Below are 139,283 nucleotides of genomic sequence, written 5' to 3'. Positions count from 1 at the left end.
GATGTGATAAGGTTAATTTTACTGATAAATCCATATGCCTATTACATTAGTGACAAAGAAGGAGATTCATGCAGTCAACTTTCCCTATACAATATTTATTTATTTATTTATTTATTTATTTATTTATTTATTTATTTATTTATTTATTTATTTATTTAGAATTTATATACCGCCCTTCTCCCGGAGGACTCAGGGTGGTGTACAGCCACAAATAAGAAACATAAAATACAAACATTAAAAACAATTAAAAGAATATATATCTATTTGGCCCCATAATTTAAAAAGTGACAAACCAATTAAAAACATTTAAAAAAAATTTAAGCCAGCCTGGTTTGCTGGAAAAGGAAAGTTTTAAGGGCACGGCGGAAGGCACCGAGGTCTTGGATATACCCTTTAATCCAAACAGTAGGTTTTAGAATTCTAATTGAATTGTTATTTTAGGCTAACAGTTATCATCCTTGGTTCGCAGCACTTAACAGTTCTTATTATAAATGAAGGGATCTAGTTTACATTCCTGGAGTTAACACTTCTACTTATCTTGTTAATGCTTTTTTATTTTGGACATGCCTGAGGATTCTAGGTATCTGATTACTTTTTTTCTGAATTTGCAATATGTTTATTAGAAATAATATATCAATTAAGGTTCAAAATGGATCAATTCTTGCTCTACCCAACTAGCTCTGAGCAGCCAACAGGATTCAAAATGAAACAAGATAACCAATGAAGATAAAAGAACTAAAACATAAAATAGTCCAAACACATATTAAAAATGTCAACTAATTTTCCAGATAGGATTATCCAATATCCTGCCAACACTTTTTTGACTGGAGAGGGAGATCAAGTTTTTAAAGCCTTACTAAAGGCAAGCAAAGTTGGGAACCACCCAAATTTCAAGGGGTATGCTGTTATAAAGGATAGGCACCACAACAGAACAGCACTGGGCTTTTCCTGGGCCCCATTATATGGTATTGTTTCATGGGTAACATGCATTGTGTCATTTTGAGGCCATTAGAGATATTATCCCACCTTCCCTACCGGTAGTTAAGTTCAGCATATAAGCTGATGTTTTCAGTTTACCAAGTTCATAATACAATTTTCCAGAAAGAGATTAAATAAAAATAAAAAATATATTTAATGTATCATGCATCAATGGTAATCTCCCTTGTATGGATGAGGACCTGAGATGGAGAAATTTGCTAACCCAACTCAAAGCTGGTATGAGGTACAGTTGTCTGTCAACTAGAGTGAGTGGTTTAATGGGAATGAAAGGGAATGGAATGAACTGAAAGACATATAAGACCATTAGTTGCTCTACCCTTCCCCTTCAACCAAATATTTCTGCAGTGATATTAATTTTCCACCCAGACAGCACTGAATGAGGTAAGGGAAGGGAACCTTCCATATAGCTTCGCCAATGGATACTGTGTTAAATTTTCTCTGCTTGGAAGACCTCTGGTGCTATTTCAAAGATTAATGAACAGCATTTTGTCACGTTTAACAGATTAGCATGCTTCAGTTTACATTGATGATGTAATAAAAAAATTCCCTGAGTGGTGGGCTATACTTTAAGGATTTGCATGAAACTTCTAAGAAAGAAACAACTGAGAAATAGTGTGCCTAGTTGCTACTTTTACTCTTTTTTAAAAAAACACTCCTTCTCCTTCTTGGATTACGTATAGACTAAGCAGAGCTGAAATCATTAACCAAACAATATATCACAAATAAGATGGTTTAAAAATATGACACAGTAGTAGAGACAATTTATACCAAATTACACCACTTAAGTAGAACTGTTAATTAACCTAATCTTAATTAACATGCTTCAGCAGCATCTAGAATTTCTAAAATAACACCCCACTCATTGTTTACTTTGCAAACTTATTCTAGCACTGATACTAAGAAGTAGGTTGTCAGTCTTAATAACAAAGAGAGAGTATAGTCTTTCACATTACCTATCCACATAGGATATGTGAAAAAATCAATAGCTTTAGTCCCCTAGCACAGCAGCTCCCAATCTTTTGGGCACCAGGGACAAGTTCCATGGAAGTTTTTCCATGGACATGAGGGGGCGTGGTTTTCTGTGCTATCTGCACCCGCAGATTGGGCTTCACTTGTTTGCACCGACTAGTTTATGGCATGTCACGGCTCAGTGCACAGGTATCTCTGCTTGTTTAATTCATAATTTATAAAGTTTGAAAAACTTGTTAAAATGTATTTTACCTTTGAAAAAGTGAAAGTATACGTTTACCATGGCTTATCTGTAGGGTATCATGTAGTGTACATATTAACAGATTCTAAAGCAAATAATTTATTGATTTCTGTTACATTCCATATTATTATTGCTAGAATTTGGTGCCAATTGTACTGAATTTGTCAATCCCTGGTATAACTTCAATTTGTCTGTCTGTCTGTCTGCCTGTCTGTGTCTGTCTGTCTATCTATCTATCTATCTATCTATCTATCTATCTATCTATCTATCTATCTACCTATCTATCTATCTATCATCTATCTACCTATCACATTTAGAAACTGCCCATCTGCCTCATTGAAAGATTCTCTAATAGCTTTAGGACTATTATATTGTGATTCACACAATCCTAATAATATGTGTTTGTTTATTGGTTGAGATAATTTTATAATTTTTTAAAAAAATTTTAATTCTTTTTTGTAGCATATTGGTATATTGAGTTATGTATTCAAAATTTATTTTTAAAAAAGTTTATGGCCAATGGATTTTTGTGATATTTTCAATAAACATTTGGAAAGCCATTAATGGTGATTTCTGAGCTTCCCCCCTCTTGGCAAGCCTTCACTTATTCCATTTAAGGATACTAAGCAATGAGTTCAGATCTTTTTCGCAGCAGTAAGATCACACTGGAGAATCCTAAACTAAAGTATTTTCTTTCTGAATCAAAAATCCCCCCCCCGGCAAGGTATCCAAATGCAGATATTTTTGATTATTTGGAAAACTCAAAACTGGAAAGGTTGAATAGTAGTAGTTGGCCTGTTCAATTTCACAAGATTCTCAACATACCTTGCTCTTCTGGTCAATGGTCCCAGGATGGTTATCTATTATGGTAGCTTCCATGGCAGGCATCCCTAATCTTTCTTCCCATTGAACTAGACATACCCTATTCCTGCAACTGTTCTTCGTGTGTTTTAGCCTCAAGTCCCCTAACCATGTTTGTTGCTCTTTTGTGCACTCTTTCTAGATTTTCAACATCTTTTTTATATCATGGTGATCAAAACTGGATGCAATATTCCAAGTGTGATCTTACCAAGGGAAGTGGTATTCATGTGATCCTGATTCTATCCGTTAATGCAACCTAGGACTGTTTTGGCTTTTTTGCCAGCTGTGGCACACTGCTGTCTGGTATTTTAAGTGTGCTGCAGCTGCCAAAAAAGCCAACACAGTCCTAGGTTACATCAAGAGGGCTAGAACTAGGACTCCAAGTCCCTCTCAATAGTTACTACTATTGAGCCAGGTACCACCTATTCCCGTGATGGCGAACCTATGGCACACGTGCCACAGGTGGCATGCGGAGCCATATTGGTGGGCATGCGAGCTCAGTTCCGGCACACATGCGCATGCTGGCCAGTTGATTTTTGGGCCTTCTGGGCCCACTGGAAGTCGGCAAACAGGTTACTTCTGGTCTCCAGAGGGCCTCCGGGGGGGTGGGGAAGGCTGTTTTCAAAAACGGGGGAAGCACGGGGTGTGTGTGTCACACACACATGCGCAGGGGCGGGGCACATAGAATTATGGGTGTGGGCACACACACACACGCTCCCCCCACTTTTGGTACGCAATGGCAAAAAGGTTAGCCATCACTGACCTATTCTATACCTATGCATTTGGTTATTCTTGCCTAAATGAAGAACCTTACTTTTCTCACCACTGAATTTCATTTTGTTAAATGGGACATTTTGTTAAATAGTATTCAACTCTGCCAAGATCCTTCTGTATCTTGAGCCTATCTTTTGGAACTTAGCCTGCCTTAGCCTTAACTTGACTAAATATAAAGATGGGTATTAAGTACATTTGCTAGCTTGAGTTGATCAAATATAAAGGCAGAATAAAAATCCAATAATAATTTGCCAAGAAAACCACATGTCAATTGTTGAGTTCAGTTAAAAGGAGCATTGGCCTGTTAGATTGATGAATGATCCAGCATCCTACTGGAAACTAAGGTTTGGGGTTTGTTTACTTTTTAGGGGGTTGCCAGTTTGTTTGTGGCAAAGCGATGGGAAAATGAGGAAACGGCTGAGGCTCTGACGACTACATAATTATATATATATCTTGAGGAGAGGAGGAAAATACAGGATTTGAGGAGCCAACATCATCGGGGCAGATGAGATTAGGTGCAGCCAAGAGGCTGCCACCTGGGCCAAAGAACGATGCAGCCAGTCCAGGTTCAGATTTTTGACCATCTCTCTCCCTTTTCCTCTTCCGTTTTCGTCTTTTCTCATCGTTCCTTTCATATAACCTGCAATAAACTCCTTTAATGCACTTGGCTGACATTCATTCAGGTTTTTTGCTCAAGCCAGAAAAGGATCCCACGGCTAGAGAGGCGATGTAGTGCAGCCGCGGTGCAGATCTTTTAATCTGAATGCTCAAGGAACGATCTCCAGTGGGCGCCGGAGCTCTCCCAGAAAACAGCATTTTCTGAAACCCCGTTGTATTTTTTTAGCTCTGCCGGTGGAAAAATTGTGAGCTGAGCGGGACGGAGCAAAAAAACCACAACAAAAACAGTTCTTCCCATCACGTAAAGATATCCGGGTAATGCCTGGTTCCGGATTCAGATGTGTTTTGTTTGACGCGAGTTAACAGGCTCCCACAGACAGGTGCGTCACCACTCGACGCGCAAGAAACCCAACACTCCCCTTTTTCCATATTCTACAACAAAGTCTCCTTCGCCTCAAAAATCTGGGGAAAAAGCCTGACTTCCTATTGGCTTCCTTCTATCGGAGCGGAGAATGATTGGCCGGTGGGTGTTCACCTTCCTTTTCTCCCGCCCTCCGCCACGTGCAGAAGGCCGCTAGGATTGGCTGATCCTTACGCTAATCATTCCCTTGGCTCTGTCCTCTCCCGTTTTTCATCCCATGGGGTTGTAGCCGGAGACCAATCCAACGTTTTACGGGGAGCGCGGGATAGCGATCCTCTTCCTCGGATTGGCTGGATCGAAAGAGGGGCGGGGGAGAGGAGAGAAGAGAATGAGAGAGAGAGAGATGCGCGCTCAGGGATGGGCGGAGCCGCTGAGTGGGAGGATAACCCGTTCTGAGTCGGGCTGAGGGAGAGGATGGGACTGTTTGCGCCGTTAAGGTGCGCCCTGCCAGGCTTCGTCGTCTCCGACGCCCGGGTCATGCATTGTGAAACTGCACCCGAGTGTCCTGTCTGCGATTATTAGGACGCACCAGATTGTCCACAAGTCGGTTCTCTTGAATTCGGCCTTTCACGGGCAGGATGAAATCTCCTTCCTGCCTACACCTGTTTCGTGTTGCTTCTTCGGCAATAATGATGACCCGGTTTGCTGCGGTCTTCTAGCCTGGATTATCTCGGCGTGGGACCTCCTGGTGGTTTCACCTGACCAGCCACCGAGAACATGATGACGTCTTTCGAAATTTGACAGCATAGTCCTATATACACTAAAATAATGTTGATTATTGGTGATGACATTAAAATAATCTTAAGATCTTCCTTAAGTGTTTGGTGGCAAGTTTTTTGAGGCTGGCATTGTTTTCTCTTTCCAGTGATATTACTAATTTGGATGGAGAACTCCAGATCTTCAACTGAACAAGATGAAAAGGAAGACCCCCCACCCCTAAAAGATTTACAGTGTTTATCATTGTCCTCATCCTTACCGTCATAATCATAAATGATAAGATGGTAGCGAAAGTTAGTTATAACAATCATAATGAAAGATTTTAAAAAGTTATAGGTAGTTCTGCATTTATTTATTGTGGGATTGAAATAAAAGTGCTTCAAAATTTGGTTTGGTGTTGAACTGTCAGATTCAAAATGTGATAGATAGAGACCTCTAGGGACTGTAAATGAAAACTGCAGCTCACAGTATTAAGACTAAATTAGTTAAGTATAATAATAAAAATCACAATGGGAGCTCTTGAAAGAAGCAATCTGGAAAAACAAAGTTACATTCAGCCTCCACTCCTTAAACTTAAAACTCCAGCCTCTCATACTTCCCAAGATCTGGAGGGATGGAACTGGTCTTGGCTCACATCTTGGTTACCTAATTTGGGATCCTGGGGAAGGAAAATTGTTCAATTTTTTTCTGTTTGTATTATTTGTCTTTGTATTAAAATTTCCTCAATCTTTCAATGTGTTAAATCTGTTTTCTTAAAATATTGTTCCTGCATAGCTTTTAAATAGCAAACTATTGGTAAGAATCAGGGGTGGGTTCTACTTACTTTTACTACCGGTTTTCAATGGGTGTGTGTGTGTGTGTGTGTGTGTGTGTGTGCTTCTGCACATGCGTAGAAGCTTCTGCGCATGCGCAAATCACCCATGATGATGTCATGGTCGGTGGAGCCTCCCACCGGTTTTACTACTACAGGACCGAACCAGGAGCAACCCACCACTGGTAAGAATACATACAAAAACCTGTAATGCTCTTAGCTCCATTTTGTGGCATCTCCTGTTTAACTCTATGCCAAGGGGAGGACTAAATACATAAGACTAGGCTGAAGGTGCCATACCTAAAAATGATGATGGCATAGAAACAGGGTGGATAAAAGCCAGGAAAAGCTCCAGAATGTGGGAAGCACGAAGAACAAATTATTTTGAGGAATATTTTAAAAAGCAGAATATTATATTTTCCTAAAGGAGGGATGGAGAAACATGCTCTTGGAGACAGAAAACAGCCCCCACCTTTCTTAATAGCCTTCAGCAGATGTCAGCACTTAAGAGATAAAGAGCTTATTGAAAATAGAGATAGCTCTATTCATAAGCAAATACCCTTACTCAAGATCCAAACCAGGGCAAAGCCATTAAGCCATAATAGAAATTGCCCAACATCCTTTCAGAACACAAGCACCTTTATTGCATCATCTCAGTTGAACCATCCCCCAGCAAACAGCAACCATACCTGGGAGCTCAGACAAACACCTGAGATTTCTACTTTGCCTATATATCCAGCTATGATCCCTACATTTATTTATTTATTTATTTATTTATTTATTTATTTATTTATTTATTTATTTATTTATTTATTTATTTTTCATATTTGTATACCGCCCTACTCCCGAAGGACTCAGGGCGGTGAACAGCCATAATAAATACAAATACATATAGAAGTTAAAAACTATTAAGAAACAGATTAAGTAATTTAGGCTCAAAGATTAAAAAACATCCAAATTTATCTAAAGAGGTTTAAAACCCAATTTAAAAGACAGTTTAAAAGCCAATTAAAAAGGGAGAGTTAGGCCAGACCAGCTTGTTGGAATAGAAATGTTTTCAGGGCTCGGCGGAAAATGCGTAAGTCTTGGATGTTTCGTAACTCCGGGGGAAGCCCGTTCCAGATGGTAGGTGCCCCCACAGAAAAGGCTCTCCCCCTGGGGGCCGTCAGTCGACATTGTTTGGCCGACGGCACCCTGAGGAGTCCCTCTCTATGGGAGCGAACTGGTTGGTGAGAGGCTATTGGTGGCAGGAGGCGGTCTCGTAAGTACCCTGGTCCTGAGCCATGGAGCGCTCTAAAGATAGTAACCAAAACCTTGAAGCGCACCCAGAAGACCACTGGGAGCCAGTGCAGCTCGCGCAGGAGGGGGGTTACATGAGAGCGCCACACATAACCCCTACATGGCCCCATGGGTGTCTGACAACAGCCAATAGAATACATGTTCTTGCACAGGAACAGGAAGCTCAAGTGCAAACCCATGAGAAGGTATAAAAATCCCTCACTCCCAATTCCATGTGGTCAGCTGCCCAGAGTCACCACGTAGTTCTGCGTCATCATTAAACCTTTCCTATCAGCCTCCATGTTTCCAGTGTCTTTCTCCCAACTTGGAACGGAACCAGATGGATATTTCTTCCACAAGGGAAAGTAATTAAGAAGGAACCAAATCATAAAAGAAAAAAAATGTCATCTGAATCAGACAAAAGAAATTGGACCTGAGCACATGAAAAGGCCCTTCCCAAGTCTCACCAACAAGTATCAGAACAAAGGAGTTTGTGGGATAAAAGGATCCTGAAGCCTGCCTACTCTTTGAGTCATCTTTAGACCCTCTGGCTAGTGTCTGCCAGCCTAGCTGAGAAACAATACTCTAGAGTGATGGAAAATTATTATAAGGCATAATGTCAGCTCAGAAATACCACTACAAGGAACTCAGAAAATTTCTTGATTTTCAAGGACCCTAACAATTGGGAGAAAAGAAACCGCTATTTTTGCAGGATATGAAAACTTCTCAGTAGAGAATATACAAATTTCAGCACAAAATTAGATAAAGACATAGTACTATGTGAACCATAAACCTAACAGTAAAATTATAATCTCACATCTTTCCGGCTAAATTATACTCAGCTACATTTGTAGCAGCAAATGGAAGTGTTTTTAAGGAGGGGAGGACGTTTTTAAATATGATATTTAGGAAAGAAAGTATTTTCTACATAGTTTGGAACTGGATAAGAAAGTCTTGGCTGTTGCAGTGTGCCTGGGAACAATACTTCAGTGTTATAATTTACTGAATTGTATGATTGAATTCCTTGTATAGTGAACGAATAAGATAATCAGAAAGATTTTTTTCCCCAATTAATCTTTTCTGGAAAGGTGGAGAGATTGAAATAATATAGAACAAAGGGTCTTCATTGTTCAAAGAGAGATAGAGAATATAGTGGTGTGTGAGGAAAACTTATTTTATAGTTCTTTAAGATTAGTTTTGCCTACAATGCACTCAGATGGATTTAAAACATAGCATCTTAGTCTATTGCACAATATGAAGACATGATATTCTTGCTTAGAATTTTCAGCATTTGTCCACCTTTTATCCCCATAAATACTTTTGTTTATATCAATCATATTATATCCCAGATCTCTGTGCTTTTTGCCATGCCCTTAAAACTTTTTTATTTCATCAAACCGGGCTGGCTTAACCCGCCCCCCCAGATATTTTTAATTGTTAATTGATTTTAGCTGGGGTGTTTTAAATTTATTGGGCCAAAAATTGTTTAATTCTTTTTAAAAAAATTTACATTTTGTATGTGATGTTTTTATTCTTGGCTGTTCACCACCCTGAGTCCAGTGGGAGAAGGGCGGTATAAAAATCTAATAAAATGAAATGAAATAAAATAAATAAATAAATAAAATATATCTGTGGATTAGTAGCAGTTGCTTGTGTACTCCTTACCACGTCCATCTTAAGACATTCCAAGTGGCCTTTCATCACCATTTTTACAGGTATGGCTCCAACCCATTTACGATGACTTTTGTCCATCCTAAGAACAATTTAGGAGTGGTGTCCACTTTCCTTCTTTGAGGTTTTACACTAAAGCAGTGTTTCTTGCCTTTGGCAACTTTAAGATGGACTTCAACACCCAGAATTCCCAAGCCAGCATGTCTCAGAATATCTCAGACCCAATAGATTTTAACACCCTACAACTGTTACAACCAGATTAGTGTAGTGGTTAAAGTTCTGGCCTAGAAACCAGGAGATATTGTGTTCTAGTCTTCCCTTGGCATAAAAGCCTTTCTTCAATTGTTTTGCAGGTTGTCTTTTATCAATCTGCATGACCAAAGTATCTCATTGTATTTCTTTCATAGAAGTCACACATTTTTATATGGTGTAATGTTTGTTTGTTTGTTTGTTTATGTAATTTAGAAACTGCCCATCTCCTTCACAGAGGGACTCTGGGTAGTGTACAAGCAAAATATTAAACATAAAAACTATATATACACTGTATTTAAGGGGCAAAGATAGTTTTAAAAAATCAACATTAAAAGTTAAGTAAAAGACAGGGGAGGGCCTTCAGAGCACTAACCAGCTCCATGACTGCATGCTCCTCTATAAGCCCCAAGAAGATGGCAGAGCCAGGTCTCTAGACGTTCCCAAAAAGCCAGGAGAGGATGCAAAATGTATTGCTCTCAAATAAATGTGTACAAGTTATCCGCCTTGGTTGCTGAGGAGCACCCTTCACTTAACCTTGCCTAAACTGAATACAATTCAGATTATAATAACTACATTGATTGAAATTCTGGGTATTGTAGTCCAACAAATTTTATCAGGCTAGCTGAGGCTTTCTAATACTATTACCACCCTATTAATCATAGTTTACTACAGAGTGCATAATATACCATCAACAGGATGGTCTAATAAATTGAAGGACTACCAAAATTTTAAATGCTGTCACAGCTGTTTATGACAAGAGTGTTTGGCTTAACACATTGTAATAAACCATAATGTTTGCTATTAGATTGGCATATAGTTTGAAGCTAGACATTGCGATTGTAAAACGTTATTTAGGATTTATTACATGTGGCTTATTAAACAAATTATGGCTATGATTTGTGATTTACTGTAATGTATAAACCATGTTAGTGGCTGAAATAAGGGATACTGAATGGCATTAAAACACTGAACAATATCTATTTTGTTTTCTCACTTATCCAGGACATAGTAGAAACATATTTTTCGCCTTCATGATAGTCCTTAAAAAAAATCCAAATATATTTTTGAGTGGGAGTGATGAGTGATACAGCAACATTATTAAAAAGATTAAAAAGTAGTATATTTTATTGTGAAGCAAGAAAGCAATGCATGACAAGTTGTAGAAGAAATACAAATATGCTAAGCAACATTAATTAACAATATAGAATTCTTAAAATAGAGTATCAAAAGAGAAGCCACACATTACACTTCTTTGTTGAAAAAAATCAGCATTATTTTTTGGTTTGTAATTTTATAATGTACATATATCAGGGCAGTTGAATAATAAAGTACTATGCAGAGAATAAGGATTTCTACAAATGTGTGGTCAGAAATAACTGCTAGATCTTGTTTCATTGGTAGTTTTTTAAATAATAAAAGGCCATTTAAATCTTCTCTTTTTGCCTTTAGATTTTGGATATTGATAGCTTTCAAGATTGCAAGTTTTCTTCAGTAAAGATTAATACTTGGTACCTGGATGATTTTTCAGTATCACTGTTTGTTATTCCACTCAGTAGAAATGAGTATCTGATTACTTCTTTCATTAGTCACATTAAATTAGTGTTCACATACATCATATACCACTTTGTGTGGAGTCTACACCTTCTCCTGTCTGTAATGAGCTTTTAAAATGTAAACAAAGCAAGGAATATTATGATGTCTCAGGTATCATGGGGTTTCTTCTTAGTTCTTGATTATAGTCCTTGATCAGAAGTGTCTTAAAAGATTAATATAATACTATTTTGACAAAAGTTATTATGTACTTCCGCTTAATTTCTATAAAAAATCAAGAAATATGATCACTGAGAGAAATTCGATTTTGTTACTTGTTTTCGCTGCACATTTCCTTCTTTTTTATTTGACAAAGATAGTAGTAACCATTTTCAAGCAACAATGAACATTAGTGATATTTTCTAATTTATGATAAGCTGTAGGACAATTGTTTTTTGTGTACCGTCATCAGAAGTGGAAAATGTTTTATTTTCTGTTGAGGGCTGTTCATCTGGATGGGTCACCCTCTGGGATAATGTGTTGAAAGAGACTTGCCAATGGCAACAGGCTAGGCCAGAAACAAAAGAGAATGAGCCACCACTATTTTTCTCTTTCCATCCTGCCTAGTAAATTGCCAGAAGAATGGTAAATTACTTTTACAAGTCATCTCAATTTATAACTTGATTGAAGGCTTTAGCCAAATTTATTATTGCATAATAAATATAGGGCAGGCAGGAAAGTTTAGATAGCTGTGACCCAGAGATTATATTTGGCGGCTACTTTTTCTTTATTTGCAAAGTTATTATGTCATAGGTTGCATCGTTAAATATCCGTAAACTTAAAAATTATCCCCAAATCCCACTACCCTTGTAAGATTGACCTTTCCAATGTGCCCAATACAATCTTTGTGCAAAAAAATAAAAATAAAATCATGAAATCCATCCTGTAAACAATTGCTTCACCCTATTTTAGTGAGTAAAAGAAGGGGGAGGTAACATTTAATTTAATTCTATGTGTTTTCCACAATCCATTCTTATGAAATCATCTACATCATTCCATCATTATCAGCTTAGGCAACTGAAATATGTGATCTATTAATATCTGAACAACATCCTTTCACAAGCTATTGTTTCTAGATATGTTGCAATTTTAACAAGGCTAATAGAGAATTCTGAAAACTGTATTCCTATTAGATCGGCATGCAGAAGGCTGTTCAGTAAGAACAAAGTACTGTAATTTTTTATTCTGAATAATCATAAATAAATAAAATGCATGTTGTAATGATCTTTCTATCTTTTCTTTTTGAAAATATGCAGAAATGAGAGACAAATTATGAAATATACATCAGGTTATAATATAAATTCTGTCTCCTTCTGCATGTTGTGGTTTGCATACAAGCACATAAGGGCAGAGCTTGTCACAGATTATACTCATTTCATCATTTTGACTCAAATCTCCAATTGCTATAGATGAATGAGATTGCACAGTAAACTATATATTCCTAGGAACCTAGCAGACGAAGATCTCTTTTCATTAGATAGAATGCCTACTTAGACATTCAGATTCAGTGTCTTTATCCCAATTGTACATTTTACTAATTGTTACACCAGTTTGGTGTCACAAAATAGACATACTATTACCATGCAAGCAGTACAACTAGATATTTATTATATTTTACGACCATTGGAAATTACTGATTTTGCTTATTCTATGTTTTTGAGTTCCTAGGTCCGTGATGACGAACCTATGGCACACATACCACAGGTGGCATGTGGAGCCATATCAGTGGACACACAAGCATGTGCGCGCCGGCCAGCTGATTTTCGGGCCTTCCGGGCGCACTGGAAGTTGGGAAACAGGCTGTTTCCATCCTCTGGAGGGCCTCAGGGGAGGAGGCCCGTTTTTTGCTCTCGCCAGGCTCCAGAGGCTTTCTAGGAGCTTAGGGAGGGCAAAAACGGCCTCCCCCCCCCAGAGGCCCTCCAGAGGACGGAAACGGCTTGTTTCCTGACTTTCGATCCCACCGGAAGTCGGGAAATGGGCTGTGTCCAGCCTTCGGGGGGGGCGGGGAGGCCATTTTTGCCCTCCCCAGGCTCCAAGAAAGCCTCTGGAGCCTGGGAGGGCGAAAAACAAGCCTACCGGCTCCACCATGACATCACATGCCAAAAACAGAGGGAATGTGGGGGGGCAGGGCACATTGAATTATGGCTGTGGGCCTGCACATGCGCGCGCCCCCTCGCTCCCCCCACTTTTGGCACGCGACGGCAAATAGATTAGCCATCACTGTCCTAGGTGGACCTTGATACTATATTTTTACTTGTTTCAATATTTTAATCTTCAAGCAATGATTTCTGGGTAGATCATTACTGCAATAAACTTTTCATTTTTTAAACTGTTTTAGTAGTGTAACAACAAAAATTATTATCTTAAAATGGATGAAATTGTGTAAACTTAGAAATAATTCTCCTTTCGTTCTCCACAAGGACTCAATTACTTAAAATTCTAAATTCTAATTTTTATTCTGGTAAAGCTACAAAGCGCATGTATAGAAACTGCCAGAATTGACAGAACTAGGCAGCTGCCTCTTTCCCTAGAACAGTGATGGCAAACCGTTTAGAAACTGAGTGGCTAAACTGCAACCCAAAACCCACTTATTTATCGCAAAGTGCCAGCACGACAATTTAACCTGAATAATGAGGTTTTACTACCTAAAATAATGATAAACAACGCAGAGTTCAGCTAATTGCTCTAAAAAAATGTGATAAATGCACTTCTATGCCCCTTCACTTTTTTTCTGCTTTTGAAATATTACATTTAGCAACCATAAAAAAGAAAAACTTTTGTAATATCATTTCTCTTTCCCTCCCCCTTTTCATTCCTCTCTTTTTCTTTCCGTCCCTCCCTCCCTCCCTCCCTCTCTATCTCTCTCTTTCTTTCTCTCTTTCCCTCCCTCTCTTTCTCTCTCTGTCTCAACATTCTATCTATCATCTATCTATCTATCTATCTATCTATCTATCTATCTATCTATCTATCTATCTATCTATCTATCTATCTATCTATGGAGTGAAGGCTGGTAGGGGAGTGAAGGCTGGTAGGCAAAGCCAAGCATTAGAGATCCACACAAAATAAGGCAACTCCACCCTGGCTCCTGTCAGGGAGAACCCCCACATCCCTTTTCCTCTCTCCCCCCCGCAGCGGGGACCTGGGCAGCCTGAGTGCAGCTCCTTCCTCAGAGGTGACCAGCAAGCAAACAAACGTGGAGCTCTGGCTGGGAGGCGGTAGCGTGGAGCCCCACCTCTGGCCAGCAGAGCAGGCAGGGTGCGCACCTTCCCCGCCGCTGCTGTGGAACTGATGCTGGCCGGGACATGCAAGCCGAATGTTTGGAGCTGCACTTGGAGGAGTTTGCAAATAGGCTCGGCGGGGCTGCTTAGCGTGGAAACCCCAGCCCATTATGTTCACTTCAGCGCAGGATGGGAATGCAGAAGACAGAGGAAATCTGTGCCTCTCGGCGTTCAGCCCTTAAAGACTCCTTTGGGGTGATGTCATCATGGGCTTCAGGAGAAGGGGACCCTGTCTCCCCCATTGTGAAGCGTGCAACTGAAAAAGTTCACTCAATCAATTCCAACTTCGCAAGATCTTTTTCTTTTGTGAGAAGTTTTGAGTGAAACACGATGGAGAAATATGATTGGAGCTGGGCTGAGGTGACTGTGCACGTGCCGACAGAGAGGCTCTGCATGCCATGTCTGGCACGCGTGCCATAGGTTCGCTATCACGGCCCTAGAAGCTCAGATTCTGTTACTATCAATGCCATATTGAACAAAGGAAGATTGGATAATAAAACCTGATGTACACATATTGTTCCTGGAGCATGTTTTTAATGGTAAAACTTTCATGATGCAATTCAATAAAAAGAAAAGAAAAAGCAATGGAGATAAAGAGTCACTATCAAACTACCCATGTTTCTCCAAAAAGAATGCTGGGTCTTATTTTCTTTTGACCCCTGGAAAAAACAGCTAGGCCTTCTTTTTGGAGGGTTCTAATTATTGACTCACCTCATGGCGGTGGCATCGACAGCCCTGCCCAGAAGCCCGCTGCTGGCCCACTTCTTTGGCCGCTTGCCGCCACTCGCATACATCGCCCCAGCCTCTGTTTCGTCTTTAGATGCCTTCCAGAAGGCATCTTCAGCCGATAATAGAGCTCTGGATCGATCCTGTTATCGGATGCAGATGCCTTCCAGCAGGCATCTGAAGGCACAATGGAGGCCAGGGTGATGTGTGCGAGTGGTGGCAAGTGGACGCAGGAGAGGCAGGTGTCAGGGTGTGCAAGGCCTGGTAAGTATGGCAACTCCACCCCCCATCTCCACCGTAGCTTTTTTTACCTGTGTGCTTCGCCCCAGCCCCTGCACCCCAGGGTGAGTGGGGTCTTAATTAGGGCTAATTTTGCAGGTGGGGCTTAATTTAATTGCATGTGTTCAAAAACATGATAGGGCTTCTTTTCAAGGTGGGTCGTCTTTTTGGAGAAACACGGTACAGATGCAAGCACTTGCGAGGTTCATCACAAGATCTGTCACGCTACCTAGCCAATAAGATGCTTGTATGATTGGAAAAAAATGCTCTTTTCTGGAGTAAGAGTAATTTAGTTTCCATGCTCATTTAATCTACCTTATGCACTCTGTGTACAAATTTATTATTAAAATATAATAAATATTTTTATTTCAGCCTGTAGGCCTTCTCCTTGTCTATTGAAGCTACATTCAAGCAATATATTGCTTAACATCTTTGGATACTACTGGAATAGGAACAGGTGTTTTATGAATTGTGGTATGAAGAACACACCTATTCATTCCTTTTCTCAGTGTGAGAAGACTTCTCTGTAAAAACAATAGCACAAAGAAAAATTCATATCTGCTGCAGGAATGAACTATCCTGGCTTGTCCCAAGTATCACAGAGATAATATTTAAACATCTGAGAAAATATTAATCAAAACATTAACAATTATGAATACAGCATGTACACCAAGTTTATTGATACATTTACAAAAATGAAACAATAATCTGTTCATTCTCCAAGAAGCATTTACATTTTAAACCATATTTGGCAATAATATTTTTTGATGTTTCTATACATGTTCTCTTACACAAACATTTTTTTTTTAGTTAAAGTGACCAGTCATTGGCAAGGTTTTATTTAGTGTGAATTTTGTAATAACATATGTAGAGGGCCAGTCCTGACATAGTGGCAAGTATTTTATCAGTATTTAAAATGACCAATTAGTTGGTACTACTACTTTGTGGATTATAAACAAAGAATGACTTCATAATATAGGTCTATATTAGTCCACAATACATTAAAGAGTGTGCTTGCTCTTGTACTCTCCAATTAAGGTGAAGGAACATATAACTTTAGTATTTTACAATGCTGTTCATCTAGGTGATATCTATATTATAAAAAATAAAATAAAATCATATAAATATGTAAAACAAACCCAGTGCCCATTATTAAATAAGATATTCAATAAAAAGCAGACCTTTTAGAATTATTGTTTTTAAAATATATGGATATAATTTAATTGTTAAAAAAATTAAAACAGTGTGGAAATCAAGCTGTGACAGTCAGACTTGCATCTATGTTAGGTAAAGCAGTTAAGTGCATAACATTCTGTTACAATGATAGAGGTGAAGATTACAAACTTATAATGAACTGCCTATATAAGAATGCATGAAGGAGTTGTGAAATAGAGCTAGAGTGGGAAAAGTAGATTCATATGGCCATGTTTTTCACAAAGTAACCGTGATTTTTCTAGTCATTTGGACAATTGCAATACAGTCCTTGTTTAACAATTATCTCATTTAGCTACCACTTGCAGTTACAATGGTGAAAAAAAAGTAATTTACAACCAATCCTCATATTTATGACCTTCACAGGTCAATAAAGCAAATAAAAACTTTGAAGCATAGTCATGGGTTTGCTTAGTGACTGCTTTGCTTAACGACTAAGTTGCTGGCCCCAGTTGTGGTTGTTAAGCAAGGACTACCTGTAGCTCTTACATTTTAAAAAAAGCTTTTAATGGGAGAAAAAAATGGCCATGTATAATATTAGATGAAAAGTGGTCATCTGAATCCATTTGTCATTTTTTGTCATTTTTCTTTTTTTCTAATTATGTCCAAAATTTCAGAACTCATTTCTGATTGCAATAATAAAATAATTATAGACTTAACATTGGTAGAACATCAAATAATTCATAGTGACATCAGTGATATTTTCTGTAGCTTCCAGTGGAATTTCCATGTAAATTATTCCACCTGAAAAATGTAATGTTAATGTTCCACTAATTATGCAATCAAATATTTGTAAGTGAATGGGTACATTTCTGAAAATAAAGACAGATTTACAAATCCAAAGGAATCACTGGAGTTTCAAAGCAGGAAAACAGTCTTTACAAATAAAAGGAAAGAGAAGATTAAAAAATAAATGCCCATTGAAAACGTAGTGTCTCTAAATAGTCCCAGAAACTATACAATGTAGCTGGTTAGATCCAGCAAATAAGATGTCATGTCTATGATCTGATCAAAAATACCTGCCCTTGTCACTCTTCGGATGTTTCTGTCCATTTGTTCACATTGAGAACCAAGGTATCCTTTTTTACACAAGCATTTATTTGGTCGTATGCAGACACCACCATGTCGACAGACTGGATCACACTTTGCTGTAAAAAAAATGTTAAGTGTTGAAATCCTCTGGGGAGAGAATGGGGATTTTGCAGTATCCTTCGCCTGCCATGCCTACCAAACCACGCCCACAGAACCAGTAGTAAAAAAAATTGAATCCTACCACTGCCTCTGTTAGTATATGAAGCAAAATATGCAAAGGCAACAATGTCAGTATCATAGGGGTGGTATGAAGTTATTTAAGAAATATTTTGAACAAAACACAAATTTGGTTACAATGAAAAATATATCTTAATGTTTAAATCTAATTCTACATGTTCTGCTTATCTGATGTCATGACACATATACAATTCAATTTCATTTTTCTGTGCAGAAAACATCTTGATCTGGAAGAAACTTCAATTATGATCATTTATTCATTCTAAAATTAAGTTTTAAAAATGGCAATTAAATATTTAAACAGGGTGTTTAACTTTGTTTCAATATGGGCTTTAAGTTCTTTACAGAGGATTAGTACTCATAGAAACTCTCGTGAGTGAACATTATACATGTCTGTTCAGAGATTGATGAATGTATCCCTATATTTCAACATTTATAATCTGGTGCCTTCCAGTTAAAACAAGACTGCAGTTCCCAGGATTTCAGCCAGTATGGAAAGTGCAAGGCACAAAATTTGGGAATTTAGGCTACAGACTTATATGTACTCATGGGGAGTCAGCCCTGTTGAGTCGAATGGAACATTTCTGAGTAGACATTTTGGATTTAAAACTGGGTTGAATTATCTAAGAATCTCATTTTTGAACATCTTGTTAGGGTGAAATCTTGAGCACAATATTTGCCTTGTGGTCGCACTACATCTATGAATGTTACTAAATGAATTCTGAATTCATAAATCAGGTTTTCTAGTCTCTTCCTCTAGACATTTTCTTACTATTCATTATAAATATTTTTAAAAAAAGAATGTCAGAAATTGTTATTAGCTTGCTACGTTCAGCAATTACTATGAATAGAATACCCACCGGTTCGGCAAAATTCACCTTCCCAGCCTTGATTACAACAACATTTTCCAGTTGGAGTACAATGCCCATTTTGGCAATGCCTTGAGCATTCAGATGTCAATATCTGGGCAGGAAATGCTGTTCTTTTACATTCTTCTGGAACTAAAGGTCTATAGAAAAAAATACAGGCAATGAACCTATTAAATGTCAGGATCAAAGATAAACAATTTATATATACAGTATCTTCATTTTTGCAGTCTTCATTTTTATTCTCCAAAACTAAAGCTGTTTAAAATGGACCATGAAACAGCATTTTTGGAAAACGCCAGAAATGGATATTTTAATGTTCATTATGATAATCCAGTGTGCTATTTAACAAACATTGCTACTATAGCCAGCCAAAATATTTTTTAAAATGCTAAAAAACTTATTTTGTCAACAAAGACTGTTCAAAATTAGGAGTCCTCTAAATATTAGTTAAGCCAATGTGGCGCCTTTTAAACTGTATGTAAAACAGCAATAATTATTATAAAAATGGTACACATATATATTCCAAATTCATATTGACAATCACATACAGGAAGTTCACAAAAGAACACTTATGTGATTGTATTCACATGGCACACTTTACTCATGCATGCTTTTAATTGTGCTTTAATTCATTCTCAGTCCTCAATGTTCACTTGATACGCTGAACCATAAACTATCAAAAATTTGATTAGCTCATAAGTGAGCATCTGTCTTAGTCTTCATGAATGCCTTTCAAATGTGCTTCTCAATGGTATAATCTAGATTTGGAATGTTAGGTAACTCTATGTAGCCAGAGTTAAAAAGAAACTTTTATAGTTGAATATTATAGATACATAGTTGAATATTATAGATACAAAATAGCAATAGCACTTAAGACTTATATACCACTTCACGGTGCTTTGCTGCCCTCTCTAAGCAGTTTACAGAGTCAGCATATTGCCCCCAACAATCTGGGTCCTCATTGTACCAACCTCGGAAGGATGGAAGGCTGAGTCAACCCTGAGCCAAAAATATTGGAGACCACATAATTACTGCATGAAGAGTTAGCTAAAACACTTTATGGGCATTTGTTATGCTAGAACAGGGCTGTCAAACTCACAGCCTGCAGGCCAGATGTGTCATGTGCTGGCCACACCCACATCCAGTTTAGCGAAGGGGGGAAAAGTCCTGATACATCACGTGATGCCGCCGTGATGCCACGGGTTTGACACCCCTGTGCTAGAACTACAAATTCCTGGATCTCTGGCAACAAATATATGTAATGCCAGCATATTTGAAGGGCATGTATTAGAACAAGACTGCTTTATATCCAATTTCATCTGTCCCTTATCAGAAGCAACTTCATTAAAATGATCATAATCCTAGTTATCCTGGTGGCGAGAAGAAAAGTTTTCCATCTTCAAATTATAACAATGGGAATATGTTATGGTAGAGAATCACCAGCGGAACATAAAAAAAACATCTACTTTTCTCAGAATAAATACAGTCCTCTTTCAGGTATTTTTCAGTACATTTGCTTTCTTACTGGGAAGTTTGCCAAGTGCTCATTACTTGATTTACTGCAAGGGAATGAAGTGGGAAGTAAGGAAAAGAACCTTTCCAGCTTTTGGATTTTTTTTTTTTAAAGCTTAGCAGCATATCAAATTTATTCTTATATGGTATACTTGTTCATGACCTCTAGTCTTTAAGCAATTCTGTCATATTTGAAAACTAGCTATACAGATGAAGTCTGTATCAGTGTTAATAGCTGTGAGGTCAATGCAACTGCTAAACAGTTTGTATTACTGTCAGGGTGGTCATAAAAACAACACCTGCTGGATGAGGCCTTGGCAGCTGGGTCAACAGGCACTGTGGGAATTTATCAATTTAGGGGGCCACTTGCATTGCACTTTGACGGATGAATCAGGAAAGAACTGGCTGAGCTAAAGACTGAGCTAAAGTTGCTCAATTATGTATTACTTACTTTATGACAGCAGACGCAGGATTTCCTTGCACACATCAGAAAATAGGAAGATATAAACAGATAGGTATTTTTGCCTTATAAAGGGAAGGCCACAGAGCAGTCTATGCAAGAAGAATGGGAGGAGGGATGGAAATGGACTGCTGCTCTGAAGCTGATTTTGAGGTTACATATTCCAGGAGATTTATTGTGAAAAAATTTCAGTGCAAATAATTAGGCAAGCATGCCAATCAATTATCATTTCATTAAAGCTAAAGTACACTGAAGAATTGCAGCTGACTTCAAGGTTTATTTATATTTTTGTTGAAGGGAATCACCTAATCCACCTGGACGGGTTTATTTTTTTAATTGCTCTTTGTGAATAGCTTTTGCATTAATTTATGAATATATGATTCTCTAATAAGTAAAATAAAAGATTAACATATATTTTAATATATCTTAATATTTTATCTTATTTATTAACAAACCATATGTTCATAGATTTGAACTGGGCTACAGGCAGTGGTGGGATTCAGCCAGTTCGCACCACTTCGGGAGAACCGGTTGTTAACTTTCTGAGCAGTTTGGCAAACTGGTTGTTGGAAGAAATCATTAGGGCAGAGAACCAGTTGTTTAATTACTTGAATCCCACCACTGGCTATAGGTCAAGTCAAATCCTTTGATAGCTGTAATAATCAAGTTTAAAGTGTCCATGAGAGATGGCTGTCTCGTCTTTACTTGAACAAATTCAAGAAACCACTCTTGGGTTATTGTTTTCATTGTCATATTAATTTTATTGCTAGGATTTTTTTTTCTAATATTAAATCAGAATCTGTATAACTATAACTTAAATGAATTTTGTGTCTTGCACTCTTAAATGATGGTGGACAACTCTTGACCTTCTTTGTAACATCCTTTCAAGTTTTTGAAAAAGGTTTCCTAATCTACCCCATCTTCTGTTTAGCCTGCTCAAAACTTTCTCTTAATAGAACCAAACTTGTTCTGAACAATCAGTTCCAGTTTATATTTATCCTTCATAAAATAGAGTGGCCAGATCTGGGCACAATAGTTGAAATGGAATCTGACTAATGCAAAATAAAGTGGAACAATTACATCCAATGATTTGGAAATCATATTCCCTTAGTGTAGTTTAAAATTGTGTTTGATTTTCCCCCACCTGTATCACACTGGTGACTTCAGTTTGCAGTCAACCTAAGTTCCAAGTCTCTTTATGGTTTGCTCTGGAATTCTAACCACTCTAAGAGTTATTGGTCTGAGGTTATAAAGATAGGGGCATTTTTTGTCCTCTAATCATTTAACATTTAATTTGTTCTCCAGCATTTCCTAGCCATAATATTTAAACGTTCTGCCAGCCCATTAGCCATTTCTGTTTACTAGAAAAAATTCATTTGGCCTTAGAGATTTAAACTTTACTTTCTATTCCAAAACCGTATTTCTATCAATCTTCAACTTCAGTTCTGCTCTTTCATCCTTCCCATGACAGTTTCCTGAAGCAATGCATGCTTTCTTGCCTTCTTTAACAAAGAAGTTGGATTGTTCTCTTTCCTTTGTTACCTTTACTGTTTTGCCTCCTTCACTGAACAGCTGGTATAATATCTTGTCTTTTTCTTTGAACATCTCTTAAGAAGGTTTATTAACATCAGATCATTCTGAGCTTTTGCTTTCTGACACCAACTCTAGAGTTTTAAGTTACTGTTTATGTTTTTCCTTTGAGACTTGGCAATTTTTCCATTCCGTGCATATTTCCTTTTTTGTTTTCAGATCTTTACTAAGATTTAAACAGCTATATTGGCGCCTTCTGTTGCCTTCTTGCTTTTTTTTCCTCATTGGAATTATTTACATGAACTGAGAAATTTCTCCCACTAACTTTCTCTGCTATAGAATCTTACTTACCCTTACTATGAATATATTAAGATTCACTTTTTCAAAAATCAAAGATACATGTTCTGTTTTAGTTTAATTTAAAAACAATAATTTCAGCATTACATGGTCATTTCAGCCAATATTTCTGCTAGTCTCAATGAGACCTTTCACATTAATAATCAGTATTAAGTCAAGGATAACTGATATTCTTCTGCCTTTCTTTAACCTTCTCTTGGCGAGACAAGCCAGGTGTTTGTTGGTAAATTTAAACAAATCTGAATAATTATATTTATTAGGACAACCAAAAAAAAACACCCTCCAAAAAAAAGGAACTTTTAAATAATTTTGAAGCATTATAACATCCAGTTTGTGCTATCCCTGAAGAAATATTACTAAATGAAATGGACAAAATATAGTTAATACCTAACCAAATATTATTTAAAAAATTTAAGCAGGAAACGTGCCTTCTTAAGAGGAAAGGAATGAAAGAGCAAATAAAGCTTTAAATAAAAGTAGGGAGAGAGGAGGGAAAAGTAAAGGCAGGGTGTGGAATGTGTGGTGTTTATGTTTTTTGGAATGCTGGAAATTATAGCAATTGGAAAGCGGTAGGTTCCCTACATCTTAGTTAGAGTTGGCAGCTTTCTTAAAATACTTCAAAAATCCGTCTACACATAAAAATAAAGCTAATATATCCTTATACCAGTGGCCTTCTTAATTTAAGAAACATCTTTTTATTTTAGGTAGCCTAACAATGTTAATTTGCCTGCTATCTATAGAGACTACAGTACATGCAGGTATGAACACTAAATAAGAGAAAATCTCTGCTGTAGGTACCTGAAATGTATGTTATTCTATTGCTTTAAAGGTGTGGGCCATGCTTTTCAGATGGACATGCTGGCTAAGAATTTGGGGAGTTATACTTTAAAATATTTGGAAAATTCCAGTTGGGAAAGGCTGCTTTGGGATAACAAATGATTATTTTACAGGGCACCATTCATTCCTCAAATTAACTGGGAAAGCCTGGAACTCTCAAATGCTTCTTCAAGTTTAGCATATATATATACTTGCAGATAAGCTCACAATTTTAGGTGCCAAAATATACTCCCCAAATTGGGTTTGACTTGTCCACAGATAGTCTTCTATCTGAATATACTATACTGCTCAAAAAAATAAAGGGAACACAAGCAGAAGACATCCGAGATGGGAATGAATGAAATAGTCTTATTAAATATTTTGTTCTTTACATACAGTAGTTTATACACTGCTCAAACAACTAAAGGGAACACAAAACTACTGTATGTAACGAACAAAGTATTTAATAAGGCTATTTCATTCATTCAGATCTCGGATGTCTTCTGCTTGTGTTCCCTTTATTTTTTTGAGCAGTGTATATATGGTACATTTAAAATCAAATTTTTGATAATAATTTTTTTACAACTGATCTAATGAATATTCCTTTGGAAACCATTTAAAAAAATCAATCCTGTTTTCATTCATCTAGAAAAATATTACCACCAGTAATTAAACCATCATTGATTTTATCAATGAATGCCATCACTATTATTAATTATCTTCCCCCAAAATCATTATATTCCTCCAACACCTTATTATACCAAATTCCCTAGGATAATTCAATGCTATCCTAGAAAAAATTATTAGCTAATCAGAATGTTTATTGTACTGGTTCGAGAAATCAATACTTGGTATATTTCTATGATATTGGAAAATGTTTTAATTCAGTGTAATAATTCCTTTTCATACCACATTTTGATGTTTGGTATACAGAAAGGTTTGGTTTTACATGCATTAGTTTTGAAATCCTACCACCACCATCAGACAAGAAGAGCTCCATCATTCAAGTTTTTATTCTCAACAATTGCCATGCGATTCTGCTGCAAACATGCAATTCATGCAAACTGTCAAGAAAATCCAGGAATATATTTCCATAGATTCAGAAGCTTGCATTTTCATGAGAAAATAGAACTTGGGATGTGTGGAGGAAAAAGGGGCTGCTCTAACTATATTATTATTATTATTATTATTATTATTATTATTATTATTATTATTATTATTATTATTATTATTATTATTATTTATTGGTTAATCTTTAGTGAGATTCACAGCCTTTGAGGCTGGTTAATAGCTCAGCAGCTCGAGTCCTAACCAAGGACCTAGGAACTGTTAAGGTATCGTCGGAGGATGTAAGCTGTTCCGAGTAAGGTGGTTTTTTGTAGAGTCAAAATGTTCAAGTCCGGCAAATTTAGAATTTCTAAATAGCGGGGTAGCCCTTTGGGTATTGCTCCGAGGGCTCCAATTACAATCGGGACACGATTTCTTTTTCCACAGTCGCTCAACTTCAATTTGTAAGTCCCAGTACTTTGTGATTTTTTCTTGCTGCTTATCTTCAATTCGTGCATCACCAGGTATTGCAATGTCAATGAACCATACTTTTTTCTTTTCAACTATTGTTATGTCAGGTGTGTTGTGGACCAAGTGCCTGTCAGTCTGAATCCTAAAGTCCCACAAGATCTTGAGTTTCTCATTCTCTAAAACTTTCTCAACCTGATGTTCCCAGTGGTTTTTGCTGTACTCAAATAATAATAATAATAATAATAATAATAATAATAATAATAATAATAATAATAATAATATATTATTATTATTATTATTATTATTATTATTATTATTATTATTATTATTATTATTAATACTTTTTGAGACTAATCACTTGAAAGTTGCATTGAGAATATTAATAAAGCTTTAAGTCAGGGGTGAAATTCAAAATTTTTCCCTACCGGTTCTGTGGGCGTGGCTTGGTGGGCATGGCAGGGGAAGGATACTGCAAAATCTCCATTCCAACCCCACTCCAGGGGAAGGGTACTGCAAAATCTCCATTCCCATCCCACTCTGGGGCCAGCCAGAGGTAGTATTTGCTGGTTCTCCAAACTACTCAAAATTTCCACTACCAATTCTCCAGAATCTGTCAGAACCTGCTGAATTTCACCCCTGCTTTAAGTGTTATTTTATGCTCATGTAAACATATCAAAAATGGTAACCCTATAAAACGTCCTTTCCTCATCAGTTTCATTTCATATGTATTTTCAAAGTATTTGCTGTCCTTATGTTACTGCATTGTCCGCCACTGGTCTTATTCCAGACAGATAGGCCACACATTAAACAGCGAACAGAGAGTTTTGCTTTGAGTGGTCTGGCCTTCAAGATATGCCAATTTCAAGCCACTTTAAATGGTGGGGTAACAAGAGCACAAATCCAAGGTCAAACAAACAGCCTCTTTGTAATCAGAAACTAAAAGTGGATTAAAGGTGTAAAATTCACCTAAATCCACACACCAACAGACTAAACAATCTCAGTGAAATGGAGTAGTATTTGTTTTATAAAAATACTTCACTAGAAATCTTTAATAAACAAAACAAATAGAAGAGCATGATTGGCAGTAACATCTGCTTCTTAATTAATAACATGTTGTTTCAATGACAGATCCATGACAAATCATTAGAACTTTTTCTGTGGCATGCAATGTTATTTAATTTATAGTTTAAAAGCTTTTTATTTCTCCTCTACCACAAACAAATGCTCCAGGATCATCTTCCCTATACCTCTGTCAATTCTTGCAGATCTTACAATATATATTTCTATAAATTTATTTTCAATCTTTCATACTAGATTCTGTCCAATTTTTTTAAAAAGAGAAACTTTTCATGAATACTTTCATGAAAAACTTAAACACATATTTAAAACATTTATATGTAGAAGCATCTATTTTTTTTTTTTACTTTTAAAAGCATTTTTTTCTACAACCTCTTCCGATGAAAAAATGCTTTTAAAAGTAAAAGAACCTCTGATGATCGTGTGGCTTAGCTGGGATCATCAGAGGCTTTTCAAAGCATTTTTTTCTGCAATTTTTTCTGCATTTTTTTCTTGGCCGAAGAGGTAGTTAAAAAAATGCTTTGAAAAGTCTCTGACGATCCCAGCTGAGTTCCCTGATCGGCAGAGAGGCTTTTCAAAGCATTAGAAAAAATGCTTTGAAAAGTTTTTTTTTAAAAAAAGTTGGCCACGCCCACCTAGTCACATTACACCCCCCCCACAAGCCACGCCCACAGAACCGGTAGTAACAGATTTTACATTTCACCCCTGGCTGGAAGGTACCTTGGAGGTTTTCTAGTCCAACTCTATTCTATTTCAGACAGGTAGCTGCCCAGCTTTTTCTTAAAAACCTCCAGTGATGAAGTACCTACAACCTCTGAAGGCAAGCTGTTCCAGTGGTTAATTGTCCTCACTGTTAGGAAGTTTCTCCTTAATTCTAGGTTGTTATTCTCCGTGATTAGTTTCCATCCATTTTTTCTTGTCTTGCTTTCTAGTGCTTTGGAGAATAATTTGACCTCCTTTTCTTTGTGACAGCCCCTCAAATACTGGTATACTGCTATCATGTCACCCCTTGTCCTTTTATCTAGACTAAGCATACCCAATTCTTGCAACCAATTATTTCATTTGTACGTCACTGAGCTGGAATACTGGTGGGAAGACAGCACCCACTTACCTAACAAAGTCCTAGTAGTTTAGCTAGCCTGTCTTGGCTTGATGTGCCCTTGCAGGCAGCATGGGTGCTCCATTTATTTCCAGCAATTACTGCTCCGGCCTGTAGCCAGTCAAAGTGTATTTTCATTAATCAATTAGCCTGGGCAGCCCTCCTAAGGGCCCTTAGAGTAGTGCTAACCTTCTCAGAGAAACACAGAAGGAATATCTCTGCCATGTAAGACAAACTGGTGCCAGGGTTCATCCTGTCTATCTGATCATGGGAACCATTAGGAGCTCCTTTTTTCCATTATTTTTTTTTAAAAAAATCACCTGCTGTATATGCAAAATTTCATATTGCAACCTGCTGATGTAGAACAAAAATCCCACTTTTTAATTTATTTATAAATATCTCAAGGTGCCAAATATACCTAATGCTTGCTCCTGCCTCCTAATTTTCTCACAACAAGTCTATGAGATGGGTTGGGCTGAAAGAGAGTAACTAGCCCAAGGTCACCCAGTTGGCTTTCATGCCTTGTGCGGGACTAGAACTCACAGTCTCCTGGTTTCTAGCCTGATGCCTTAACCACTGTAACAAACTGGCTCTCAGTTTTATTATTTATTTGTTAGATTTATGTCTTATCATATTCAGTTCTTACCTTTTGGGATCAATGATTTTATAGAGTTTTCCATTATGTAATTGTGTCATGCTTTTACTGCTTGCTAAGATGTAAATCTCACCTGTCAATGAAGCACAATAAATAAATAAATATTGGCATTCACTAAAAATATCAAGCAACATATGCATTATGATGAAAAGTACAATGTTATGGATATTATTATGTAGAAGGAATTAAATAAATTGACCATTGCATCAATGTATATCCTCATTTTTAAAACTGCAAATAGACGCTGAGATAAAATAACTTGATGAAGTAAGAGTAGAAAATGTGTCTGGGGCAGAGGGATCTGTAGGGAAAAAGGGCTGAAGATAACAAAAATGTTGAAGTAAGCATTTTATAGTGCTGCAAACTGAGGCTCTTAGACTTATGTGGAGAAGTGCTGTCGTGAAACTCATTTAGTCATTTTGACAAAATAGTTGGATTCTGCAGTTCTTTAGTCAAATTTGTTCTTGAGTTTCTGAAATATTGTGGTGCATGCTGTTGCTTGCATTTTTCCTAAAATATTTGGTAACCTGAATTATGAAGTATGCTTCATATTTCTTTACCATTTTTTTCCACAGATTATTTAATAATTTAAACAGGGAATTTAGTGGTTGGAGAACCAAATTTATTCATAGGATTTTTTTTAGAAATAAAAAAAAATGTTCAGCAGATATTCTGCAACATACTGTACTCTATTAGTATATTGCTGCCTTTTAGAGATACAATAATCACAGTTTCTTATGTAGGTATTCAAGAAGAGTGAGAGAAGACCATCATAACATTCTTTGTATTTATGCCATTTACAAAACCCTAAATCCAGATTAATAAAATGTAATTGCTGTGATTACATATTTGGGTTTAGTACAATGGTCTGTTTTATACTGTATGTTAGTTCTCAAAACATTTTAGTCTAGAATCCCAGTTTTCAAGTACTTTTCAATCTGATGGTAGATCAAATTTTTAGTGGATTCTGTACTGAATAGATCTGATAAAAATGGTTTTATCTGGATTCCTGCACTGAACAGGGAGTTATAATTAGTGGAATAGTTTTTATATGTTTCTTATCTAAAGGTAAAAGTAAAGGAAACCCTTTTCAGTCGTGTCTGACTCTAGGACACGGTGCTCATCTCTGTATTTTCGCTGAAGGAGCCAACATTGTCCGAAGACATTTCCATGGCCATGTGGCTAGCATGACTGTATGCTGAAGTACATGAAACAGTTACCTTCCCACCAATGATACCTATTTATCCACTTGCATTTGCATGCTTTCGAACTGCTAGGTGGGCAGGCACTGGGGCAAGTAACGGGAGCTCATCCCTTCGCATGGTGCTTGGGTCTTTTTTTTTCCCCAAAGTTTTTTTTTATTTTTCAAACAAAAAATAACATAAAAGCATCATCCTTTCAAACAATTACAGACAGTGTTTCGATCGGTTAAAATCTTTTCGTGCTCACAAACTCTTCAAGATATCAATATATGACACATGTTTCTTTTCCACTAAGAAAAAAACAAAAAAAAATTCACATGGCGCTTGGGTCTTGAACCTGGGCTGTCAGCTTTCCAGCAGACAAGCTCAGTGTCTGTACCTGCTGAGCCATTGTGCCCTGCTTCTCATCCAGACTATTCCAAATTATTGTTTATAATATTCCCTTTAAATATTGCTTGTAGATAGTACAACATATGCCTATTGGGACTGTTAGGAATATGCTTCCTTCACACTTCTATAGCTCCGTTGCCTATACAATTTAGCTATTTTTGAGCACAGTTCAAAATATTTATCTATAGTAGTTTTTTCAAACTTGATGTTCTCCAGATATTTTGGCCTTAACATTCATAACTCTTGCTGGTGATATGTTTGTAATCTTAACATACCTGGAAAGTATACTACATACTGGATAATCAAAGGGAATTCAGTCCTCACATTTTAGAAGCTCTGAGGTAAAACAATGGTGAATTAAAAATAGAGTTACCCTACTCTCTGAAGTAGGACAATTAGAAGAGAAAGGATATTCTTCATATATAGCCCTGTTAATGGGCAAATCTATACAAATGTTAAGTTTTCTGTTGCCAGATGACCTTATTATTTGCAAAATTAGAGTTTTTATAATTGGCTACATCAGCCTCCTACCATTTTATTATATTGTTATTTTTCTGTTTTAATAATATGAATGATTTGGCTCTTCTTCACTGGATTTGTCCAAGTGGAGGCTGGTTATTAATGTGTACCTCACACAATGAACTAAATGGCTCTTCCTGGAATTATGTTTCAGTTTATTTTATAAAAATGTATTAAATAATCATGAGATAGTTCTTGCCTAAACTCCAATTAATATATTATAAAACAATAATAAATTGCTTTTTGTCTTACCCAATTCATCTTCACCAAATCCTAAAATCTGTCCAGCAAAGAAACCCTGACATGAACCACTGTTGCCCAGGCATAATGGTTTTTCTTGCCACTGTCTTGTAATAGGACTCTGTTGTAGTGTTAAAAAATTCCTAAAAACAGATAAAAGGAGAAGGGTTACACAATGCTTCCATTAACTTTACTGAGGTCAATGCAGAAACTAAATATTAAATAATATCTGAATTGGAGTCCATATTTCTCCGAATTCTTTGGCATTATAGATTAGGTTTGCTAGCAGTTGTAATCCCTTCACTTCTTGAAGGCCCCACATTTGAGAAGGTTGCATTTAAAGTCTGAGCTATAAAGCTTAGGATTCAATGTTCATTTTGGTAGATATTTAAAAGTTATTTTGAAGTTTCTACTCCAGTTACAACTGATAAGCCTATAATAGATTGATGTCATACAACGAGAGTTGCTCAAAGATTTGTTCTTAAGGCATGATAACAGCACAATTGCATATATGTTTCTTTTAAAGCAAGTCCCATTATGTCAACAGAACTGACAGGACTAACATAAGCATGAATATTCTATAGGAGATTCCATACGAGATTTAGAAATTCTCAACTAATCCTGATAAAAGTTAAGCAGGATAGATATGGTTAGTATTTGGTTCAGAGACAACAAGGAAATCCCAGGTATGTAGTGTAGAAAAACAAAGAATTAATAGAAAAGAAAAATTGCTGAGAAAATTGTGGGTGTGTCCATGTAATCACTTGATTCAAGAGAATCTGTACCTTTTAAGCATAAATAGGATGACAGTGTGTGTTGAAGCCATGCTTATAATTTTAACATGGGACATTTAATGTCATTTAGAATACTATTGAAATGTTTGCACAATACATAAAAGTATTACTGAGAACTCATTATTTGTTTGCATTAAGGGTATGTCATACTCTAGACCTATATTCAACTGTGCAAATCTATACTGCACAGTCAATGCTCGTATATATGCCCTAGTACTGTGGTGGTGAACCTATGGCAAGCGTGCCAGAGGTGGCACGCAGAACCCTCTCTGTGGGCACGTGCGCCGTTGCCCCAGCTCAGTCAGCTGGTTGTCGGGTTTCCAAGGAGCACATATGTGCTGGCTAGGTGGTCGTCAGGTTTCTGGTACTCTGGCGTGCGTATGCGTGCATATGCACGCGTGCCTTCCGGTTTGGGCACTCTGTGCCTAAAAGTTCGCCATCACTTCCCTAGTAGAATATAAATGTGAATGTTGTGGCGAAATAGGGAGAATATATCTTCTCCATAAAGGGATCCCAAAAGCTGTCAATTTCTGTCATTTTTGGGGAAAATTAAAACATTCCTGGTAGCCTGAATGAGGATGGTTGCTTATCTACTTTTCTCCTTTCTTTCCATGTTTCATTCCCTCATGTGGCCAGAAAAAATTAAATAAGTTTTGAGAGGAAATTTCTAGAACAGCACTATTTTTTCACTCTAAGTTTGATTTAGAGTGACAGCACCAACAAGAAACTAATCTTATACTGCTGATTGAAGTCAAAGTAAATATCTTGAGCATTGGGACTAAAACTAACTAACTAAACCCATAGTTTACTGGGTGATGATATTTTCATGATATCCTTACCTAGACCACACAATCTAGGTATTATGATTTCAGTTCTGTTAGAGTCCTATCACAATACATTAGTACAATACATTGTTATATGCTCCAAATACTTAGCCTCTACTGGTATAGAAACATCTGCATTGTGTAGAAACTGAACTTTCAGGAACACCTTCAAATGCAATTTCATGTAGAGCTCATCATAATGGCTCTGTCTAAATGCAACGCAATGTTGTAGTTTTTCCAAGAGAACTGGCAGTTATTTTTATTGGTAAAAAACACAATAATTCTGCTCTCTGCATTGGAAGAACTCAGACCCGAATTAACCAGAAGTTCCAAAATTGATCTTCAAGATCAAAGATGAAGATTTACCAGTCCATGATTTCCTCTGGTTTATTTGAATTACCAGTAATTATAGCTGTTTATCTTTTTAATCCCCAACTGCCTTCAGATACATGTTCAGTTTTTCTACTATTTCGTTGTGACTAATAGTAAAGTAAGGTAAAGCTATATGTCATCCATATATCAATAACATTTTAGATCAAATTTAGTTGAGTTTACCTCATGGTTTCAAATAAAGGCTGAACATGGGAGAGAAAATGAAATTCTAAAGCAATGGGGTAAAAGTCCTTCAGCGGCCTCATTTTAGTTCAACCTTCCATTAAGGGCTGGAACCATTATAACATTTTAAAATTAGATTTCTGAAATCCATCCTACAATACATATTACTAGCAAACTATCATATATAATGCACTTTCATTTTTAAATTAGAAATAACGTATCACTTTTTCTATGAGAATTGTAAATAATTTACCCATTGCGGTCTGCAAATATGTAACTTCCATGAAGTCTTTCAGATTGGCAGCCTCTGTATATAAATCCACCAACCAGTGGTCCAGAACTGAATGGCTTAAATTCTAAAAGTGAAGGTTCGCTTTCTGGAAAAGAACTACCATAGTGTTAGATTAAATTAAAGTTTATAAAAGCATGTGTTAAGAATTGGGAAATATGACATTTAAAATAAATTATTTCAGAATTAGGTTTATATTGAACAATTAGGTTTATATTGAACTTATTCACAATTAAGTTTCTCAATATTTAACATGACTTAATACCCAAATAATATTCAAGGAACTTCAAATACAGCTGCTAAAAATAGCATCTATGACCATTATTTCTTGGCATTCACTGTAACATGAACTTCTTTTTAAAAACAAAATAAGGTTGATATTTTACATCTCATAAAATAAAAGTACCATAGGGGGGAAAAAACTGTTTTTGGTATCAAAGGGAACCATCTATAAATTTTCCCTATGTTAGAACATGCTAATTCCACTCACATCTTTTTTAAAGATATGAGAATACTCTTGCTGTATCTCCAAATATAATACGAAAAACTGGAATATACTTGTGCTTCCAGAAGTAAATAAATAGACAAGAATAGTACTACTGCCTATAGTTTTAACTGGGGGGAAAAAGAAACAACAGTGGGTACTAAATTTTGATATTGAAAGATTAATGGCAAATAATCATTTATCTAACATAGTCCTTTTATCACTTAGGAAAGCTATAGCCAGTGCTGATTTTCATCACTGTTCTGAAAGCTTACCCCATTGATCTGGACACACACACACACATACACACATAAGGATTATATAGAAGGAAGAGAAAGAATTAAAAAGTTGGTTCTGGGATTTCATTTAAAATAGATATGTTGTTGTTTCTGCTATCCCTTAATGACTTTTGCTGATTAGAATAACAAGAATTTAAGACTTGTTTATAAATAAAGAGATGAGATATGGGATGAAGAGATACTTGTTGTTTTTTTAATAGAAAGTCAATTATTAGAAAAAATTACATTTGGTGTGATCCAGGGGCAAGTTTATTTTTTTCCTCTTTTTTCTTTTCTCTGCCACACTTACATTTTTTTCTTCCTTCACATTATTTTTTATTTAGTGTTTTATATGGCAATTATTTATATCCTATGTTTATTATTTTATAAATAAATTTTACAAACTTTATACTTTTTCTTTTTGTTATTTTTTTGTAGTTTCTATTAGTTTTTATTTGTATAAATTAATGCCTAATACAATTATAATATAGAAAAATATCCATCATAAGGGAAAAAAGATGCCAACTGTATTCCTAACATCTGGGCACTATACTGTTGCTATATTAAATTTTCTATCCATTCTATGAAGGGAATATGAATATTAAATGTTCCAGGATCCAGAACTTACCATAATCTTTTCCTTTTATTATCTGAAGGATCCTTACTGATGATCTGTTCTTCTCATTTGAGTCTGAACAAAGTATTGTTAAATTAATATTTACATCTGTTGGATGGCGATCCACTGCACACCTGTTCAAGGACATTGTTTTGTGATGACATGAACTAATTCATTTGTTTGCTATAGTATATGACTTCTATTTCTATATCACCATTTTATTTCTAATCACTGATGTTAAAGTGTCCATTCTTAAATGAAGCATTAAATAACAAACATAAGCAAACTGAGAAATAGGATAATTCAGATTAGAAAATATAAATTCTTAGGCAACTCACTCAGAAAAGAGCAAATATGTTTGAATGCCAGGCTTCCAGGAATACAAAAAGTAAAAGAATTACTGGAACACAAAGAAACTTACATCCCAGTGAATACCAACCCAATACAAAAATTAGACCACCAGATCAAGGGAATTTTCAGTGAAGAAAGATGAAATCACCAAAGAAGACCAATAGTGGATGAAATGTAGTGAAACCAGTCTATCATAGTTCTGTGGATGCCTCAAAACACACAAGCCAGACATATATCTCTGTCCAACTGCATCATTACCAAGGATCCCAACCTACAACAACTCTAAAGAATTGACAAAAAAGCTTGAACACTTCACAGCAGGAAGCAAATACTCTATCAACTCACCACTAGTTATCACAAGATGTGATAACAGATGAAGATAAAATCATGGCCTCATTTGAAATCACAACACTTTTCGTATCCTTAGACCCAGAATTATCCAAAGAATCCATGACAGCACATCCAATCAAACAAATACACCAAGATTGAAATAGCCACAGTCATGGATCTTATCAACCTTTGCATAACCACATACTTTCAGTTTGATGAACAAATATATCAATAAATCAAAGAAACACCCATGGGATCACCACTTTCAGGACTCATAGCAAAGACTGTAATGGAACTCTTGGAATTGATAGCACTTCCGTACATATAACCCAAAGTATGAACACTGTACATAGATGAAACCTTTGTTATAGTAACAAGAGAACACATACCAAACTATCAACAACATCTTCAAATGAATAAAATTCACTGGGAAGAAGAAAACAACTACATGCTCCCATTCCTGGGTATTCTCCTGAGCAGGGGCAGTGATGGCAAATTAGAAACACAAGTGTATCATAAAACCACTCACACTTCACACCTTGGGTTGTTGCTCTGGTGCTCCATTACCAAAGCAACAACAAAATCTCCCACAAGGGAAGCTATGTAAGAACATTATTTATATAAGCACAAAACTCACTGTAGTAACTCTGAACATCAGAAAAAGGAAACAGATAATAATATATAATATCTTCCAATAAGATAGCCATGCCACTTACTCAAAAAATAACCATTCAAACCAATGCAGCACAACCAATACAAGCTGTGAAAAGGATAACATTGCCATAAATCAAAAACATCACAGAAATCACCAACAAACTATTGCAGCCACACATGGCATCATCATAGCATACAAACCAACTAAAAATCTCCAAAACATCCTAAGTAAACCAAAAGACCCAGCAGCCCCAAAAGAAAAAACAGAAATCATCTACAACATACAGTGTAAGGACTGCAACAACCACTATGTAGGACAAACAGACAGAAGTCTAGCAGAGTGCATCCATGAACACCAATTAACAGTCAGAAGATATTTCACAATACATGGACAGACTTAACCATATTTTCAACTGTGAAACTGTGAAGCATGCTAGACCAGGCCCAGTCCAAAAACAGTAGATAATTTCTGAAAACCAGGCACTCAGTCAAATCAGACATTAACAGGCACGAAGACATAAACAACATCTACATGCCATTCAAAAGAGACAATCAAAAAGTCAAAAAGGAAACAAAAAGACCAAAGTAACTCCTTACCAGCAATCAACACCGACATGAGCAGAGAATTAACATCAAGATTAACATTCGAACAATAAAAAAGCAATCAATATCCCAATCAAGGAACTGCCAAACAACTACAGTAAACAATAACCCAATCAAGGAATCACCAAGACCACTTACACCAACAGAAACAGGTAAGCCACTAAAATATAAAATGAGAGCAAACTCCATTCCCTATGAGTACTGATGGTGTCACCTAGTTTGCTAGTGAAACACCTGCAAGAAAACAGCCAAGTTCAGAAAGCAGCAAGGACGCCACAAACTGATTGTTCTAATTCTACACATTTATAACTTCTTTTTCTCAGTAGCAAAACAAGATTCCAAATACTTTCATGAAGAGTTACTTTATGCTATATTTATTTAACTTCTTTATTTCCTATATTATTTTTCATATTCCTTTGATTAAGTTTTATAAACTGTGTTGGTATCCTTTTCCATTCTTCAAAATAAAAAGTATTTTACGTACCTGCCTGGATTATGGAGTCCATGGGCAAAAATTTCAGGAGGCTGATTAGTGCTGTTAAAATGTGGGTTAGACTGTGGTACGGAATAAGGCACATGGCAGAAATCAGTGTCTACATCCAAGCGCAGTACTGAACCTGTAAAATCACTGAGAAAGTTGGAGACAAGATAATTTATTTTTAAAAGGCAGCAGCATTTTAACTTCTACTTTCTGTTCTGAACAGTACTTACTTGTTAGAGAATCTTTTAGAAGAAACATGACAAGGGGTGGGGCAAGGGAAGTCAAAGTGATGCAAACAGCATTGTGCCGTTTTCTATGTACACTGAGATATTACATGTAGCCCAAAATTGTTGAGGCTTGCATTTTGTCAGAGTAACAAAAGCCAGTGATGTTGTTAAGAATAGAATATTCAAAAATTTAGAATCAAAGTAGAATAATCATATTTTTTTTACTTTTTGATTACATTTCAGTTTTGCTAGTCATTCAAATAATATATAGTTCAATCCACTGTATGTTTCTGGGCTTTGTGTCAAATTTGATTGATGTCAAACATATTTAAAATACTATCTGTATGGATATTACGAGATACATATAAATGTCTATCCACAGACATTAATCTCTTTCTGTATCTTTGCTTTAATCCAACTTGGAAATGACACATAGAATTTAAGGGGTTCGTCAACTTTTTGTCATCAGACCTTCCCTTAGTGTAATCGTAATATGCATACCTCCTCTAAAAATCTTAACATCAAAATGAGCACAAATGAACAATGAATTCAATACAATGAAACTTTAGGAAAGGTGTATGTATTCAGGTTATTCATGCTTCCTCTGGACCCTGTCTTCCCGTCCCCAAAGAGATACCCCTCACAGTTTGGAAAACCTGATTTAAAGCAATGTTTGTTTCTGAAAAATTAAGAAAGTCAATGTGACTGATCTTTAATTTTTACTGGTCATGTTTTTGTTTATTTTAAATCAGATTCTCTTCTGAAAATGAGTAATAGATAATAAATAACACAGCTTTAACAATTAAATCATTTATCATGAATTATTTCCAACTACTTGTCATAGGGACAAATTTTAATTCCTCATTCATTCAGTAAAGTGATAAGAAATTATGTAAGTATAGAATGGTAATTACTTATATTTCAAGAGCAGAATTAGGGTGGAAATTTTAAAGATAAAAAGATAAAAAGGTTTTTGTCTACTGGAAATTCTTATACCTCAGACCATCCATCTCCTCCATATCATCTATTGTGATCATTCCATCACCAAGGATTATGTATAAAAACCCATCAGCACCGAAGAACAACTGTCCTCCAAGATGTTTTCTATGTAGTTCTGCAACTTCTAGGAAAGATCTTGCAGTCCTCATATCAACTTGGTGTGGATTCTTCCTGCAATAAGTGAGGGAAGAAATGAATTCCAATAATATATTTAACTTTGAAATAGGTATATCATTTTTGTTTTCATCCTGTAAAATATTTTTAAATAATGACTGACAGCAATATAAAAAGTTGCTTGCCATAAAACAAATGAATACACGGTTTTTGTTGCTTTGCCTTCCTTCAAGAGTTTGCAGCATGAATGAATTTGAATGTTTAGGAAGTGTAGTAGATGAAGGAGTAGATTCTAACTAACATAGGAGTAATTCAAGTTCACATTTTCAGGCAGCTCATGAAGCCCATATTATGGCACAAAACTAGGTTGCCCTCTCAGATGACATGTTGCAGAGTTGTTATGAATGTAAAATAGTGCTGGGGTATGAGACAGGATATACAGCAAGTGCTACCTAAAGTTCTTGGAAGGCAAGTCAGGATCTAAAATACATAGAGTTGTATACAGAGAGGAATTAATTTTAGATTGTCTCTAATGATTGCTTAGAAGGATAAGCAACAAAAACACTTTCTAGAAGGAACGTATTTTGGTGGAATATGGTGGATTCCCAAAAGGGAAGGGCTGCATTCCAGAGGACCAAGAAATAGCAAGGTATAGATAGTTTGGTTGGGAGAAAGAGGGTCAAGAATAAATAGTTCCTCCCTACAACTTCTCAAAGTATATCTTTAATGATGTAAGTGGTTCCTTTAGTTTGGCAAGATTTATGTCTAGGAATGAGGATCAGTACAGGAAACTGCTCTGAAATAACTCTGGGCATCCTTCTTGGTTTTGGGGATCTGACATCTATGAAAGACCATATTATAACAGATAACAACTTGAAGAACATTAGGAACCAATCAATATGGGTGTAATCTTAGCGTAAGGAAAACATTCTGAGAATGTGAGAATGAGCAGGGTACCCTGAATAGAACTTCCGAAACCATCATAAGATCCAAGATTACTTTTGCCTACATGTTATTTATTATCCTGAAAAAGAATGTAATATATTATTTATCCTGTGCGCATATGCCTCCCAATTAGTTTGTTGTTTATTTCTCAATATATAAGAAATCACTTAACTCCAAATACAGTGGGATATCGGATTTTTATATTATACACTGAATGATCTAGTAATCAGAATATATAACATACGAATAATAGAATGAATATAGAAGGGAGAAAAGTAAATGTAATTACTTCTAGTCTCAACATTATTTGCCTGAAATATAGTTTGGATTGTATTATAATACACAATATAGTATATATTCTCCTACAACTTTTGTATTTTTTACTTTCAAAGATGAAACTCTGATTGATGAAAGGTACATATAGATATTATACAGTGCTATGATTTGCTATGCGTAGCAAATCATAGCACTGTATAATATCTATATGTACCTTTCATCAATCAGAGTTTCATCTTTGAAAGTAAAAAATACAAAAGTTGTAGGATTTAAGAGAGCAGACAAGTGACACAAATACTTTAAAGCATTCTACACCCTAGGAAATACTGTAGAGATTGAATATACTATTCATACCTGGACACAGTGTATTCTACTATCCGAAGAATATGGTCATGAGGCCCGATAGCCCATCGTTCTTGGTTGGTGGTATAGGACAGATACAGCTTCCCATTTTTTTTGTAATTGGGATGGAATGCAAGACTTAGGAGCCCTCTTTCATCTCCACCCTGTAGTCAAATGAAAAACACAAAGAATTGTGAAGTTAATTATGTTCCTTATTGTGTTTCAGAACCACTACCCCTCCCCCCCTCCGCCAGTTTCTTTCTTTCTTGTGAGGAGTCTTTGCCAGGCTTCTTTCTTCCTTTTCTATTTATGAGGAAAAGGATTATAAAACAATTCTTCTGGATTGGGTGATGGGGGCAGGGATGCTTCTTGAGAGTTGGAATAAGGCAACTGTTTTGTTATCAATACACAGGCCTCTTTACCTCCACTTTTATGGAGTGAGTTTTGAGTGTAATCTATGGGAAGCCATGAAGACAAGTTTAAGTGCTTGTGAGCATTCTTTACTGGATTACTTGGTTGCCTGTTGTATGCAGAAGGCAAATCAAAAGGTCTATAATCAGCAGTCACTTCAAGTATCCAAGCTTTAAAATACAGTGCCAACTCCCACTGTCTTGGCAATCTGTTTAGAAAACAGTTAAATTGCTTGTGTAATATCTAAAGCTTTGTTTTACCCTGGAGGCAGCTACATCACTTGTCACAACTATGGTGGTCTGTTCATCAGGGCTAGCAAGCATACTGTAGGAAATAAGCAGACTCCAGTCTCTTTGCATAAAAGCATCAGTTTGTATGGGGGCCTATAGTGTACAGCTTTTTATTATTTCAAAAAGAAAGAAAGAAAGAAAGAAAGAAAATGCCCAAACATCTTTCTTTCATTATTTATGTATGCCACACAGATTAGTATAGTTACATGTTTAGCATCAGTTTCACATACTGTGACAATACAAATGTCAGCAACAGAATACAGAAAGACAATTCTCCCTAAATAAAAAATAAAAAAGGAAGAAAAGGCAGGAAGGGTTAGATCAGAATTAGGAATTACAATAATCAGAAACTCTCCTCTCCTCCTCTCCTTTGAAACTCTCCTTCAAACAGCATACAAGTATTCTTGCAGTATTAGAAAATGTACTGATGATATAAATGTGTTCCCATAATGATAGAAAGATTATGGTCCAGTTCCAGTCATATTAATTAAACTACTGCACACCCAGTGGGAGTTAATTCAGTTATAAGTAATTTATGCACTGTTGATTTTAATGGGTTTTTCTATGTAACTCTGGATCAAACTTTAGATGTAAAAATTATACATGAGACTAACTAATGTTTTAATACTATGGATATGGAAAGAAAGGAGATTGAGTAAAGTCTCTGTGCTCTCTTTCTTCTTTTCTGCTTTATAACAAGAGAAATAAATCCAGTTTCCTTTTCTCTGTGTCCAATAGAATTCCAGAATTTATTTAATAAAAGATGGAAATATTATATTGGAACATATTATATAATATTGCTGAAGAACCATCCTATAAAGTTAAGCTGCTTAGCTGAAAGGATCAAAATACAGAAAGATACTTAGGCACATGCAGGTCTGTCCACTATTTTCTTTTGTTCTCTCCCTTCCAATTCCCCCTTGTTATGCTATACTAGAGGCCACCATCAGAGACCATTCCCAAATTTCCATTGAATTTTAGGTGAGGCTTGTATGGCAGCATGTAAGTCCATTCTCAGAGTTTCATTGCTCTTTGGATCCTAGCCAGAGTTCACTAGACAGCATTTTCAATAGCCTGATAAGTACTTCTCCAATTAGCAACATGTAGGATGAAAGCTTTGCAAAACCATCAATCCCTTCTTTTAAAATTCATAAATGAAACTATTGCAGAGCAGCTTCGAAGTTACTTGGACATTCTGATGCCAGTTTTCCTCTAAAGAACATAATGGAACAATAACAATCTGAACTTAATTTAATTGTCTTTCACTTGAATAACTTTTCATATGATTTATATACACTTCACTGACTCTTCATTTTTTTTGCCGTAAACTTATGTTCATGTTGCTTCCAGGAAAAGCATCCTGAAAATTTCTGAAAACAGCTGTTGAAATTCAAAGATCTAATTTACATTTAACTGATGTACTCTTTTAACAGAAATGAAATTCTAGCAAGTCCTTTTGTATTATAAGTTTTTGAATAATGTAGAAAATACTGCTATAATTATTGGCACCTTTTCCAAATTAATGGCATGTGTTGGGATACCATCAACATTTAAAAATTGAATTCCTTTTTTTAAAAACAAGAAGCACTGACCACAGTGCAGTGATAAGCTGAATCTGTTAAAAATAATAAACCCACATTTATGAAAATATACAGTCTGAATGATTTTGAAATCCATTTTGTATTAAAACCTCTACCTTTCTTTAGGGAGAAAGTTGAAAATTAGTATTTGACAGGAAACTATGCCATTCCATATAAATGTGTATTTATATGAAATGGATCATCATATTATGGATATACTGTTTGCTTCTATAGAACCATGTTATATGAAAATTTATGAGAACATTAATAACAGGTTTGACATTTGATTCAGAAGAACACTGGACATATTGAGATAATTCTGTATTAGGTTATGAAAAAACTGAAATGAAATTCATGGCTTCACTAAATTCACTATGTGCTTTACTTAAGAAATATAAAAGTGCAAGAAGCTTTGGCTGGACACTCATCTATGATTCTAAAACCAGTCTTATTCAAATCAGATGTATCTAGAAGCTACCCATTTGTCCTTCCCATTGACCTGACAAGAAAATAATACAGGTAGTCCTCGACTTACAACAGTTCATTTAGTGACCATTCAAACATACAACAGCACTGAAAAAAATGACTTATGACCATTTTTTATACTTGTGTCCGATGTGGCATCCCCATGGTCAGGTGCTCAAAATTCAAATGCTTGGCAACGGACTTATATTTATGACGACTGCACTATCCCACGATTATGTGATCATCTTTTGTAACCTTCTGACGAGCAAAGTCAACAGGGAAGCCAGATTCATTTAACAACCATGTTATTAACAACTGCAGTGATTCACTTAACAACTGTGACAAGAAATGTTGTAAAATGGGGCAAAACTCAAAGAATGTTTGGCCCAAGGGCTAATCAGTAAAGTAAACTCCAACAAATGTCTCAGTTAGCAACAGATATTTTGAGCTCAATTGTGGTTATAAGTCAAGGACTACCTGTACATTTCTATTCTTTTAACACAATGAATTAAAATTCCCCAAATCAATCAACTTATTATCAGGATATGAAAAGTAATAAATTTCCAAGAAATAATGTTTGAGCTTTAAAGTGTTTTCACTTTCAATTTTCCTCCTTTTCTTCTTCCTTTTCCTTGTAATTGTATAGATAATGCACATCTTGGCATTTCAGGGACAAAACACCTAAGATTCTTTTTTAAAAAATTACTATATAATGTTATTCAGCATATGAGCACTGATAAGCAGCATCTCCTCTTTCCATGTCATGCTGAATACGATATCAAAAAGCTGGTCTCCACATACAGTATACGCAGTGTAAGGCTTCTACACTGTATACAGAAAGGCTTCAAAGGTCCAGTTCACATTAAAAATATATGTCACCCTTGGAGACCTGCTCTTCAGTAGTATCACCCATCTACCTTGCAAAGCAGACTGCTGCTTACTATTTTTCAGGTACTAAAATTTTACAGAAGTACAATCTGCTTGCAAAACATTAAAATCTAGCTAATAATTTAGTACAGATGTGCTGATTGGCATATACTTCTCCTAACAATGCCTAACTTGACCTAGTAGCTGAGTATATGGAGATTTAATTTAATTAATTTAATTTAATTAATTCAATTTATATGCCGCCCCTCTCCAGACTCAGGGCAGTTCACAATAATTTTAAAAAATCATTATAAAAAACATTTAAAAATTAAAAACATTAAAAACATTGAAAACTCATTCACGCCATTCATGGCCGGATCTTGCCAGATCACAAGAGCGAGATCAACGGCCCCAGGCCTGCCGGAAAAGCCAGGTCTTCACCGCTTTTCAGAAGGCCAATAGGGTGGGGATGGTCCGGTTGCTCAGGAGGTAACTGGTTCCAGAGAGCTGGGGCAGCCACAGAAAAGGCCCTCCCCTGCGGGCCCGCCAGCCGGCATTGTTTAGCTGACGGGACCCGGAGGAGACCAACTCTGTGGGGTCTTACCAGTTGCTGGGAGCTATGCGGCAGAAGGCGGTCTCGAAGATAACATGGCCCTGAGCCCTGTAGGGCTTTAAAGGTAATAACCAACACCTTGAATTATGACCGGAGACCAATAGGGAGCCAGTGCAGCTCGCGGAGAATTGGTGTAATGTGGGTGTACCTAGATGCACCCACGACAGCTCGCGCGGCTGCGTTCTGGACCAACTGTAGTCTCCGAACACTTTTCAAGGGTAGCCCTTGAGCGCGTTGCAATAATCTAACCATGAGGTGACAAGGGCATGAGTGACTGTGAGGAAAGCCTCCTGATCCAAGTAGGGTCGCAATTGGTGCACCAGGCGAACCTGTGCAAAGGTCCCCCTAGCCACAGCTGTCAGATGTTGCTCTAATCTTAGCTGTGAGTCTAGGAGGACACCCAAATTGTGAGCCCGTTCTGAGGGGGACAATTTCTCTCCCCCCCCGAACCAAGGATGGACAATCAACATAGTCTTTAGGAGGCAATACCCACCTCTTGCTTCCCTTGGCTTTCATTTGGTGTTTTTAGATATTAGTTTTATGTACAGATGCAACCATGGAGTATGGCATACATATGACTGAGTTTACAGTGGTACAGTGGTGTTATAATTTATTCCTTGGTTTATTGCAATATATAGGCCTATGAAATCAGGAATAAGTCTCTAACTCCTCTTCAAGATGCAATGCTACATACTGCACCAATGCAGTTTTGATGTGGTCACCATTCTAAGTTCTTTCAGTTTTGCAATTCTTATGATTACAAGTATTAATTATACACAGGCATATTGGTGTCAGATAGTAAGACATAAATGACAAGTCAATTTGGCTTTTTAAACTGAAATTATTCTGATACAAAAAATATAATTTTCTGGAATATATAGGAATGAGAAAGAATAGGGAAAAAACTTTCAAAAGTTAGATGGAAAATTCTCTTTGCTGGCATGGATAATTTGGCTACAGTAAATGATACATTAAATAATTGGTTGAACAAAAATGACATTAATAAAATTTGTCAGATTATCCAGTAAAAAAATTGATAGGAGGCATTGTTACCTGGTTGTACAAATCTCTAGAGAGATTATAACATAATAAAACATGGGCCAGATATTCAGACACTCCATCATTTCAAGGCAAAAATCTCTGTCAAAATAAGTCTTCTTAACTCTGTCCTTGAAAACTGTTGAGGATAAACTGTTAATAATATAATTATGTGTCATGCACTATAATGATTAGCTATAGTAATCTGATGGCAATAGAATTATGAAATTTTGCTCCCATACATAAAATAGAAATTACAATAATTTGGGGTTGGGATGTTCTATTATTGTGCTACAATATAGTTGTTAAAATCACTGTGCAATAAAGATCAATTGTGGTAATGAGAAAAGAAAATAATTTATGGTCAGATTAGGTTAGATGAGAGAAGTTAATAAAAGATCAGTGAACTTTATAGGTGAGTGAGAATTTGGGTTTGACCTTCTATTCCAAAGGCTTTAATTGGTGATGCACTAGAAAACATGAAATTGAAAGAGGTTGGTCACAGGGTCATTTCACATTAATGCCACATTGTACAGGTCTTTGAATTATGACTATTTATTTAATGGCTTTTTAAACTTACAATTGTGTGAAAAAGTGACTTATAACTGGTCCTCACACTTACAACTGTCACAGTATCTGGGTGGTCACAAAACGTGTATGCTTGTCAGTCGGCATCTAGTGACAACTGTTGCAAGATCCCGAGGTCGCCATTTGCAACCTCCCCAATGGGCTTTCAATAAGCAAAGTCAATGGGGGAAAACAATTTGCTTAACGACTGCAGCAAAAAAGGTCATAAAGTTGGGCCTAGCCCACTTAATGAATGCATCACTTAGCAATGTTCCAATTGCGATTGTAAGTCAAGGACTACCTGAATTACATTGTCTACCGTGTTTGGAAAAAAAAATATAATAGTGGAAATCTAAGTTTATGTTCCTTAAATTGTGTTAGAAATAATAGTTTCTATAGTTCCTCTAATAGAAGGTCCTCATGGCACATATTCTAGTCGTAGATATTTTATTTAATTTATGATCAAAAAGCAGGATGCTCTGCTATCCTACACTGTCATCTTTTGCTGCAAATAAACACAAAAGTAGAAAGATAATAATGAAACAGTTAGGGGCTTTGACCAATCAAAATATTATTAATGACAAATAGAATAACACAATATAATTTCTGACTCCCTGTTTCCATAAAGTTTTTTAATGGACTGTAGCTAATATAGTGGTCATGCAGCTGAAGAGATTATCTTCACATCATTAGAATGAAATATAACACTGAAGTGCCTGACTTCATTGCTTAAGGTTTTACTGCTATCTGGTATTATAGTATATAGTTCCCATTGTAAGTCTAAATAAGAACTTGCCCTGACCTTTAATACAACAAACATTTAAACAAGTTAGTAATATTATTATGAAGTGGAACTTAGTGGTTTGGACCACCAAGAAACAATCATAAATTTTTTAAAAATTAAGTTTTGACCATGTGATTTTCCTTACCAATTATGCAACAGCTTGTTTTGACATAAGGGTCAAACTTTTAAAAAATGACACTTTTAAAAGAGATTTATAAAGTTTCTATTTTTACAATGATCATATCAACAATTAAACAAGATATGTTACTAATACATCAAATTGAGTTTGCTTTACTCTCTTGCTAAAATGTTGAATGCTAGACCAATGGAGAATTATGTAATTCACAATTGCTTTAATGGAGACAAAAATAGTTTAGTTCCATAACTTCAATCATTTAGTATTATGGAAATGCTTACATCCTTATTTATTTATTTGACTGCCTTACTCTGACTGGCTAATATGGAATTAAAACACAGAACAAAGTAAACAATCAACAACAAAATGACAAAAATATAACATAAAATAAAATAAATTGATGCAGACACCATTTGTTCTAAACTGGCTTTCTTTTCTTCATTTAACATTCAGACTATTAATAAAATTATCAAGAGCCTTGGTGGTGCAGTGGACTAAAGTGCTGTTAAGTAGCACTTAGCTGCCAGCTGCCTGCAATTACTATAACTTCAAATCTCACCAGGCTCAAGATTGACTCAGCCTTCCATCCTTCCGAGGTAGGTAAAATGAGGACCCCGATTGTGGGGGCAATAAGCTGACTTTTTATAAAAAAGAACACCGCTTAGGGGCGGGTCGAAAGCCCTACTAAGCAGGTATATACAAAAGTATGAAGGCTATTGCTTAACACATTGTAAGCCGCCCTGAGTCTCCGGAGAAGGGCGGCATATAAATCAAACCAACCAACCAACCAACCAACCAACCAATCAATCAATCAATCAATCAATCAATCCAGGAACAATGTTGCTATCCATGCTACACATGAGACACTGAACAAATAAATAGCACAGGTAAGTCTGGCAAGACAAAGAGGGTCCAGCTTCATGTTGTGGGTCCTTTGGGCAAGCTAGGCTTTATAAATGCTGCAACTTTTGTTTCAGATGTCTAAATTTATTGTTTGATTCCCATATTCTTTCTCAAAGTAGGCACCTATATAAATAAATAAATGCTCTGCTACTTACTTAATAATAAGCAGCCTATCATGTGCTGACCACAGATATGTTGGAAACAAATAATATTGAAGAAAATGTCACAACCCAGAAGGATAAGGTCATTGAGACAAAACATGGATATTCTGTTGCCTAATACATCACACTATAAGTGTAAAGATCCAGTCAGATGATATTTCTAGATGAATTATGAAGTACAGTCTCTGAATAAGTCACTAATACCAAGAAGTAGCCATTACAATCTAATACTGTAATTTAAGTTTCAGAATTGGTATTATAAAATAAGACGATATTCAATAATATCTTCAAGACAGAAGTACCATTTGTATTAAGTTTTAGTCTTTTTATTGGTTGACTCAAAAACAATGTCAATTTTATCATACAGCAATAATCGCTACATGTGTTTATAATTTCAAAGACACTTGACAGTCAAAATGAAATTTTACATCTACAATAACCACACTGCATTGGTGGTGCAGCGGACTAAGTGCTGTTATGTAGCACTTAGCTGCCAGCAGGTATATACAAAAGAATGAAGGCTATTGCTATAAGTGCATTATAGCCCTGAGTCTTCAGAGAAGGGCGGCATATAAATTGAACAAATAAATAAATAAATAAATAAATAAATAAATAAATAAATGTTGAAAATTGTGTGATTCTGATGTCAACTGTATTTGCCAGCTCAACACCTGAAACTGTGTAACTTGCATAGTCTTGTTTACTAGCTTCATACCAAAATAAATAATTTAATTTGTATCTTCATATACTTGTTTTGCAATATCATTTTCAGCATTTTGTTTCATTCAGAATACAAAGTTTCTACCATATTGTATGGTATATTTCTCAAGTTCTGTGGAACAATACGACTCACATAACTCTGTGAACATATTCAATAATTTGCCCAAGCCCTTTATCCGAATAATTGTACTATTCTACTATATTGACTTTGAGCAGTATTAGTTGTAATATAATTCACTTTCCTTTCTGAACAATAAGGACAACAAATTTTCTTTGAAAACATTTTGCTTTTCATCCAAGAAGCTACTTCATTTCTGAACTGGATGACAAGTGAAATGTTTTGAAAGAAAAAAAAATCAAGAAAGTCCAGTTGCCTTTTAGAAAAAACACTTTGGGACTTTGAGTCAAAAATGTTGTCTTTGCCTTAATATGGAGAAATGGTAATTTTGTAGCTGTGATCCATGCAATAGTTTGGGAAGGTGAGGGCAACAGAGAATGCATCAGTCATAACAAGTGTAAAGAAGCCTATCACAAATTGGACTGGTTTTTGACAGCATATAATTATGTAATGAAAGACAACTTCCATGTGACACACAGACACATACACAAATATCCAGGGGCTATCTGTAGTCCAGGGCCTTGGTTATTCAATCCTGTTTTAAGTTCTTTAGTGGAACATTCTTCTAAGAATACTATTCAGTTACATCAGAGGCCTTTTCAGTTAGGGCTGATCCAGTTGCAGAATTCTTCTCAAAAGGCTTGCCCAAAACCAGGGCTGTAATCCTTTCATTTTCAGGCAAAAACAAAAGCAGATGCAGACATCCTCTGCCATTTATTATTTGTTTGCTTGAGTGTGATTTAAATAATGATACTGTTTGCTTGCTTATTTTATTCGTCTTTTCATTCCAGAGATTTAAATTTAAACTGTCAGCTTTGGAAGCCATATTAGGCCAGAAGCTTCCATGCTGCCACCTTCTCGTGTGTGGGAAAGTAGGAGGGGGGATTTAGTAGAGGGGTTGTCTGTAGACATAATAGCATTCTTCGTGTCAGTCAAGGTCAGGGTGATCCTGCATCTGGAGAAGGAATGGTCAGAGTGATGTCTCGATATGGGACGGCTGTTGATTGGAGCATGTGATCGACTGAGGAATGAAGGGATGGTTTGGGAGGTTTTGATTTACTGACGGAAAACCCGGACATCTCAGATTCAGGTTTTCCCAGATGTGCCAGTTTACCAATTCTAGTAAATAGAACTTTGAAAAATGCTTGGAGTTGGGGTTTTTCTGGAACGCTGACATAAACTATATTTTCCCCAAGAGTGATAAAACAAGGAGATATTTGGATTTAAAAAAATAGAAAACTGCTTCCATAAAAAGACTCAGATACAGTGTTCTTATTCCCAAATTGAACTTTAGCAATGAAACCAAACTTTCAAAAGATTGTTTCTTCCTCTTCCTCACTGCAATTTTTTAGTCCTTCAGTTCCGTTTTATCCTTTTTGAAAAATGAAACGGAACACAGTTTCCTGTTAAAACTGTGGTAAGTTAAAGCCAATTACAAGAGCGGAGGCAACATTTTGAATGTTGTTTTCTTTTATAACAGTCTAGAATTTCAAAAAAAGGGACAGGGAAAACACTAATAAAAGTCAGCCATCATTATGATGTCATTGTTATAGTTTCCCTTGAAATAACCTAGCAAGTACAAATAATATTTGTAATGTGTGACATCATTAATATAATCCTTCCATTTTTCAAACTTTATGTTATATTTAGACATATTTCCTGTTTGCTGTAAAGAATACCTTCTGCATGGCATCTGCTCCATTAACAAAATCTGCTGTATATTAAACCATCTTTGCTGAAATACACATGGACACATCAGGCTAGAATTGATACAGATCCAGGGTGGCAATTCATGGAAAGTGATAATGACTTATAAATCAAAGACTCCATTCCACTTAACTGACTCAGCTGGTCCTTTCTCCTTTTGCCTCAGTAAATGCTGCAAGTAGGGGTCACGACACCTTAATTCTGTGTGGCCAAACTGCTATCATTGCTCTTATTGTTCCAGTCCCTGATAAGTTGCGATGATTATTGTCACCTTGAGCCTTTCACTATCTCTGACTTTATTCCACAATGTTATTTTAAGGATGGAGATTGGGAGTGAGCCAAATCAGTAAGAACAATTTTGCCTGTATGTACAATTTACTTTAAATATATATATGGAAATGAAATGAAATTAAGTTTTATTCAAATTGTGTAAGAAAGTGTTCATGTGGTGAACTGTGGTGAAGTAGCAGAAAATTTTGTGCTAAATATAAATAACATGAGTTTGAAAAAACTTACTAAACTACTTTATACATATATTCAGAAGAGCATACAGCTCAATTTTGGACGAAAAGCTATGCTTTTACTTGTAACTGTGAAGTATATAAGGTCCTTTTGATGCTCATAATATATTATAACAGTTGTACTGTATATCATATGACTGATAAAAGTGATATTGCTTTTCAGAAAATACCATTTTTTGCATTCAGTCTTTATATAAATATATTAAGAATTCTTCTGTATTATCCTTTTGAAACAAAACAATTGCAGTCAACATAGAACAAGAAAATGTCAGAGCCTGAAAGAACCAACAAGTTTGCAAAAGTGTAAAATGTCTTTAAGGAAAAGGCTTCAGGCTGAAAATAATTTTCCCTCCTGCAAAATCTCAATGACTGTTTATCATATTTAGTGGCCACTTAAAGTTGAAAGACTATTAAGAAGGAAGGAAGGAAGGAAGGAAGGAAGGAAGGAAGGAAGGAAGGAAGGAAGGAAGGAAGGAAGGAAGGAAGGAAGGAAGGAGTTAAGGTGGCTTAGGAGAAGTTTTTCTATACAAAATAAAATGTAATAGTTTAGAAGCTAAAACAAAACCCTTCTTGTGTGGACCTAAATAAATATAAAAATAAATGTTTGGAATTTGCTCATAAAGTTTAACAGGATCAACTCTAAGACGCCTGGTGCAAGTACATAAATACTTATGATGTTTTAAAATGTGCAAATCTTTCAGGTGGGGGATAAACAGTTTATTTTCCATTACGGATTTCAAGATGGAAGGAAGTGTCAAATGACGTATTACAGGACTCTTTTTTAGATCCTGCACTATTCAACACATTAATATATTTGTGAACAATGTGAGTAGTAATCATCTTAGAAGAAAGCACCATGATTCGGGAGTATCTTGACAAGCTGGATGCTGGGTAGAAACTAGCACGATGAATTTCAGTGGAAACAAATGCAAAATCCCACATGTGGTAGGAAATATTAAAAGTGCAAGTATAAAATGGGTTGGATCCCATTTGGGAGCAGTGCATGCAGAAAAAGATTAAATGGATCACAAGCTAGACATATGTCTAAAGTCAAAATTATGATGTAGATGCGGAAAAGCAAATCCCATTATAGATCGCATCAATAGAAATATGCTGTCAAAATCAAGATAAATAATATTTTTACTCCTATTTTGCTCTACATAGACTACACCTAGAATACTGTGACCAGTTCTGGGCCTTTTGGTTTAGGGAGAACATTGACAAACTTGAAAAACTGCATAGGTTTTAGCATACTAAGAGGTATGAAAGGAGAGAGTAATGAGGAGTAGTTGGAAGTAATGAGTATGTTTAGCCTGGACAAAGAAGGAAAGGAGATATGACAGATACCTAAAGGGATGTTACATAGAAGATTTGTGGAAGGCAGGAAAAGAAACAATGGGTTTAATTTACAAGAAAGCTGATTTGGTTGAATATCAGAAAAAAATCCAAATGGTAAGAGCTGTTTATCAGTGAAAGAGACTTGTAGGGGGAGGTGACTTTCCATTGAAGATTTGTAAACAGAGGCTAGGTGGTGGTTTGTTGGGGATGTTGTAGTCCTGGGGTAAGGGGAAGGTTGAACTAGATTATATCAAAGATCCCTTCCAACCCTTAAATCTCATGATTCCTTCTATTTATAATAATCAAATAATCAATCAATCTTATTTATTCTTACTTTGCTTCTGTATTCTTTCAAAATCATGGTGATTCTGCTTTCCTGGTTTTAATTTTGGTTTTAAAAACTGTTTATGTTTCACTTTTCTATGTCTAGGGCTGATTCCTGCTCATGTAGATTATATATTTTTGCTTACTGTTTGAATAGTATAACTGCCTTGATTTTTTGAAGATAAATTGTATGCTAATATTTTTATTTCATTAATCATATGGATCATAAATGTTTATTCATAATAACAGCCCTCTAATTTTAGTATAACATACTACTTTCAAAAATGTACATACCGCATGTTTTCAGGCAAATATTGCATTAAAAATGGTTTGCTGGATATGTTTGCTGCCTTATTTGTAAAAAAATAAAGGTGAAATACAAATAAGTAACATGAAAATAATTTCACTATATTAAGCAGCTTTGCGAGTTTAGTTGCTTCATTTTTTTAATAATTGTAAATGAGTTTCAGAGTTACTCTTTTATGAGTCTAACTGCTCAAGTTCTCCCAATAATCTTTAGTAGCTTTCAAAGCCTGTGTAAAACTTTGGCTACTTTCCAGTAATAATATCTGTGTTTCCAATGATAAATTGTACAATTTTATTATTAAGTTAACTACTCTAAAGTTCAATATTTTCTTATAATGCTTATTAATGTTATTTGGTTTTTGTGTTTTCCATCTCCATTTTCTTTTCTTTTTTCCTTTCCTCATTTTTCCTTTACTTTTTCGTCTGCAAACATCAAATATAATGAAACCCCATTTTATGCCAAAACCATTTTCTTTATGCCAAGAGCTGAAAAGGTACAAATGACTAGGAGTGCATTTACAAACCCTGGAGCACCCATAGAAGATTGGTCCAAAAATATGGGTTCTTTCTGTAATATGGGAAAGGGGGAGATTTAGAAGCATTAAACAAAAGTTTGATGAAAGTTATTATTATTTGATTTCTATAGTTCTGACTATAAGACATCCAAGTTAATTTAAATTGCATATTTATCTATTGGATCTGAGACCGTTATATTCCAGGGAATTTTGAGAAAAGCTGAACTCTTTTCTAAATCCCTACAAAAGACATTATTTCGTGCTGAGTTATTGCTGCTTGCAGCCCACAGTGTTGCTTCACCATCATTTATTTTCTATGAAAAATAGCTTGTTGCCCAGTAACCCTACCAAGCAGCACACCCTGTTCTGTCCTACAGTAATGTCATAGCAGACAAATAATAATAATAATAATGCATTGTTAATAAACAGAGCCCTTTACTGAATTAACTATATTTGCTTTCAGTGATGTTTCAGATTTTAAAATCTAATTGGCCAGGTTTTCCTAGACGAAAATAGAACTGAAGATATAACCACTTAAAGAGTTTAAAAATATAATAGAGTGTACTTGTAAAAAACTTCATTAGAGAGGAAGTGGATTTCCTGAATATGTTAAGGATATTTGTGTTCATGGTATGATGCATGAAAACACTGTGGCTTCTAACAGAGGTATACACTGCACAACTTGCCCCACCCTCACTATGAATTTGAGTCTCAGGTTCTAAATGTTGATACAATATTCAAGTTACTGTACCACAGACTATTACAACAGATGTATTGTAAATTCTTGGTTTATTCAGAGAATTGCTTGTTCCTGAGGTTTCATTTTTAATAGCCTTTCTTCATATAAATACTTAAAAACATGAAGCTGAAATTTGACAGCAATCTACTTGGAAGAAATTTTCATTTGACTAAATAGGTTCTATATCTGGGTAAACAGGTATAAGACTGCACTTAGTATTTCATTATGTATTATACTCTTAATATTGCAGGTCAGATTAATATGGTGTAACATACTTAACTTTAAATTTACAGTCTCATTTCTGCATTGTATAATATCTGGAAGTGCATATACAACTTTGCTTACTTTGTACAGTTTTTAATTCGTATTTTCCATACATAATAGTATGTTTAAGCATGTGTGCTATTCATATAGATTTTAATTTCCTAATTTTCCCCCTTAGGCTACTTCTGGCTACCTTTTATTAAAAATGAAATTTACAATGAAATTATTAGCTGGTGCTATGACTCCCAGGAAAAAAATCATCAATTTTGAATGGTCCTTTCAAAACTTACATTTATTTCCTCAATTCAAATTGAGTATTTTAGAATGTTCATAATTTGTCAAGAACCTTTTTAATCCTAAAAAAGAGTGATATGGTAAATTATGCTTCTCACATGTATTCTGAAGGAAAACAATTGTCAATAAAAATATTACAAACTGAGAAAGCCATAATATTATTGAGAAACTAATAACTTAGAGCTAATTTATTCAAGCAAATATTATTTTTTGCAACAAAACAAACTAAATGTTGAATATATTACACAGAGAATTGTTTTGATGACTCTTGCATGTAGCCCAATATGCTTTCAACCCACAGCCGGAAGAAAAATTCTTGCTGTGTTATCAGTAAAAGATACAAGATGGTGCAATTATATAAACTGCCTTAGAAACAAAGATAAAAGTTTTTAAATTAGCAATCATATTAGCAGTGATTGTCAGAAAATGTAGCAAATATCCATGACCCTACTCTGCCCCAACCAGTTGTACACAAAGTGAGAAAATAAGAAGTCAATTTTAAAATAATTATTGGCATTCTTGGGAAAGAAAAAGAATAGTTGTTGGAGGCAGAAGAAAAATAAGTGGGAAACATGTGTTCCTGCAAAGTGTTGCTGCTTGTTTTCTCCAGAAGAGAAAGATGGGACTTTATAATGGCCTATAGAAGGATCTGTTTCCAGCTAAGCTGTGAGCAAAGATAATTTGAGCATCTAACAAATCCAAACATATGCTGTGAGATGTCTACCTACACATACCCTTGGTCCTTGGAACGAATATAGGCTTTATATTCTTAGAGAATAAAATGCTAGGTGGTTACAACCCAGAGTTTTATTTGGAAGTGAAATTGCCTGCCTTCCAAAGTACTAAGACAATCTGGATTGGTAAAAAGTGTTCAGGGAAGATGGTTGAGGATTTGATGGAAAGCAACACTGCTAATTTGCTTTCTAGAAAATGTTTTTTGATTGTCCACAACTGAGACAGCTATTTTATGAATAGACATTTTGTGAAAGCACCTAAAACAGGCAATGTATATATCCAAAGCAGTGTTTGCCAATGCTTACCTATTCTACATTACAGAACCATATAATCCTTTAACATATATTGATACTAATAATTAATACAGCATGATAAATTACTGTATTTTGAATATCCAGGAAATATTCCTGAAAAGATACTGTATAAACCTTTCTCTATATAATTATTGCTATTGCATAGTACATATAAACTAGTAAACAGCATTTGAAGGCAACTATACTAATAGATGTGAATGAACATCGAATGCGGCTTGTTGGACATATCTTATATATGCCTAAACACCAGCATCCAAGAATTGCAATATGTTGGATACTTTCTAGAGGAAAGAGAAAACGAAATCAATCTTGGAAAACTTGGTGCCAATCACGTATGGAAGACCTTAAGATTATTAATGTTCCTTGGGATGATGCCAAAGATGCTGCAAATGATCAAAACCAGTGGAAAACATTCACTACTCAATGTGTTCTGCACATAACGTAATGATAATGATACTAATAGAAAGCAAGTAAATACATAGCAAAGAATTTGAAAAAATCAATACTTTGACTTAAAATTTTGCACCCCAATTATATTCCACCCGAACTATATACATTCAGCTACACAATACACTATGAATTGAGAGTATAGTTTCATATGTTTAAAAGATATCTACCTTAATTGCTATAAAAGTAAGTCATGGGATATTGATCTGAGTGACCAGAATGGCAGATAGCCAAGAAAAATTCTTCATATCTGTGTTTTGGCTTCCATGTCCATGAACTCATCTACATAAATATTTTACTCTTAAATACAATTTTCATACAAGATGGGATATCAGATTGCTGAATATCCATGAGGAAAGGAACTGTAGTGATAAGTAGTGGTAGAAACATGTTGAAGTATCAATCATATTTTCTTTGTGGAAAACACAAGGTCCCCTGATCTGATTATTTTTTAAAGTATTGCAATACTTTAGTATAGGAAATAAGCCTATCATTTTATATTTTTCTTCGAATATGAATTTTCTTTAAGAAGAATGGTGTAGAATTAATTGTGGCATGCAACATAATTTTCATTTGATGGGAACTAGAGTTATTCTGTCTATATAGTAGCTTCCAGTTGTTAATCAAATTAGCCATATTGTATAAAATCACTTTCAATATATTAAAATAAATTATATTTTTTCATAGTTCACAATTAAAAGATAAAGATAGGATCACAATATAGATGGTCATTTTTATTAGATTACTAGAAATGCTATATATATCAGAATACTATTACTATATGTTTAGGTTCCACACCGCAAGTTCATTTAGCTTAATGCATCTGTATATGTTCAAATAACTCACATTAAAAAGGCATTTCATTTCATTTTATAAGGCTGTTATTTATATAGAATTATATTTATATGACCTAAAGCTGGAAAGTCAGATAGTAAATCTGGATTACAAGGAGATTCTTCTTTATGGATTGCTAAAGTTTTATACAAGATGGCCAACATTAAAAGGTAAATCTCTTTCATTCTAGCATAATAACTAGCTATATTTTATTTTTTCCAAGAATATAACAAATTATATTGTATCAATAAAATATATTTTTCATATTTTAATTGAATTATAAATAGAACATAAATAGTATTCAGTGTAAGGATCATGAAACACACTTAACACCGGTCATCAGTAGCCTAACAGAACAACAGCACATATTCAACAAAGTGCCTAGATTAATAGATAAAGCTTCAACACTATTTGTGACTTTTCATAGGGAATTCCAGAATTGGGGCATTTTTATCAAGATTTCCTTCATTGGATCTTTATGCCCTGAAAAATCTGTAAGAATGGACTTTGTCAGATATATCTTAAGATATATAGTGCCTTATGTTTCAAGATAAACCTGAAAAGCTGGCAGTCAGTGCAGCTTCTTCAGAATAGAAACATAATAAAGTAATATGTAGAGTAATAGAAATAAAGAGTAATGTTTCCAATTGATTTATCTCTATAGAAATCAGAAAATCATAGTGTCGAAAGGGACCTGAGAGATTACTAATTCCAACTCGTGACCTGTATCTACACCCCAGCTATCATATCTCCCCTCAACCTTCTGCAAGCTAAACAAACCTAACTCTTTTAACTATTCCTTGTAGGACATGGTTTCTAATGCTTTCACCATTTTGGTAGCTTTGTTTAGATTTGCTTGTCTAGACTTGCTTGTCTATAAGTGTATTTTTAAACTGGGGTGCACATACCTGAATGTAACACTCCTTTGCAGCCTACTAAAGTAGAGTAGAGTGGTATAATTATTTCCTGTGATTTGGATTCTATCATTCTCTTGATTTGCTCTTCAATATGTAATTGGCCTTTGCAGCTCAATGACACTGTTGGGATATGTTGAGACTGTGATCCACTAGTACACATATGTCCTTCTCACATGTGCTGTTCTTGAGCCAAGGTAACAGTAACAGAGCTGGAAGGGACCTTGGAGGTCATCTAGTCCAACCCCTTGCTCATACAGGAGACCTATACTAGGGATTCGAACCGCTGAACTGCTGACCTTTCTGATAGACAAGCTCAGTGTCTTAGCCACTGAGCCACCTAGCCAGAGTTTCCCCATCCTGTAAATGTTTGTTTTCTTACCTAGATGCATGATGTTACATTTCTCCATGTTAAATTTCATTTTATATGTTTCTGTCCACTTTCCTCTCGTATTAACAGTATGTTCTGAATAGCTGCAGCTTCCAAGCTAATTCCAATGAAATCTCTATACAATCATATATAAGATGGTGTGAACTTTCAAATTATATCATTAGCTTTGATCAGTCCAGAAATTTTGCAGCCTTCAACTATATGCAGACAGAAAGTGCTGCACAATTGTCTGTAACTTGAAAACATTACTTAATATTTACTTAATACTTAATATTTACTCCATATTACTTAAGAATGCATTCAGTTCTGTTGTGGTTTCTGATCATCAGAGCCAGTGAGGATAGTTGATGGGCAAATAAAATAGAAATAATATGATAACCATCTGTAAATTTGATTTGGCATAAAAAAATTGGCTACATAAAATATAATCAACATTTATATAAGACCAAATGAAATTAAACTGGTGCAATGCTGAACGTTCTAATAGAGTGTTTTTACTTCAAACACCAGTCCTTCTGTCCCTTTTTCCAGACTATGAAAAAGTCCTTAAATATGTTTTTCTGTTGGGCCTAATTTAGTGTATTTTCACAGCAACTTGTTAACAGTCTTTTATGCTTTGTATAATCTCTTGGGTGGTTTGCATTTGAAGTTTAAAACTTGTTTACACACACTTTAGAAAACAGCTTAAGTTTATGGTAAAACAGCTGCTAAAAACTGAAGCTACAGTAATTGCTTCTCTGAATGCCTATTGCAGATCCTTTTTAGAAGTAGACAGACTTCCAGGGTTTCAGAGATGGGTATGAAGATGATAGGGTTTAAATTTGGGAGGTTTTCCATGAATAGATGTACTTTGTCACAAGAAGACAGATAGTGTACTGAATACAAGATTATTAATTTTCCCTATGGCAAGTTATTGTTAATAAAATTGACAATCAGCTGTCAATATGGCTCAGTCTCATGGTTCCCTAATCATAATACAAACATGCCCTGGTAACAAGATTTTGATGCCACGTCTTCATGGTTGCATTCATTTCTTGTCAGCTGAAAGGGGTTAAAGTTGTCTTCAGCTGTTTCAGTTTTAAAATAATGCTTTCCTTTGTCTGCTGACACAATCTTTGTGATGAACACAATATACTTAATATGGTTGATGATGATCAATAATTGATATCAGCCACATCCTACTGGCTATACTTTCAGGGCTATATTGGTGTAGATTGCAGCAGAAAGAGATACTTGGCTTCCATAAATATTTCTTATGTAGAGAAGTTTAGCATGTTTTAAAATGGCACTGTGCCAGTTTTCAAATAAGAATTTAGTGCTGTTTTTAAAGGCTGAAGGGAAGCTCAGAAAAATAGCCAGGTTATGCCAACTGTGTGTTGCCAATTCTGTCATCAATGAGCACATTACAGGTTTTCTGCTGCTTCTATTGATAAAGTTTTCCACGGCTGCAATTTTTACTGAAGTTGTTACTTTGGTGAAGTGGCAGCACCATTTTGCCTATTACTCTGCCAACTTGCCTATTTCACAGGCTTCTTCCAGGAGATGCTGGCCATGGAAACTGACTGCCAGCAATGCCATTCTCTTGTAGCACTTGTTGAGGATGGAGCTCACTTGTTATCAATTACTCTTTCATACATGAGCTCACAATATGACAGCACACAATTTCCATGACCTTGAGCTGTCAGCCACACTACCTTTAGAGTAAGACTCTTAGAGGAGCCCTAGATCCCAGTTTGCATTTCTTTTCATACAATTGCCCCTTCATTATGGAAAGCAAGATTGTATTCATTAGATTTATAGGTTGCCTCTCCTCCAAATATAGGTCGATTCAAATCTACTTAGTTCTAGTAATATGGCAACATAATATATGCTCAGACTATGCACTGGGACTAATTCTAAAGTTCTTTACAGTCTGTGAAAAATCTACCTCACCGAAATTGCTGATTTAGCTAAAGCCAATGGGTAAGGGTTGTTTTAAATTTGTCTGAATAGGGATGCAATCTGTGGCCATGATAGTTAAGAATTCTGGAAACTCCTGACCTAACAATATCAGATTTGGGGAACGTAATTAGCCTGCCATATGGAGTAAAACATTTTTTTTGAAGACAGATTTTTAATATCTTAAAAATATTTTTTTAAACTATTTTTTAAACTCTCTTTGCTTCCAGATTTGTCATGATTATCTATATGCAAACTTTCGGTCATATAGTGGCTTTTGCATTCTTTGCACAAATAAAACAACAGGGAAATATTCTAGCTGCACTGCATTTTGGTCAGAAGTTGCAAATTTGGGCCAAAGTTATTTGTTTTGGAAAACTATTGTGGGTCTTAGCTGAAACTCCGCCAATTGAAAATATGCCAGAATGCACATCATGTTCATGAAGGAGAAAGATTTCCCTATGATTATATCAAGTATGAACAGCCATACAAGGAAAAGCAAACACATCTGTGCTAAGCACTATGATGGCTAGCACATTATAAATACCTTAAGAAAGTAAATTCAGAGACCTGATCTTCCTAGATTAGATAAACCTCTGCAATGTCATAACAGACCTCCCTGGTGTTAGAACTACAAAATGTCTGTATTAATTTAATCACTGAAAGTTTGTGTTTGGTTTGAAGAATAGAAAAAGTCTGCTGTTTCTGACTTTATCAACTTTCTATTATTTATCCTGTCAAGTTAAGCAATCCGCATAAACATTAGAGGCAGAAACACCATTTGCTTCATCATAACCTTCCATTAGAGCTGTGCTACCAGGCTCTAATAGAATAAAAAACAAGAAGCCAGGCTATTCTGTTAGCTATGTGGGACAGAAATTTTGGACTCTTCAAGGGGAGGTATTTCCATTCCTCCTACCTGTTCTAAAAAGAAATAAAAAAAAAAATGACTGCAGAGTTACAGCCTGAAGTACTCCAAAACATTTTGCTTCCTGAGTCAGAGTTGATAGCCATCCTTCAAATCATGTTTCAAAGCTGATAGGACAGGCTGCTGAATAGTCAGAGAAGTAAAAAAGCAAACCATACAGCAGACAAAGCACTGTTTTCTTCATACCTCACTGCCCCAATGTGACTTAAGATCTGCTGCTTGAGATATTACCTCCTTCTACCAAATGAAGGATGATGTTGGCATCTGCATTTTATATCACTAGAAATGTCTGAATTTATTGGTTTGCTTTCTCATACCGTTTCCCCTAAAATAAGACATCCCCTGATAATAAGCCCAAGCAGGCTTTTGAGCGCATGCGCTAAAATAAGCCCCCCCTGAAAATAAGTCCTCCCAGAAAATAAGCCTTCCCCGAAAATACTTAAACGCATGAGCAGCCGGTCCCTGCCATTTCCTCTGGTTAGGGTGAAGGAGACAGAGCTGGAAATCAGGTAAGACGGCAAGAGGAGCCCCGTCTTGCTCCACGTGCCCCAAAGTAATAAGACATTCCTGAAAATAAGGCCAAGCACTTATTTTGGGGTTCAAAAAAATATCAGACAGGGTCTTATTTTCAGGAAAACACGGTACATCTTTTCTATTTTTTCCCTATTTTTTTCATTGTAAGCCTGAAGGTAAACTAAACCAAAAAGTAACAAGAATAAAGCAATAGAGAAAAAAACCTATACTATTTCTGTGAAAACTATATGGATTCTCATCTTATCATCAGAAGTTGTGCTTCACTATGATGAGCCTATATCTTTATGTTTATCTATTCATCTTCTTGTGTATCCATAGCAGCTGCTGACCCATATCCCATCTAAATGATGACTAGTGGAAATAACCCCACATACTGTTAGCCACATCCAGCTTTTTCCAGGATTCATACAAGCAAAGAATCACACAAATAGGATACTAAGTACCACAATACACTCTTTACTACCGTGTTTTCCCGAATATAAGACCCTGTCATATATTTTTTTGAACCCTGAAATAAGCACTTGGCCATGCGCTCAAAAGCCCGATTTGGCTTATTATCAGGGGATGTCTTATTTTTGGGGAAATAGAGTACTCTTTACCATCTTGACAAGAAAAATGGAAAATTCTGTCTCTCCTTTTCTACAGAAGTCTTTTAATTGTTCTAAAGTGAAAGAAATTAGCATAGGGTTGCTAATAAGTAGGATGAGCACGTCCAGATTTAAAAGGGCCAAAGACATATTAAAATAAAAATATGTTTGAAAAATACTGATTTACTGTAATTCCACTGTTTACTTAAGAATAAAACTAGTTGAAGTCAATAATTCATACTCCCTAGTAAGTGTACTTAAAATTGCCATGATGATTATATAAATAAAAACAATAAAAGTATCATATGAAATAAAGCTACATATTTCTACTTTCTATAGTATATGTTCAAAATGAAGAAAGAAAAGATTATAGTAAAAGAGACCATAAGGTATTTTAGATATCTTATAGCAATTTGTGTCTACTAGTATTGTGCAGGATCTCCAGTGGGTTGGATGAGAGTCACATTTTTTAAAGAGGAAGTTGTTAAATACATCGAGGAAATGCTGTGGTTAAGACTCATAATCCCAATATTTTGGATTTAAATTGTTGGTGGTTACTCCTGCTAGAGGATGCCATGATATGGCTATTAGATTTGTCTTCTGTCCTCTTTCCCACTTTCTTGCTCTTTCTTTAATTATACATATTTTAAATGACATGTCATTTACCTGGTTTTTCTGACTAAAAAATTCCTCTGCCTACAACAAATTACATATCAGAAGAAGATATTCTGAACAGTTCTTAAATAGCTGAATGTCAAAATTGAGTTGTACATATAACAAAACAGAAACATAGATTATCTAACACTGTGTGTGGGATGCAGCTCTAATTCATACAGTGCACAGAAAAGAAACTGGCAGTCTTGATCATACTACACACATCTCCATAATAACAGGTTATAAAGCATACAATTTCAAGAACACCCACAATGAAAACTACACTTTCCAAACAGAGACTTGTTTTGGACTAAGCTCAGTTCATTGGCACCAGGGGATTCTCCTTGAGGAAACACAGGACATTAAACCTACACATGTGCATGTAAAATGATAAAGAATTATCATCATTCTTCCTGGACATTCTTCTAGTCTAAGACACTGGGCCCAAAATCAACATTCTATAATCTTTAGCATAAACATACTGCCCACATGTCATCAAAGTGTTCTACATACAGTAGCATTCATTAGAATGATCTTGTTCAGATTTATAGATGTCTATAAATCTCAAGATGTATTATTGACAGCTAAAAGTATTATGTCTTTAGCTTATTCAAATCTAGTTTATGAACTTTATGACATGTACTTTTTATATGTCTTTTTATATTTTACATCTGTTGTTTTTACATTTGCTGGGTTTTTTACGCGATTCTTGTGCAGCCCATTGTAGCTGTTGGTTAGATAGGTGAATATATAAATTTATTAATAAATAAATAAATAAATAAAATAAATAAATAAAAACTTATTTCTGATCTTTAAGAAAATGGGTGATTAAAATATTCAGTTATTTTCTAAAAGTTGATAAGAAAGGAACAATGCAATATATGTCATACTGATAACTGAACTCAGAGAATAGACATAACGTGATAGATGTTACATCTTATTTTGCATATGCACGTTCTTTCAGAAATCATAGTATTTTTGAACAGAATATGAATTTTATCAAATTTAAGGGATGAAATGCTCAACAAGTAAGTAGCTTAAAGTATACCTGCAATTCTATTTTTTTGTAATTGCTATTTGAATTATAGTTTAGATGAGACTATTTATGAATCTTAAAAACACTTAGAATCTAGGCTATATTTTGCATTGTTCTCTGAATAGATCAGTTTTGGATTATGTGTATAATATGGAAATGCAGTAAACTCTGCGTTAGTGAAAAGAAAACTACTGACACAATAGTTTGTCCTGTCTGGGATTCGATTTTTCCATATATTTTTTTAATGCATACCATGTAAGTTACAAATATTCACCAATGCTTAAGCCTGTTGTCTCAAGATCCTAGACAATCAATTAGAGAAGATGGCAATGCATCCCTTTATTTTAAAATATAAAAGAGTCACAAATTCCTACATTGTTAAAAATGAATAATTCAAGTATTTCAAGGGGCGCCTTTAAAATAATAAACTAAAATACTTATAACATTGTGAAGTTTCATATTTTTAACTGCCGTTAGTTCCATAAACAATTTTAATTACTTTTAGAATTTATAGGAAATGTGACTTTAGAAAGTCACTTGTGTATTCAATGTCTTCTGTTTCAATAAGGTGAATCACACTTAGCATTGTACTAAATGATAGCTATGGAGTTGTTCTTAGGAAGTTTTGATTATCTTCGAATGATCTGATACCAAAATCTTAAGAGAGAAGCAGAGATATGACACAAATTAACCATGGTCTCTGCATACATGATCTTCCATTCAAGAAGCATGTAGGAAGTTTCTATTGGAGATAATAAGTAGCTATGTTATTACATTATTGAAAGCCATCACTGGAAAGGAGAAAGGGCTTTCATTATGACCTAGAAAGGAAGAAAGGATTGACTTTCTATTCATTTTTTACTGCATATTTCCATTTCAGGCATGATAATTGTTTTTTTGGGGGGATCCATTCATAAATACTTAATGCATGACCATGTGACAAATACATAGATAGTTGAAGGGCAGATGCACCTTTTAAACTTGTAATAGAATGTGCACACATGAGAGGACCTATCAATGATACCTGAGAGAAGCCCATTATATGGGATGTTTGAGAGATTACATAGCTAGTATCTTGTCTAATTATTACTATATTCATTTAGGCAGCAATAAAAATGAGAGAGAGTTGTATATATGAAATGTGAATAAATGAAAATAAAAATAATATTTACATTTCCTTTATAAAATATATTTATTGAAGTGCAGTATTGGCATTTTAATAAACATATTTTATTGACATGATCTGGAAAAGTACATATACCCAATGTATAGGTATATGTAATTTACAAGGACAATGAGAAAAAACTTTCATATACATATACATATACATATACATATACATACATATACATATACATATACATATACATATACATATACATACATACATACATACATACATACATACATACATATATATATATATATATATATATATATATATATAATCTTTGCTTTTATCAATAAATTACAATAAATAAATTGTGGCAAACTATTCAGATTACACAAGGAGTTATGCAGAAATATTGTACTGGCTTGTTAAAAAAGGTAGAAGTCACTTTGTGTAACTGACTTCACTGTGGCATTCAGCTGTAGAAAGAAACAAAGAAGCAGATGTAGTTCAAGATTTAGGGAAACTTTCTATTAAAATTTAAGCCATTGTGACATGTAAAAACAATTCATAGCTTGGAGGGGTGCATAAGGTGGCTGAGGTCAAGGAGTCTAGCCCATATATTCTTAACAGACTCTCTCCAGTATCACTCACTTCCCTGACATATGTTTTCCCTTTCATGGAGGTTCTCTCATTCTCCTTGGATGATTTATGCTTTCATTATGTTTCTATATGATTTATGCTTAAAATGCTATTATCATTTTTAAATGGTTGATTTCAATACAATATCATAGCTTCCTCCAACCATGTGGGAGAAAGTTATGATTATTTCCCCATAATTTCTAAGTAGCATGGCTTGTCAGTAGCAATACTACCTGGAAATTAGGAGAGTTGTAATCCAATGCATCTGGAGGATAATTTATTGGGTCATGTGACAATATAATTTTTATAAATCAGTTTGTCAGTTTCCATGGCATGTGTTTTCTTCAGTATCTGACTATTCAAACTTCCTAAGGAGGAAAGGTTAACTAGTCTTACAGCAAATTGTTTTCACACATCTTATCAACTTCTATACTCTTTCATAATTACTTTTAGCAAAGCAGCCTACAATGAAATGACATATCAGGTTTAATCACAAAAACCTAATGATGATCATTCAAAACAACCCCATTCATAAAACATAAAACTTATTTTAAAAAGTCAGGAAATCAAGTTTAAGGAACATACAGTTTATAATATACTAAAATGCCAGCTCTTGACTCAGATTAATAAAGAGGTATATAAATAAGATCAGACTGCAGTTACTAATTTGAATATAGATTTTTATCTAAATTTTAATCTCAATATTTAAACGTCATGCTATTGTAAATAGATCTAGAGTTTAAATCACTAATATATGTGATAGTACTTTCAGGTAAATACCTTTTTGATGCAATCATGTAAAATAATCCTAGAATTAGAAAATATACTATTGCTTTATGATAATCCTAACATAGCACATGCCTTTTCATGAATTTTCTTTAGTCACTAAACTATTCAGTTGTTAATACATTTACTAAAGTATAACAGCTTCATTTAGCTATTCTGTTTTCAGTTAATATCATTTAATAAAAACCATTCCATTTATTTTAATGAAAGTTTCCAATTTCATAGGTTTAACTTAATTTTGCAAACAAAATAGTTTTTCAAAAGGAATATGTTGTGACACATACAATCAAAATGAAGGAGGAAAATGACTTTTTCAATAAGTAAATTATAGTGGAGAATTTGATTTTAATATAAGCAAAAGACTTATCCTTTTAAATAGCTGATGCAGTGAGAGCTCCCCCTTCTGTATATAACAGCATTTGATAACAAACAGGGTGAATCTATATCATAGAAATAATTTCTAAAGAGCTGCCATTTTAATTGAGATGGAAAATTATTTAGTTCTAAACTGCATAACTATATACAACTATTTATAGCTGTATGCTCAAAGAAAATTGAATACTTTACTTGGAAAGTTTGCACAGTAACTGTTGACTGATTGAGTAGCTGAGTTCAAACCATGGTTGGATGTTAATCATGATTAATGCACATTAGACTGAAGCCTTTTATCTTTCTACTAACTTAAGTCATTTTAAAATACTTCTGTTCTGTTTTATTATTTACTTACTAAAGTTAAAATTAAGCAAATTTGGAAATAGTACAAAATGTAACGCAAAATGTAACACTTAAAAGAAAGGAAGTCCCCAATGGTAAATAAAAGGAATTCCAACCTTTATTCCACTTTGAACAACTTTGTGTATGTCCAGAAATGGTTCTTTGACTATATCTCCTTCGGGTGTTAATATTTTCACATATCCTTCCTTTTCAAGGATGAAAAGACGGTGTGATCCATCCCCAGAATGTACTGCTCCAACAGGTTGCCTGAAACCACTTACAACTTCATGGAGGCAAAAGCAATTGTGTTTATGTTTCCTAAAAGAAAGAAATAAGAACATTATTTTAATTTTCATCTTTAATAGCAAAAAATACAAAATGTGATATATTGCTGGCATTTATTTAGCATGATATATTTCAATTTGAAGATAAAGTAACTTTCACTTTTAAAAAATGGCTTTTTAAACTGATAATTGGCCATTCTTTTATAAGCTAGGTTTTTTGTTAACTGTCTACAACAGGAGTCCCCAATCCCTAGGCTGCGGTCCACTACTGGGCCTTGGCTCATTCAGAACCGGGCTGTGTGAGTGGTGGGTGCTCACAAATGAAGCTTCCACTCACACAGAACCTTCACCTCTGCCCCCTCCTCAACTGGGCCACCAAGCCAGAAAAGTTGGAGACCACTGGTGTACAATATTCATTGATGTTTTATCCATGGGAATTTACACCGAGACATGGAAATAACATCATCTGATTGGATTCAGGAAGTAGACCTTCTCTGTCATGGTGCCTGCTCCTGGAACATTATCAACCCAAAGAATGGTACAGCCCGTATTGTGACTATATTAAAAAGGTCTTTAAAACTTGGGTTTTCCCCAACAATTGAGTTGGAGTGAGATGCAAGCCTTTTGCATGCTTGGACATATTCATCTGAATATTTTTTTTTATTTTCTAGACATGCATTGTTATTTTCTTTGTTATATTGTTTCTTGCTCTGTCATATGTTTCCCAGAATTTTGATGATGTTGGGTGGCCTTATAAATTTGACAAATTAACAATAAATATTAATTGTTTGGAGATTAACTAGTTACTTTCAGAGCCTGTTTTTTCCACATAAAGAAACAATGAACAAGACTACAAAAGAAGAGGAGGTAGAAAGAGAGAGCACTTAACACAGATAAAAAGGGGACATAATATTGAGAGTTTGGAGAAAAATTAGGTGGACCTGGAGATAATGACTTGAGAAAGTGGCAATATGACTCTACCAGGAGAATATACTATCTGCTTAAAAAAAGTGTCTTTGCTTCCATTGATTTTTGTTTGTGTATTTACTTCCTAAACTTTCTGTCCAGAAATTTTCTGATAGTACAGAAGTTAGAAACACATTACTATAAATTAGGAAAAAATGAACATATTTATTCTGCATAAAAAGAGTTTGTTCCTATGATAATTTTACTTAAAGAATAAATGTGGTTTCCTGTCTGCTCTTCCCTTCTGGAACTAGATGCACTCCAGCAAAAGTCACTCAGAAAGGTTGGGATGAATAGTGTGGAATGTTAATTCCCTATTCTCCATATGTCTCATCCCACATTGTTCAAGAATATTTGCTAACCCTCCAAAAAGAAATGAGCAATAGTTTGCATAAGTACTCTAACTGATTTTAGAATCCAAATTAGTTATTTGGATTATCATATAGTTTATTTGAAATTCATGTTAAGGGACATGAAAAGATGTGCAATGATTAGAAAAATGTTACAAAATATAAAAAACTTTACAGAAATATTTTAAAAAAACAGATTGTGGCAAAAACTACTAATTTATTTACTTGTTTCTATGCATTCCTAATTTTCTTTAAGGGCTTTGGTCGGTACATACACAGAAATCCTTCCGTCATAAAGAATAATCCTGATAAATTAGACTAACTACATATGATGACTGATCCAAGTAGGTGTCCATGATTCTAATCCATCACCTTACTCACTATATCACACTAGCTCTCTTTCTCGACTGACATTTATTTACACGGAAACCTTGTTTATTACATAGGAAGTGGTTAAGGTGTTGGAAACAATCATCACAGACGTTCATGGGGTGACTTTGCCCAGTGATCTCAACCCAACCTATCTCCTAGGGTTGTTATAGGATCTTTCTTATGTCACTAACCATCACTTTATACAGTTTATAAGAAGTGCAAGATCCAAATTAAAATTCACACAGGTGTTCTGACCTAGGCTCCCTTAAAAAGCAGGAATTGGTCCCGGCAAAACCTCTTTTTTTTAAAATTTGAATTGAATGAAATTACTTTCATTCACAATCAGACATTTTAACTGCACCACTGTTGGATATTTTGTAACCTCATTCTCATGATAAGCATAAACTCTCATTGCTAAAAACAATGCTTGAATTTCTCATTAATTTCCAATGATTATCAAACATTTAAGAAACATCTTTTTTTAATTGCACTACATTTAAATGCTATAATTCCATTTTTAATAATAAATGATTGTACTGCCTTTTGGAATCTGTGAAATCAGGAAGATTATAAATTATGTAAATAAAATATGGAAATTAAAAATATAAAAAATTGAGTAAAAAGAATAAGCAGGAAAGCAAGAGCTATATTAATGTGTAACTTTGATAAGATTTCAGATAAGACATCTGCAATATATTTGATCTAACAATTTTATGACTGATTAGTAAAGTATGCATTATGCAAGAATTCAGTACTTTAAAGACCAGTTTCTTAGCCAAAGCTGGAATAATCAACATCTGGATGACATAGCTAGGGACCATAAGCAGAAACTGACTCAACACATTATCAAGCTATAATGTCAGGTTTTGTGAATTAAAAAATATTTATCTTTAGAAACCTGCTTAAATCTTCTCCTTTGCCATATTCTTCTATTTGATCCAAATAGTTAGAAGATGGTCCTCGAACTTGTTTTCTTGGAAAATCTGGAAAGCAGAAACCATCATCTTTTCTTGCATAGTAGAAACAAAAGTCATCAGCAGTAATTTGGAGCAAACCTTTGAAATGGAAAGAGGAAATGCTTAGCAACTTAGTTTGTGTTATTTTCTATTTAGACTTTTCTACAAAGGAATGTATTGAAACATTTTACTAGATACCATTCTGGTTCACACATACTGCTGAACCATAATGTTAACCAAATCAGTATGATAAGTTAATATGATATGAAAATCCATACATTATGTGTGGCAGAATGGAACCCTACTTGCACAAGTTAAAAGGAATTGTAATTTAGCATTATGTGTGAAGTCTTTGGTGCTCTCTGAGCTTAGTTGTTTTCTTAAAGACATTGCAGAAAACAACCAAGCTTAGAGATAACCAAGGACTCCACAGTTCAACCCTGAGTTACATATATTCTCTTCAATAGGTATATTATGTTTGAATTAGGCCACTGATTAATTTAGAGAAGGTTATTTCTTAAAATACAAATGTTCTTCCCAAGAATGTACATAAGCAAACTCTTTATATTATAGAAGAAAAACAATATAGGCAAATAAGACCAAGAAAAGGTTTATTAGCGTTTGAATCTCTGCAGCAGAATTTATATATATATATAAAAGAAGTCTTGAGAAATAGCAATTATCAAAAAGTTCCTGTCTGACAAGTACCATTAATATCAGAATCCATGGACCAGAAGCTTTAAACAATATTGAATATATACATCATATTTATAACTGTTACATTAACTAATACAGATTTCTGTTCATTTTTGTATCCTACAATTGTTTCATAAAGGAATTTTTCATGAATATTTTTCATCAATATACAGGTAGTCTTCATTTTATAAGCGTTTGTTTAACAATGATTTAAAATTACAGTAATCTCAGAATTATAACCCATCATTGAAGTTACAACCATCATCATCATTATTATTATTATTATTATTATTATTATTATTATTATTATTATTATTATTTATTTGTTTGTTTGTTTGTTTGTTTGTTTGTTTGTTTAAAGTTATATACCACCCTTCTCCCGAAGGACTCAATGCAGTGGACAGCCGGAATTAAGATACATATAATATAAAAAGTTAAAAAGTTAAAAATAACTAAAATAAATTAAATCGATCGGCCTCCCAATTTAAAACCCCACATCTATACAATTTAAAAAACTAACCCATAAGACCTTTTAGGCTAGGCTGGCATTGTGGAATAAAAAAGTCTTCAGGGCCTTATGGAAAGTCCGGAAGTCCGGGATCATTCGTATTCCGGGAGGGAGCTCATTCCAGAGGGCGGGTACCCCCACAGAGAAGGCTCTCCCCCTGGGGGCCGCCAGCCAACATTGCTTGACCGACGGCACCCTGAGGAGGCCCTCTCTGTGAGAGTGTGTTGGCCAGTGGGAGGTTATCGGTTGCAGAAGGCAGTCTCGTAAATACCCTGGCCCTAAGCCATGGAGCACTTTAAAGGTGAGAATCAATACCTTGAAGCGCACCCGGAAAACCACTGGGAGCCAGTGCAGCTCGCGCAGGAGAGGTGTTACATGGGAGCGCCAAGTCGCTCCCATAATCACCCGTGCGGCCACGTTCTGGACCAGTTGGAGCCTCCGGGTGTTCGTCAAGGGGAGCCCCATGTAGAGAGCGTTACAGTACCACCCTAATGATCATGTGACTGCAATTTGGGTATCTGGCAACTGGCTTGCCTTCACGATGGTTGGAATGGTGTCAGAAATATGATTTGTGATCTTCCCAGCCAGCTTCTGACAGGCAAAGTCAATTGGGAAAACCAGATTTACTTAACAATTGTGTCTTTCACTTAATGAGCATGTTATTCACTTAACAACTACATGTTTAATGACTACCATGTTTAGTGACTGGAATTCCAGTCTACCTATACATAGAGCCTAGAAATAGCATTCAAATCTTCATGATACATGAACGCCGAAAATAACTCATAAACCCAAACATCTGTAAAGACTAAGTAACAACATAAATCTTCTCCATCGGGTCTCTTGTGTTATTCTATTGGAAGAATATTTATTTCTTAGGATCTTAGGATCTTTTACAGCAATTCCGGCAGGCCTGGGGCCTGGGGCCATTGATCTCGCTGTTGCAATCTTGTGAGATCCGGCCATGAATGGTGTGCATGGGCTTTTAATGTTTTAAAATGTTTTTACAATGTTTTTTAACAATTTTTCTATGTTCGCATTATTTTTGCTGTAAGCCGCCCAGAGTCCCTCGGGAGTTGGGCGGCATAGAAATGCGATAAATTAAATTAAATTAAATTAAATTAATTGCAGATCACCTTACTGGTCTTTAACAGGGCATTAAAAACATGGCTGTTTCCCAGTCTTGGGTTAGGGTGATTGGTGTAGCCATTTGTCTATCACTTGTGAGAAGAATCAATTATTTCCTTCAAATGATTATATTTTAAAATTTTACTTTTACTGTTCTATCCTTTTTATATATTAGTCTCTGAAGTGTCTCTGAAGTTGGATAGCCTTGAAATCTGAAGTATAAATAAAATAAAAAATTACATTTGTCCTATTTCACTGACTCTTCTATAAATTCTAGAATGAGCCTAATGTGACTATATGTGTTTTTCAGAACACAAAGTAAAAAATTTAGGCATGTAGAGAAAAAGTTGTGGTATAACATGTTGGACATAGATATAGTTCCAACTTTTGTTTAGTTGTTTTTACTTAATTCACAGCATGCATGTCACCCTAAAAATTCTAAAATGTTTCGAAGCAAAAATAGGTACCTTTAATTAAAAAATAAAAGCCTGCCAAATATTTAGATATATTATTTGTTACACATTATTTTTTATTCTGGATGAATTTAATAATATTATATAAAGATCACGTCATAGATCAATAATAAAACTGATTAGAAATCATGCCAAACTCTCAGATTTAGGAGCAGCAATCAAACATTCTACAGTTCTTATTATTTATACATGTTTTCCAGACAACCATCAACAGAAATATTCATAAAGACGCAGTCCGTGTGGTCCTGAAGAACAACTGACCAGATGGAATGAAGCCATCTATCTTTCCACTTTGCTGAATTTACAACTTTCTTACATCACAATGTATTTAGGCTATCAAAATCAAAAATAAGGACAAAATGGCCTTGAAAATTAAGCTACATTCTGAAAATTCTTTAACTACGTTTATGCTGGAGTTTATTTTTAAACATGTTCCAAAGTTGTAATTGCATTAGTTTTACAAATGTATTCTGAAGACCATCAATTTCCATAAAAATGATTTGGGAACTGATTCTCTGATTTGTAAAAGTAACAAATATATTTTTCATACAAGCATATTATACTTTAGACAATCTGTATGAAAAATTGTTGTGTTTCTGTGAATTATATTGATACAAATTACATACATATTTCTCTAAAATATAGTATGTGATCAAATGATTTATCTTTTGTCCACAGAAAAATAATCAGCCTAAAACTAAATCATTCATGGAGGTCCTCAGTCTTATGCTTTGAATACTCAGTAAAATTTCACAGTATACAACATGTCTATCAATCTATCTAATATATTCAATCGATTCTACATTGCCCAAATGAATGTATGAGGAACTATAATTTTAGATAAATAATGCAATTATTTATTTACCAATAAACAATATTCATGGATAATTCTACATAATGAATTAATGGGAGAATCTGAAATAAAATAAAACAAAAAATGTCTTTGTAAAATAAATAGTGTGAAAGCCACTTAATGATATCAAATAACTACAAATACATAGGCTGAAGGAACATTTGTCTTCCAGCCATATAGCATTTATGACAAAAATACATATGCCTGCAACCCATTTGTCCCTTCCTGGTTTTCTCTGTCTCATTCTGTTATTCCTATTCTTTTTTCCCCTGCCCCTCCTTTTAGAAGAAGGTAAAACTATTCTTGCCGAAGGACTGATCTCATTGATTATGGAAAGCTTTTGAAATTGGGCTTTGTGTCCCATGAATTTGAACAGAAAATGTAAGTTGCCCTTGCACTACATCAAATTTTATTTCTTGAACCCTCAGTTACATTGTTACTGAGTCGTGGTGGCACAGTGGTTAGAATGCAGTATTGCAGGCTAACTCTGCTCACAGCCAGGAGTTAGATCCTGACTGGCTCAAGGTTGATTCAGCCTTTCATCCTTCAAAGGCCAGTAAAATGAGGAGCCAGATTTTTGGGGGAAATATGGTGATTCTATAAACCCTTCAGAGAGTGCTCTAAAGCACTATGGAGGCTATATAGAATGCAGATCAATTGAGAATTCACCAAGAATTCATTAACAACTTCAACTATCACCAATATATTATAAATACATAGGTTTGGCTTATTCATATGGCTATCCAAATATTTAGAAAGGTGAAACGTGATACTCATGTCATATAAGTTATTCTAATAGTAATGTCGGGAAATGGAATATATTATTCATTACACTAAAATGCATGCTATCAATTCCACAACATAATAAAAACAAATACATCAGCCGACAAAACTATTCCACTAAGTAGATATTGGAAGTTGGGCACAGCTATTGAAATGAAGCCAAGCAAGATCATGGCTGCTTTAGGTCTTATAAAGGAGACCACCAGGAAATTCCATGGCTGTTAAGTTAGACTAGAAAAAAACAAAACCAAGCCGGTGGCAAATCACTTCTACTCTTTTGCCAAGAATACTGCACAAACATATCTGTCAAGCTCAACTTAAGATGCCTTTATTTTCTGATTAGTATAATTAAATAGTTATACTACACATTTGTGTTAACTTCTCAGAAAGACAGTCAATCTCTCTGTTGAATAAGCCAGCTATTGAAGCTTCTTTCTCAGTAATGAAAACTATGAAAGTTGCTAATTCCATCAAAATGAGTATTCAGCTCTTAGAAAAAAACAACAAGGGTCCTGCTATTTTAATGATGAATATGTATACCGGGCATTAGGGAGTTTCTTATGGATTTGAGATCCTCATCCATAAGATTGTGCTATAAAATAATTGTTAGTTTTGAACATGCTTACTACAACAAACAAACCTGTCTACACTTCTGTAAATGGCTAAATCTTTAAAACACGATAGAAGTGAAATAAACTGTAACACTATATATGCTTTCTTAGAGCGAAGTTCTACTCTTAAGACAAATATTTTTAAAGTGATTATATTTTACAGTCCAGCCATTTTTAGTTCCAGAAATAGTAATCAAATCTCAGAATAGTACTTTGATTAATAAACATATCACTCTACCAAAGAGAACACTTAATTTGATTGGTCATGGGTATGATGATTTGGGGGATTCCGTTTATGGTAGATAATTCTCTTATCCACTCTTAGAATAGATAGAATTGTTATTGGGGTCTTATTGATATGGAAAACCCAATTCTGGTTGATAGTGTAGCATGCAAAGTTCAGTGCTCTGTCCAGTGCTTAAAGCGATATTTTCATCTGGTTCCCTTTCAAGGCAACCTGGGTGGTCACAAAAACCACTTGACATCTTGATGCACTTCAGCAGTTTTACATATACACAAACTCTGTAGGAAAATAAATTTGTCATTTGTCACCACATATGTTGATCTGGGGAGTGAGGCGCTTTCGACTCTAGCTCCTGTGCAGCTCAGATGCCTCTCTCCCCGTTGTTTCAGTATTTTATTCTTTTATTCTGCAAAAGCAAATTTTCCCTAAGAATAATGACTTTTGTATATTGCAATTTAGCAGATTTGTCTCTCTCTCTCCCTCCCTCTCCCTCTCTCTCTCTCTCTATATATATATATGCTAATTAATATTATACTTATGCAGGGGATTGTTATTATTATTAATAATAACCTCTCTTGGAGGCCTGCAGCATGAGCCAAATATTTAATCTAATCTGTTATCGCTGCTCAACAGGCAGTCTTGGCAACTGTGATGTATTCTGCTTTGCCCTGGAGAATGCAATAAAGAGTAAGGAACAGCTGGTTTGAGAAAGCCTAAGAAATTTCTCTGTAGTTTAGAAAGACAATAATAATATTTTCATATTTTAATGAGTTTAGATACATGCTAAACCACACTAAAGGCATCTTTTTCAAAATGTTTCCTTATGTTAATCAGAGAAGACTACCCCCCAGGTCAAAGTTATGCATCCATGGGACTTCTAAGAAATAAAAGTATAGAGTGTTTCTTAAAAGCGTTTCTTAATTTATTTCTTACTAGACTGCTCCCCTTTTAAACTTTTTTGTTTTTTTTAAAAGGCTGCATTTATTTCATAAATGGTTACTGTTTAGTTTAAAATGTGATAAAACAATACAACAGTCACTATTCATGCTGTGTAGACTATGGTCAGATGTAATATTAAATCAAAGATAGAATTGTTTGCATAAAATTGAGGAGGATTTCCTGTTTATTGAAAATCATAGTGCTCTGTTGCATGCAGGCTCAATAATAGTATTGTTTCAATTGCAGAGCTTTGGAAATAGGCTGATGTGTATCACAGGATACCCTAGGACTCATACAATCATCACAGTCTTAATTATGGGTTCCTCAATTCCTTCCAAACATTATTAGCAAATTATTAATTTTTGTAGTTTCATCTTCCAGCTTTCAATATCCTAAACAATAGTTCCTAGAATTCTCAGCCAACAGAAAGGGATAGAGTACTCCTAAAACCAGTGGTGGGTTGCCCCACGTTCGGACCGGTTCTATAGAGCCGGTAGTTAAACCGGCAGGAGGCTCCGCTCACTGACCCTGACGTTATCAGAAGCAATCTGCGCATGTGCAGAAGCAAGGCATGCGCAAGAGCAAAGCAAGCGCACATGCATGATCCCGTTGTGAACCGGTTGTAAAGGTAAGTAGAACTCACCCCGCCTAAAACCCACTGAGGTTGGAAAAATTAACTGTCCTAAATTCCCCTGGATTATGGTCCTGTGTGATCAACATAGATTTGGATGTTTCTGTTTTATAGCGCATGAAGAATCTCATTTACAATGTTGTGGTCTTTTGTATTTATCGAAAGCCTCTGTTTACCTGATATGTTTAACAATACCATGGAATTTCTCCAAGAACTATAAATCAGTTGAAAGTTTGATTTAGCCTTCTTGCATCACTACCAAATCATCTCTTTTATAGGGATAAACTTTTGAAATAAGTTTACAAGCCATTTAGTATTATGATTCATAATACTAAAAGTTCCAGGTTGTTGCATCCAGGTTCTTGTAACATTATAATTTAATCTTTTGGAATAGACTTTGCTTATTGTTCCTCTGATCAATGTTTGAACTAAACAATCTTTTTCCCCTTCTGTTTCATGTTCACTTCTCTTTCTTTTTTTTTTCTGCTACCTCAGTTCTTCTATTTCTTCTTTCAAAACATTATCTAAGATCTAAACTTTCTCTTAAGCAATATTTTAATTTCAGTATAAAAAAATCAGTGGTGACACATCATTTCTAAACAAATCTGAAAATGAGTATAAAGGCCAAGTCAAAACCAACCTTAAAATATAAATGCAATATTCAGATTAAAAATTGCTTATATAACAAAATTATGTCGGTTAGAAACTCTCCAAAATGTTTAAGTTAAAAAAATAATAATAATTGAAGGCAGCCATCTGGAATCATCCAGAAGAAATATCATCAGACTGATAACATAACAAATCTTAGTGGTGGACTAATGACCAAGATATTAATTATTTCAGTAGAAATACTGGCCCATAAGAATGTAAGCAGGGAACTTCAAACAGGAAAACATCTACAAAATCCATCCAGAAGTGGCTCCACCCACCCACCCACAAGACCTGAGAGAACAACCAAGTCTTTTAAGATCCTCTAGAATGCCATAAATAAGCTACATGGCTCTCAGGAGGGTTCACTTTCTAAGGAAAGCTGCCTTGACAGAGATGGCACATTTCATGGGTCCTCAGAGGTGACACTATTTAAAGCAACCATGCCAATTCTCTTGGCCCACCCAATACCAGTTAGGCAGAAACCATGGGAAATAGATACTCTCTCAAATAAACTGGTCTAATGCTTTATGTTTCATTAAACTGCTTTTGTACCAACCAAAGTATATGCATCCTTGGTTAAAAAGCACATATCTAGGTAACATTCTATAATCACAATCAGTACTTTCCTGATAGAGAAAATGAGTATTACATCAATAGTTTTTTACAATGTGTAAGAAATTTAAGTAAACATAAGTGACCATTTTTTCTTGGAAAATATAAAGGACAAATCTGAAAAAGCGGCAAATCTTCAAGAGCCTTGTAAAAATGAAAAAAAAAAAGGTTTATGTTGATAACTTGGCTTTATAAACAGCAGAATTAAGAAAAACTACAGATTCACATATTCTAATAAAAATATCTAAAATCAAACAGTTCATTTTAAAATAATCCAATTACCATAATTTTCACATTTGTACCATTTGTACAGTGAAAGTTAAATATCAAAATAAAGGAAAAAAATAGTTTTAGAAAAATAAATACATTTAAAGTAGAACTTTCTGAAGTAAAAGACTGTCCTTTATAATAAAGGACATGTGGTCACGGTAGGTATATATCACCTCAATTTATTATTCTTTGCAATATTTTACCTGGGATGTGACCTCTGCAAGTGTAATAGAATTCTTTGCAATAATCCTTGCACAGGAAAGGAAGGGCTAGTTCTCTTTCCAATGCTTCCTTCACAGTTGAGTGGAACAGATTCTGAGCATTCGGTGAACAGTGAGCGCATCTGATTTCCTGCAGCAGCTTCACACATTCTGTGTTGTTGGTAACAGAAAAGATCTGTAAGCCACAAACCAGAAACATATAAGCTTTTTTGTTTCCTGCAAAGCACACTGCAATCTAATATAAAAAGCTATGCCAATTTAACCAAGATTGTTATTGGTTAAACCTATTATACCTATTATATGTAAAAAAAAATAGTAATTATTGCAATTCTGGTGCTCAAATAATAAAAAATATAATCATACATGTTATCACACAGGTATTAAAATATAGCTTAAAATATAGATTATGTTTAAACATTCAATAATATCCTATGCAAGTAATTTCTCTCGTCTAGCTTATATTTGGTTCTGTGAAACTCGATTTGAAGCATAATAGTTTGCATATGATTCCAAGTTGGTCTACCCCATATTACATAGGTTGCCTCTTCCTGAGCATGGCTATTTGATATGCATACCTGTTACACATGGTTTCACTCACTCCCATGACAGAGTGAAACTGTTAACATAAGAACTAGAGAGCTTTAGTAGATGAAGACCAGGTTGTGAAAAGGTGCTGATGCAACTCTAGCATTAGTACAAAGGAATACCCAGAATAATGAAGCTAAATTATTCATGTAATAAGTAACAAAGCTCTGGCTTCCCTTCTCTTAATTCTTTGTGTGTAAACAGAACGCAATATTGAAGCTGCGGTGTGCATATCTTTTTCTACTAGCATTTAGCAATACAACAAAAAGTGCTGTCACTGTTTATGTCTGACTAAATTGTTGGGTTATAATTCCATAATGTATGTGTTGTTTTCACTGAAATAAAGGTACTGTAAATGTGTGAAAATTACATCCTACCAATTCAAGTTAATTGAAGAAAACACCACAAACAATAAAAGGATAATTCCCATTTATGCTACTAATTACTGTAATACCGAAAAGTAATTACATTTAATACAATAATGTAGTATACTGTATTATGCATGCCCAAATACATTCCAAGACAGTATTTTTAACTGTAAGCTAAAATTTAGCTATTATTTTACACCTAGACCTTGACAAAAATACTTTTCTTATCTTTTTAAAGATACTGTAGACTGACAGACACACAATATATATAGTCATATAATTTTCCTTTATATTTTTTTTGTATTAATGCAAATATATCTCTTTTAAAGATAATGCAAATTTACTGCATTATTCTAATAGAACTACAATAAACAGTATACCATTATTACACTTATATAATTAATCAATTTAAAGTTCACAAGGTCAAGTTACACAATGGATAAAAGTAGTCATATGTAGAGATGGTGAAATTAACGTCTATACAAGGCAAGTTCTGATATACTTGTAAGATCATATAACTATATTATAATGTGTAAATTTATGGACAGTTTATTTTGTTTAACTTTATGTTATTTTGTGGTTCTAATAATTGTTTATTAGAGTTGCTAAAGTATATATGAAATCAAAGCTGCTCTAAGATATTTCTTTAATCAAGAAAAAATAAAAATCCCACTTATCTAGCCATTTACTCTATTTGGATGTCGTCTTGCCTTCCTTAGGTCTGACACAAGCACATACTAGAGACACATGAAATAGCAACCAATAGATATGATATAGCATTTTGTATGGGTGGAAGCAAATTATATTGAGTTTATATACACCATCATATACACAGAATATAAGGAGAACATGCTTTATGAACTTGTTTATGTGCATATTAACTTTAGAGTACAAATATGGAAATTGATTTAACAACAACAAAAAATCCTCAGCTATGCAGCCAATATTCAGTAGAGAAAAATAACATTCTGAAAAAGATCAAGTTAACGGAAAACTAATCTGATATCAGTTCTAGGTGGTGTGAAGTTTAGAATAACGGTAAGTTGAAGCTGCAGTAGAAAACCATCCTGAAAATATATTGGAAGTGGAAACTACTACAATAATTATGAGCTCTTAGGCATACAAAACAGATTATATGTTAAACTGTTTCTTTTTATGATGTCAGAAAACTTGCATTTTTTATCCTGGAAGAAAACTGCATTTCAAATATGGTGTTACCATTATGACCCCATATCTATACAGGTAGTCCTCAACTTACAATAGTTCGTTTAGTGACAGTTCAAAGTTACAATGGCACTGAAAAATTATTATGACCATTTTTCACAGTTACAACCTTTGTAGCATCCCCATGATCATGTGATCAAAATTCAGACACTTGACACTTGATTCATATTTATGACCGTTGCTGTGTCCTAAGGTCATGTAATCACCTTTTGCAACCTTCTCACAAGCAAAGTCAATGGGGAAGTCAGATTCACTTAACAACTGGGTTACTAACTTATCAACTGCAGTGATTCACTTAACAACTGTGGCAAGAAAGATCATGAAATGGGGCAAAATTCACTTAACAAATGTTTCACTTAACAACACAGAAATTTGGGGCTCAAATAGGGCTGTAAATTGAGGACTACCTGTAAATTCGCCCAGCTTGGATTTTTATCCAAACTGGCAAATATCACAAATTGTTCATATTTCTATTCCTCCCACTGACTTTACATTATAAACTGGAATGTTAAATAATGTATTTATTATGAGGTTCATTGACCATAAATGATTGAAAGTTTGTGTATAACTAATATTAGTTTGAAAAACTAATTTAAAAGTATGTTGAGGGTCATGAGCAACAAGATCCATCAAAACATTTAACTGATTTACAGTATATCTGCAGAACATTCTTGAAAAGGTAACTGAGGATGAAGGTAGCAAAGAATATTTATGGATCTTGTAATACAGGTGCCACTTAGGACCATGATTGGTACTTGAATTTTGGTTGCTAAGTAATACAATTGTTAAGTAAATCATCTTTTAAAAGCAAAAGTTGGTTTTGAACAAATAGAATGAAAAGAGCATTGATGTTTTGGAACTTTGGTATTGGAGACGTTTCCTGAGAATATTGTGGATAGCCAAGAACACAAACAGATCATCAAACAAATCAACCCAGATTTCTCAACGGAGCTAAAAATGAAGGCTCCAGTGCTAAAAATGTTGGAAAGAAAGAAAAGAAGAGCACAATCAGCAGCCAGATGGATTGACTCAATCACAGTGGCGATGAGTGCACTGTTGGAAGATTTGAAAAAGCAGGTCAGGGATTATCATGGAGGAAATCTATCCATGTGTCCATAGGAATTGATAACAATCTGATAGCACATAATTAACTAACTTCTCATTAATAAGCACAATGTCCACAAAAAGATTCAGACAGTCAAACCATTGTGCTCTTTGCATAGAGGGAAGACACCTAAAGTATAAAATAGTCTAGATCAGTTTTTCTTAAACTTTATTCTCTCAGGACCCTTTCCCACTTTTAAAAATTAAAGAAGACCACAAAGAAGCATTTTTAAATCAATATTTATTGTATTAAAAATTAAAATTGATTCATTTGCTGCCAACCATTATTTCACACAACTGTTTGATATTATTTTAATATTGCATTATTTTTCAACATCGCTGGGAAATAATTTTGATTTCACAGACCTCTGGCAGGACCTTGATGGATCCCTAGAAGTCCTAGGACTACACTTTAAGAAACACTGGTATAGATATTTAATAATAATCTGGTTTTGTACACATCTGTCTTACCATCAATTCAAATCAATGGAGTATCCTACTTTTGATAACTGGCAAGCAAAAATGATACATAAACTAGGCCATTACATATTCAATTAATAAGCGTAGACATTATTCTGAAATACAGGTAGTCCTCAATTTATGATGACAATTGAGCCCAAACTTTCTGTTGCTAAGTGAAACATTTGTTGAGTGAGTTTTGCCCCATTTTATGATTCTTCTTGCCACAGTTGTTAAGTGAATCACTGCAGTTGATAAATTATTAACACAGCTGTTAAGTGAAACTGGTTTCGCCATTGACTTTGCTTGTGAGATGGTTGCAAAAGTTGGTTACATGACTCCGGGATACTGCAACCGTCATAAATGAGTCAATTGCCAAGCATCGGAATTTTGACCATGTGACCATGGGAATGCTGCAATGGCCATAAGTGTGAAAAACGATCATAAGTTACTTTTTTCAGTGACATTACTTTGAACAGTCATTAAATGAACTGTTGTAAGTCAAGGACTACCTGTATAGTAAGTGGGCCCTAAATGGGTGGGAGAAGATGGGCTGGGCATACAATCTCCAATCTCTATTCTTTAAAGTAAGATAGAACATCTCTTGCAGTTTAAAGAACCACAAAGTGGAAAAGAAATTATTAGCCTTACAAAGTATTAGCAACTAAAACTTCATCTCAGTATTAATTTCCCGCTGCAGCATAGGTGTTATGTAAATTAAGCAACAGCTGGCTTGATTCCTGACTCAGTGTTTCCAAAGTGCCTGAGCTGAGCTAGAAGACATGTGTATGCCACAATACTTCCCTGAGTGGAGAATGTAGTGGAAACTGGACAGCAGTAGCTGCAATAGTTTTTGTGCTTCCTACAGCTGCATGGCTGGGCTGCCCAAAGGAAAAAGGCAGCTGTGACATAAAGAGCTGACAGTGGCAGCTGGAACTTTGGATGGTATCAACATTTGAAAAAGGCTGTGGGAGAAAGAACAGGACTAACCGGCACTGCCACCCACCACAGAGAAGCCCATTCCCATTCAACAGTGATGTTTACTACAAGAAAAAAAAAGGGGGGGAGGTGGAGGAGGAGAAAATTGAGACCTGACACAGCAGCAATCAAAATAGAGGTGGAAATTATGTTAGCAGCCATTGCCTACAACAAAAGGATTACAGCTGAAACATATTTAGGGCTTGCTCCATTCATCTCCAATTGGATGGTGTTCTTAGAAACCAAACTGATTAGAGAACATCACATCACTGTTAAGCAAGTAAATGGAATTGTTTTCTTTCACCCCAATCCTACTTTAAACAATCGTTTTGTACATGAAGATATAGATTTTTTCCCAGTTTTCATGTTGCTTTTCAAAGAAAACTACTGTCAAAACTAGATAACTACTGTAATTTTTGCTACAACCTCTCTTTTGTTCAGAAAACACTGACTCTGCAATGTTAATGATTGAGCCTGTCATCATGGGCTCTGTGGATTAAAGATTGAGAAGACATCTGGAACTTTCTGTTTGATCTCTATATAGCTAAGTTGACAGATATCCATCACCAGATACTTGAATCAAGTACTTCTATGCTGAACCAATAAGTTACAGGTAATTCACAAACTATGATTATAATAGGGATCAGAAAATTTCTCATTAAAAGGTGAGCAAAGCATCATGTGATTGCAAACATTTTTTAAAATGCTTTTTTAAAGCAAGATATCAAGTAATCGTCACTTGTGACATTCCTTGCCCTGTTGCCCCATTGATTTTGTTTGTCAAAAGCCAGCTGGGAAAATTGCAAATGATAATCACATGACTGCATGCAACTGTTGTAAGTATGGGCTAGTTGACTGCAATCATGTGACCATACGGAAGCTGCAATAGTTGTAAGTGTGAAGATCTTTAAGCAAGTCACTTTCTTCAACACTATCGTAACTTCAGACAGTTGCAAAACAAATGGTTGTAAGTCAAGGACTGCCTCTATAGTAGTTACCTTAATAGTTGGGCCATGAGCCTTGATCTAGCTAAGACAACTTGTATGAATGAAAATGTAAGTATTCCTCCAGGTTTCTATTGATTGTTGGCTACATACTTTTTCTTTCTGTATGTGACTCTTTCAGACAAGCTGGATGTGACATAAAATTGTGTAGGGTTGGAGTGTCACTGGGAATCTGTGAGGTGCTTACATTGGCAGTTGTTGCTATTTTTACCTCACTGATAACTGTATACAGATAGTCATCGACTTACAACCATTTGTTTAGTGACCTTTAAAAGTTACAATGGCACTGAAAACAGTGAACAGTTTTCACATTTAAAACCACTACAGCATCCCATGGTCACATGATCAAAATTCAGATGCTTGACAATTGGCATGTATTTATGACTGTTGCAGTGTCCTGGAGTCATGTGATCATCTTTTGTAACCTTCCCCATTGATTTCCAATAAGAAAAGTCAATGGGGGAAGCAAGATTCGTGTAAAGCCTCGTGAATCGCTTAACAACTGTACTGATTCACTTAACATTTGTGGCATAAAGGTCATATTGGGGTACAACTTCATCCCTAGCAACAGAAATTTGGGATTCAACTGTGATCATAAGTCGAGGTGGTTTGTGCTGGTTTCTAATTATTAGCCAACCAGTCACTTGTTTGAAATATTTTATTTATTTTCATTATTTAATGATTGTCTTGTGATTTTTGAAAGACTTGCACCCAATATATTTCTCTAAAATATATGTGTAAAAGTTTGAGTCTGAGAGAGGTAGAGACAGAAAGAAAAACAATTGAGTTAAAGTGAAAAAGTGAATTAACTCACTTTGAATTTTGATGTGTTCCATAATTGTGAAAACACTTACTGCTAAAAACAACCACATTTTCTTGAAAGGTAATATAGCTTCTGAAAAAAATTAGAAACCCTACTAAAGCATCAGTTTTAAAATTGAGTTTCTTTAAAAAAAATTACTTTGCATATACATTATATTTTATTCAATATCTGAATAATATACAGTGTAATTCAATATATACGTATATATCATTTGAAGGGTCCTTGGCACTGCTCTCTGAACTTTGTCTCTGAGCAAGAAAACAACCAATATCAGAACACCAAGGACACCTCATTTCAACCTTGAACTACAAGTATTCTCCTTTATTGATATTTTATTTATTTATCCTCTGTATACTTACAACATATTTTGGATTTTGTATTATTTAAAACAGGGTGAAATGTCCATTTTTCTATTAGAGGAGAGTTTTTGAAAACTTAAAACTGTTCATTGACTAGTTTTAACGAGCTTTACGCAACACTAAAGGAGTATAGTAGTCTTCTAGTAAAAAAGGAAACAGCTCCTTATTTTTTATGTTATAAACTTCATTTGGGAATTTGCACAAGATGTTTCACAATAATTGATTTATGCATGCATACTTATACTAATTATACTTTTCCTTCCAAAAAATAATGGATAGCATTCCAGCTGTTTTCTGCCTTCTAATAAATGTTGTAACCAAGAATTAATTTGATATTCAACACCTATTAACTTTACTGAGACCATGGAATATGTGTTATGACTTAGATTTGTAATTATTAATGAATAGTTCTGGCAAAAGTATACTTTTTTTTTGCTATATACTCCACTCATTCTGCTCAATCAATTGCTTTCTTTGCCAATTCAGTTTGGCAAATTCATTGTTAATTCAGTTATTTCTTTTGTAATTTATATGTACAGTTTCTTGCATCTTCTGAGATACTGCAATTCTACAACATATATTGACCATCATGTTTTATTGGTTTGATGGTAATCATATAAAACTTATCATCAAAGTAGATCAGAGGGTGATTTAATTGTATTATGTAATTAATTTGTGATTTTAATACATTTAAGCTAATGAAATGTATTGAAGGCAGTGATGGCTAACCTTTTCTGGACCGAGTGCCCAAAGCATGCGCCCAAAGCCCCAAAATGCAATGCATATGTGTCCCCCACGCATGCACCCTGCACATGCGTGGCAGAGATCCAATGACCAGTTGGCCAGCAGGAGGCACGTGCGCATGCACGGCAGAGCTGAACTGGGCGACGGCTCGTGTGCCCACAGAGAGGGCGCTGCGTGCCATCTGTGGCACGCGTGCCATAGGTTTGCCATCACGGTATTGAAGGTATTATGACTGCCTTGACATTGGAATATCAATTTAATTATTAGGCATTCCTCTTTATATTCCATACTTGTAAACTACTATACCTTCAAACAATTATATCACATTTTTCTTTGACTGCATCACATGTTTTCTGTAGCTGAACTAATACTGAGCAACTCGAGTAGCAAGTTCAAAAATAATGGGTAAAATAAACAGAATAGTGCTTAACGTATTGAAAATTTAGCAGATTTAATTTCAACTGTGGCAATAGGGATATCACCTAGATTGGTAATCTGTAAGCAAGCTTTGGTATAATGGGTCATCATTAAAGTCATTTTACACTTTAAAATGGCACACACAAACACACACACACACACACACACACACACACACACACGATGGGCTGCTTTCTGAACTTTCTGAACTTTCTGCACTTAGGGATAATTTTGCTGGCTTTCTTAGAGAGAGATTCTATTTTAGGAATACACAATTATTTCCTTATTCCTGCCTTGAAATTGTAAGGAAAGTTTAGTCCATTTATTCTAATGTCCTTCTCCATGCAGAATATCGCAAGCAAGTTGTTGTTCAGTCTTAGTAAGACCACCTGGAATACTGCAACCAGTTTTGGTCACCACACTACAAAAAAGATGTTGTTGAGATCTTGAAAAATGTTCAGAGAAGAGCAGCTAAGATGATCAAAGGCCTGGAAACTAAAACGGTTGTGAAGAATGGTTGCAGGATTTAGGTTTGGCTAGTCTAGAGAAAAGAAGAACTAGGGATGATATGATAGCAGTATTTCAATATTTGAGGGGCTGACACAAAGAAGAGGGGCAATAGGGCAATCAAAATTATTGTGGTACTCCCCTATGATGAATTTACACTGTTTGATATATTTCTAGCTTAGAAAAAAAAGTGAGCAAATAGAACGTACAGCATATTTATAAAATTACATCCAATTAGTGCAAGTGAAAAGAGATAAGTTTTTCTCACTCTCTCAGAAAATTATCATTGAGGGTCATAATAAAAAACAATGCTAAATAATAGAAGATTCAGAAATCTTCTAGGTAAAGAAGGTGTTTTTATAAAAGCAATTAAGTTGAAATATTGAAGTTTGGAGAAACCTCCAAACTTCAATATTTGGGGTTGTTTGACCTGTCTGGAAACTATGATATTGTTCATACAGTATGTAATTATGCCTATTAACTTTGAAAATTTCAACAGGACTTAGGTAGATTGGTCTTACAGTAGCTACTGGTGATGGCAATTCCATTTTATTTTTAACACAAGAAACAGTATGTTCTTGACACTGGGGCCAAGAAAATTCTATTGTTGCCTTTGGGTTCCCTTAAGGATTTCCCAAAGACAGAGGTGGCTACATGATTATTTGGTTTATTCACTTTTTTATGTTCTTATCTAAATATCAGAGGCAACTATTTCTGACATCCTAGATTTGCCTTGTTTGCCTACAGCAGAGGTGGCCCTTTTACAACCTGTGACTGTATCAGGAATTCTGGAAGTTGAAGTCCACAGGTTGTAAAAGGGTCACAGTTGCCCACCCCTGGCCTATAACAACGTTTCTCAACCTTGGCAACTTTAAGATGTGTGAATTTCAACTCACAGAATTCTTCAGTCAGCATGCTGTCTGAGGAATTCTGGGAATAGGTCCACACTTCTTTAAAGTGCCACAGTTGTGAAACACTGACCTATATAGTTGGGCTGGTCATGAGAAAACATTTTAAGAACAGACACAGGAAATATTTCTCATCTGGGCAGACTACTGTACTACCCCCAATAAAACTGCATCCTTAGAAATTCCACAAAATCTCCCATATTGTGCCCTGCTGCATAGTCAAACAAATGTGAGATTCTACAGGCTACCCGAGGCTCTGAATAGTTTGAGAAAGGAAAATCAAATGTGTGCTAGGTAAGTCTTCCTGAAATTTGGAAACATTTCTGCTAGATTAACATTAAGTGTTGTACTTTATGATTCTTGACGAATGTATCTTTTCTTTTATGTACACTGAGAACGTATGCACCAAGACAAATTCCTTGTGTGTCCAATCACATTAGTTCTGTTCTGTTCTGTTCTATTCTAATTCTATTCTATATTTTAAATCTAGGTGTCATATGAACATTATGAATTATTTATGTGAGCTCAGGTGCTCATATGGCTACCTTCCAAGACATCAGACTAGCCAACTCACCATTATCTACTGTAGCTGAAAGAAGTAAATTTTCCAATGACTTTTCAAACATACTTTACTACCATCAGGTCTACGATCAGTCCAAACAGGGCTGATGAGAGTAGAAATCTATGGGCAGGACATGTCATCCATATGTTGGAAAAGCACATACCCAAAAAGTTCCTTCTGCTGGAAGATGCTTATATGGAGAATAAAAGAAATGGTACAAAGAGCCATTAAAGGCTTCCCTGAGGTTACTATGAAATGCTGTAAAAAAAACCCTCACTACCTGGTGTGGCCTTATCAATTAGGGCTGTCAAGCTTAAGGAGTAATGCACACTGCTGAAACACCACATAAGCCAACAACTGCAGTGGCTACACATGTCTGTCTAACATGTGTAAGAACATTCAGTGCCCAAATTGGTCTGATCAGTCATCTTCGGACACAGCATATCCAGTCTTAACCTAATTTTTAAATAATGGTGTTGAGTTCTTCAGGGATGATGATAGAACATATCAGGTACCGAACCTAGCAATTTTGCACACAAAGGTCTATTCTCGATTATTCTTACAATATGGATATGTTAACTGAGCTATTTTAAAATGAAGATGACAGTTACTCAACCTGAGCTTTGGAAAATGTTTGCTCATATGCAGTACATAACGTTCAGTTCTTGGCTTTACTAACTGGCAAAAAAAATGTACTGGACACAAATAAATGGATTAATTGCTTCAAAGGTACCAATAAATTCAAATTTATTTTAATAGTAAGCATGTCTTGAAGCTAAAAAATTGTGCTAATTGTTTTCTGTTTTCAAAACTAATATGTAAAACCATAAAATCATATTGAATTACACTTTTGCAACATCTATTCTAATTATTCTGTCTACTGCTGACTAATTTATGACATCTCTTTATTTATTTATTAACTTTTACACAATTCAGATAAAGAAATGGCAGTTATTGAAAGATTTGTCCTGGCAATAAGTTAATAACAAAAAACACAATGAACACAGATTGATGTAATTTCTGCATATGAAACCTGGGTTCAAGTAGGGAAGTGATGTTTGAGATTGGGGGAAGAGAAAAGTTCAAATCTTTTACTTCAAGCTTTAACATTAATCAGTATTTGAAACTTGAAACTAATTTCTTTTAACTGCAAGCTTATTCATCTGCCAGTTTGAACATAAACTTTATCAGGACTATAGTGTTAGATTATGTCATTAAGAACTTCAGTTTCATTTTTAGGACAATAATAAATAGATCATTGTACCAAGGCAGTTGTTAAAGGGACCCCAAGATGAGTTATTTGTTTAGTTTGATGTGTTCAACAATAGCTTTTGTTTAAAAAAGAATTAGACAAAACAAATGATCTTAAAAGGGCACACTTAAAAAAAATTACTTTTCATTCATTCCACAAGAACCTCAGTTGTGAAACCATCTAAGGTAGAGAAAAACCACTATGCTTGACAGTTTGCAAGCAAACCTTTAAATCACACACAAAATATTAGAACGTATTATTTGCTGATGAGATTAATGAATTAATCAAAGAATAAAATGTCAATGATACAATTACACAAGAGAAGGTTGTCATTTTATCTCTGTTTCAACTTTGTGATTCTTAAGAGACTGGCTATGTTTCTCTTAGCAATCATTAATTTTGATCATAAAATTACCAAAGGGCTGACCAATGTAATCTTAATTTTGGAGGTTCTTTGTAATTAAAGCAACTGCTGAACATGTTGTCTTACTTTAACTCTGCCGAAACACCTCTTCCTTAGAACATTTATTTGCTTGTTTATTTGTTTGTATCTCATCTTTATTATTTTTGCAAATAACTCAAGGTGACAAACATATCCAACACATTTCCTTCTCTTTTTCCCACAACAACCCTGTGAGGTGGGTTGGGCTGAGAAAGAGTGACTGGCCCCAAGTCACTCAGCTGGCTTTCATTGTTAAAGGGGCACTGGAACTCATCATCTTCCACTGTCCATCCTAGTACCTTCACCAATATACCAAACACATATATGCTGTGTTACTTCAAAACATGTTAATGTAGTTTTTGGATTCCTTCCAGATTACAGATAGGGTTTGCTGTCTTTAAATATATTAGATGCATTTTGATTGAAAAGTCGTGCCTCAGATGTCAAATGCACAAGATATAAAATCCAAACAAATCCCACATGCATCTATTACAAAACTTTATCTGGGAGCTACTTCTATCGAACTCCAAACCCTAACCCTAACCCTATGCATACCTAACTAATCTTAAACCCTATTGCTATCAGAATGAATTAAGTATGAATTAAGTATGAGCAGGATTGCATTGTATGTGTGCTTACTATCACTGAAATGTAAAGTATGTACTTTTTTTCCGTTTGTGAAAATAAGCAGTTTTTTAAGAAAAATACAATTGAAATTATTTGGTGCATTCTCTCTCTCCTCTATGACAAAGTTTATGTCTTCCAATTAAGTACATTGTTAAAATGACACAAATGTGAAAAATGCTGAATACAAATAAGACTTAGAGATCAAGTTTCATAACTGTCACAAATTAATAATAACTCCTAGAAACTCAGGAATTATTTTAAATCATTCTTAATTCATCACATAAATATAACTTATTATTACAAATTTCTTCAGTGAGTTCATATAGCAGATGCTATGCTACTGCTGCAGTGGCTAACTGTCGATGATGCTAACTGGACACATTAAGGACATTTTTCCTTCCCAGCTTGGCTTGGGCATTTGTGGGTTTCAGTTAGAACCTTTAGAAAATTATCTGAATGCAGTTAGTGTGCAGTTAATGTGATTACCACACAGGAGCTTGCTGACACTACCTCTGGCCAAACATGAGGAGAAAATATCCATCCAAGCTCCCGTTGCATCTGGTAAGAATAGAGTTTGATTCGCTGAAACCCTGCAGCAAAGGCAGCTCTCACCCATCTGGGAGCGGAGGCAATAGGACAAATGCTCCCTCAAAAGGCATGAACATTTGGACAGAGCTGGGGACTGAAGGAGAATGATGTTCTCCAGTTTCACCCATTAGTGAACCAACCAACAAACACAATGGTGTTGTTGTTATTCTTTTGCCATAAGCAACAGGACTCTGTGTGTGGGCAGCAGTTTAGTGGGGAGGAGGATAAGTCGACCCCTTTTTGTCCTATTGATTTTTTTCCCTATTTGCATGACTTGAGCAAATTAAATGATGCAATATGGCTTTTTGTTACAAAACAAAGTGAGAGATACCACCCAGACACATATGTTGATTCGTAGAAGCTGTTTACATGAGAATGGGGTGAAATCTACCGTGAACTGAGCATAAAAATTCGATTCAGCCTGGGTATTTTTTTTTTTTAATTGTGCCTGGGCCAGAAAGACTGAAGCACAAGTTTTCCAAGCCACTCTCAGACCTTGACAACTGGAGTGTTGTAACAGAGGAATTCTTAATTAAACTAAATGCTGGAGTGGGGGGGGGGGGAGAGTGGGAGGGCAATGAGAAAGACACCTGATTGTTTGTTTCACGTGCAGTGATTCTCAATGACATTTATTCATCCCATTTCCCTCCCTAGCTTCAGTTTTGCACGTTGCACTCCTGATCAAAACAATAGGCTGCAAAACTTATAACATCCACATGGCTGGAAGGCAGTGAATTGCAGCCCCATCAACAGGCAGACAACTTTACTATTCTAAAATAGCTAGATTGTCATTTCTCACCACATTTTACTGGTACATATTAATGCTCTTTTCTCAAGTCAGTGAAATGTTTATAGATAGAAGGTTCTGAAGTATAAGAGACAATGTACTAGGCATTCTCTCTTTATGAAACTAATGTCAGCACATATGATGTTATCCTATATCAATTTGCTGTGAACAAATTCATGGAATTCACTCATCCTGTCCTCTCAGCTTCTCTCCAGAGGAGCCTGAGTTAATTGCTGGAAGACCTGAAGACATCATAAAAGTTTTGCAGTATCCTGGCATCATCTGCTCTCCCAGTCACCATCTGCTATCTGAAGTTTCCTGCCCAAACATGTGGACAAACTGTGCACACTTTTCTCGCGTCAGGAAAAAAAATAACTATCACCACCACCTTAATTTACAATTCATCACTATCATGGCATGCCAAACGAGTCCAAGAAAATCCACTAATCCTTCTTGGCAGATTCCTCTATCAGCATCATCTCCTTTTCAGCTATAGTCCAGATTCTATTTGTTTCTACTTTATTCATGAACTCATTTTTGCATTTGTTCCTATTTGATAACTGAAATTCTTAGAAGGAGGAAGTTTCTATTCCTTTCCTGTGCTCGTTCCTTATCTTAAAATCTGTCTTCTAAAATAAATACATAAACCCTGCTCTCTTCATAACATATTGCTTTCCTCCTCCTCTTCCATGGATGTTTTGAATTCCCTGAGCACCTGGCTAGTAATGGCAGAGGTGAAATAGACTGTTTCCTGTATGCAGGATTTATTCTGTTGCCTAATCATTCTTCAGCATTTAGAATGCATCCTCCTTCTAATTTTGAAGGTCAGTAATAACTCCTCCTCCTCCTAACCCACTTGAAATAGTTTTCCCAGATAGAACAAAGATACAGGATGCTGCAGTTAGATTCAACACAAAGAAACATTTAAAATTAACCCCATTTGGACTAAACCAATGCCAAAAGTTCAGCATCTAGAAAGAACAGCATTTTCCCATACTGTTTCACTATGTTCAAGGAAGTCCATTGTTCAGTCAGCTTTTCCTCAATCTTTCATAGGTAGTAGATAATAGCTCCAACAATTCTCAGTCAGCATGACAAGGGTATTTAGAAATAGTGCCACTGTAATCCAAGGAGGGACCACAAGGAACACTTCTCAACCCACAACTTCCTACAGCCAATGAAGTGGCCTTCGAATCCAGCAAAACTCAGGACCTAGCAAAGATGATTTATTACCTTCTTCTATCCCCCGAAACACCTCTCCAAGCACCTTTAAGTGATGCTTGTGAGTTCCACCTCTTCCTGATTGTCCTTCCTCTCCCAAATCACTAGAACCCTAGATTTAGAGACTCGTTTCCGATAAACTTTTGCATGCCCCTTCAGTCTCTCACCCAACCTTATCCAACCCAACTGGAGCCTACCTTGTTGCTCTCTATCTGGAGCAATCCTTGCCTCTCAGCCCTGGAGCAGCAGGACAGGCGAGGGTAGAATCCCTGGCACAGCAGCTCCCCTCTGTTGGGGGGCTCCAGGACCATCAGCTTCCTATCTCGCTTTTTGAGGCGTCTGGGGGGGCTGCCATTCATGCACCTTCTCCTCTTGGCAGTGGTCTCTCCAAACTTGGTTTCCCCTTCAAAGAAGCAGAGGACCAGGGCCACCAAGAGCAGCTTCAATGGAAGCATCTTTAGCCCCACCATGCCGCTTGGGAACACTTCCAAGCGCCGGCTGAGGTGAGCAAATCCCAAGGCAATCCAATGATGCAAGGCTTCCCTTTTGGAAACCTCTCGGAGTTTGTGTTTTTATACGGGAGGTCGCTTTCCAAGGCGAACGAAGGAGAGAGGCGCGACAGCTGAGGGACGGGCAGCCAACAAAACCCGGCGGGCCACCAGACAGACAGGCGCACGCCCCAGCTGAGCCAAGGGAAGGAGATGCTGAGCTTCGGCGCGGGACGTTTGCGCCACTTGACAAGAGCGGCCGCAGGTTTAACAGGCGCTGCCGAGGTGCCCAAGTGCGCAGCGTAAACTTCCCCGGGCTGAAGGTTCTCTGCGCTGGCGGCCGAAGCGAAGGAGGCGACGGTAGAGATGGCAGCCGCAAGTCCCTTTGCGGTGTTCCATATAAACGACGCTGCCGTTCTAAGGGGGACCGGCTGCCGGGCGTGATGCCTCCTCTGCTGCTGCCGGCGGGAGCTGGAGCTCACTAGGGCTCTCATGTTTCGCTCCCTCTTTTCTTCTTCTTTTTAAGCAGCGCGCGGGGAGGTGCTGCCACCGCGCGCCCCTACACGTCACCGAGGAAGCGATTCGCGGGGATGAGGACGGAGAGGGGCGTTCGAGCACGCGCGGCGGGCGCGAGAGGGCGCGAAGAAGGCGAAGGCGCTGCATGGAGTCGCCGCCGCCGCCGCCGCCAACCGCCGCCGCGGCAAAAGACAGCGCGTGCGCGAGCGAGCTGAAGAGAGCCGAAAGAGAGAGGGGACTTGGGGGTCGGGGGTTGGGAGGGAGAGGGTAGGTTCGGCCTGACTTGCCAGAGTGCGGGTAGTCTTCGACTTTAAAAAGTTCGTCTAGTGATCGTTCAAAGTCACAACGGCCGTTTAAAGTTACAACTGAAAAATGTGACTATTTGGTGCTCTCTGAGCTGGCTTGTTTTCTTGCAGGCATTTCATTACCCGAACTAGGTAACCTCATCAGCGCTGATGAGGTAATGAAATGCCTGCAAGAAAACAAGCAAGCTCAGCGAGCACCAAGGACCCCTCATTTCAACCCTGAGCAACAAAGAGTTCTCCTTTATTGTTTATGGCCATTTTTCACAGTTATGACCTTTGCAGCATCCCCATGATTGTGTGATCTCCATGATCCTGTGATCAAAATTCAGTTGCTCTGCAGCTGGTTCATATTTATGATCGTTGCTGTCATAAATAGTCATTTATGACATGTGGTCACCTTTTGCAACCTCACAAGCAAAGTCAATGAGAAAGCCAGATTCACTTAACAACCAGGTTGCTAACTTACCAACTGCAGTGATTCACTTAACAACTGTGGCAAGGAAGGTTGTAAAATGGGGCAAAACTCAATAAAGGTTTCACTTAACAGAAATTTTGGACTTGGTTGTGGTCGTAAGTCGAGGACTACCTGTACTACAATGCATTATCCACTATACAGTCTTGGATTTATAGTACAAATCATGGAAAGATTGATCACTATTTTTTCTGTGGGATCAAGGTTTAATATTTTGTTTAAAAAATGAGATTTTTTAAAAATAGACATCTTATTTGCTCTCTTTTCTGTGTGTCTTTTAAAGATAATTTTTGTTTTTCTGTATAAGGCAAAATGAAAACTAGAATTCTGAAATATTGGATTTTTTTTAAAAGAAAGCCACCACTAAAAAAGTCCTGTCTTTGGTTACTTCCCAGTTATATCAGCTGTTCCCATCCTGAGCTGGGAAATCTGGGAATCACTCCAAAAATGTGAAGGGTGTTGTCTTAGATGTTTGGAGAACTGTGAGAAAAGCTTCCAAACATGATGGAGAGTGTTTTCTTAGAAGACTAAGATTAAAGAGATCAAGGTCAAGTCCCTGCTCAGCTATGATCAGTGATCATCTCTGCCTAATCTACTTTTGTGAAGGAAAAATTGGGGGCAGAGAAAGTATGACATACTATGTGCACTTCATTGAATTTCTTGGAAAAAACCTCAATAAAAATATAAATCATATGTTAATCCACATTAAAGATGACATGTGGCATATTCTTTTTAAGAAAATGCATTTTAGTTATATGCAAAACAGTCCTTGACATTATTTCTGTCTGACTTATGATTGTGGGGTTTTTTTATAGGCTCAGGGATTGACTTGACAAATACATTTAATTTCAAGCATTTTCTGATTTCTTAGTCTTGAGATAGTTAGCAAGTAATACATAGTTGGTTGTAGTGGAGACAGAGGAAGAGAAAAGTTGTATCATGAAGTGTTAAGGTTTATCAGGTTTTGCCAAGTTATTCATCCTTTGGCATTCAAATTAATTATTTTTAAAATTATCATGTGGAATGATACAGTTAAGGTATTACATCCATTTCAGTTAAAACATTTGGAGAAAACATGCTTTAATATAGTCTATAAACTCAGGTGAATGTATTGGAAAAGGAAAAAATAGAAAAAAACACAAATCCATACATATTTAAGTAGTTCCTTGGAGTTTTGCCTCACTCCCTATTCCCCCTGCAGGCGTAATGAATAGATTGGAGTTATTGCTACTCATATCTTAACTACGGGACCGCCTGCTACCACCAATAGCCTCCCACCGGCCAGTATGCTCCCATAGAGAGGGGCTCCTCCGGGTGCCGTCGGCCAAACAATGTCGACTGGCGGCCCCCAGGGGGAGAGCCTTCTCTATGGGGGCACCTACGATCTGGAATGAGCTGCCCCCGGAGATACGGAGGATCCCAGATCTGCGCACCTTCCGTCGCGCGATTAAGACTTTTTTATTTCATCAAGCCAGCCTGGCCTAAATCTTCTCCCCTTTTTAAATGTAAATTTTAAATTTTAATTTGTTTTTAAATTATGGGGTATTTTAAATTTGTTCAGCCAAATTATTTAATTCGTTTTTATTCTATTTTAAAGTTTTGTATTTATGTATTTTATCCTGTGGCTGTTCACCACCCTGAGTCCTTCGGGAGTAGGGCAGTATAGAAATTTAAATAAATAAATAAATAAATAAATAAATAAATAAATAAATATAAGTACTTGTTTAAATCATTATAGTATTTGCACCATTGAGATGAAAATACTGTAATTGCATCAGAGTTTATTATCTAAATCAATAAGCTTAATTTATATACGTGGATGTGCATTCAATTAAAGTTTTTTTTTTTTTTAAATGAACTTAAATGGAAATATTTAATCTATTTACTTTTGGTCAAAGACCAAAAACTTATCTATAGACAGATAGACAGACCATGGTTGCCACAAACCTCTTTAGTACTGGTTTCCAATACAGGAAATAAAAAAAGCTAATATTTTTCAGTCCATTATATGCTACAATCAACACTGTAGAACTAGCAATTCTTATAGTCATCACTTGCACAACTCCCACCTCAGCCATATGTGTATGTGCGTGCATGCATGTATGTATGTATGTATGTATAATTTAAGTAACAGTCTAGTTTTTGATGGCCACTCAGATACAGTACCTCTGTCAGGCAATTTGAACATTAGTAATTGACCACAGAGTGATGTTTGATATTAGCGTTTCTGTAGAAGATAATAAGTCAAAGAGAAAAATGAAATTACAGAGTCTTTTAACAAATAAATCAAGCCACTGATTCCAAGGTCAGTGTGGGATATTAAAAAAATATATTTTATTGCTCACTTAAAAATGGACATGTACAAGAGAAATAAAGCCCACTAAAACATGGCAGAAATAATGAAGGGACAGGATATTAGTCAGAAATATAATGCTTCTAAAATATGTTGAAAGGTTGAAAGTTGGGTAAAGTTTAAAAAATTAAACCAAAAATGTCTGGCTTCTATTTTTCAGCATAAAAATAATGAATCATTGTTAATCACCAGAATCAAATTATTGCAGGATGAAAACAGGAAGTAGCACTGGGGAGCCAGTGACTGTTTTTTTTTACAAATTTTACTAAAACACATGTACATAAAATTCATTATAATAAGCTTATGCGCAACATAATGCAATTTGCCCTTTTGAATGAGACACTAGATACATTGAATAAGCTTAACAATGACCAAAGACATTACATTTAGCTCCCTAATGTAATGTAATACTACACCTATGTATGATGCATCTCATTTACTTTAGTATGGAGATCAATTTTATACCTAACTGGAGCAATAATTTTCACCCTCTTCTCTAATCCACAATTTCTTGTATTTACTATTACAACCATTGGTTAATAGTGATGGACAGACTAATTTATCAAATATAAAAATACAGTCCTCCCTCCCTTCCTTCCCAAAGATTAATTGCTGATTTTAAAAAAGCAGAATCCTTATATGTTTCTTTTTAATATGAATACATCATAGAAATATATATAGAAATATATTTAGTATATACTACTACATATCATTAATGTCACCATTTGTTAATAGGCCTTTTCTAGGCTGTATTCCTACCTGTTAGTTTGTTTTTAATAGTCAACATAATTATCCTCAGGATCTTTTATACCTTGTCTTTGAATTCAAAATATACAATTTATATCATGACAGATCCATAAAACAACTCTTTCCAAATTATTGAATACAAAATTTAATATACAGTATATGTCATATTTTATCGGCTCATCTATTGAGTTTTAGACTTCTAAAAATTTAAATAGTGATGAACTGGAACCACTGCATCTATACAGTAGTGTTTTAATATGTGAGGATAAAAAAATACTCACAGTCCTTGTTTTCCACACAAGACTACAATACTAGTAATAATTGGAATTGTTATTTTTCACACATCCCTCAGCATACTATTCCATTTTGGAAAAGTAACTTAAGCTTAGAGTTAATTTGGACTTGTTTCTCCTAAGTGGTGTTCCCACTTTGGACAGGAAAAGACAATTTAGATCATGGGAGCTTCCCATTTATGATACCTCTTCTTCCTTCACTGATTATTCAATTTCCAGTCATTATTTCATAGATGATAATACACTGTTATGCATTACATTTGGTATATGAGCAATATGTGTCACGTTGGTTGCTTGCAGGTGCCAAAGTCCTTGCACAGTAAAAATTAAATGGCCAAATACCAAGAAAGACAAACATGATTTCCTGCCATTTTATGGTGGAAAGAAAAATAAGACGCATCAGTCTTTTTTTAGGCTTCACATCAAAGTGACAAAAAACCCAACTATTTCAAAATATATATGCATGCATGCACACACTGACACATACTCACATGGAAAACTGAATTCTCCCAAAACATATACTGTCACTTCCATGAGTGGATTACTCCACTTATTGCAGCTGTTGGCTGGTCCTCCCACCAATAATACAAATATGTCTCAAAACATTGAAAGATTAGCCATCCAGTTTCATATGGTAACATCAAAGGCACATGAAAACAAAATATTTTGAGTTGGCACAGACAGATTAAATAACAAGGCATGAAATAAATATGGTCCATAAATTAGAGGGCTAAAAACAAGGGGAAAAAGCAGTAGCAGCCCAGTGGAACAAAATGGTGTCAATATTTTTTTTAAAGGATAATGGTATTGATGTTGTTATTGGTGATGCCACTATGCCTGTTTATTATGAGTATTTAAATTAGTTCAAACTGCTTTGAATTTTTTTAAAAAATAATGCAGCAGATCAATATTTTAAATAAATAATAAAATATTGCTAATATATTGTGTTTGTTTAACTCACATACACAATATAGTGTATACTCATCACTTCTCACTTATTATTATTATTATTATTATTATTATTATTATTATTATTATTATTTTAAATTTATACACCGCCCTTCTCCCTGAGGACTCAGGGCGGTGTACAGCCAGAATTAAAAAACATAAAATACAAATATTAAAAAAAAAACAATTAAAATATATATAAATTTGGCCCAGAATTAAAAATACAAACCAATTAAACATTTAAAATTTCTTCTTAAGCCAGTCCGGCTTGCTGGAAAAAGTGGGTTTTAAGGGCACGGCGGAAGGCACTAAGGTCTTGGATTCTCCTTATCTCTGGGGGCAACTGATTCCAGAGGGTAGGTGCCCCCACAGAGAAGGCCCTCCCCCTGGGGGTCACCAGCCTACATTGATTGGCTGATGGCACTCTGAGGAGGCCCTCTCTGTGGGAGCGCACGGGACGATGGGAGGTCATCGGTAGCAGCAGGCGGTCTCGAAGATAGCTAGGCCCAATGCCATATGCAGTACAGTATTTTTAGAAGGAATATTGGCAAAAAAATATTCGATACAGGCTTAATTGTAATCACTATTCCATTTTCCATTTCCTGCTTCTGGATAACTGTTCACAGAAAGTAATTTGATTCACAGGAAGCTTCACCTTTAAAAGGAAATGGAAGAAAAAACATTAAGCATTTCTGCTTCCTTGAATGTGGAGGGCACTGTAACGGGGCCAGTTTTACAGGGGAATTCTACTTGGCAATTGTTTTATTTACAAATATTTATATTTAAATATTTATTTAAAAATATTTATTTACGAATATCCCAGCAAATCATAGTGAAAACACAATGGCTAATTAACATGCATCAGATTCCCAGAGAATTGCAGAACAAGGACATCTGAATTTAAATCAAGTTAAACTCATCTGACTTGAAATGCAACATGCAATTTCTTTTTCCTTCTCTGCCATAGATATATTCCCTTCCCTCCCATCCCCTCCCATTTCCTTCCCTTCCCTATGTGTTTTTTATATCTTTTAAGTTGCAAGGTAAAATCATGGGTACATCACATGTACATGGGTACATTCATTTAGCTTTTATGAAGCTAAAGCATCAGTTCTTCCCTGCTACAAAGTTTCCATGACCCTATAGACCATATGTACAAACATCTAGGAAAGCAAAGGAAAGTCACAAGAACAAGTGAGAATGGAAGAATCCCTAAAACAAATGTAGAGTGATCCTCACAGTATCTACTGTAGGCAATAAACTTGCCTTCCAAGAATGGATAGGAAGGGGAGAGGAATGATTTTACAGTGGCCATAGTCCGGAGTAAGCCCCAGCCCAGTTCCATTACTAACCCATTGCAATCTGAACTGGTATTTCTGAATCTGGCTTAAGAAACATAACCCAGCAGAACAGAAACAAGCAGTGTGGAATGACCGAGTGAAACTAAATACTAGGAAAGGAAGAAAGAAAGCCAAAGGATCTGTAGCTTTATAGCAGGTGTAAGAAAGTGTATGCATGCCTGCTAAACAATTGCTCTGCAGAAAAATGAAAGGAGAGAAGGATATTTAAAGTGGAGTCAAGAAAATTCCAGAGGAACATAGCTGCAGCAGATCTACCCTAACATGGGAAAAGAGGCAATGGTCAAGTGAGTGTTGAAGTTCAAATATGGTAAGTTTCCTGAAACAGAAAATTCAGTAGTGATATGTTTTGTTCCTAGAAAGAGACTAAGTCAGAAGGCAAAAAAGGAAAACTGTATAAAAAGGTTACAGATAAAAATTTCTTTATAACAGATTTGTGCACATCCTGATTGAGATCTGTACCATTCCTGAATCCACAGCACTGCCTAACACACTTGAGACTGTTTGCAACTGAAATTTATTTTATTTATTTACTACAGTGGCGTCTATGCCATTTCAGTCACTTAAATCTAAGTTTGCAAAAACAAACATTACTATTACAATGCCAGATACCAGATACATCTGTCTATTCAATTCTCAAATTGAAATGCTGTTAAATGCTGTTTGGAAAAGCCAGATCCTAACTAGATTCTTGACCATCTAAATTGCGAGTGCTGATATTATTTACACAGGGTGAATTATTCCAGCAGAGAATGAATGCCATGCTTCACAGGGAATGGGAATTTTCTTTTTTTTAATATATTTTTTTTTAACATTTAACATTCATTCTCTGTCAAGATGCCCTGAGCAGGCAAACTCTAGTTGAGATGGCCTCTCAGATCCTAAACTATTCTTTTCCATTAGCACAAATGTACTTTGACAATATTGATTGTTCTCATTTGTTTGTTTGTTTGTTTGTTTGTATCCCGCCTTTATTATTCATACAAATAACTCAAGGCAGCAAACATATCCAAAAAAACCTTCCTCCTCCTATTTTCCATTAACAAGTGGGCTGCATTTTGCACCAGTTGGTTGGGTAATTTCCGAGGACAGCCCATGTAAATCAAGGTAGAGTACTCTGACCATGTCATGGCAAAGTCATGAGTGACTCTTACCAGTGTTCTATTCCAGAAAGGCCATGACTAATGAACCAGCAAAAACTGCATGAAAGTCTTCCTAGCCATAATTTCCATCTATTCTTTTCCATCTGTGGGAACCATGAATGCCCAAGTTGAGAACCAGCTAAAGTTTATGCTGTGCTGAATTTGGTTAGCTTGTGACCTACAAGCCATGCTATCTTTGGTGGACTGAGAGAATTAAAAATTCCCACCTTTCAACCTTGAAAATGTAGTACAATGATAAGAATGATTACCTTCTATCTTTATTATTAATGATTTAGGAATCAGATATTTTATAACTTATTCAACCTTTTTCTTCTACGTGAAAATGGAAGGCCTTCAAAATGCAATACAGAATGTTGATATGAAGATTAGCTGGAGTTCAAGAAGTACACTTAGAAATTAATGTTTCTTAATTTCACCTTTAGTTGAGAAACGTGTAGTAGTTAATTGGCTAAAAAAATATTATTTATTGCCTATTACTTTTTATTACATGCCTTTGTCAAATGGTCTTCCAGAAATGCTTTCATGTGTCACTGAAAGCTCTCGCTGTCAAGCAAAGAACATACACACAATACAAAATAATAAAGGTTGGAAAGAAAAAGAGGGAAAAAAGCAAGATTGACACTCCAGCAAAATCAAAGAAAACTAGTGTTATATATTGACATAGGCATGTATAAAACATGGTTAAAAATAAAAAACAAGATGAATTCAGTCACCTAACCTTCTCTGGAGTGTGCCACAAATGCATAAGGTAAGGTAAAGGTTCCCCTTGCACGTTTGTGCTAGTCGTTCCCGACTCTAGGGGGCAATGCTCATCTCCGATTCAAAGCCAAAGAGCCAGCACTGTCCGAAGATGTCACCGTGGTCATGTGGCCGGCATGATTAAACACCGAAGGCGCACAGAACGCTGTTACCTTCCCACCAAAGGTGGTCCCTATTTTTCTACTTGCATTTTTACATGCTTTCGAACTGCTAGGTTGGCAGAAGCTGGGACAAGTATCGGGAGCTCACCCCATTACGTGGCACTAGGGATTCGAACCGCCGAACTTCTAAACTTTCTGATCGACAAGCTCAGTGTCTTAGCCACTGAGCCACCACATCCCACACAAATACATATAAATGCATAAATTACTTCCCTCTTTACATTACATAAATTTTACTAAATTACACAATTATTTGACTAATAATATGTATATGGAGTTTATGTGTCTCTCTTGAGGTTATGGAAGCATTTTGTTCATTAGCAAGAAAAGTTATTGGTGTAATTTATTATAATTAAACCCTTATGCCCTGTGTTTAGAAAATGGTTTATGTTGGCTACACCCATTCTCCTGTGTGGCATCTTTTTTGAGCCATTTAAAAAAGGAATGCAGCATTGACCTTTCTTCAATTCAGTAAGGTTTCTTACAGACGAAGCTTGGAATTGATGTGGAGCATGTGAAATAGATTTTCCTAGTCTTGAGACATTTGGATTGCAGTAAAAATGATGGGAGGCGGGGGAGGGGAGGAACAACAAGACCAATTTGACAAATACCAACATTTTTGTGAGACTAGAATTTTCCTCAAACCTGAATGCGTGTGGTTGCATATAAATTGCTGAAGGGATGGTGGAATTGCTTTACAGGATTAATGGAGAGACATATTTTGTGGGTAGACATTTGGACATTTGGTGTGCACTTAAGAGTGAGGATTACAGTCTGCAACACTTTCTCTGAAGTTAGTCGCGGATAAGTAATGCATTATTTCACAAGACATTCACAGATAGATATTTTAAGTTCTCATTGCCTTTCTTGTGAGATCTATGGCTCTTTCAGATTGACAAATAATACAATTCAAAGTATAATCTTAATGTGGGTATGTTAGGTTAAATATAAGAAGTAACTTCAACTATGAGGTAAGCCAAAACATACAGAAACCTTCATTTAATCAGTCATAGACTAATTAAATGAAAATGGAAAATGCTTCTGTTGAGTTCCAACTAACGTGGTCAACCTTGGCTGTTCTTAAAAAGCTAAGCAGACTAGGCTGCCAGGGAATCCCAGGTCTGAAGGGTAGACTGGGAAGTTGAAAAACATCCTGGAAGGTCATTCAAATTTAGGTAATTTTAATTTGCACAGTGAAATCTTCCCAGCATGTTCTTGCCAGAGAAATCATTTAATATCCTATAAATTTGCTTGAAATAGCATGAAGGAATAAAAATAGGAAAACCTCTTAAAATAAATCTAGTTTGGAGTAAAATTCATCTTAATCACACAGATCCAGTTAGTAAAAGGAAAACTACAGGTGATTTTCGACTTACAACAGTTCATTTAGTGACCGCTTAAAGCATTGAAAACTGGCTTATGACCATTTTTCACACGACCATTGTAGAATCCCTGAGGTCATGTGATCAAATTTCAGGCACTTGGAAACTAGTTTATATTTATGAGGTTGCAGTGTCTTGGGGTCATGTGATCACCTTTTGCAATTTTTTGATAAGCAAAGTCAATGGGGAAACCAGATTCATTTAACAGCTGTACCACTAACTTAACAATTGCAGTGATTCACTTAACTGGGCAAGAAAGGTAATAAAATTGGGTAAAATACACTTAACAAATATCTCACTTAACAACAGAAATTGTGGTTGTAAATCAAGGACTACTGGTATATTCAACAAAAGTGCTATTGTAGGCAGCCCTTTTCTATATAGATGTAAAATACATAGATAAAATATATAAACAGTACATTGTTTGTTGTTGCATTAACCAGGTTTGGATTTCCTTTGAAATTCATAAAATGGATCAAGATATTATATGAGTTCTCTACATCTAAAGTAAAGATTAATGGTTTGTTTTCTGCTACTTTCCTTTTATTTAGAGGAACTAGACAAGAAGGCCCACTTTCACTTTTATGCTATTAGACAACTATTGGGACATTTTATAGCTAAAAAAGGATTGTGGTTTGTCATAACATTGTTTCCATCCAAGATAAAATTTAAAAGTGAAAACCTACATACAAGCTAAAAATAAATAGTTTAGTAGCCTGAAGTTAAAAATAGGGGAATTAAAGCATAGAAAGCGTTTAGACTACTAAAGACATTTCGAAGAAATTGCAAAAGCCCAATCTTCATCCAATTATCTGCAAAAAAAGGCTAGACATATACTAAAAATTGAAAATTCCTATCATGAGCAATAGATCATTCTAGACTAAATACCTTCCTGCACTGTTGGTCCTCTTTATAATCTGGGAGGAATATAATATGAAATGTATTTTTGTCTGTTGAATGATACCAACATAGTAGTTGTATCTTAAGATTTCAACTCTCTCATCAAGTATGAAAAAGTTCATCATTAAAAGGACTTTATTAACTGTCTGAAAAAAGAGGCCACAATATGACTTGTCTTCTCAATATCAAGTTGTTATTCTTCAACAGGGTTCATATAGCATTGCAAGAGTAGTTGCCATTGTTGTTCAATCATTCAGTGACTTCTGATTCGTTATGAACTCACGGATATCATTTTACAAAGTGTCATTATTAATGTTTCAGTATATAGTCTGATTTTACTTCATCTAGTATTGAATTACTGGTTTTTCTTGTAGTCCCAAGTTATTATTTACAATTTAGTCTCTCACTCACATCCATGTTTAATTCATTCCTTTTCATTCTGATGTTCCAGCTTTCATAGCCTTATCTTGTAATTCAGAAAACCACAACCTTGATAATATAGCCCTTTGTTGTCATTGAGATGTTTCTGTGCTTTCAATATTTTGCCTAGATCTGTCATAATCTTTTCCTCACATGGCAGACATCTTTATTTCATGGAAATGTTGAGCGTAGGAAGATAATGCTTGTAACTACTTAAATTTATCTGCCTTTAAGCATTTGGTTAGTATTATCTGTTGACATAGTCTTAATTTATTTAAAAGTTGAGCAACAGTTTGGCTTTTGCTCTCCTGGCTTTCAACTTCAAGAAAAGTTTATTAAGCCTTCCTTGTTTCTAGATATCGCAATGATGTCATTAGTATTACATAAATTTTAATTCCAATTTCTATTTCTTCTGGTCTCTGCATTTCTTATAATATTTTCTGCATATAGATTAACGAGCAAGGTGCCAGGATAAAGCCTTGACCCATTCCTTTCCAAGCTTTGAATCATTTTTCTGCTTCATGTTCTGCCATTAATGCACATTTTGCCTATGAGTGCAGGAACAGCTGCATATCCCTTTGTCTTTGATCTAGCCATACCATAAACACTAATGCTACTTGTGCTTGACTCTGGTCTTTCCAAGTAGCACATTGACTCTTTTCCAATATGAAGGGTTTATCTTGTTAATAGACTCCTGATTGTGTTTATCTATTTGGCTTTTTTGGCAGAATACTGGAGTGACTATTTCCTTCTTTCAGTTAAGATATATACTTCTCAGCCCCTTCCAATCTCTACAATTTTCAGAGTAGTATACTCTTAATATATTTGGTATGTCTCTGATTGCTAACATTTCTCAACTTTTGTGGGAATCTTTTCTCAATTTTTATGGTTATTACCCGAGGTGGGAGAGGGGGTAGTACATGAGTAGTTAATGGCAAGCTTTCTTGGAAGCCATCAAAATAATTAAAATAACCCAGACCCCCTCCAATAACAAAATAAAAGATAATCACTTGTTTCTGGTTCCAATAAAATAAATTAAGTAGTTTTTTGAGTAATAAAAACAGAGCCATCTTGACTAGAAATCACAAATAGTATATTTAGCTGCATTTCAGAAATACCTCCTCCCCATTTTGATTTCTTCATAAATAATATATCTGAATGCATTTTCTCCTCAAACCAGCATATCCATACAGCCCTTAACCTCAAGTATGCAGGTTTAGGTTCACTTTGGTTATTTTTTAAAATAAGAAACTGGAGTAGCTTTGTTCCAATTTGTTCATTAATCTTGAAAATCTAGTTTAGGTCAATTCACTTTGAATGGTTCATGGAACAAAAATAATGTTAAGCATCCCTACTACACAATCTGAAGTAGTTGGAAATATGTATGCCTGTTCTAAACAGGTTTATTATGTGGTTAGCATTTATCTCAGTAATATGAGATATGTGGATACACTTAAACCAAAAAAATCCTTAAGGATAACAGATGGCTTTCTGGTCGTACAATACTAATTTGATATGAAAAATGTTAGAATCATGGACTCCTTTCTCCAAATTGAGCTGTGCAAATGTAGGAAGTTTTTGACATAGAAGATCCTTTGAATATGTCATTATCTATTTTTTTAAAAAATAGTTCCAGATGGTTTTCCTAAACTGCATTATTATTAGATATCAAGAGGCAAGTCTATGGATAGAGTGTATAGTTTTTAAAGAATCTGCAACACATTAATTTGTATATACATTAACAAATTTCTTACTATTGTAACATATACTGAATTACATATATTTTGGATATTTTGGACCTCCCAGTCCATAGTTAGAAGTGAAGCCAAATATCTGGAGAATTTTAGACCAGAGGAAGGATGTTTTATAGCATTTAGTTTATACTACCTTACATAGTTACGTGTTTGATAAAACCAAAGCCAGATTCTATTGACAAATTTCAGATTTTGAACTCCTGTTGTAAATATTTAATTTCTTACTTAGGAATAGCAAAAATTAGTAAATGTAAAAATCAGCTAAAATAATTTTAAATTTGTAACAATAGAAAAAATTCTTACACTGGTTTGTAATTTCTTAAATCTTGTGGGCTCAGATAATGTTTCATTAAAAAAAGATAATAGCAATAGCAATAGCACTTAGACTTATATACCATTTCATAGTGTTTTACTGCACTTCCTAAGTGATTTACCATCAGCATGTTGCCCCCAATAATCTGGGTCCTTATTTTACCAACTTCTGAAGGATGGAAGGCTGAGTCAACCTTGACCCAGTCAGTATCGAACTCCTGGCAATGAGCAGAATTGACCTCCAATACTGCCTTCTAACCACTTCACCACAGCTCCAAAGTTGAGTTTGTTAAGTTTTACACATGCTCCTTCCCTCAAATTAGCTCTTTCATTTAATGTAAATGGATGAATATAATATATATATATGAACAACAGTTAAGCAGCCCATGAAGAAATATGAATATCACTAGCACTTCTTTGTGACTGCCTGGAATGAGATAGTTTGACCTCAGTGATCCATAGCAACTTTTATATCAAACTACTTAAAACGTTGTATATTATGGATAGTTGAAAAATTGCAGTTTCCCCCTAAAATATAGCTTTGAGGCTGAATATGTTCATTCATCATGAACTGATGTCTTACACTTAATTTCCATGGCTCATTTCCAATGACTTTCATGACTTTGACTGAAGATAGATAAAAGATTGTCTCCTTATCTTCTGTATGATATCAAAGTTTTAAATGAAAGTTCTTCCGAGAATATATTAAACTTGTAAATCTCAGCTTTGACAGTTATAAAATCAGTCAAATAATTCCTTGGAAAATGACAGAAAACAGGATATGAAATAGATAAGATGGAATGTTATAGACTAGAGCATAATTATCTGTCCATTCTTCAGACTGAAACAAAATCAGGGTAGAACTGGGAGAATAAGATTCAAATGCCACTCCCATAGATTTGTACAAATGATCATAAAAAGATTGAAGCAAATGACTTTGTCAACTATTTAATTTATTGTGGTAGATACGTTTCTGCTAATAGAAGCTAATAGAATAGAGAAATTCACAATGGCATTTAAATTTTGATTGTAAAAAACTTTACTTTCCCTATGGAGATCTGCAATAACAATTGAAATGGAGAGGTATTTCCTTGAGATCAATGGTTGTTTAAGAGAAATTGAGTCAAGGCCCCCTTGGGGGCTATTAATTGCAGCAGGTCATATTCTATAGGAAATTTTCCAGGCTTATTAAACCTACTATTCTAAGATGAAGATTTAAAAATAGATATTTGGATTTAAAGCAATAAAATAATTTCTATAAGTACTGTAGGGACTGGGCATTAAGAAAAATACTGAAAAATACTAATCTATATCTTTGTTCTATAATATTTTCTGGATACACTATTCATTATATTTGTATTAAAGTCTTTGTTAAACATTGTACCTGCTTTTTCTTTTTAGAATAAAGTATCTGTTAAACCTTTTTAATGATTTATTTTTAACATTTGTATCTCATTCTTCAAAACCAGACTTTCTCTAAGTCACTCACACCAGGCCTATGTTCCAAATTCTGTTTAGGTAATATTTTAGGATCAAAGGTTTATATGCATAAAGAGAAACCAGTTGGAATAATGTATTTGTTCCTAGTTATATTTAAAGGGTATCTATTCCAGGAAGCATAGTTTTAATTAAATATATTATGGTGTAAGTACATAGGTCTTATAAGAGCCAATTTGGTGTAGTGATTAAGGCATCAGGCTACAAAGCAGGAAATTCTACTCCTGCCTTAGGCAAGAAATCAGGTGGGTGACTTGGGGTCAATCTTGCTCTATCAGCCCTGGGAAGCAAGCTATGCGAAACCACTTTTAAAAAATCTTGCCAAAAAAACATCAGGGACTTGTCCAGACAATCATCAGGAGTCATAAATTGACTTGAAGGCAAAACAAACACACACAAAAATCAAAACCAACCTATGCCTTAAGTATCTTATCAGCCAAATTTCCATTTCACTTATTTTATGAATTTAGTTAATAACTTCTTTGATCCATATTGATAAAAATGCATGCTGATAGCAACATCGCTCAGTTTGAGTGTTGAGATATCTCCCATCTGTTCTCTACAATAACAGTCCTTACAATAGAGTAAACCAACAGCTAAGAATCACTCAGTGAGTCCCCAGTTTTAGTCCTTGTTCAATATCTTAACATTACACCACAATTATCAAAAACGTATTGCTAGCTGTAAATAAAGATAAACATATGATTTAAATTAGTCATTGACCTATATTCAAACTGAAAATGAATCAAGAAAAACTGATTAATTCAATTTTATTACTTCAGAATTGTTACTATTATTAAGTCAGTTTTTCTCATTTTGTTGCTTTACAGATGTGACATGATTACAAATCCCCAAGTCAGCACGTTAGATGACTACGAGGCTGGGAAAGATTGTGGTAGTTAAAATTAGACATCTGTCTCAGGTATTTGTTGAGTGTTATTTATATCCATTGCTCTTGAACCCAGATGTTCCATCATCTGGAGGCAATGCCTTGTGGTAGAAATGTTTCTTACTGCTGCATTTAAACACATAGCTGCCTTCTGTAATACTTCATAGAACACACTGCTGGGAAATATTCCTGATCAAGACAAATGCAACAGGCATCTTGAGCCACCTGTTCTTGCAGGTGAGCTATTGGTGAGAGAAACTCACAAGATTCGTTTATCTTGCCATATACATCTATACTTCCGAACTAGACTATGTTGTTTCTCTGCGTCATATAATATATGTGGGCATATTCATAATATATATATATATATATATATATATATATATATATATATATATATATATATATTTATTTAGTCATGTTTATGTAGTGTATATTAGATGTGGAGACCCTTTGAGCTGTATGAAACAAAATTTCATTTTAATGTATGCCAATTAATGTTCATTCAAAGTGACAATAAAGTTATTCTAAGATTAGATTAGGCGGTTAGCACATGCATTGTTCTGCTCTCATAATACTTGCTGGCACTCTTGCATTAAGATATGATTAAGGATGCCATCACATGCTAGGACTGAAATAAAATTTCAGTTCCATCAGCGTCAGTAGTTTGGAGGAAGTAAGAAGGATGAGCTGTTAACTTGTCCTTCAGCTCAGGTTGGGCCTGGGACTAGCAGCAAACAAAAGAACACCCTATATTCTACCTTGAACCTTTATTGGATAAACTCAGTCATACAACCATTACTCTAGATAGAAGATGGCTTATACATTATTTAGTCATAACCAACTCCTTCATGCTTTGTATTTGTGTATCTTGCCACTGATAACGCTACATGCAATAGCCTATGGCTACTCAAAATTAAAATTGATCAGAATGTGGAATTAATTTTGAAATGGTTATAAAAATAAGAATGAAAAGAATATTATTTCAATCATACTACTAGCAATGTTTTAATGTATGATTGGTTTCATTTATACTTATTGATGAAAATGTCAGCAGAAAGTTAGATAACTCTGATTTATTGGAACATTACCCAGTTTCATGTATTGGACAAATGGCTATAATTCTCTAGCAAATATTGCCATTATGGCATTTGAAGTCAGATGCTTCTGGAGAGTACATTGTGGGCAAAATTAGGACGGGAGTCTTTCTAATTTAACTACTAATTAAATACATTGTCCCATTTATTTAAATCTCACAGCTATTACCAATGATGACTGATAATTCTATGCATAAAATATTTAAACATCTAATAAAAACTGAAGCATATTATGGATACATAGTAATAAAACTCAGAGTGTTGTGGAATAAATTACTTACATTCAGATTAAGTGTTCTTGGAATCAAGAATAGCATTATTTTTCCACTTTTGTCTAATATCAAGACCACCCTGAAGAATAACTTAATTGAATCACATCCCGAAGACTCTATATTTATCATTTAGTTTATAAATTAGTAGCTAAGTAGACATAACAAAATATGCAAATTAAATTAGGACTGATCATTGTACCAAAACACATTACTTGACCACAGAATAAGTGTTTTAAATCTAGCAATAACAAATCTATGGGGAATAAGAGGAAATAATTCTACATAATAGATGAAAAGTTGTTATCTGCATCCATATATGGCCTGAAATGATTGCTGATTCTGTTTAGTGAAATAGTTGATGAGAGACTTAAATGTACAGAGTAGAACAGAAACAATGAAATTGTTCAGTTTTCCAATTTTTCTTCTGTTTTCTTGAATTAATGTAGTCTTTTATCTAATGATATATTGACAATTATCAAATACAGAAAATTTGAGGGCATCACACTACTATCTCATGTTAATGCACAGTTTATAAACATAACAGTTTATTGCTATGGACATAACTATACAGTAGCTGTACAAAAATTATAGAAAGATAAAGACACATTGCTTTAAAGACATGAAAAATAACTAAGAAAAAAATGAATTAACGAAGATTTGGTAACCCAGAGATATGAGTGAGACTAAGGAAGGGGAAGGAAAAGGGGATAGGGAAGGGGGAGGGAGAAGAAAAGAAAGGAAAGGAAAGGAAGGAAAGGAAAGGAAAGGAAAGGAAAGGAAAGGAAAGGAAAGGAAAGGAAAGGAAAGAAGGAAAGGAAAGGAAAAGGTTAGTAATAAAAGGGACAAATAACTTAAAACTAAAGGTAAACAATGTTTCAGGAACTTCAGAATACAGAGGTATGTTTATTTTTATGTTCTACCTTTCTTCCTATGCCAATTGTTTCAGATTGCTATTATTTATTGAAGGGAAAATAGTCTATAAAAGTAGAAAAACCTCAAAATAAGAGATGTATTTGGTAGAATTCTGCCAAAATCTGAAAGAATATTGTCTACTCTTACTTGAATCTCCTTTTTCATCTATTTCCTGGGAAGTTCATCTTTTTAAGTCCATTACATCTACTGCATTCTTTCTGCACTTTCCCCACTTCTCCAGCATTCTTAATTACCTCTAGGTTTGTCCTAAAATGTTTGTGCAATCCCGATAGATTTGCCTCGCAGAATCTTGGCTGCAACTATTTAATGGTTTTGTCTTATCAAAACAGTTTAGCTGGTGTCAGAAATGTCAATGCAGCCAGCATAATGCAAATAAGGTGGTTTATAAAATTGTAGATCTTAGAATGTAGAACTGTATAGCATCACAGCTATGTCAGGGTAAGTCATAAAGAGCATTGCTTCGTAGTTGTAATATATACAACTGGCATAACTGCACTACACACACTTCACACACACTTCAGTTAACTTCATTGGTTAACTGAAGATGAACACAAAATGTCTAGAAAGATGTTGGGTTTTTGACATTGTTGTTTCTCATTGATGATGACTTCATCAGAATCCTGGTAATAAATACTAAGATAGAACCATATAACCGCATTTGTTATACTTGATCTCTTCATGGAAAAAGAGGCAATTAAAGTTCATTATGTGTGGAAGATAAAAAAGCAATAGGAGTGTACATTTATATATACTTACTGTCATTGCACAGTACTTTTAGAAAGATGGAAGTAAGCCACTGATATTAATGATAATTACTTTTTTTACCTGAGAATATCCAGTGGGCATTCTCAGACAATGGTTCTATCGACTGCTAACCATCTACCTTCCTGCAGAACTATTCTTATTTTCTCCCTTCTATCACTATTTTTGTTGATTTTTGTTGATTTTTTTTTCTGGTAAGTTGGCACATCTCCAAACAATACCATCTACCCTTTTCCATTTATAGAAAACACATGACTTCCATTGAATAGGAATATCACAGGCATTTTTGGAGCTGCGTTTTAATTAATTTATTACTATAGTTGGCTGCACAGTCAGCCAGATGTTTACACTGGATTTGACATTTTTATCCATCTATTGAGATCTTACCTAATACCTGGGATATGCAGATGTTATTGTGTTAAAGGTGTTAAAGATATTGCTTCAGGATAAAAGCTGTTTCAAATAAAGCTGCCTTTTTCAATTGAGTGATTATATCAATTCCAATGGTGTTCAAGTGGAGCATATTTTTATTATTTTTCAAAATATAAGAAGTCAAATGAGCAAGGCGTATAATGGTATCTACCGTAGGGAGGTGTCCATGAGCACTTTGGGAACTCCAGGCACATTGGTGATCTTAGGGATAATATTGTACCTACTGCTATGCAGATTCCTGCTTAATGTTCTGCTCTGCAATTCAATCAACAGCCAAGGATTGTAGATCAGACTGCTGGTTTTTGTTTCCAAAAATGTGCCATAGATCCTGTTGATCGTGTATTTTTCATGATTAAGAAGATCAATGCTCATTAAAAGCTCAGCATATTTTAAAGTATATATTTAATTTTTGAGATGTCTGCACTAAATAGATCCAGTGGTGAAATTCAAAAATTTTCCCTACCAGTTTTGTGGGCGTGGCTTGTGGACATGACTTGGTGGGCATGGCTCAATGGTCATATGACTGGCTTGGTGGTCATGTGACCGGGAAAACAAACTATCACACTTTACACAAAAATAACACAAAAGCTAACAACTGACTCATACACAATGCAAAAGCAGCTGGACTTCACACAAAATGGCCCCTGCAACAAGAAGAGAGTCACAGAGAGCTCAAAAACAAACTATCACACTTTACACAAAAATACCGTTTCGGGCAATAGGTAGTAAAAAAATGCTTTAAAAAGTAAAAAAAGGTTCTGACGGTCGCGCGGCACAGCTGATTGTCACAGCTGATTATCGGAACCTTTTTAAAAACTTTTTAAAAGCATTTTTTACCTATTGCCCGAACCGGTAGTAAAAAAATGCTTAAAAAAAAAGTTCCAATGATCAGCTGTGCCGCGCAATTGTCAGAACTTTTTTTTTTTTACTTTTTAAAGCATTTTTTTTACTACCGGTTCGGGCAATAGGTAGTAAAAAAATGCTAACAAAAAGTAACAAAAAGATTCCAACGATCAGCTATGACAATCAGCTGGGCTGCGCGATTGCATTTCACCCCTGAATAGGTCCCATGGCACTGAACATAAAACGTTCAAAAAGTACAAATAGAATTCTTTTCAAACCAAACCAAATAATCAATGCAAAAAATAAAATGGAGACACAACAAGCAATAAAGCAAAGCACAAGCAAAAGAAAATCCATTAAAATGCCTGGAAAAATAAAAGCATCTTGACCTGGAGCCAAAATATTATCATGTTGGCAACAACTGGCAGGACTTCTTTAGGGAATGTATTCTAGTATCATGACAAAAAAGGTCTCCATCTCACTTCTTAATTGGATGATATAGCTTCCTGTTAAGAAAGAAGTTGACATTCTTTTCAAGGAGACACTAGGGTGTATGTTTGAACTTGCATAGGAAAAAACAACAACACAAGAACATTAGTTGCAGCAAGAGCAGTTTCCACTACCACCATGACTGAGCAAAAGATCAGCTTTCATATTGCTAATGCACCAATTTTCATTTTCCATTGTTTTTTAACAACAAAAAAGTAAAATAAAATACTTAATTAGAATCTTGGTTTTAGAAAGTATAAAAGAGTAATATTTTTCAGCTGCATCTTTTTTTAAAACATTCTGTTTCTTGTTATCTTGCTGGACAGTAAATAAACGGAAAAACCCCAAATTAATTATTTCAATGTCTTTAATATACTGCTTTCCCTGGAAGCTACAATCTTGGAAAATTCTAATTATAAAGCAATTCAGTTTGTTTATAACATGCTTTTGATTTTAATTCCACCGTATTCTACTGTTGGAAAATCCATTTGCCATCTGCTTTGGGAGAAGCAGCCACCGTATATGTTATAATAATGTGCCTTGTTTTAAGTTAATGGCAAGATATTTAAACAGCAAACCACATTATGATAATTTTATTAACAATAAAGACTGCTTTAGATTCATTGAACTGAAGCTCTGTAGTTCAGGCTTAGTAGTAATTTTACTTTTTGGGGTCTAGACAGAAATAAGAGGAAACCGGTACCCTTGTAATTCTGATAAAATGGCATGGTTGTACTAGGGCCTTGTTGACAATAAATTAAATAAATTAAAAATGATATACAGGACAAATTAATAAATTAAAAATGATATACCAAAACAATTACAAATATTTATATTTGTCTCAATGGACTGTGTAGTCTACTTTAAATTACTCAAATCTAGGCAATGAATAGACATACAAATCTTTGATTAATGCTAGTGAGGTACAATCTTAGAAAATTCTAATTATAAAGCAATTCAGTTTGTTTATAACATGCTATTGATTTTAATTTCACCATATTCTACTGTTGGAAAATCCATTTGCCATCTGCTTTGAAATAGAAGATATGAATTAGAAGATATAAAAACAGCAATTGAGTAAAAGAAGTATTACTACAAAGTCAAAAAATGCTATTCTCTTAAGAATGTTTGGATATATCTGAAAAATGTACATCAATTGCATGTCTCAAATACATCCTCCAAACACTTAAAAAGAAAAAAAGATTTTGTTGTTGTTTTGGGGAAACTGTGATCTACATTACAGCAAATTAGACTGTTGGTCCATTAGTTCGTCTGCTGTACTTGTCCTCAGTCCTCTTCTGTTTCAGGCAGAGTATTTTTAGTCCTATAACTTGGGACTGAACCTTGGTCCCTGGTCTGCTCTATCTTGCTAATTTGGATTTTTCTTGTTGTTCTATTGTTTTTACTGTACACGTGTATACTGCATTGTTATTCTTTTATCACATAATACCACTGTTTACTTTAATTATGAGTCTGTTTAGATCCTGGATCTTAGCATAATGTCATAGGCACCACTATACTCTCAGATGCCATCAAGCTTCCCAGCTCTCTAGATTTCTAAGATTTTTAAATTATCCTTAAACTAGTATACTTCAGAGCAAAACATTCAGCTATCGTTACTAAACAAAAGTGGAAGTCTACTAATTCCCCAGAAAAAAGACAAATGCTCAATTGGAACAGCGATAGGAAAGATCCTGAAACCTAAATGGAATGAAAGGGAGAAAAAACCCTTCTCAGTTGACTTGAGCTATTTAGGTTTTTGTAAATCTATTATTTACTATGGCACCAGTGTTTACAACTAAGCATTTTGTTAATAACAGTGGACCTGTAGTAGCTATTTTTTAAGATGACCCACAGGGATCCCAAAGTTTTGAATGTGCCAAACAGCACAAAAAGTTGAAGAGCTGCTTTAAATATTTACCTCAATTAGATCTTGTCAGGTATAATGTCTAGTGATTCTGTCCACATTAAAAATGCATCCAGTTCAAATGGCTGTGGATTATTACCACAAAACACATGTGAAGTTAACTGAACTTCTTCCACTGAGTATACATTGCATAACTGGAACAAGAGTTAAAATAATCTAAACTGCACAGAGAATGTTTATTCTCTCAACAAACCACAGGGAGATATATCCAGTTCAGTCCTCAAGGCTTCCAGGAAGAGCCACTGCTTAACAGCCTTGCTAATTCTGAAATGGTTGCAGTTGCTCTAATATGGTAAATGAGGGTTGAATTTGTTCCATAAGAAGAGGCAGGAAGCAAGAAGGGCCAGAGTAAGGAATCTATGAGAGCCTTCCTCACTGATCTTAAACCACGCCTGGTCATATTTCATTATTTTAATTTTAAATCCTCTAAGAAATTATGGGGGAAGAAAATTGACCAAAATGTGGCCATTTTTATGTTTCCTTATGTATTTCCATAAATTGAATGTGGAATTTAATCCAAGAAAATATACAACATTATGTCATTTCAGACAGTCATTCTGCAATGTGATCAGTTTTGAAGAATGAACTTGAGCAGTTATCATATGTTAATGGACTTGTTGCTAGGTTGAATTATTATTTTTTTACATTTTTTATTTAATAGTGTTTTGTGTTATCACTAAAAATGTGGAAAAAAATAAATGTATACATTAAAAATGCAAGTTATTTGGAAGGATTTATAAGAATTAAGAAACATGATGATTTGGGAGATCACAAACTGCAGAATCTCTAGTATCACCTTCCTAAGTGAGTGATGAAGAAATTAAGTTTGTAGAACACTGAGTACAAGAACAAATTGCTTCAGAGGAATAGAGCAAAGAAAATTTCCTCAACATATTTTCCATAAAACAGTGGTTAGCATTTGCAGCTGTATTTATGATGTACTATAAGCAGCTGCCTCCGGGACCTTTTTTCCAATTGCCAACCCACTGCACATTCCAAGAAAGGAAAGAATATCCCATCTTCATAAGTTCTGTCAGTTAAGTATGTGAGCACAAGACCTCACAAGAGCACCTAAGAAATCGCAGCAATAGTTTCATATGTCAAGTCTTCCCAGGTCATTACATCAAAAGTGTAAAAGGACAGTGCTCAAAAGTAGACACATGCAGAGGGATTGATCCAAAGGACAGGATAAGAAAAACTTTTACCTGAATGTCTAGAAGGCTACTCTCAGGTGCTAGGGGCAATTTACAACTGGAGCAAATGGTTAGTAACATGTAGCTTTCAACTGTTGCTGAAATGCTGAAAGCTGTGGGAAGGGTATAGGTCAGGGGTGGGTTCTACTCAATGGTGGATTATCCCCGGTTCGCACCGGTTCTATCGAACCGGTAGTAAAACCAGCGGGAGGCTCCGCCCACTGACCCCAACATCATCAAAATGCTTCTGCACATGTGCGCGGCCCCATTGCGAATCAGTAGTAAAGGTAAGTAGAACCCACCCCTGGTTCTACTTACCTTTACTACGGGTTCGCATCATGCCCGCGTGCACACGCTCTTCACAATCACTTCTGATGAAGTTTAGGTCAGTGGCCAGAGCCTCCCATCGGTTTTACTACCGGTTCTATAGAACCGGTCTGAACCGGGGGCAACCCACCTTTGGTATAGGTGCTTTCATCCATGAACAAAAAGGACCTGTAGCTAGAGGAGCTAGAGGAATTTATTATATATCCAAATGTCTCATATATTTTATATGAATATAGATACATTCAAATGGGAATGAAAGAAGTTTTCCACTTTCATATTAGTCGCCAGTTACTGTAGTAAACACTAAGCAAGAGACCAGGGAGAGCAAATTATACAGTTCTACCATTTAATATGAATTGGATAGAAATAGGAGTTTCAGGAGTGAAAATCAGGAGAGTGTCAATAATGGCTATTTTATATTCTGCTTCAAAACTCCCATTAGCATCCTGTGCTGGGGAAACCACACATATTTTTATTTTACAAACATGATTACACTGCTGGGGAAATAAGACATGCTTTTGTATAACAAACATGATTGCACTGCTTTCCTATAGCTAGGCAGACAATACACACCCCTATCAGTCATCATGTGTATTTCTGATTAGTTACTTCATTCCTCTATATAAGATAAAGTGCTTTAGTTTGGCAGCACTTGCTTTGCATATAGTTCTTCCAGAGTTGGCTGAAATATTCCTGTTTTAAAGTTTCAAGTTCACAAAACACAACTTTGTAACAGGACCATAAAATCTCCAAAACATTACCGAAGCATGGAAAAAAAAAAAAAGGACAGGAATGTACTCTTTCAGAGATTTTTATAGTCCCTAAGGTCGTGGTTCTCTGGCTGAAAATCACTGGAGTTATTAAGTAAACGTATTACAGCATATGAAACCTTGTCTATTTTCCCCTTGGTTTTGCTTTCTTCTGTCTATGTCTGGGTGTTTGCCTAAAAGCCTAAAGAGCAAATGCCACTTAATGGACAATACTGAACTAGACAGACCAATTATTCAATTTGATGTCACAGTTTATTATAAGAGAATGGCAGCCTGTAACAAAAGGGTTTTTTAGAATGGAGTGTGGCTTGAATAGTGAAATATGTTTCCCAGGACTGGCTTTGCAACAGATTCTTGTAGCAGCCAACAGGAATAGAAATCTCCATTTTCAACGTATCTCCTTTTCCATTCTCAGATGGATCTGGCACTGCTTATTTCCTGCCATTAAAAAACCATGCTACTCAAGCAGATGATTATTGAAAGCATTTGCCACATTTCACCCCAGAGGTGGTCGCATTTCATTTATGGGTGGAGTATTCCCTAGTTATAAAATTTATCCTTCAACTGTCAAGCACTTTGGGATTGCTCTGAGTGGCATATGTTATATATTATTAATGTTGTGGCAAGACCACCATCTCATTGCAATCACAGTGTGGTGAATGAACTGCTGGCACAGAACTGAAAGAGGTATTGGTAAATTCTTCACTGAAAGGTAATACTGCAAAGGGAGTAGACATGAAAGAAAAGGGGTCATAACTGTGTGATAAAATGCATATGTTGCACAGAGAAAGCCTCCAATCTATTGCTTAGCACAGCCTTAACCGCTCTGTTGCCCGAACATGTGTTATATAGATTAAAATAATTCCTATCATCACAGTCAGTATGACTCATGCAAAATTAAAGAGATAAATAATCTGATCGGACTGTTCTCATTTGAAAGGTAGACTTCCGTTTAAACTTAAACATGATATAGTGGTACAGAAATATAGCCACAAACTCCAAATTCCTCCACCAAATGGAAGCGCTGTAATATAATTCTCTCTCTTTCTCTCTTTGGAACAAGTGAAATAAGTGAAACAAATGATTTAACAGGAAGAAATACAGTTATTACAATAGAATAAAAAGCCACTAAGCAGGCAGGCACACCTGAAGGGGGACACTATAGTGGGGAAAATTAATTAAAGCTCATAAATTAACAATTATGTAATATCACACCTCATTTACTATACGTTCTATCAATTTCCCTTTACAAATGGAATAACTGTTTCCATATATATATTGCCAAAGCACAGCTTTTTAACATTGGCTGGTGAAGCAATTCTCCAGCAGAAATGGTTGTTTATTTATGCACCTTCGCTATGGGTGGTGAAAAAGGCTTTTGTCAGGAGGGATATATAGCTCACATTGCTTCTACGTTTAAAACTTGTTAGAAAGCCATTCTCTACTAAATCAGAACATTGGTATATAGATAACATGGATTAGCAATAGTTTGTAGACATTTAAGGTAGGAGTTTTCCCTGTCCTACCTGGAGATATCAGATATTGAACAGGAGATCTAATGCATATACTCTTAAAAGCAAAAGACATCTTAAATTTGGTATATGTGTACACTGTTGAATGGTTCTCCCATAAAACTCTAACTTCTTACCCACTAAAACAATACTGTAGGCATTCTCCGGGTCCAATAGTTTTGGATGAAGTTAGTTCTTTTCAATATTTTTAGAAATGATACTAATCTATGAGCTACTAATAAATGTGCAAGGAAGCTATTCCAATCTGGGGACTATAAATATATCATTTCAAGAAAAAAATGCAGTTAGTGGGTGGTAAGATCGAAGCTCAGTTTCATGAGTTTCCACCCCACAAACTGTTCCATGAGAGTCTTTACTCTGCTTTTTCATTCTTGGCTTTGTACAGTAGGGAACTATCTCTTTGGATGAAAAATATGTAGACTTTTCCCACCCTATATATTTGCTCATAAATTTGGATAAAAAAAAAGTGGTGTTACAATGCCTATCTCAATTAAGAATAGTACTAGAATAGCTAACAATGAGGAGTCAAAGTCTGATGGATTTTTTAATGGAAGTCATCCAAATTTCACATATATCTCATTTACCCATCACAATGTAGTTTTACCTCTACTGTTAATACCCATAAGCTTTCTCTTCTTCCAAGATATACGACAATATATGTGTTTATAAGTTCATTCATAATTATTACCACAGTGTTTTTCAGGAACAAATTACTTAGGATAAATGTGTGGTAATAGCTACCAGTAGTTTTGGTACAGTAGCTATTGAAGATGCGTAAAATAACATTGTCACTCCAAAACTTTGAATTCACATGCATAAAAACAAGTTCAGTTTTAAGCTATATTAGGAAGTCTTTATATATGTGTTCATTGAGAAGGTAAATGCTAGGTAATGTTCTATTCTGTTGAAATTTGACAAGTGTGAGTGAATCTTATCTTTTCTTTAAATCTTTATATCAGAAGCAGAATGAATATTCATTAATTAAAGAAGTATTTGCAAAATTGTTTAGAAAAATGATTCCTTAAGATGCCTTCCTTAAGGAATTTCTTCCTTAAGAAATTATATGCAAAATAATTACCTGCAAAAATACCAATACCCTAATCAGTGGTGAAATTCAGCCAGTTCGCACCACTTCGGGAGAACAGTTGTTAACTTTCTGAGCAGTTTGGCAAACTGGTTGTTGGAAGAAATCATTAGGGCAGAGAACCGGTTGTTAAATTACTTGAATCCCACCACTGACCTTAATCCACATTTTATCCCTTTAAATGACCAGCCAAAATGCATCAACAATAAAAACATGATCTTTGGGCTTGGATTCTGACTTGAAACTTGGTTTTAAGTGCATGGTAAGGGATTGCCTGAGAATAGATACTTAATGCTGGATAATGCTAAATAAGCAATTCAGAATGAAAATACATGATTTTCCAAATTTACTTTGAAAAACCTTTCTATTATTGCAAGGCTTGAACAACAGTGAGACTCTTATAAAATTCATGTTTGCTGTGTTTTGCCACTCCTCCAATCAACGCAAAAGTCTTACTTTTTCACTGAAAGTAATATATATATAGTTTATATTCACTGAGTAATGAGTTTATATTCAGAGAATATAATTGGAAATTAAGAAAACATTTGATCTTTGGTCAGGTTAAAATGACATTCCATGTTTCCACAAACAATGTAGTTTGTTTTGTATAATAAGACATAAACATTTTATAGCTTAGAAACCTTTTATAATCATCTCAGTTAAAACTGGGCAACCCACATCTCCTCCCAAAGTTTGGTATAGCCCAATGAGTTCTCTTCTCAAAAAAATCATCTTGTGGAGTTTAATTAATTAACTTATTTAGATTTGGAGGCCACATAACTTTCACAGAACTTTGTGTGGCTTACATACGTACAAACTTCTTTAAAATTTTCTTGTTATAGTATTTGGAAAAAATATTAGAAAAAAAGATATGTGAAAAATGTCCAGAACAATATGAATGTAAGATTTATGAATGAATTTAGCATTAACTTTACAAGTGGTTGGATATTGATTTCTCTTTTATATAGCATATTTTTATTTGACGTCTCCATTGACAAACACAGTTTTATTGGCGGGACGGAGGGAAAATAGTTCACTGAGAAAATTTTATTTTTTCTTTAAAAGAAAAAAAATGGCAAAATAATTTATGAGATGTTGGTGCTCCTTAAGTGCTTATGTCACTTCTCAGCTTGTAGCATTTTGGTTGATCACATCTCAACAGTTATCTCTATCGAATGAAGGTGAACATGTGTGTCCCAGGATAATGTTGCAGGATCCAATCTCATCCGACAGATATCTCTGTTTCTGACATAAATGCCACTCAGTGAACTAGCCACTAGGTCATGCTCAAGTGCAATCTTGTTTTTCTCCAAGCCAGTTTCAATATTTGCCTATCTGACACTTAATTTTAAAGGAAAGCAGCAAATAAATGAAGCTGAATTCATACCTGTTACTATAAATGGAGCCAGGTTTAGACATTTGCTTCGATTGCATAGATAATTCCAAATTTTAGCTCTATGTTACTGAAAGGTAAAAGTTGGATACACAGTTATATGCCTCATTCTTAGAATTTCTTATCTACCAATCTATATAACAGAATAACAGATTTGGAAGGGAGCTTGGACATCTTCTAATCCAACCCCCTACTCCAGCAGGAAACCCTATACCATTTCAGACAGAGTTGCCCAATCTCTTCTTAAACATCTACAGTGTTGGAGCACCTATCACTTCTTAAGGCAACTCATTCCACTGATTAAATTGTTCTGTCAGGAAAATTCTCCATATTTCTAGGTTGCTTTCCTCCTTGATTAATTTCTATCCATTGCTTCTTGTCAGGTACTCTAGAGAATAGATTGACCTCTTCTTCCTTATGGCAGCCCCTCAAATATTGGAACACTGCTGTCATGTCACCCTTAGTCCTTCTTTCATTAAACTAAATATATCCAATTCCTGCAACTGTTCTTCATAAGTTTAAACTTCCAATCAATATGAGATCATATTTATAAATCATCTTTTTCATGGCACTAAAAGAAACAATGTTCTTACTTCAGTCCTGGAGATACAGTGGAGATCTTCTCCAGCAGAATGATAAAAACTCTTTTAGCACAATAATCTTTCTATGTTTTAGAATAAAAAGTCATTTATGTTGTACATTCTTGAGAGATTAGAGAATGTCAGGAGAATGGACTAGAAGAAATCCTGAATCATGTTGCTGCAATTCCCTAATTAAAAATATGAATTTTGTCCAAATACCAATTTTTAAGGTTAAGAACTTCCATGATACATAGGTCTGTGAATATACTAATAAAATATACTTTTCAAAAGTGTAAAGCAGCTAAGTTTATTGCTAATTTTTGTGCACTAATTCAGGATTTTTCCATCCTTATATAGGCTCACTACAATCTGTGAAATGAACAAGATTAGGAGATATGAACCATCCAAAATTATCCTTCTTCACACCATGAACATTTAAAGCCCAATAAGGATGTCCTGGTCTAATCCAACTCTCTGATCCCTGCACTATGTTATTCTAAATTCACATGTTGAATTTCTTGTTTCAACCTATATCATTTTTGTCATATCCACATATAAATCATTGAATTTATTCAACGCTCAGTATTTTTTTTATTATTTTTTTAATTTGATTTATATGCCGCCCTTCTCCGGAGACTCAGGGTGGCTTACAATGCGTTAAGCAATAGCCTTCATACTTTTGTAAATTTATACAAAGTCAGCTTATTGCCCCCACAAACTGGGTCCTCATTTAACCTACCTTAGAAAGGATGGAAGGCTGAGTCGACCTTGAGCCTGGTAAGATTCGAACCTGCAGAAATTGCAGGCAGCTGTGTTAATAACAGGGTGCATTAAACCACTGTACTTCCAAGGCTGTACTACCAAGGCAAGTATTATTCAAGGGTCAGCATCATTCAATGATTAAAAAACAAGCAAAATACTAGAACGTTTATTTACATAATTTCTCCATCTGTATATTATAATATACTTAATTCCAAAGTGATAACTAAGTTAAATAATATAGATCTGTGTGTATCAAAAATGATGGACTAGAATGTGTGAAGCAGTCTTAGTATATATTTTCTAGTTTATAATAAAATAAGTATATTTAATTTATTTAAAAATATATAGGTTACAATGCAGTAGTCTTTGGGAAAACATCCCATTATTTATAAGGTTTCCCCCCTGCTTCTTACCAGATTTCAAACTTGGAAGCAGAAATCTGTTACCAGAACTCTTTCCTGCCTATCTGACAACTTTCCGATTTTAATATTTGCAAATCCTGAATCTCTGGATCCCAAGCTCTTATTGGAAGAGTTGCAGATAGGTACATTTTAAAGGACTTTCTTTGAATGGAATAAGTGCTGCATAGCCCTCTTAAACACGTTACTATTTGACTCGAGAACTGTCTCAAAGCTACCTATGTCATAACAGATAGATAAGAATCTTTCCTTCTCTTCTCAGTCTTTCATTGTAAAAATAAAATTTCCATATCATGATCATTAGACTTTTACTATCTTTTGTGATAACGAGTGTTACTTTTGTGGACTTTCTTCAGTCCATCTTCTTTTTTCCCTTTTTGTTTTATCCCCCTCCCCATTTTTTTTTATCGCTTTGATTCAATTTTTGACTCCTGGACAAGTCCATGTAGTCTGCTTGGAAAGATTCCAGAAAAGTTTGCCATTGCCTTCTTCCTAGATCTGAGAAAAAGTCCCCCACCTGGCATTGTGCTTAAGGAGGAAGTAGAACTCAATCTTTAGTTTCAAGCCTACTCCATACTGGCTCTCTGTTTTCCTTTTTCTTGCACTGTATACTCGGGCAATTGAATGTGCTCCTTGGGTTTTTGTCTAAAGATTCCTTGCTGATACTTGGCTCTTGGCCTCATTTCTGGTTACAGTCTTGTTAGCACTCATCACATGAATTCAGTTTTGAAAGAGTTGATTATTTCCACATTCACTTTGCTTTTCTCTTTATTTTTATCTAGCCATTTTAAATATTTATTTGGCTAGTTAATGCTAAGATTTCCAAATAAGAAATAATAGTACCAAAGTTATCACAACATCCACATTACTTAAATCAAACATACTGTATAGTTGTAGCATTTGAGTTACAAAAAGTAGTCCCTAGGAATAATGCACAGATGTCTTTTTTTTAAAAAATAAATAAAAAATCAGCACAGACACTAGATTGGGAATAAAACAGAACACTGTAAAGGTTTTGAGAAAGAACCCAGATGAAACTAGTTCTGAAAATACAATTAATATTAATTATTTAAAAATCAATGTATCTTCAACGTTTGGCTTATGTCCAGTTATATATCTCAGATAATACAGCTAATAAACCATAATAGATTTATTATTTTTATTGATATATTATTTTTATTGCATCAATATTTCCTCCACCCATTAAAAAATTAGAAGGAAAAGGCCTTTTTCCTTCATTTCTGTTCTTTCCTTCTTATTTTTAAAATGCCCTTTCTCTTCCTCTCTATTCTTTCTTCCTAATTTTTATAATGGGTGGAGGAAATATTGATGCAATAAAAATAATTTATCAAGGAGTTTTTTATAAAAAATATTTTATTAAGTTTGTGAAAATCATTAAATATCATTTCTATTTACATTGAAAGTGCAGTGTTTATACATATATACATATATACAAGATATGCACCTGGTATTTCTTAAGCTACTTGTTCCTTTTATTAGGCACATCTTTTTCTCCTTTTTTTATTTTATCGTTCATCCATTCATACCACCTTCCCCAAACAGTATAGTAATCTGAATTTTCATCCTCATTTATCTCATGTGTTAGTTTGCTCATTTCTGCACAATCCAGTATTTTTCTAATTATATGTTTTATTTACCATCACTGAAAGACTGTTATTGATCTCCTTCTCTCTTTCTTTGATTTTATAGAGGAGATAGAGTAAGAGCTATTCACACCATCGACCATATTTCTTGAATATGGGACCTATCACTTATGGTATTAGCAATAGCACTTAGAATTATATACTGCTTCGCAGTGCTTTACATCCCTCTCTAAGCGGTTTACAGAGTCAGCATATTGCCCCCAACAATCTGGATCCTCATTTTACCGAGCTCAGAAGGATGGAAGGCTGAGTCAACCTTGAGCCGGTAAGACCCGAACTGCCAAACTGCTGGCAGTCGGTGATCAGCAGAAGTAGCCTGCAGTACTGCATTCTAACTACTGCACCACCATGGTATTAAATAGAATACCTCATGACAATGAGTTAATACTTGATGAATTTCACTTTCATACAAGTTAATGAACAAATAATATTATTTTGAGGTCAGGTGGCGGCATGGAAGCTTCCAGCCTAATATGGCTTCCATATTTATTATTTGTTCCTTGCCAGTCTATCATTATAACATTGTACCCCATATCAAACTTGGCATTTTTTGATTTAGTGTGAATGTCTTCTTCATTTCTTCTTACTCTTACTCTTTGAGAACTATTATAGAGTTCAAATTATTGCAATCCACATTTCTTGAAAAATCTCTTAAGATTAGTTCTCATTTAATTTTAGACTGCCCCACATTTGCATTCTTGTTATATTATCATCTCTTTCCTTCGACTAGCTCAAGACAATATTATCTCCCAACAAATCAGTGAAGTTAGCTGAGCTAATATAGTGATTGTTCCAAAAGGGATATAAAAGAATTCTGTCACAGATTTTGTTTGAATAGGACATTTGCTTCCAGAGCATTTATGGTGGGATGAACTCCGCTAAAGTTTGGTCTTTGAGTCTTTGACCTCATTTAGAAACATCTGTGGAAGTTAGGGTGAGATGGTTGAGTTATTTTATTTATTATGGAATATTATATTGTACATTGCCTAGCACCCCTCTCTAAGGGAGATGGATGGTTAAGAAATATGGATACAAAAAAACCAACCAAATAAATAGATAGATAGATAGATGATAGCCTGGAGATGCACATGGGTCCCAGCACTTCACAGACATGCTGGTTCTCTATACTTCTTCAGTATTTCTGGAATTGACAATGTAACCGTACAGCATTATTGATAAAAGTTATAAAATGTAGTGGTGTTTCTATACATTACCATTTATCTTAATATCATTAATTTTACAGACATAAATTATGGTGCCAATCCAGCAAAATTTTCAGCATGAGATCATATAAATAATATATGTGGAGAAATACTTAAAAAAACTGTACCATGGCTATCATCAACTAGGTGTTGCTCCAAAATCAGAAGATAGAGTTTTTCCCTTGAACGGACAATATATTATTGTGTGGGGAAGAAAAGACAGGGACAGACCTCAAAAATGGAATTTGTGTGCAGTCTGAATCCACAAATGAAAAAGCATGCCTAATGTCTTATAAAATTTGTATGAACTTTCACTTATGAGGGCAGACAACATAATGAGGAATATAAACTTACAAGCAAGAGTACTGAACCACACTATAATATTTACCCAATTTTCACCAACTGAGTTATGGCATCACCAGCCATATTGCAAATCTGCACTGGATCATGGAAAAATCTCATGAATATCAAAAAATCATTTACATGTGTTTCATCAACTACAAGAAAGCCTTCAAATATGTTGATCTTGAGAAGCTATGGAGAGCCCTTCAAGACCTGGGGGTACCAGCACATCTGGTCAAGTTGGTGCAATCATTATACACAAATCAGGAAGCCACTGTACAAACACCATATGGATATTCTGATTGGTTTAAGATAAAGGAGTGCAACAAGGTTGCAGTCTCTTCCCTTTCTTAATCAACTTGTATGTCAACATGATCTTGAGGAAGCTAGACGTTGAAGAATCAAAAATTGGGCTAAAGATCGATGGAAGAACCATGAACAATCTTCTTTTTTTAAAAAAAAAGTTTTATTGTTGTATTACTACACATTATGACAAATATATCCTCTTTTTAACAAATGTTTCTTCATGGTCTGCTTTCCACTGTGACTCCCCCCCCCCATGTCTCTCATATTGTTTCATTTTCTTCATTGTCCCCTTTTTGATTGATTACAATGTATTTTCTAATCCTAATAGCCTTAATTTTATAGATTTCTATATATTTGTTTCAGATGTCTGAAAACCCCATTAATGCTAAACTTGAACAATCTTCAATATGCTGACAATACAACTCTCTTCTAAGAAACCAAAGAAGGCCTGGAATATCTGATCAAGAAAATCAAAGAAAAAAGTGAGAATTTTGGTCTCTTTCTGAACATCAAACAGTACAAGCTCATGACCACTGCAAGCAAGGGAAACATCAAAATAGAAATTGACGGTGAAGAGAAAGAATGTGTGTAAAAATTTGCACATTTCTAGGACACAGATAGCTCAAAAGAGTGAATGGAGCACAGAAATAAAATGCTGGATTATACTGGGTCGCACAGCAATGATGAAGATGAACTGAATATGGAAAAGAAGCACATCAGCCTGGTAACCAAATGTAGGTTAGTTCAGTCTATTGCACTCCCCATCACTTCTTACAGTTATGAAAGTTGAACCTTAAAAAAACAAGACAGAAAAACAAATCAACCCATTTGAGCTGTGGTGCTGGAGAAGGCTCTTTCGTTTTCCTTGGACAGCAAAGGTGTCTGCAAGTACAACAAGCAAATACTGGAATGCATAACACTAGACATGTCACTAGAAGGCAAAAATCATGAAACTGCATCTCACCTACTCTGGCCATGTCAGGAAAGGAAATTTACTGGAGAAGCAATCATGTTTGGAAAAGTTGGTGGTAAAAGGAAACCAAGCCATGAAAGAACATGGTAGTCACCATCAAGCTGACTCTAGCCTGAGCAGAGAAAGACTCAAGGAAATACTGCAAGATCAGAAAATGTGGAGAGACCTGATCCGTAGAATCACCAAGAGTTGGACTCTCAACTCTTGGTGATAACATCATCACTAAGGGGAGATCACACTTTCTGCTTGGCCTATGTCCAGTAAAAGGCACTCACCCCTTCCTGATGATATGTCCTCCTCCTGTTTTCCAATTCAAAACTGCCAGTTTTGGATCCTAGATGTCTTAAGCCCTTCAAAATTAATGTTTCATTGTTTTCTTCCATCCTAGTAGAAGTACCATCTCCAAGTTGATGCAGTGTCTTGCATGTTTCCTTCTTCAATGATTGGTTGCTGCCCTATGAAGCCATTTCATCCTAGCTGTCAGACTGCTGTGTTCTGCACTTTAAAAATAACTCTAGCATCCAGTGATGAGCCATTAAGTCAATAAACTATCCTCAGCCCTAGAAGTTCATGTTCGGCTTAACTCATATATGTATCTTCCATTGGACACTTTTTAGTTCTGTCTAGATTAGATGAAACAGGATATATTAGATACCTACAGCAGCAAGTAAAATTCATAGCGGATGGAAAGATTCCTTAAGGTCAGCACTGAAAATCTTGCTTGGTACTGGGCAGGCAAAGTGTCTGCAGATGATAATCCCTGAAGTTAGCTTTGATATATGGACTATCAATTGAGATTTTTAAGAAGAGATTGAACAACCATTTATCTTAAATGGTATACAGTCTCCTGCTTGAATTGGGGTGGGAGTCTGGATTAGAAGACCTCCAAGGTCCCTTCCAACTCTGTTACTATGTTCTGTTATCCTGGTAGATTAAAAAATGGGAGCTTGAAGAGATTTTCATATTGCTGTTTTTTCATTGTTAGTTCCAACAGGTTTATTGCATATCTGCATGCCGTTATATATCATGTTATAAATGTCCGAACTGAATATGCTCATAACCAACTTGTAATGTGCAAATATTATTAACCCTAACTAGGTAACATCATCAGTGCTATTTTATAATTACATATGGTCTCCACACATCTAAAACATTAGTAATATTAGAATATAGTTTCTAGGTAGGCTTAAATATTCATCTATCTTTGTTTCATACTGTAAACTCTTGGAATTTTCAAATAAAATATGTATGTAACCTGGAATATTTCCAGATGGAAATAAGCACTACCAGAAAAAAAGCACTGCATAACTATACCATATTTCTTTTCCTTTTTTCTTTTTTTTCTAAGGAAAAGGATAGAAGAAGCAGCAAGGACACTTGAGTATTACAAATGAAAGAGGGATTCCCATAAATTCCATAAATGAGACATTGCAGCCGTACTATAAAACGTTTGGTTGGAGGCATCTCAGATGTGAAGCTATGTTTCAGAGTCAACTCAGGCAATATGTTAAGTATATATGTCAAATCAATGTATCACTCCCTATTTTTAATTGAATAACAGTGCATATGATTAGGAATCAGGATGGTTAATGTTATCAGCTTTACCTCCAGGATAAATAGACCTTCAGTAGGGGGAGAATTTTTTTTTTTAATTTGATTTATATGCCGCCCTTCTCCGGAGATTCAGGGCGGCTTACAATGCGTTAAGCAAGAATTTCACTCAGACTGCTACATAGGTCAGAAAGGTTAAATCTTTACTCCACTCATACCATGTTCCAGAGTGGCCTCCTGTGCTTATTTTTTTTTAAAAATATCAGCTGCAGTCACCTATGACTATCATTAAGTGTTGGAAGTGTTGTACTTTATGATTCTTGATGAATGCATCTTTTCTTTAATGTACATCGAGAGCGTATGCACCAAGACAAATTCCTTGTGTGTCCAATCACACTTAGCCAATAAAGATTTCTATTCTACTCTACTCTATTCTATTCTATTTTATGTATTGTGTATTTTGGTCTTTTCCTTCCTTCCTTCCTTCCTTCCTTCCTTCCTTCCTTCCTTCCTTCCTTCCTTCCTTTCTTCTTACCATGGCTATAGATAGATCCAGTAGGAAAAAAACCCCTCACTATTCAAGGGATCCAGCTTACACAATTATTTTCTGAGGCCTTTTCCGGTTATACAGATACCTGAAGCTGAACCTGTTTCTTAAATGCCATCTGGACATAATTATAGTGCCTGCAACATCTTTTGCAGAGTAGAAATGTAGACATAAGAATTCCATTTTTATTGACCATATGCTTATAATTCTTCAAGTGCTGCAGAACACATGTTGCGTCTTACTTCTGCCTGCTGTAAGAGATTCTTTGCTATGGGATAATAAATAGAACTGGCACAACAAATAAGATTGCTAATGACAAGCCAACATTTTATAGCACAAATATTTGAGTCTAGGGTTGCCAGAAAAGTGTGATAAAGAGAATGCCGTGTAAGGACTGAATTTCTGAGGAGGGAAAGGCAATGGAAAGGGAATGCTGTTCTCTTCAGAATACTTACTTTTAATGGTCTTTTCTCGTGGATTCAGGGGAGCTGCCTTAAGTAACAGCAATTTGACAAATGTTACGTTAAACTACATCTTTTAAATCTTTGTACTTGTGCAATCTAGGAATTTAGAGGCATCAAGATTTCCAGAATGATAATAGAGCAGGAACAACCATTATAATTGAATGAAGAATTGGTCAGAGCTGAAATAAAACATTTGCGTTATAAACAACTTTTATTACAGCTGTATAATTGGGATATAGTGTGTGTATGGAAATAATATTGAAAAGTAAACTACTTATTGGAGAATGGTTTCTCTGTGAGTTTGGAAAAATCATTTGCTTTCTGAGGATAAAACAACGAACTCCACATCAGTAGACGTTTTATCACTCCAGGTGTTGATTTCCAGTAAGGTGTCCAGCAGTCTAAATGGCAGACACCCAGATAAATGCCATTCAGGCAAGGATCGTAGTCCATGTTAAAAACTGATTTAAAAAGGGTGATAGAAAGTGGTCATGATCTTCACAATGTCTGAGAAACATGTTTTGAGATCTGCCCAGGAAATACCCACCCACAGCTAGGAAAGCAGTCAGCAATAATTTTCCTGGAAAAGAAAGATGAGAGTTTACAGTGTAGGGAAAGATTGTGAATAGCCTGCACTCCAGTGGGGGAATTCAATTTTTTTTTACTACCGGTTCTATGGGCATGGCTTGGTGGGCGTGGTGGGTGTGGTGTGGCAGGGGAAGGATATTGCAAAATGTCTATTCCCACCCCATTCTGGGGCCAGCGTGGTATTTGCCGGTTCTCCGAACTACTCAAAATTTCTGCTACCTGTTGTCCAGAACCTGTCAGAACCTGCTGAATAGCACCCCTGCTGCACTCCAGAGTGAACACTTTACATACTGCTGCCAATGTGACATAGGATTGTCTTAAACTGGATTAGAGGTAAAATGGCATGAACATAGGAAAGGAACTGCTTAAAAGTGCAGTTTAAGAGGGCGGTATAGATATATCTTTAGCCACCAAGGTATGTTCTTGTCATGTCTTCAGCAGATGGGTCAATTAACAACTCCCAGAACCCAGAATTCCCAGAACTAGCTGGTCTATGCTAGTTTGAAAGACATTATTTTTCCAACGTATATGGGAGCATTTAGAAATTAGAGTACTGTATATTTTAGATTCCTCTCACACTCCCTCATGTCTTTTAATGATTATAAGACATTCTCTCTTCAGTCTTGGCCTCTTGTTTTAAAGTAATTAAATTCTGGCAGTTTTACTTGGACGCTGGGCATTTGGCCTGTTCACATGGCTTATCCTCTGGAGTTCAGCACAGTAGGTTATTTTGTTGCCTGATGCCTGTACACCAGGGGTGGCCAAACATTCTTGACATATTGGCTGCCCAGTGATTTACCGCTTGGGGCTCTTGTCACCCAGCCAGCAAGGCCACAGTTCCTTCTAACGGACACACTGCACTTCTTCAAGCCACAGACTCTGCCTGCTCACCCTTCTCAGCCTCATTATAGTTATTATCCTACATTTCCTTTTGGCGCAGGGCTCTGTATTATTTCAATTTGGCATAGGCTTCCCCTCTTAGATTCTGCCCAAGAGAACTAAACGGAAGCGGACAGGAATAAATGTAAGCAGGTGATTATGGTAGAATTCGCTCCGTGTGCGTGTGTGTGTATGTGCGTGTGTGTGTATGTTTAGGAGGGGGGGGAGAAAGAGGGAGAGAGACAGAGAGACCCACAGAGAAAAGCAGAGAGAGAAAGAGAGACAGAGAGATCAGGCAGCAGAAGGAAGGGAAAAAGTTATAATAACAATATTTTAATTTACCTCCATCTCTTAAGACGCCCTTGCAACAATTTTCAAAGGCCAGTTTAAGGAGATTGGATTTTCCTCCAATATAGCAGCTTCATATTATATATTAGTTACAGGTTCATATTTCTAAGGCCATCTATCATAAATCCCCACAAAAGGTAGAAAACACATTGAAATGAAATAAATCAAAGGCTCCAATTTCTTATTCTAATCACTGAAAATGAATATTTAAGAAGCATCCAATTCATGAATGCAGCTACAGCTGAAGTCCATACCCATAACCTTTGCCTGTTTAGATATCTGTTAACCCTAATTATGCTGCTTCAAATAAATTTCAATACCTAACCCAAGATTTGAGAACACATTTGTTGAAATAGCCTCATAAGGGCTCTGGGTCGGAACCAGCATATTTGCTTTCATTCTTTCTTCTGTAGTCTTTGGCATTCTCTTGATTCTTCACTGGTTGCATGTGTGGAAAATTCATTGTGGGCCATGAGATAAAGAAACATCACTAGGAAATGTGTTTTGGTTGCACGTAGCACTGGAAACCATATTCTGTTGACCCTGCTTATGACCTTGTGAAAAATAATGTATACTTATTATGGTTATACTCTACTTTGTTAGTTTGTTTAAAATCAAAATGCTGCATAATATCAACAATACTAGATGGCAGGCAATGGAGAATGTGAAAGAACTGTGCACCATGTGTACGAGATGTAAAATATTGATTTTGAAACAACTCCCTTTAGAAGTTTGTATCTTAAAATGAATTAAAGGAGAGTGAACTGATTTAGAAAAACAAACAAGGCAAATGCAGTGCTCTAAAATGTTTCCAGACCAATTCCAGACCTTTCCCAAATGTTTTTGCATGGATTTAGAGTTGTTTCTTTGTTTTGTTTTGTTCCATCCTCTGTTTGATTGTCTTATACTTCTCTGGTGGTCTCATGTCTGTGGTGGCATGAGACAATATTATATTTGCCACCAGGTCTGTCTTTTTTTTTTTTTTTTTTAATCCATGCCCCTACTGGAGATATTTATATACGCCTTTTCTTCATTCCTTCAACAACATTCCCAAAGGCCACAATAAAATCTTACCGTATATTTAAATTTCATTGAAAACTTACTAAGTATGAGTTTCAGAAATGTTTCCTCTCACAGTGCACATATGGAGAAAAATACAGATTGAAAATCATTCCGCTAGCAGGCTGCTTTTTAATTTAAAAAAAAAAATAGTTCCCTGCTTGTTAGAGTATAATTTAAGACAAAATTCACTTCTTCCTAATATCCTTCAGTTGATCTTTTCTTTTTTAACCTGTAGATTGATAATAAATGAACTGTTTATAAGAGATGACACCTGAATAGATCAAAGGTGTATGTATATCAGGAAGCATTTTCCACTCCCTGATACTTAACAGCCACCGCAAAATGACTTTTTCCATCTGCAAAAATTGAACTTTTTGATGATAACAGGTTCATATGAGTACAAATTTCTAGGACTGATTGTGCCGAGAGGCACCATTTTCTGGCACTTTGCTCTTGGATCTTTGAATCCAAACTTTGTTCTTTGGATTTTGGTAATCAGATAGAAAACAAATTCAACAAAACCACCCTGATTTACAAGTTTCTGATGTGTCTTCTTCTTCTATGACTGCCAAATTTCCTGTGATGTACTACCTTATAATGAGCAATTCCTATGCAGCCTTTGTTAAGAGCCAGAGCCAGCATGGTATCATTATTTTGGAGCAAAAAGCTGGTTTCAGGACTTGTGATAATAAAGCAGGTAAAGCCAAGAAAAACACAAGGATTGTCAATGGTCTAGCACCTTTGTGTTAGCTTCTTGAATGATGGCCCAGTATTAGAGAACAGCAATGTATCTTTTCATGCATGAATTTGTAATAAGAAATTGAAAATAAATAGAGCCATATGTGCTATGGCTATAGGTAGAGTATAGGGTCTCCTTCCTTTTCTTCATTTTCACCCATGGCATAGGGTCTCCTGCTTGAGCAGGGGTTGGACTGTTTTTTTTTTTTATTTCAATCAATCAATATAGCTGGAAGGAACCTTGGAGGTCTTCTAGTCCACCTCCCTGTTCAAGCTGGAGACTTATACCATGGGTGAAAATGAAGTTTCTAATAAACTTTGACAGCCTGTTTCAGAGATTGTAATCCATATGCCCATTGGATTCCATTGTAGAAGCTCATGTTGCTCATCAGACCTTTTGCCATATTTCTAGTCATCTTTCTGGTTGACTACTTGTTTTGGCTTATTCTGGCCTTTTGTGACTGGGTGATTAAGCAGATTGAATCCAGAGTAATCCTGAAAAGCAGTAAGTGGGCACTAGAGACAATAACAAATTAATGAAGGTAAATATATTTTATTTATTTATTTATTTATTTAATTTGTATACCACCCTTCTCCAACAGGACTCATGGTGGTGAACAGCCATGGTAAAAACACAACATATAAAATTTAAAAACAATTTAAAAAAAATTAAATACTTTTGGCCATCAATTTAAAATAACCCAGTTAAAACCAATTATAAATTTAAAACCATAAGGATGGGGTCAAGCCAGCCCGGCTAGATGGAATAGATGTGTTTTCAGGGCCCGACAAAAAGTCCGGAGGTCTGGTATCATGCATATCTCTGGGGGTTGGTTGTTCCAGAGGGCAGGTGCTGCCACAGAGAAGGCTCTCCCCCTGGGAGTCGCCAGCCGACATTGTCTGGCCGACGGCACCCTGAGGAGGCCCTCTCTGTGGGAGCGAACTGGCCGGTGGGAGGCTATTGGCAGCAGAAGGCGGTCTCGTAAATACCTCGGTAAATATCCCAGGATAATGTTGCAGGATCCAATCTTAGTCTTCTGAGCTTTCAGAAACTTGTTGGAGCTCATTCTCAGGGAACTTCTCTCTCACCAGAATGGGTGCTTTGGGCTCTTCTATGTGTAGTGTTTATGTGGTGCCAGGTTTTGTGTGGCTTTTTAGTTGTTGATTGAGGTGTTGATTGTGCTTATTAAGTTGTTGGCTGTTGTTTCCTTGTGCTGCCAAGTCCTTGGTTTCTAAGTATCTGATAACTAGTCAGCACTCCTGTTGACTGATAAACTAACTCCTTATCAATCAACAATCAGTCAACAGGAGCAGGGCAATTGAGAAGCATAAGGAGAAGCCAGGAAGCAACATAAGATTTTTTTTTTCTAAGAAAAACTACCCAAAATCAGTTTGCAGCACCTAAGAAATTATTGGATAGAAATGTGCTGCTATTCTTCTTGTAATCATCAACTAGTATTTAAAGCTCGCATTACTAAACTCTAAGTAGAAGAACCTGGGAGTAAGCATAATTGAATTAAATGGATACATATTTCTAATTGTACAGGTTTGGCTTCTAACGTGAAATAAATAGAATTGAGGTTAGACAATAATTGATTTCTAGTGGCAATGCCAGAAGAAGAAGAATAACAGCATATCTCTATGCAGTAATTCCTTAGGTACTGTAAATTGATTTTGAATAGTTTTCCATGAGAAAAATTATTATGCTGCTTCCTGACTCAATTGCCCTGCTCCTCCATGGGGTGACCACATATTTCACTACTAATTTTAATGTGACAGGAGAAGTAACACTGCAGACCCTGACATTGGCTGATCCTTTTATTTAATTCACTAAAAGACAAACAGCACAACTTAATGTACCAACAACAAACCATAACTTACCTATATTTCTTCTTACTTTTCATTCTGTTCCTTCTTCTTTGACCTTTTTTTCCAAACCGTGGTTGCATTAAAATATTAAACCTGATCTTTGAATCCTTTTTTTTTCTTTGCACAGCACTAAGCCATAATTAATGGACCTCTCTGAGTTGTCACACCATACTAAGCCATATACATACCACATAAAATTAAGAAAAATTAACATTAATCAAGAGGAACTCTGTGCAATCGCATTTGCTGAGCCTTTTCCTAACTGGCAGTCTTACAAGGTTTGCCAGTTTCAATTTCATGGGCATCTGGCTCCTGAAGATATTGCCAAAACCTGTGCTAAGCAATGACATCATGTGAGCCAATTGATGTCATTGGAGCTATAGCTAAAATTTGGCCATAAAACAGTGGATGCTTTGAAGTGGTTTTTTTCCTGGCAGATATACACTTGTAAGAACTCTGGCTGAGATACCCATAAAGAAAACTCTTGGTAATCTTAGCCAACCCACATTTCCCCTCCTACTGTGGAAGGCATGAAGTGGCAGACATATAACTAGATTTGCAAATGCTTTAGTGGAGGTATCTATAAATTACACTAAGGAGAGCAGAATTGAAGAAGGGCACTAATGGTGTCTCTAAAAGTTAGATGAACTGTCTTGACCAATCAGATTAGGCCTGTGGTTAGAGATTCTGTTATTGACCAGTTGTCATTGGTTGGTTTGCATTTTATGATAAGCACATATAATATCTGTTTCATCTGAATCCATTCATTCCTATGCATTTGGTCTAGTAAGTATGATTTATATGCTACAAGGCACATAAATGTAAACTGGAGTTCTTACAGAGAATTACAGGAGATAGCAGTTCACATAAGATTGTAGTACAGATGGCTGCTTGTGATGACAAGTTCAAAATCTGCAAGAAGGGATTCTTGGAGCCAAATTTGTTTCAGTTCTAATAAAATAAACTTTTAGCCCACTTCAAATGTTTGATGCATATTGGAGAAGGAACAGCATTTATGGTTTTGGTTTGTGGTTGCAGATGAGATGCTGCTGCTTTTTTCATTATTTATTTTCATTATTATAAATAATGCATCTGCTAAAATTTTCATCCTACATGATTTGTTGTCTTGGGAACATTTACAAGCTAGAAAGTAGAAGCAATAAATACCAATAAATAAATGAAGGCAAGTGTGTGTTTCATCCTGCAAGGTTCAAAGACCATATTATGAAATGGTCTCTGCTGGACTACATTCCTCAATTTTTCTGCAAGGACAGTTGTCTAAAAATATATTGTTGAAAAAGATTAAAATGGTCTGCAGAATGGAAAGTAGCTCATCAAGTTGTATAACTTCCAAATCTACCATAAAGACTTTGCTCTAATCCTGCATTGTGTTCTAAATTCCGTGAACATAGCTAATGCCATGACAAATTCTAAACTACGTAGGTGCTCTTCATTAAAAATACCATGAAGGAGTACTAAGTGAATGAATTAGCAAAATACAATCCCCAAAGTTGCCCTTTAGTCTTCCGACACTAAACAACCAGGTCACACGTAAATCAGCCTGAGGCTTAGATATTGTGATCATATAAATTAGCAGCATTGCTTTGATTTAAAAGTGGACATAGAATTGCTGGATAGGTTGGTGCAGGTATGACTTCTACGAATGATTTCAGAATGAGAGGGAAAAAATCAGAATCAGAAAAAAAAAACCCCACTGAACAGATTATTGAATTATTCTTATGCTTTCCTTGCTATCTGAGACATGCCCTTTTTTCCCCCTTGCTAATTTACTTCACATTTAGAGGTAATTTAAGAGACAATCTTATGCCTTTTGTCTTCCCTTAGCTGAATTGGTTAGTTGTAGATGGAGGTAGTGGAATATTTGGGAATCCTTTTGGAAGGCAAAAGGAGCTGGTTCTCACCAAGGTAAAGGTATAGCTAAAGATGTGTTGTATCAGAAAAATAGGAATGCAATCATACAAACAAATAGACAAGTGATAGAAAAATGTATATTATATTCATATGCCAAGGAAATGAAATGGGGAACATGGCACATGGCTGAGTTTTGTGAGGGTCTGTCTGTGTCCCATTGTATCTATTTGCTCAGTTTCA

General features: G+C 35.4%; 1 protein-coding gene across 1 annotated transcript; it reads right to left on the bottom strand.

Annotated features, from left to right (window-relative positions):
- Positions 1-17,651: 17,651 nt before the first annotated feature.
- On the bottom strand, positions 17,652-93,575 carry HHIP (hedgehog interacting protein). Its single transcript, XM_070948702.1, has 13 exons — positions 93,303-93,575; positions 78,129-78,321; positions 69,469-69,625; positions 66,715-66,916; positions 39,385-39,536; positions 37,693-37,866; positions 36,473-36,616; positions 34,063-34,184; positions 32,637-32,760; positions 30,223-30,353; positions 27,851-27,932; positions 18,827-18,975; positions 17,652-17,845 (listed from the first exon to the last, which is right to left on the bottom strand). The coding sequence occupies exons 1-13, from the start codon at positions 93,573-93,575 to the stop codon at positions 17,652-17,654; spliced, it is 2,097 nt and encodes a 698-aa protein (XP_070804803.1).
- Between the last annotated feature and the right edge of the window lie 45,708 nt (positions 93,576-139,283).

The sequence above is a fragment of the Pituophis catenifer genome, unplaced genomic scaffold, assembly GCF_029215685.1.
Source record: "Pituophis catenifer annectens isolate HBS135680 unplaced genomic scaffold, rPitCat1.0.hap2 SCAF_8, whole genome shotgun sequence".
Classification (NCBI taxonomy): domain Eukaryota; kingdom Metazoa; phylum Chordata; class Lepidosauria; order Squamata; family Colubridae; genus Pituophis; species Pituophis catenifer.
The sequence above is the reverse complement of the archived record's forward strand: the minus strand, read 5'-3'. Positions and strand labels throughout refer to the sequence as shown.

Coding starts and splice junctions, on each gene's coding strand:
- HHIP (XM_070948702.1), bottom strand. CDS start 93,575: ATGGTGGGGCTAAAGATGCTTCCATTGAAGCTGCTCTTGGTGGCCCTG. Junction 78,322..93,302: donor TCCAGATAGAGAGCAACAAG/GTAGGCTCCAGT, acceptor TGTGGCTTACAG/ATCTTTTCTGTTACCAACAA. Junction 18,976..27,850: donor AAAATCATTGATCCCAAAAG/GTAAGAACTGAA, acceptor TTTTTTCTATAG/ACCTTTAGTTCCAGAAGAAT.